General features: G+C 37.1%; 4 protein-coding genes and 2 long non-coding RNA genes across 8 annotated transcripts; 4 read left to right on the plus strand and 2 right to left on the minus strand.

The window, feature by feature from the left end:
• Window positions 1-11661: 11661 nt before the first annotated feature.
• Window positions 11662-48798, plus strand: LOC110716948. Of its 2 annotated transcripts, none has more exons than XM_021895600.1 (28): window positions 11662-12041; window positions 12289-12377; window positions 20906-21029; window positions 24503-25162; window positions 25543-25911; window positions 25980-26084; window positions 28975-29157; window positions 30897-31038; window positions 31119-31294; window positions 31433-31518; window positions 32074-32122; window positions 33144-33207; window positions 33306-33784; window positions 34166-34265; window positions 34935-35068; window positions 35885-35952; window positions 36042-36258; window positions 36517-36732; window positions 36920-37075; window positions 37154-37207; window positions 37292-37494; window positions 42152-42215; window positions 43799-44121; window positions 45228-45411; window positions 45496-46851; window positions 46999-47730; window positions 47828-47899; window positions 48564-48798. In XM_021895600.1, the coding sequence occupies exons 1-28, from the start codon at window positions 11670-11672 to the stop codon at window positions 48582-48584; spliced, it is 6798 nt and encodes a 2265-aa protein (XP_021751292.1). In that variant the 5' UTR covers window positions 11662-11669; the 3' UTR covers window positions 48585-48798. The 2 variants fall into 2 exon arrangements, with proteins under 2 accessions (XP_021751292.1, XP_021751291.1); XM_021895599.1 differs by having other exon boundaries at window positions 11663-12041; window positions 33144-33210.
• Window positions 48799-57126: 8328 nt separating this feature from the next.
• On the plus strand, window positions 57127-58253 carry LOC110716881. Its single transcript, XM_021895532.1, has 2 exons — window positions 57127-57297; window positions 57477-58253. Exons 1-2 carry the CDS (start codon window positions 57127-57129, stop codon window positions 58251-58253), a joined length of 948 nt encoding a protein of 315 aa, XP_021751224.1.
• Window positions 58254-60694: 2441 nt separating this feature from the next.
• Window positions 60695-64726, plus strand: LOC110716965. Of its 2 annotated transcripts, XR_002510645.1 has the most exons (7): window positions 60695-60809; window positions 61773-63158; window positions 63416-63481; window positions 63701-63837; window positions 63925-63993; window positions 64140-64220; window positions 64322-64726. It is a non-coding gene; the product is annotated as an uncharacterized LOC110716965 (long non-coding RNA). The 2 variants fall into 2 exon arrangements; XR_002510644.1 differs by having other exon boundaries at window positions 63416-63837.
• A 122-nt stretch (window positions 64727-64848) lies between these two features.
• LOC110716968 (phospholipase D delta-like) lies at window positions 64849-65936 on the plus strand. The gene is made up of 3 exons (XM_021895618.1): window positions 64849-65354; window positions 65469-65617; window positions 65694-65936. The coding sequence occupies exons 1-3, from the start codon at window positions 65186-65188 to the stop codon at window positions 65781-65783; spliced, it is 408 nt and encodes a 135-aa protein (XP_021751310.1). The 5' UTR covers window positions 64849-65185; the 3' UTR covers window positions 65784-65936.
• Window positions 65937-101735: 35799 nt separating this feature from the next.
• LOC110716994 (lecithin-cholesterol acyltransferase-like 4) lies at window positions 101736-119765 on the minus strand. The gene is made up of 11 exons (XM_021895638.1): window positions 119358-119765; window positions 114763-114854; window positions 111927-112045; window positions 111196-111331; window positions 111056-111107; window positions 108311-108411; window positions 104100-104282; window positions 103845-104002; window positions 103648-103702; window positions 102658-102711; window positions 101736-102390 (listed from the first exon to the last, which is right to left on the minus strand). Exons 1-11 carry the CDS (start codon window positions 119599-119601, stop codon window positions 102061-102063), a joined length of 1524 nt encoding a protein of 507 aa, XP_021751330.1. The 5' UTR covers window positions 119602-119765; the 3' UTR covers window positions 101736-102060.
• A 3528-nt stretch (window positions 119766-123293) lies between these two features.
• Window positions 123294-129611, minus strand: LOC110716912. The gene is made up of 3 exons (XR_002510623.1): window positions 129558-129611; window positions 129206-129339; window positions 123294-123587 (listed from the first exon to the last, which is right to left on the minus strand). It is a non-coding gene; the product is annotated as an uncharacterized LOC110716912 (long non-coding RNA).
• Window positions 129612-144179: the final 14568 nt, after the last annotated feature.

Here is a 144179-nt window from a genome sequence, read left to right on the forward strand (position 1 = left end):
ACACTAACCACACCAGGAATATCAAGTCCACGAGCAGCAACATCAGTGCAAAAAAGTATGCCTTTTTCTGCTTTGCTGAAGTCCTCAAATGTCGTACTTCTCTTGTTCTACTTTTGCTTCCCATAATAATCAAAGCAGTCAATCTGAATATATCTGAAGAGTTCTGAATGGAATTTTACTGACTTGCAGGAAGAAAAGAAAACCATAACTTTCTTAGTCAGATTCCTGAGAAGGATAAGTCTCTTATCACTAGGAATAACACAATAGCCCTGATGTAGTCCTTCATTGGTAACCTATGATAACAGCATTGAATAAATTATTCCATCATATAAGAACCAAGGATGACAGATACAAATAATGAAAACCATCAATTTACAGTTTTCACTTACCTTACTCCTCCCTTCATCAACATCAATGTAGATAGGACTAGATCAGACTTGAATAACAAGCGTGCAAGGTCCTCCACCTACATACCAAAATTAGTATATCACTAACTCAGCACATATACACATAATAGCCAGTTCTACTCAGTATCCCATCTTCCCTCTCTCCCCTAAACCTACCCCCTATCCTGAACACAAGTATGGCAGAAATTACAAGAAATTGACAGCTACCTTCTGAGTTTGGGTGGCTGAAAAAGGAGATGTTTGTCGTTCCTGTATGCCAGAAAATTTTCAATCGAATAATTATTTCAGAAACTTCATGGCCTTTATGAAAGAGTTTTGGGATCCTCATACGTACTCAGCTAACTAATCAAGCAATGCATTTAAATTGTACATGAGTATATGAAAAACTAGGTGATTCGATTGCAAAAACTAATATAACTATACCAGAAACACAGGCATTGCACAACGTTAGTCCATTATAATTTTCCCTAATACTCTTCATGCATAGGTACATGGTATGTCACTATAGATACTTCAATCTTTCTTGGGTTAGTGACAAGTAAGAAGATTCAGTTATCAGATAACTTATATGCAAATACATTGTCAAATTAAGCAATACAAGCACTATGTCTAAACAAATGAAATCTTACCAATTTACCATGGATTAACGAGTGCTCTCAATCATTTTCATCGGTCATCATAACTTTAAATAGGTAGAGCCAGATGTTTGATATATATAACACGTTGAAATGTTGCATAGGACCAAATTTATTTAATTTCAATCTGTAAAAATTTAATTTGAATTAGGTCTAATTTATGACCTATGATTAAGTTACTTGTTGCACTTATTGTACATGCCTGAAAGTCACAAACAAAATTTGGGGGAAATAAGTTACATTTAACACTTTCTTTGAAAAATGTTAATTACGCGCAAAATTAATATTAATTACATTACAAAATGTGAAGTGTATCGATTTAACTGATCGAGATCATCAGCATTCTTTAATACACTTGAAATTTCGACGTTCAAGTAGAGTGGCCTTGTGGTGTAAGTGCATGATGAGTGCATCAATGCATACTAACTAGCATTAGCTTAGGTAATAAAATTAAGAGATGGTCTAAAATCCATACACACTCCCGTATAATGAAACAAGAGAGACAAATAGGTAAGCATATATATCATAGTTAGAGAAATGACATGGAAAGTACCAAAGGAAATGCCAATTGGCAAGAAAATACAGGCCCAGAAGGCAAAGACTTCAAACTCCACTAAGCCTCGAGGGCACACACCCACTAGCCTAAGATCCAAACTCCAAAAGCCACCTTCTAGGAAGGGTTCTTTTAGAGCTTGAACCAGACAAAGGCTCCCCGACCTCAAAGGAAGGGAGCTACCCTCTAGGAGGGGCACCCCCGTCCTGAGGGACGGTACAAAAACAACCACTCCAAACACCAACAAAAACAAGCAAAACCAAAACAACCAAAGATACACCAACATGCCAGCACCTGTACAACAGGAAACAGGTAGCAACAACAACCCATAAACACAAGCTTCAACAAAGGGAGTAAGGTCAGCAGCAAAGACCAGAGCATCAACACCAGCACCAGAACCACCACTAGCAAGCAAAACAGCAGCAAAAAGTAGCTTAAATTAGAAGCAGACAAAACAAGCACACCAACACCATCACATGCAGCACCAACTATGTATTACCCACATTAATAGAAATCCTCCAATAGGAATTTCTCATACTCTTATTGGAACAACAGTAATTAGGGAGAGCAATCAGGAAGAGCAAATAGGAACAATAGCAAATTGGAACAACAGTAGTTAAGGAGAGCAAATTAGAAGTACAGCAACTTGGAACAACAGAACTTTCTCATTCTCTTAATATTATAATTTTTTACGGAGAGCAAATTGGAATACAATAGGAATTTCATAATACATGAACCAACAACAACAAAAGAACAACAATTTCATAATTTCACAATTCGAACAGCAATTTCATAATACAACAACAACAAAAGAACAACAATAACACCAACAATTATCCATTCTGCCAGTAACCTAGGTTACTGGTATACAAGCATGATTAATTCTTCCACCACCTAAGCAGGATTCTAAAAAAAAATTGCATAAAATGAACTGAGTTAGGGTTTCATAGAAACAGTTACCAAAGGCAAAATTAAGCCCGTTTAACGAGCTCAGATGGGGGGACTCCATGTTCACATCATCATTATCGCAAGTGATTTTGTTAAGAAAAGATGACCCAGACCTAGAACCAAACCCTAATTCCTCATTTGTGCCCAATTATCTTCGCCGAAACCCTAATTCGTCTACGGAGGTGGTTTTGGAGTGTTTCCGTGGTGGAACCCTAACCCTAACACCACCATGCGTGGTGTTTCACCCTTAGAAACAAAGCCCTCGAAATTTTTGAGTAATTTTCCTCTCTAAATTTGGAAGTAATTCTGGAGAATTGGGGAAAATATGAGAATGTGAGAATATGAAGAATTGAGGAAAATGGAGAAAATGGGTAGTACAGAGTGAAAATTGGGGAATATGTTGTTCAAAAAATTTGGGCAAAAAAATAGAGGGAAGTACTCCATGCGTTTCTAAATTTTTCATCATACAATACACTACTGTGGCAATAGCTCCCTTTTTTGTTAAAATAGCTAGGCTAATGCAACAATTCTTTAGAGCCGTGACAATAGCTCTACCTCTAAGAACATTAGTGTTAAATCCATGGCAATAGCCTACTCTATTGCAACGGCAATTAAAATATCATTGTATTAGCCTTTATTAGGCCGTTGCATTTGGTCAAAAATGTAATAGTGTTACTTATAATTAAATAATTACATGATTCAGTTCACTTTTAATAAATGTATCATACCATAATTAAATTATCACTTCTTATCATGCTTGTAAACAAGTCATTAAATAGAATTCATCAAACAATCCAAGAATCATAATCTTCTTATAATGATGTCACTTCAATTTTCAAAGTATTATAAAATACCTAATATGATACTATGCGAGTATTAAAAAATTCATACATGCATACATACCAAATAAAATTATGGTGAATAGTCACAACCACTAAAAAACATCTCACTCGAATTCCCCTATATCGTAAAAATAATTATTGTCAAAATAAAATTGCATAATTAAAGTATTCTAAGCCTAAAACAAGAAAAAACCTTCTTATGTGAGAAATAAAAACTTGTAGGAAAACTTTTGAAATAAATACTTTCATCAGTAACACATACACATCTAAATCTCTTCCAATTCAAAATGGAATCTCGATTTTGATAACTTTGATATAAATTATTAATATACAAAAATAACATTCATTAAGATATCTTTATTTAACTACAATTATAATAAATCATTTTATAATAAATTCAGACATTTAAGGAAAGAAAAATAATCCCTCCATTTTTTAAAGTGCACATCACTTTAATCGACATAATTTTTTAGGAGATTGACTTGAATTTTATAAATAATATGCACAAAGAAATTGATACATTGTATAAAATATCATAGTATCAACTAATTAAAATAAATATATGATCAAATTTATTAAAGGTAAAATAATGTTATGTATCAACAAAAATGTATATTAAAGTGTTTCAATTACTTTAGGATGATTAATTTTGTAGGGTACCCCTCCGTTTCTTTTTATTGGTTATTATCATATTTTAAATAATATTCATAATACTTCCTCCATTTCTTTTTATTGGTTGTGTTCAGATTTTAAACATTATTCATAATACTCCCTCCGTCCCAAAATATATGAGACAGTGGACTTTTTTTCACCAGTCATGTATTAGTTTTTATCATAATTTTTTACTAACATAATAAAAACATAATTTATCATAAATATGATGTTAAATAGGTATATATATATAAAGTTTCAAAAAATATTATTTTTAAAATAATTTTCATTAATATTTAATTATATTACAAATAAATTTAAAGTAGTGCATTAACATGTGTGCAATGTTGATTATGTCATGTATTCTGAGATAGAGGGAGTATTAGATAATCTTAAAATTTACTCACAAAAGTAAAAGAGTCATGTGAGATCTTGTTTGATTCATCTCAACGAATGCTCTATTAATATTCAATCGTTATAATTTTAAAAAATATGTAATGAATAATAGTCAAATAGGTGTATTGACAAACGTGTAAAAGTCAAAATGTATCCTATAAAAAGGGATGAAGGGAGTATTATTCTTCAGATATAAGGTAATTTTGTGAAAAATTAAGAAAATTTTACCAACAACTACCATTATAATGACTACTTTTGAGAACAACTACCATTTATTTTTTTTAAAAAAAAAATCTACCACAAAAACCTTGAGTAACACAACTACATTTAATTTCTTGGCAATAATCTCCAATTGAGGGAGCTAAAAAATCGGCCATTTTGACGACGAGGGAAGGGAGGAGGGGCAGTTTCATCGACCTGAGAAGGGAGGGGCTATTTTGGGGATGGGGGAAGGGGATGGTTTCCATGGTGTAGGTGGGTCGTCCGTGTGATTTTTGGGGTAGGGAGGGGCCGATCGGCTGTTATCGGTTGTTATGGGAGGCGGGCGATTGAATTTCAGTCGGGCTGGGGGTGGGGGCTAAGGGAAGGAAGGATGGTGACTGGCTGGGAAGGGTTTTTAATTATTTTTTTTCTTTTTTTACAAAAAAAATTTGGACCAATTATGTTGCCACACATCACACATGGCTTTTACAAAATAAAAATCACCATTTCTTTAAGTCACTGGTAAATCGAGCTAGTGGAAGAAAATCAACCCAAAAGTTCATAGTGCTCCCGGATAAATGTAAGTTGGGATTATTGAGAGTATATCGCTAAAAGTTCAGATTAATAAATTAAAGTGAATTTTTCTAAAAAATAAAACTTAGATTTTGGAAGCACCCAACATAATAGATCGAAAAGCGAAGACAAGTCGAATTCAGGGTTAATTGGAGGATGAAATGGAGTCGTTTGACTCTTGGAATTGCCCTGTTTAATCTCTTTAGTTTTAATAAAAATGTGTTCCTTTAATGGAAGTGGTGTTACTTATGTTTGTTGGCAGATGTAGCAAAATTTCAATTTATGATTTACATAAACCCTTATTGAAGGAGGATGGTAGTAGGTGTTGTTAAACCCATTTGTATGTGATGACGATAAAAGTCATTACAACATCATGACCTTGTATGAGAATATATACATCCTCCGTCCCACAATATAGTTTTTGTTTTCCTATTTTAGAGACCCAAAATGTTGTTCCTATTTCTATTTTTGTATAGTATTAATACCATTATACCCTTATTTTTTTACTTTATTCATTGAATTTCCTAATTTACCCTTAACTTATCCACTTGTATTGTGCTGTCTTTCACTTTCTTTTTCTAACTTTTGTTTATAATTGTACTTTTCACTTTTTTCCCCTTAAATTATCCACTTGCCTTGTACTTTTGTCTAACTTTTGTCTAGCTTTTTTCCACTTCTCCTTCCATTTCTTAAATACCGTGAAAAAAACACAATAGGAACTATATTATGGGACAGAGGGAGTATAAGATATGGTTTTGTCAGATCGCAAAGAAGTGTGATTGACATGTATGAAGCATAGATCTCAAGAGGATTTTATCCATTAAAATTATTGCGGTCCCTTAGGGTAAGACATACTGAATTTGGGTTGTATCCGTCATTTCAGCAACATTTATAGACTTTTAATTGTACGTTCGAAAATACCTTGCACAACACGAAACATCATCACCAACTTCCCTCGTTCTATCAATAGTCCCATCGCATGTTTAAATGTATATTGGTAAGCCTTATATGCGTTGTCCTTGTTGTAATAGCTAAAGGTAAATATCGTTAATGACCTTAATTGGTATCGTGTAAGGGCTTCTTATGCCAATAGTAACTTATGTTACTTTACTGTCTTTTCGTTTGTTGTAAACTTACAAAGAATTGATACAAGCTTTGGTGTATGAAAATATTTAAAAATATGTAAAACCGGTTTACTTAAAAACCTTTATAAAGCCCACCTGTCTCATAATTAGACGATCATATAAAGACCTGCCCTATTTATGTATTAGGCGGATCTAACCCATATTATAACTATGGCGGGTCATGGCTTTTAAAGGCCTCCATTCCTATTTCCTACCTCTCTGGGTTATTTCATTGAAGCGCACTCAACGTTCTCCATTGAAGCGTTCTCCGTTGAATCTAATTCTTGTATCCCCCATTGAAGCAGCTTCTAAGGTAAGTTGTTTGTTGTTGTTATCATCGTATCAATTTCACAATCTAGGGTTTATATTTGATCTAATCTAATTTAATTATCAGTGCTTTAAGTTTAGGGTTCGTAAATTCTTAGATTATGAAACATCATAACCAAAAGAAAAGAAAATTATGAGCGTAATTTGATTATTGAATCAAATATCCCTAAAATTATGTATTTTTCGAGATAATTGAATATGAAATTAAATCTCTTTTCCCTGGGCCTAGGGCGGCCGCCCCTCCTGCCCTGCCCTTTTTTTTTTAAATTGATATTAGAATGGGATTGGGATATTCGGATATAGTGATTAGAATGAGATATTGTAATACTCCGTATTTTTATGTATTTTATAAATTATTTAATTAATTATAATATATTTTTAAGGGCTAAAGTATTTTAAATTATTGAGTTTTATAAAATTATAATTTATTTTGGGCTAAACGTTTATTAATTGTTGGGCTCGTTTAAATAATAGTATGTAAACAATCCTTACATACTCCTTGTGGACCAACCCATTTCATTTAAGTAAGCCCAATTCTTTTATTTGAACCCTTGTGGGTCAAATACTTCATAACTAAAGCCTACCTATTTATTAAGCCCAAACCCAATACCTACTTTCTACTCTATAAATATTCCCCAAAACCCCAAAATTTTTACACACAAAAGATCAAAAATCAGATTTTGGGGGGTAAGTAACTTTTCTTTTTCCCTTATTTTTCTTTTTCTTTTTTTTTTCCTCTTTTTCTTTTTCCTTATTCTTTCTTTCTTCTGTTTCTTTCATGCGTGCAACTCACCATCACCACACGCCACCTTGCTGCCGCCACGCCACCCAGCCGCCGGCGACCCGTCGGCCACCACCACGGTGGTTCTCTTTCTTCCTCCTCTTGTTTTGATTATTATTCCTATAATTATATACTATGGATTTTTGATTTTAATTATTATTGAATATGATTAGTATATTTATAATTGTGTTTTGACAACTAAAGAGTATAAATTTCTGATTTTGTATGGTTTTAAATTATGATTTTTATAAAGTATTAAAAATTAGGGTTTTAACTATTAAAGTGTTGATTTTTAGGGTTCTAATAATCAATTAAATTAGGGCTTTCATTCCTATTTAATTTATAAAGATTAATTAAACATAAAAACAAATTTTCGGTAATTAAATTCCGATCTCCGTTCTTAATTATTTTTAATCATGTTTTAATCCCGTTGAGATTATAACTCGTTTGATTTTTACAAAAAAAAATAGTGTTTTTCGTGTGTAAACAACGTTTTAATCATAGTCCACTACCTTTGGTAGTGAGCACTATCTTCTCGTGGCCAAAATCAGCCTCTAAATAGGGTTTTCGGACAGTTTTTGATTTTTGACGAAGGATTAATGTTTTAAAAATAATTTTCTGATTTATTTGAGGGATTTAAATCTTAAAGAATGTGCTGGAATTTTTATATAAACACCATGAATGAGTTTTTAATTTGTGGTTTTAATTACCCACTTAAAGAAAGAGTTTTAAAGGTTTTAAACCAAAATTTCAGCTTATTAGAAAAGTGTTTAAAGTGTTTAAAAGCTGCTGAAAATTTGTGTAATCAAGGGAGTAACTGAGTTTATATATCTGGTATTGTAGGAGACTTTAAGTTGAGTAATTTCTAGCATTGTGGCTAGTTGGAAAGATAATTTAATTAAGGTACGTATAAGAATACGAGAAAACTTGATTGTAGGAGCATGTTTAAGGTATTGAAAAAAACCTAGAATCATGCTAGGGAACTTGTGGATTGGTTGAAACTGTTTGGTAATGAGTTGATTGATGATAAATTTGATGATTGGTTTAATTCATGTATGAGAAATTACATTGATGTTTCCTTATGAGCATGATTCATGCAATACTTTGCAAAGAGAGCTTAGAAGTAAAGCTACAAGTATATATTTATGGAATGAATCGTTTTAATTACTTATTCATTTGTATTGAAATGGAATGAGTAAAGGAAGAGTTAAAGTCTTATAAGACAAGATTGTGGATATGAGGTGCCTTATGCACTTAAGGTGTTTATACACCGAGGTAGTTAAAGGATTCAATAATAAATATTGTTTGTCACTAATAAATTAAGAATTGAATTGAAAACTTGAATGATTTGAATGATTGATGTATGATTGGTTGTGTTGTTTGCATATGAGTCATCACCAAATTTAAACTGGTAAATCACGTAAAGTGCAAGAAGGATGAGCAATAAAACTTTGGATTTGTGCACATCTAGAGTAATGACAAACAGGGGTTGGGGTTCACGGGGTATTAGCCGTGCACTTTTCAGAGGTCGTCTTATCTACGAGTCTCTTGTTTTAAATTCTTATAAAATTATAATGTGTTAGATGAGATCTCATACTAGCTATGGCCACGGAGTCGCGCCCGTCTGCCATTGGATGTTTATTAATGTCTTCCGAAAGGAGGCATAGGGTTTTCTTATTTAATGTTCCGGAATGGAGCACAGGGGGACAACCCAGTCTATTGCTTAATCCAATTAAATTAATGAAGTGATCAATACTATTTAGAGAAACTTTGTAATAAGTAACAGTTGAATAATGTGTTCGAGTCAATGATTATATTGTGAGTGTATGGAATGCTTGATAGTATCATGCCAAGACTCTTTACTATATTTCGTAGCTTGTATGTACTCAGCATTGCTGATGACGTGCTTTTGTGTGTTTCTCTTGGTCATGGCCTTCGCCTTCAATGACCCTGTAATGATCCAATTCTTACACTTGTATTATTGGGGAGCAGATTAATCACAGGTTTTTGCATAAACTGATTTCCATCAGGGTGATGGGATTTGAGTGGAGCGTTGGTTAATCACTTAGCTTATTTTATATCATAGATTGAATTTTATTTTGGTTCTAATTCCATTTACTTCCTATTTTACTGGATTTTGAATAAAGGCCGTTATGGTTCCAACTTGTAAGACTAAATTGAGTTTTGACTTTTAGTTTTGAAACTTATATTCTTTTTAAAATTAAGTTAGTTTTCCGCTGCTGATTTCTAAAACCAGCCTTAACGTTTGAACTCGTGGCGGTAGTACGCCAGTAATTTTCTCACAGGTTATTAAAAGTATTTACAGGTGATTACAGGTTACTACAGGGTAATACATGTTTTAAAGAGAGAATTATTGGGGTGTTACAGATATAGTGTATATTTTGAGCACTAAGTTTACTATTAGTGTTTTAGCTATAATTTAGTATCAAGTTTATATGTAATGTGTGTATAATTAACTTGGATTTTTGAAGCAATAGTGTTTTGCTTAACCCATGAACGAGTGTATTTGCTTTTGAAGTTGGTTCTAACTCTTCCTGTTGCAACAAGTGTACAAAGAGTTTTTAGAATGACGCAAGTGAAAGATAAATTGTGTAATAGCATGGGGGATCAAATGTTGAATAATAGCTTGGTTACTCATATAGAGAGAGATGTTTTTGAATGTTGACATGAAATGATATTATAGATCGATATCAAAACATGAAAAACTTGTAGGGAGCAATTGTAATTTTTTTTTAATTTGATTGTAATATGGATATTTAATACTTTTGGAATGTTTTTTTTTAAAAAAAATTATTAGCTTTTTGAATATTTATGCATTAATTATTGATTAGTATACAGTAGTGATCGGAATCCTAGATCCACCACTGATGTAGATCCAAACTTGTTAATCTTCCTTAACTCACTCATCAAGGTAATTTACTCTCATTCTCTTAATCTCTTTATTATTATGCCATTTAATCTTATTTAATAAACGTTAGTTGAAAATGCTTTTTGTTAAGAGGGTGAATATTCTAAAATGAAAAATAAAAAGGGTTTTCTCATTTTTTTCGTTCTTTTTTTTTTTTTCATTTTTAATTGATTTTTTTTGAGTTTTTGATCGATATTTTGTGCTTATTTTGAAATTTTCTTATGCACAAATAGCTGGCTAGACAATAACAGAGTTAGAATGCAGCTCGTTGATTCAAAGAAGAAGAGTTTTAATATGATTTAGCAACTGTAAAACTATATTTGTAATTTGAGATTCTTGAATTGTAATTTGATGCTATATCATTTGTAAATTTTAACAAGTTATTGCGTGAAAAAAATATCAAGTTCATTTGTGTGTTATTTGACCCATAATTATAATTTAAAAAAATTAATAAGTTCAATCAGGTCGGGTTCAGGTCGACCCGTTTATTAGCACGTCAGTTCGGGTTCCGTTTTTTAACCGGTTTATGTAAACACGTCGGGTTGGGGTTGTCGACCCGTTTATATAAACAGGTGAACCTAAACCCGACCTGTTTGCCACCCCTAATATAGAGTGATAAAATGTAGAAATAATATATCTTATATGATCAATTTTATCGTCAATAATATTTTTTTATTTTTTGTTTATTTATTTATTTATTTATTTTTATGATGTATAATCAAACATTCAATAATTGTGACATATATACGTAATTATGTATACATCGTAGTGAATATAAAAGGTAAAAAACATTGAGACATATTTTTCTGTAAATAAATTTTAACGAAAACTTACAATCATATATTTATAAAGAAGATTTATATGGTGTAAAATTATGCTAGAACTAATTCATTTACTTAAACAATGGTTAACTAATTAAGAAATAACATATACTGTACCTATATAGTCATAAGTTCTAGTATTAGTTTCTAGTAATCAAGACCTAAAGATAGTGTAGTACACCTGCAATTACACGAATTTAAAAGTTTAAATATTACTAGGGATTTCAACGCACGCAATGTGCGCGGTATGGCTAACCCTTTAAGAAGAATTATTACCGATATCCTCTATGCCTATACTTGTTTGCATAATATTTTATTAAAACTAGCTGCATGTAGACGATAAATGTGTTGGATCGATGTTGTGTAGTTGGGTGCAATGTTCAAAACTTTAGTTATGCTACTTTGATTTAGTGACTCAACGGTAATAGGATATTGAGTTCAATCAAGAAATATAAATGTCTAATATATATATAATAATTAAATGGAGAGATTTAATGCTTTTAAAATCAAATGGGGCCAAATATGTAAAAGAACTTTTTTAGGGATATCTCACAAGATTGAAACTAAAGTTAGCTTGATATTTTTTACATTATTTGATTATACTTCAAAAAAAAAAAAAAAAAAAAAAAAAAGAAAAAAAAAGAACGAATTACGGAATTATAGTTATAATACTGATTTACTGTACAAGGAGCAATTCGGAAACAAAAACGTAGATCCGTCCTCCTCTTCCTCTCATTCTATTGTTGGATACATAGTTATGGCGGCCGCCCCTCCTGCACTGCCTCAAGGACGGGCCTGTGTGCTCTTCGCTCAAACCTTCGTTCACCCTCAATTAGACGAATATGTTGACGAGGTAACTTCTCTTTCTCTCTCCAATTCTTCTTCCTTCTTGCAATTTTATTTTTTCTTAATTTTTAATTTATGCTCCAAATTTCCCGCCACTTATTCCAAGAAATTTGTCATTTGGGGATTTTTGGCTGCTATGAATTACTATAAATTTGATTTTATATGGTGAATTTGTGTTGGAGGTTCAAATTAATCCTTGGGTAAAGTTTTTGAATTTGTGAATCTTTGTAATTATGCCGTTTAATTTTTGTTAGGTCATGTTTGCTGAACCTATTGTGATTACTGCCTGCGAGTTTTTGGAGCAAAATGCATCGTCGGCTTCGTCTGCCGTCTCCCTTCTGGGGTATATACGACTTCTTTCTTTTCCGTTCTTTTCATTTTTGCTTTTCCTGGTGGTTATGTTCAATGCTGATTAATTGCATTTCTTCTGCAAGACAATTTGTACCTACTAGCTTCGTGTTTGTTTTGATAACTTGGAAAATGCAATTTGAAATTAGTGTAGAAGTTTAGTTTTTTAGGTCAAGGGTTTTGATGTGTTTTTCAGCGGAACCATAAAGATAGAAACAAGGGTAGTTTGAAGGAACTGAGAGTCTGTATGTGTCGCAATCAACCAAATGAACACAAATCGCATCAAGTGTTTTGGAATTTGGAAATAAGAAAACCAATTAATCATGCAACATCGTTATTAATTTTCATTAACTTAACATCTTTAAGGGCATGCTTGGATTAAGATATTAAGGTAATTTATTAATAGGGTGATAAAATTCAAACGAAAGAAAATGGAAGTGAATATAAGTAATTATAAGGAGGGGATATTTATGATGTAAGTGTAACTCTAAGGGGGGATTGTGTAGTGATGGTGTGGTGGCAGGTGAGAATAAGGGGAACTATTGCCCTCGTTTTGGGTAATAGTTATTATAGGTTGAGGGTAGGACCGGTTGGTAACTATACCCTCGCTATAAGGGTAATAATTTCACCTTCTCTCTCTTTTCTCATGTCACCACTATCTTATTTTATATCAACACCTAATCTTGTTTGATATCACCTCTAATCTCTTATGTTTTTCCTAGTTTGACTTTACCTCTTGGCCTAAGCATGACCTAAAGTATAATGTTCAACCAAAGGCCTATTAATTATCACATGAATTTCACTTATCTTATTTTATATGAACTTATTAGACTTTCTTTTACCTTATCCAAACTTATTAGATTGTAAATAAGTTAAAATTATACTATTTGAACTTATGAAGTTTGAACTAGTTAGAATTGAATTTAGTGAAAATTAGGTGGAGGTAGAATCGAGGGCCAAACTTTGAATTTATCTTGATCTTAAACTTTATCTCCTTATTTCCACTATTTTTCATAAACAAGTTAAATTAAATCAGTTTTTGATGATTTTATTTTAAGAAAATGAATATTTAGATAAATCCAAGTTCAATTTACAACAAAAATGAGTAATAATAAGTTCTAGAAAAGTTTAGATAAATTCAATTGAAAATCGGTTAAATATAACACCCATTTTTACCTTGAACTTTTCTTATATCTACTTCATTATATTTTAATCAACACATTTCCTTTAGGCATGTTTGCCAACTAAGCCAATTGATAGTTTAAATTTTATCTTTATTTATGTGCTAGAAAAATTATAAAAAATTGTTATTTAGAAAATAGATGTTTTAATGAATCTAACTCACATGACTATGTTAACTTAATCTAAAACTAAGTCAATGTAACTTATGTGAATAATGCCCAAAATCAAACGTGTCAACAAAAAAAAAAAAAAATTAGTAGAAAAAGTGTTGGAATTTTAGGTGTTGGAGTTGAATTTATTAAAATATTGTGTGTGTGTGTGTGCGTGTGTGTGTGTGTGTGTGTGTGTGGCGTTTGTTAGAGAATAAGCAATTATGAAAATAGAGATAGTAGGTTACTCTCCCTGTCCTTATCGACACTGTTTGACTTTTATAGAGTTTAACATATTTTTGTTAAATTTAGTATTATATAAAAGTTAGTGGTGGGGTAATTTAGGACCATTACTTTTGTTGGTGGAAGTGGGGAGATTTTTTGAATTGTTTTCATAAAAGTTAGAAAAAAGTAGTACCCATAACAAGTGAGAGAAAATATATGGATTAGTGGGACTATTACTTTTAAGGAAGAAGTAAAAGTGTGTTGGACAGTCCCGTAAGGAAAGCGTGTCAATTGGGATAGAGATAGTAATATTTTATGTAAAGTAAGGTGAGGCGAGATAAGAGAATTAATAAAAAAGTATGAGTGATGTGGGAGTAGGACTATGAGATAAGAGAGCTATAATAAAATAGTGTAGTATATTTCCATTCAAGGAAGTATTGCATTAAAAGTCTAGTTATTTTAAGAAAGTGTTGCATTAAAGGTCCATTTATTTTCACCTTATTTTTTTTGTACACTGAAATTATTTTTATTGATTAAACCTAATTTTCTTGATTATAATTGATTTTTACTTATTAAACTTATTTTTACTCTTTTGTGGTCTATTTGTTTTATTTATTGAAAATGTATATGTGTTGGATAAAACTTATTTTTAATTTTTTAAAGGAAAATTTGACAAATATTACTAATAGGGGTGTCAACGGGGCGGGGCGGGGCGGATTTTGGCATTCCCATCCCCATCCCCGCCTCACATTTTCATCCCCATCCCCATCCCCATGTCGGGTCTGAAAATAATCCCCGTCCCCGCCCGGCGGGTCCAACTCTAAAACCACCCCCGCCCCATCCCCGTCCCCGCCCCATACCCGCCAAACCCCCACCCCATACCCGCCAAACCCCCGCCCCATCCCCGCCAATTCCCCGCCCCATACCCGCCAACTTAGTATTGAGAAAAGCAACTGTCTTTCAAGTTTCAAGTGTCAACTGAAACCCTGCAGACTTCATAGTAGACTAATGAAAAAGTAGCAGTGCATACAAATCCCATTAACTCAAATCCAACAAAAACCACTGCAAGATCAACCATTTTCATAAAGTGCAACACCTTAGGCATACATACTACATTACTACATATTAAAAAACTTAAAATTAGTAGTACATAAGAGAAAAAAAAAAAACACTAACTCCAAATTGTCCAAAGTCCAAATATTAAAAATAACTACAAGTCTACAAATATTCAAATACATAACAAGAAATTCATTAGGCCTTGAATTATTCGGTGCAAAGTCCACTTGTTCCAGAATCGATATCACATGTTTCAAATCCTTCCTCTAATTCTCCCACTAATTTAGCATATTCATCATCCTTAAATTCTCCACAATCTGCAAATACAATGTGAATTAATTAAAATAAATAAATAAATAATATTATTAATTAAATAAAATTTTATTTTAGCTATTTACTTTTAGAAGCAGCCCATATCCAATTTTGAGTACACATCAAAGCTTCTACAGCTTCCGGTAAAAGCCGACTACGATAAGGATTAAGAACCCGACCACTTGTGCTAAATGCGGACTCTGATGCAACAGTAGAAACAGGAATGCTCAATATATCTCGTGCTATTTGCTGAAGAATGGGATATGTGCCTCCATTTGTCTTCCACCAGTTAAGAATATCAAAATCTTGGACTAGAGGCACATTAGCAGCATCTAAATACTTATCCAAATCTGATATATCATGACTTGAGTCCTTATCTTGTTGTAAAAATTCAGCAAATTCTTGCATAAAGGTCTCTTCATTGGATTTGCTACTACTACCCAAATCAAAAGCTTGTTGGTTGCTACTACCTTGAGTTTTACCCATCTTAGACCCATATTCATCAACCAATCTTCGTCGAAGATCACTAATTCTACTAACCTCAATTTCAAAGTCATGCTCATCAAAAATTTTTGCAAAATAAAAGCGAATAAGAGCCATTTTGTATCTAGGATCTAGTATTGTTGCCACTCCCATTAAGCCATTCACACTAGCCCAATACTTGTTATATTTTTGTAACATAATGTCGGCCATTTTCCTTACATAATCATGAGGAGATAAAAGCCAACCAGAAATAGCAATTCTCAAAGCACAAATTTTAGGAAAATAAAGATTGGCCGTAGGGTAATTTGTTCCTGAAAAATTAAGGGTAGTTTTACTAAACACTTCCAAATGTTCACATATTTTCTCAACTTTTTCCCAATCTTCAGGGGTCGGTGGATTCTTATATAAATTATTACGAGCACTTAAAACAACAAACACTTCTTTATAACTAGTAGCAATAGAAAGCATTTCATAAGTAGAATTCCGAAGGGTTTTGCAATCAAGTGCTAACTTTCTACTACACTCAGGAGTTATTTGCTTAGCCACTTGTTCAAACCTTTGTACTCTCTTATCAGAAGCAGTCCAAAACACAACACTATCCCTAATTCTTTGAACACCATTTGATACCATCTTGAACACAGCACTTAAACCATCTTGAACAATCAAATTTAATATGTGAGCACAACAACACATATGAAAAAAATCACCTCGCAATAAAAGTGAGCCATATGGAAACACTCCTTTCAAAATTTCCATCATTGCATCATTAGTTGAACAATTATCCACGGTTATAGAAGACAATCTAAGATCAAGATTCCATGATTGAATGCTTTCTTTCAAAGCATCAGCAAGAACCTCAGCAGTATGAGGGGCGGGGACATATAAAAACCTACCAAAACCAATGAAAATAACATATATTATTTGTCTATTCAATACTATTGTGGATATATGGGCTCATTATTATCATCCATCATCACAACTTATAATTCTTATGATTTTAAAATTCACACAAAAAACTATAGCAATACAAAGACAACCAAAAAAAATAAACAAGTTATAAGTAACCAGAAAACAATACCTTATGATCCGACTTTGCAACTTCCATGTATTATCAATAAAATGTGAGGTGACCGCCATATAACCTTTTCTCTGGTTGTCAGCTGTCCACATGTCAGTAGTTAAGGCAATCTTACCCTTTGCTTTCCTCAACAAGGTTGCAACATTCTCCTTCTCAAGCTCATATCTTTTCATAATATCTTTTCTAGCTGTGTTGCGAGACGGCACTTTAAATCCAGGTTGGAGTGTCTTGCTATATTTTCTAAAACCAATATGCTCAACCATGCTAATTGGATACTCATGCAAAATAATCATCTCTGCCAAGTCTCTTCTTCCATCTTCTTGGTGGAATTCGTAAGGAGCCAATGTCATCGTGTCATTCTTATCATTCAAGTTTTTTTTTGTACCAAACATTCTTGTTTGTCGAAGATCTTGACATACTCTCTTTGGACATATTTTTATATGATCTTTCAAATGAGTAGTTCCTGCTTTTGACCCACCAGCAAGTAGCTTGGAGCAATGGTTGCACTCAGCTTTTATCACATCCCCAACTCTCTTTCTCTTAAAATCAGACCACACTGCCGAAGTATGCCTACTAGTAATTGGTAGGAGAGAAGGATCGGAATTAGTCTCTAGAGGACTTTCATCATCATCTATTGCAATTGGAGTATTACTAGCGGAAGTGGGAACACTAGCGTTATTCTCATTTTTAGATGTCATTCTCCCCTGTAAAAATTAAATAAAGACAATTAATGCACTAGACATATTGACTACAGTATTGAACACATTTGACATCTCAGAAACAGCAATAATAAATTAATAATAGCAAATTAGCAATGCACAGCAGCAAAGGCAGATCATGCTTCTAGCACAGCTATCGGAAGATATCATGTTGAAAGGCCTATCAATGCATAATGTCATACTGTAACTGCTATGTTAATATATTGTTGCTGCTGCATAACCAGTTAACCACCTATCACACTAAGTCACTAACCACTACATACTGGCTGCCAGCAACAGCATCACCAAATTTAGTACTCTCATTTTGTAAGAAAGAGGGAGACAACAAACACAAACACAAGGACATCAAAATATAGTACAGTAGTTGTACAATTTGGTGTCTCAAAGTCTTCATTCTTAAAAGCTGTCAGCTTACGACATTAAAGATCCAACCTGTTCTTCCACTCTATCTATACACACCCACTTTCTTAACCACCAAAATCAGCACCAGATTATCCATCCACATTTTCATTACCCCAACTCAATTTGCATACATTGTGATCAATTTCATCAATATTGAGTACTACTTAAATTACAGTATAACAACAATAGTATGATACTATGATAATAGTTTGAAATTCATTTCTCACGCTTTTATACAATCTCAATAACAAAGAATACAACAAAATTTGAAGAAAATTCTTACCTGGGTTATTTAACAATTCTCAATAGAAATTGCTCCAACTTCCCCCAATTTTTATGCTACAACACAAATTTATAGCCACTGAGCCACATAGATACAAACACAAACGCTCACACACACCATGCATCATTCATAGGCTAATAGCCAGTCATTTTCAATTCAAATTTAGTAAAAAATCAGTATATATATTTTGAACTACAATACAATCAAAATTCATCCCCACTTAATTATATACAAAGTGTGTTAAGTTAGTGTGTACTACAGAGATTGATCTTAGTAAATGAATTAAATAAAAAAAAAAGTAACTAAATCTATAATGATCGAATAAGTGGTCAAATGACATAATCCGAATTTAGTTATCACACATAAGCTAAAATAATAAACATAAACTTATAAGTCTGAAATTAATGAGAAAAACTAATTACAATCTATACATATTTCGACTTTATTATATCTATTTTGTGAAATTAAATATAAAAAAACAAGTAATGAAAATTCTAGATTAAAACCCTAATAAACTAAAAAATTTGGAGGTCATCATATTCATACATTATCATACAAAAAATAACAGTAATCAACTACATTGCATTATATTGAAAGTATCATACAAATATAACACGAAACCCTAGCTCAATCAAATGAAATATTGAAAACCGCAATCGAACAAATCATAAATAAAAGACGAATCACATACTTTCAATCGAAAACCCAATTAAGAAATTCTTAATTGAACATATTGAATTAAGAAAATTCAAAGATAATAACGCGAAAACGTTTACCTAAATTGAATGAGTTGCAGCCTTGCAAGATCGAGGTTGAAGAAGAAGGATCGAAGAGATTTGATTGCAGACGAGGACCACGAGGTTGAAGAAGAAGGATCGAAGAGAGGGGTTTGAGGCTTGAGGAAGAGATTCAGCGCTTGAGACAGTGAGGCAGTGAGACTGTGAGAGGAGAGAGTGAGGCAGTGAGGCTAGGGTTTTTGTTTTAAGAATGATTGAATGACTGAATGAGGGTGGGTATTGGGTAAGTGGGTTACTGGGTTAGATTTCATTAGGTGTAGTAATTTTTTTTTTTTTAATCGTATTATGCTATGGCTAGTCGGGTCTTATGCGGGTATGGGGTGGGTATAAAGCGGGTATGGGTCGGGTATGGAGTGGGTCAGGCGGGGCGGGTACGGGGTGGGTCAGGCGGGGCGGGTATGGGGCGGGTCTGGGCGGGGCGGGTATTACATAACAACCATCCCCGCCCCATCACCCATGGCGGGTATGGATTTTAGACCCATCCCCGCCCCGCGACCCGCCAAAGCTAGACCCATCCCCGCCCCATCGGGGCGGGGATGGGGCGGGTCTCCTACTAGACCCGCCCCAGTGACATCCCTAATTACTAATAATTATACCCATTTTTTACAAAACCACCAACATTTTTTTTTTAATTTACCACTAACTATTCTTCAAAACCTTAAAAATTACCACATGTTTGCCCAATGACGTCATAGTGGGCCCCACTCTTCAATTTCCTTCCTTTCCTATTTCTCTTTTCTCGATTCTCACCTCTATTATCACTTTTTTAATAGCATATGATGGAATTGTTGTTGCATTGTTGTTTGGTATGAGTAAGAATGGTGAATTCAAACCCTAATTGCCGCACTAATCGCAATTTTTTCGCAAATTAAGTAGAGAAAGAGAAGAAGAGGGAAGAATAAAGGTGAGAATCGAGAGAAGAGAAGGGGAAAATGAGGGAAATTGAAGAGTGGTGCCCACTATGACGTCACTATAGAAGAATTAGGAAAGCAGGTGGTAATTTTTAAGGTTTTGAACAATTGTTGGTGGTAAATAAAAAAAAGAATTGTTGGTGGTTTTGTAAAAAATGGGTATAATTGTTGGTTGTATTTTTCAAATTTTCCTTTTTAAATTTAACTAAGGAATATTTAATGTAAACATCCTAATCAGTAGGACATGTGGGTAGATTACTTATCTAATGTATCTAACATCTTTAAGTGGGCTAGTACAATTCAAATAAAGTACGTAATTTTTTTAAGGTCCATCACATGTGGGTATACCCATGGTTTGATGTAACAGTGTCCTAGTCTAAAAGGTGGCGTCTCGTGGATGTTGCCATGTATGCAATTGATAGCGAAATGTACTAGAAAGCAATAATTAGTTATCTTTTTTCTTCTTATTTTTAGTTTTATTATAATCAATCTTGTTTGCATTATTAACTACTCCTTCCGAACCCTAAAAGTGTGACTCTCTTTCCATTTGTGAGCCGTTTCAAATCTACTTGTTCTATTTTTTGGAAAAACCTTTTAACTATCTTATCCATCCTACCTAACACAATTCGCACCATTTTACATTTTAAACCTTTTTAACATTATTTTTCTTACCTTTTTCACCTTTTTCTTGTACTCACCCACCGTTTTACCCCACCTCTCTTATTTTATTCACTTTTTCCTTACGTCCACTAGCTTTTTCTATGCATTCCTAGAAATTAGAGTCTATAGTAGTAAGCTAGTCGAACTTAGGGAGTACTTACTCTTCTAAGTTAGTTTTAAAGTAGTAATGATCTCATAGACATTTTTGTCTTTTCCCATGAATGATTAATGGTGAATATTATTGTCTTCAATGTTAACTTTTCCAGGGCTACTTTACCTCCTTCATTTGCTTTGGAAGTATTTGTTCAATGTGAAGGGGAAGCGAGATTCAGGCGTCTTTGCCAACCATTTCTATATTCACACTCATCATCGAATGTACTTGAAGTTGAGGTAGTTAATGCTTCATGTTTTGTAAATTTGTATATGTGCTCATTGACGTATGTCTTCTCACGCAAAGTTGTGTTTTTGGAATGAAGCATTTGACATAGTTTTAAAATTTATAGTGAAATGACAATTCTCTTAAAATTAATTGATACGTTAATTTAGTAGATACAATAAAGTTTAGCATTTTGTTTACATTTTCCTTATTTAGAGTGTTTATGAGTTCTAGTTTTTGGTGTTTTGATTTGGATCAACAATGTGTGGTTTAATGAGTAAAATTAATGCATTTAAGATTTTGATATGCTACAAATTTCATCATTTGATTTAAACACACTATTTCACTCATTTTAAGAGAGTTGAATCGAGTGGGCCCTATATACTGAATACACTTAAGTTAATCCTTTATCTCCATAACCTCTTTTCTACTAATTACCAAACACTTCCTAAACCTTCACCTCCACCACCATTGTCGCCACCACTAATGCCCACATCTACAACCACCATTGCACCATAGATCATTGTAAAAATGATGTAAAAAATCAACGATTTAACATTGATAGCAAATGCACACTTTTGCACACTTTTTGCACACAAACTAAAATTTGAAAACTACAATCATCAAAGAAAACCATTCAATTTTGTTTGGAGAAAAAATTAAGGTTGAATGACTTACTATTGTCATGAAAACAACCCATCTTCTTTTCATTCTTTTCCCATCACCACCTTCATGACCACTAGAGGAGAGAAAACATCAAGAAAGGAAGTATGAACTAGGTTACATTTAACCTCTTGATGGTTAGGTTTGGCTTTTGAAGTTTCCGAAGCCTCTTATTATTTCAACCATCATGGGTTGAAATTAGCCCATTTACTTAATTCATGGAAAATAGCGATGGAAGTTTGGTTGGTTTTGCTTAATGAAGTATATGCGTTTTGTAGATCTAATGGATTTGGGGATAATGGCGAAGGACTTTGAAGTTTCTAAAGCTAATTCAACTACCATAGGTTGAATTTACCCCATTTTACTCAATTCATGGAAAATGGTGGTGGTAGTTTGGCCAGTTTTGCTGAATGAAGTTCTTAGGGTTTGTATATCTAGTGGTTTTGGCGAAAAAAAGTGACAGTGGGTGGTGATTTTAGTGGGTTTGGTGGAGGTGGGTAGAGGTTTTGGTGAGGTTGATGGTGGTTCCGGCAAGAGTGGTGGAGGTGGGGGGTTGATTTCAGTGAGGTGGGTGGAGGTTAGAGTGGATGGTTAAGTGGGATGCTGGTGAAAATAGGGGGGAGAGAGAGAGAGAGAGAGAGAGAGAGAGAGAGAGAGACTAAGAAGAAAGGAGAGGGTTAATTAAAAGAAATTAAGTTGCTTAAATAAGGGTAAAATTGTGAATTAGGCTAAAAAAAGTATTTTTAAAAGGTGTGTTGCAAGTATCGTGACATTTTTCGTTTATTGGAAATGTTGGATGTAAATAGAAATGGAGAAAGTAATATTTTGGAGAATCCTAGTAAGTATCTATCTTCAGTCGGTAATATGTAAAGAAATATGTTTCTTCGGAAAAGGATCTTATAATGGGTGTTACTTCCTTTGTAGTGCCTTGTAGTGGCTATGTAGTACCTTTCTCGTACTTAAGGTTTAGCGGTTTAGGATTCACTCCTTTGGTTAAGGGCACCTTGTCTATTATTTCCTCTGTTCCACAAATATTGCAACAATTACCATTTTAGGAAGTTTCACAAATATTGCTACATTTCCCCATTTGCACATGTTCTCTCTTTCTCTCTCCTTATCATATGGACCCTATCTTTATTACTCTCCATCTCTCCCCTCTTCTTAAAATCTGTATCCCATCCCCATGTTGCAATATTTAGGAACGGTTTTCCAATTAGAAATTTTTAGAAGTATAAGCAACAATGTCTCTAATACTTATTCTATGTTACCTTCTTCGGAGCTAGAAGCTAGAACTCTGATTCCATGTTTCTCAAGAAGGTTTATTATGAGTTAAGGGCTTATTTAAACTCTTGGAGTTAGAGTGTCTATGAATATCCTATGAGAAATGAGTTAGGTGGGGAGTAGTGGCATTGTTCCCCACCTCAAAGCCTTGTAGTCTGGGAATCAAATCTCATGGAGCTCATTTGAGGGATTTTCTTTACCTTCCCCTTTAATTGAGCTCCCTTCTAATTTTAAAAATAAAAAAAAAATTCTATGAGAAATGTGCTTGGTAGTCATGTGCCATGCTATTGTGGTTTGTACCAGCTATTATAACGTTTGAATTCCTCATATTTGGATAAAGAAGGGAGTGCATAGAAATATGTCGTCAATGGATCAGCATGGCTGTTAATGTAATGGTGAATGCTGATATTAGTCTCGTATGGTTTCTTCTTCGTCCATCAGTGGCTTCTGCTTAGTCACTTCTATGTAACGTAAATATATGAGACACAAGATACTAAGGACACATGCCTTTGATCAAACATATTTTTTGTGACAACTTTGTGGTTGATGCCTAAAGGAAGGGTGCATAATTTTTTCCGATAAATGTTTCACTCTTTAGTTTTCATGCACTTGAAACTTTAAAACTCTTGTGCCTGAATGTATATGTGGAATTTAGAGATTTAGACTATCGGCCGACTTATGTTTTTAGGAATTTTTCAATTATAATCTATTCTTTATGTCAAGAAGCCATTGAAACTATAAAAATTTAAGAACATTTGATCTTCCTTGTTAAATTACTCATCAACATATCTTGTATCTATGCTAGAAAGTAAAACTTCATTTAAATATTTGAAAGGAGATTTGTTCAAATAATAGAAAGGCTCTCAATTAGCAACTTCATTACCTTGCGCATTGAGGATATAATAAGTTCTACCTTAAAAGAGTGCCTCCATAATGTCTAAGCTACTTACACTTTATTCTAGCTATATCTAATTATCTATCATAAACACATCAAGGTTTTTGAGTGTTAGTTTTATTAGAAGGATTACAGTCAAGTGTCCATGTCCATATAAGATATCAAATATATGTCTGGAATAGTTATGGCAAGGAATTAGAGATTTAGAGGTAGTTAGGCTTATTGTTCTATGTTTGATTCTCTCTCTCTTTCCCACATTGTTTATCCTCCTGGTTTGTTATTCTGTTTAAACGTTATTGTTCATTTCATTCTTGGTTGTATCCTGGACCTTAAATTCACCCTTACTCGGATTGCTGAAGCACTATTTTTGTTTTCCTTTCATTTTTCTTTATGGACATGGGTTTGGTATTTGGCACATCTCCTTTATTGATTAAATGTATTCATTCTTGTGTACCTCCCTCCCAAAATACCGTTCATTTATCTTTGTGGACATGGGTTTGGTATTTGGCACATCTTCTGTATTGATGAGTTTTATTCATTCTTGAGTGCCCACCCCCACTTCCCTTCCCCAAATTAAAATAAAGAAAGATAAACATACATGCTTTCAGAATAACCTTCTTGTTACTGACATATGCTACGGCTTGTCAGGCTGTGGTGACTAATCATTTGGTTGTGAGGGGCAGTTATCGGAGTCTAAGCTTGGTTGTATATGGAAACACAGCTGAAGATCTTGGGCAATTTAATGTTGACTTTGACTTGGACAACTCTGTTGCGAATCTTGTTTCTTCTTCTGAGGCGAAGCTTGAGGACCTGCCACCTCTATTACATTCTAGAAATCCTAAATTTGAGGATGCAATTTCCTCTCTGCAGGCCTTGTCTTCAATACTTCCAGCATTAGATATTTCTGTAGAGATGCGGCAATTTTTGCAACTTATATATAAGGTACTGGATATACCAAATTTTGGTGATATTAGTCAGAAGGTCATGGCTATAATTACTTCAACAGCTGCATCTTTCTTCACAAATGATTTGGTTAGTGCTGGAATCATACTGCAAGAGTTAAATTTGGGAGCATTAGCAAATGCGAAAGAATCTTTTCATGTTTTCACTGAGGCTCAGAGGAATCTTTTCAATCTTTGTAAAAGATATGTTGAAGCAGGTCATGTATATGGAGATTTTTTGGTAGAGTGCAGTTTTCTAGAGTCTGAAGCTGATTTAGCCACTTCTAAAGAGTTGGTGGATATGTTGTTCCAGCATTTCCCATTTAATAGGGATATTGCATTTGTTGGACATCCTCATTTATCGCAGGTAAAGTATGATTTTCCTAATGATGTGGAAAGTCTTGTCAAATGGATTGGATATTAATGATTTAGAATTTTTGCCCTCTTCCATGGTCATGTTTTTCTCGAGGACATAAAATTATATTATGCTTCCAGATGCTTCTTTGTATTTCTCATATTTCACAGTACCAATATTTTTGCAATCCTTGTTTCCACCTTTTCTTATTATATTATTTATAAAATGTAGGAGATGCTTTTTTCCATCTCTTATATTTTTGGGCCCTGTGTAATATCATGAATGGAAGTATTGCATTTTATTAATTCTCTATACACGGTTTGTTGTTGATTCTTTGATACATTGGCATCTGACTTATCCCTTCTTCCATTGATTTTTTTTTTTCATTCCAGAGTAATAATGTACTTCTTTGGTTGAGTTTATCTCTGATTCTATGCTCGGGAAAGGAAAGTTGTTTTCATTATGTAAATGGTGGAGGAATGGAGCAGCTTGCACATTTTCTTAGCTCGGAAATGCAAAATAGTGCGACTGTAACATTGATGCTTCTTGGGGCTGTTGAACAAGCTACTCGATACTCTGTTGGGTGTGAAGGTTTCTTAGGTTGGTGGCCTCGTGAAGGTGAAAATGTTCCATCTGGTGTTAGTGAGGGATATAGCCAACTGTTAAAGTTAGTAATGCAAAAACAACGGCATGATATCGCTGGATTGGCGACTTATATCCTTCAGCGGTTGCGTTTCTATGAAGTTGCTTCAAGATATGAGGTATATTTTCTGGCTTCTGAATGCTTAATTATGATTCAAGGAGCTATTCTCATTATTCCGATTGGCAGTATGCAGTGTTATCCATATTGGGAGGACTCTCAGGTGATGGTAATGCTACACCGACGACTTTAAGCCTGTTAATGAACGCCAAGTTACAGCTAAGGAAGCTCTTGGTAAGTATCAAGTTGTTCAATTTTTTTCTTTTTTTTGGGTGTTACAAGGGTATGCATTATTCCATCTTAAATAATTTTGTTTAATTTTTTTTGTATGCTAGAGTAGCTTTTGCATTTGTATTCAATGGTGGCATATAAATTTTTTTTTGGTATCCAAAGTGAGAAGTGATAGTACATTGATAATTAATTTACTAATGTCATGGAATAAAAAAAATAAGTTTTGTCGTTCCACTTATTGTCCTGTTTATGAGTGCCTGAGTGGTTAGCAGTTGACTGATTAATATAGCTGGTTTGACTAGCTGTTTTCATTATCAGTTTGGTCACGTAAATGACCAATAAGGACATTAGCTTAATTTATTGTTGAGCATTTTTCATTAATAGATTAATTGAATTTCAATAAAAATAATTTCCCGGTGTTTCTAAATAATTGCACTATTTCTCATTTTAAGGTCAAACTTTAAAAACTGACCATAATATTTCACTATTATATTAAAGAAAATATTGTCAAGTGAGATTTTGTTGGAAGCGTCTCAAAATTTATTTTCAAAATATCAATTGTTTGTAATTTTTAACTATGCACGATTAAAGATATTCATGGTCAAAGTAGTGCCTTGGAGACCGTGAAAAAGCAAATGGTGCATTATTTAGTGATGGAGTAATTAGATAATTATGGATAATATATTAATACATACTTCTTATAAGATATAGATAAAAAGGAAAAGAAGGAAAAGAGGAATAATGAGAAAATCAGAAATGGAATATAAATTATTATAAAAATAGGGAAGGGGGGGGGGGAGTTATTCCCTTATAACGAATACAATGAACTGGGCAAATATCCCAATTATTAGCCCATCCTAATTTTTAGCCTATATTCTCGTCCTCTGACCTTTCTTTCTTTTTCCCTCTCTATTTTCACGTTCTCCCTTGTATTCAGTCCCTTGTCTTCTCTTTGGCTCTTTCTCCACCATTCTTGGTCTTTCAATGTAATGCTCACTATTTTCTCAATTTATTTTATCTTTCTGTAACCATGAAACAGATTGATTATATTCTAACTGCAAGCAGTCTCATGCGGCGTATTCTTTGCTTATCTTCTCTAAATCACTCACCATCAATTTTTCAAATCTAATGAACTTGAAAATCAATAGTTTTCTTTTTAAGCTCGCCTTGATCTTCAAACTTGTTTAACCAGATCTTATTTTTATTGAAAAGATGAACATGTGAGAATTTATCCAGTAGCCAAGTCAATTTATAATTAAAGTTTATTGCTCAATATGTTTCACTAATGATTATAGGGAAACTTATTGTTACTTCTATCCTTTGAACTATCATGTGAATAAAATTAAATACCAGTTCAAGGTGCAATTTGTCTCTGCTTCAAAATCAAATGTTTGGGTTGTATCTGCTTATACAAACCTCTTCCCACCAAACACTTGAATCAATGGTTTCATGTAGTCAAACCTCCAATTTCTCATGAAACTGCTCCCAACCAAACAAGGGCAATATGGAATGCAGTGAATAGTGACATGAATAATGAAGTTAGGGTCAAAATGTCATTTTTGTTTGAACTATCATGTGATGATTACAGGAAATAAGATGTCAAACTGACTACTTAAACGTGACCTTAACGTTTTTAAGTTCTAAGGAGAATTTGTAAAATGCTTGTTGCCTGTGCCTGTTCAAGGTCTTTTTATTTGTTCGGGCCTTAAGGGTGTGAATTAAAATGTATTGAACTTTTCTAAACTACCAAAGTGGGTATGATGGTGTCTTGAGGGCAGCAACTGGATTTTGGTACTTATAGAACATCAAAATGGGTAGGAAATTACCAAAATAAGATTAAAAGATTCTATTGCCACAACAACTAAATTTCAGATGTAGAAAATCATTTTTGTAAATATTGTGTGATTATGTCAAACGTGTGATTAGGTGACGTGGATTTGAGTGGCTTTGGTCAATACTCAAAGTTAACATCATCTTTGAGCTATCTATATGCTGTTGTTTTGGGATTGCTTATTTGGCTATTTTGGTACGAGGGTTGTTGGGCTATAAAGGACGCTTGATGTACAAGGAAGCTACTAGGATTGGCTTAATCCTAGTAAAATCAGGATAAGTCGTATCTTTTTGATGTTTTATTAGGAGTCAAAGTTTTACTAATTCCTTAATGGTGTGATTTTGTGTGTAAAATAAAAGATCTATATTATTGTTAGAAGTCCTAGTCTAAGTAGGTGTTTATTTTCTCATTTATTTAGATTGGTTTGAGATTATTTTAGATTTTATATTGCCTATATAAGGAGTCTTAGGTTGTCATTTGTAATAACGTGTGATGCGATGCTTATTCGCTCAATCTTGCTGTTCTAGTTTGGTTTATTAATTGGTCCGTTTGATCAAATCGTTTTGTTTAGGTCCGTTTGACTCTAAATTAAATTCCTAGATTTTGCGAAGTCCATTTGATGTAGAAAAATCGTACCATTAGGGTGCTCAATTTATACACTTTAATTTTATCGATAAAAGGATCCTGAATCCACAACAGTTAATTTTTAGATTATAGAACTACACTATGGCATTGTAGATATTTTAAATATTTTGACTTCAGTTGTTGAGCTGTGTGCTCAACTAGCACCTTTTGGCTGTGTTTATAGGTGTTGACTCTCTTTATCTGTCAAAAAAGCAATTTCTTTATTTGTAAGTTCTCTACAGTTGATTTAATTATGTTATGTGTTAAAAAATCAATGGAGGGATGGTTTTTCTTTTTATGCTCTGTTGATTTTTGATGATGTAGTCCAATTACATGTCTTGTAGTATCTAGGAAATGGATGTCTATCATGTGTTATCTAGTTCTCTTGTAATGTTGCACTTATTCTTATTTTCTGTTTGTTGACAATTGTATATGCAGAAAATGATTAATTCATCTGGTTGGGTTGAGGATCCTTCTCCTACAGCCTGTGCCATCCGTTCATTAATGGTGGCAGCACCTGAAGGTTTACTGTCTTTCAAAGCATCTAGCAAACTTATCGCCTCATCAAGTTGTCGTTTTCTGCATCAGAAAGTTGATGCAAAGTTGCTCTCACTTTTGAAGGTATTTTTTCTAGGATAGCTTCTTGCTCCGTGTCCTCTTTTAATTTATTTAACATTGTTTCCAGAATCTGTTTCAAACAAAAAAAAAAAAAAAAAAAAAAAAAAACAATAATTTCCAGAATCAGGGTATTGCGATGTGAGATCATGAAGTTGTAGTTCATATACCCATATAGATGTCTCAAGGCAATATACTTTTCTAACATTTCTTGGATAGTTTGAAAGTATTGATAATCAAGTCCACAGAATTAATTTCTGTTGATCTATTACACTTTCATTCTATTTTTAAATATTACCTTATGGTGTGTTAAGATTCCAGAATTTTCTGGAATGGGCTAAAATCAAGTGTTTGGGTTTTGCAAAGCTTACAGATCCAGATTTGGTATTGATAATCAAGTCCGCAGAATTATCTTCTGTTGATCTATTGCACTTTCATATTGTTTTTAATTATTTCCTTATGCTGTGTAAGATTCCAGAATTTTATGGAATTGGCTGTAATAAAGAGCTTGGGTTATACAAAGCTTACAGATCCAGATTTGACCCTATATATGAAGCATTTTACAAGTGCCCATACATGTGTAAATTTAATTTTTTAAATGACCCTTCCTCAGCCGCCCAATTTTCTTGCGTTTTGTTTTATACAGTTTCTCAGTTCCTCACAACTCTCTTTCTATCTCCCTGCCCAAACCCACTCTCTTCCCAGTTCTGACCACTGCACGTCTTCCCCAACGACCACCACTCTCCTCCGCCACCACAGCTTGCTGCTTGCCACAGCTCTAAATATTGATTGATGTGATCTAGTTGTCAAAGGGCATAAACTTGATATGAATTGAAGTCTTATTCATCTTTTGGTTGCTGTTCCAGCAGTGGAGGCCTGATGTCACATACTATATATCAATTGTTATACTCTTTTGTTTTAACTGCTGGAAGTTTTTAAATTTGAGTTCAGTAATTTCTTGTTTTATGTATCTTCTTTCACCATTTTCTCAATTCATGAAGAAAAAAGTATCTGTTTGGTTCTATCATATTTTCCTGAATTTCGATCCCTATACGTAGAATTTTTTGCAGAAGAATGAATCTGCTCACATATAAGTTAACTTTTAAACAGGCATATGTTTACACTGTTTACTGCATGGCACATAAATATTTATTATGGGAAAACTCATTATTGGAAACCTGATCAAATTTAGGAACATAAATTGGTTTTATATCAAGTCAATTATATTATTAGCTGACTTTATGCTTAAATCTGAAAACTTTGGCATCATGCTCCAAGAATAGACAAAGATAGATTCCATGTTTGTGGTCTATTGACATTGGATGTTTTACTCTCTTGCTTCCATCATTTCTCACCGGCCTGCCTTTAAAAATTCCATACTCCCTCAGTATTGTATTACTTGCTCCATTTCTCCATGTGCGGAGTTTTAGGAGAAATAGTAGAAAGTAATAAAATATGAATGAAGTGGGGTTGGTGGAAAAATAAAGTATGATAGTTGGGAGGAGAGAGAATATGAAAATATTAAAGTATGATAGTTGGGGGATCCACTAGGAAAAAAGTTATTAATAAAATATTGTAAAAGGTTTCCCGAAGAAGAAATGAAGCAAGTAATAAAATACGGCCGCAAAAGAAAAGTGGAGCAAGTAATAAAATATGGAGGGAGTATTTTTTTCTCTAAATCTTTTAATTGGGCTGAACCCACTGTTTGTCTGTGCTGGATTTGACACGGTTTGCTTTAATTGTAGGAGAGGGGGTTTCTTCCCTTGTCAGTTGCAATAATATCGTCAATAGAGTTGCGGGCTGAAAGAGGACATGATCTCGAAGCTTTTTTGGATGTGACATCTTCTATTGAAGCCACAATTCTTTCGCTTATGTTTTGCCGTTCAGGTTGTTAAAATGTTTCGTTTTTGCTTTTATTTATTCTTTATTTATGTTGTGCTGTTAATAACATACATTAAATCTGGCAGGTCTTGTCTTCCTATTGCAGCATCCTGATCTTTCCTCGACAATCATTCGTGCATTTAAAGGGGACGACGATGTGAATAAATTTATTCCTCTCCGATATGCATTTGCTTTGGTATCAAAGGGGTTCTTTGTCCATCTGCAAGAGGTTGGAATAAACCTTGAGATGCATCTGAGGGTGGTTAGTTGCCTTGCTGAATATTTATTTTTTCCAATTTCTCCTCATCGTTTTATTCTTTCTTTTGTTTTACTCTCATTCATCTTCAAATAATGGGGTGGTTGTTGCTAACTTCTAGGTGCTTTATTCTGTGTGGACCAGGTTTATGCCGTTGATCGCTTGCTTACATCAACGCCACGTTCAGAGGAACTTCTTTGGGTGCTGTGGGAGCTTTGTGGTCTATCCAGGTAGCCTAAGCTGTGCAAACTTCACCTTTTCATTCCCCTCCCCTCTCAGCCATAACATCTTATTGCTTGTTCTCTTGTTATAGTAAAAAGCACAACATGCCATAATCTTACTCCCACTGTTTTATTTCTTCGTGATGTGGGCAAGAGTTCAATGATGGGAGTGCTCAAGGTTTTAAGTAGCGGGGAAAAGGAAGTGCGATAAAGGCAAAATTACAAACTTGTCCATGTAATTTCAAGCATTAATTAAGCAAAAAGTATTAAAAACTAAGTGTACGTTGAGTAATTTGCAATGTGAAAGGAGAATTTTGTTTTCCTAAATGTTGTAATGTTTATGAAACTTCCCAAAGAGATAAGTGTTTCAATATTAAAGGATTGGAGGAAGTGTATTTGTTGGCCCCCCTTTTTTTTTTCTTGTTTGAATTTATTGGCCATCATATAAACTTTTCTTGTAATTTTTTGCTAGTAAAAAAGGACCGGGATTACATCTCACCTTTTTCTATATACTGTCAATTATTCTTTCTAGTAATTCTTGCTCACATGTGCAATTTTATGTAGGTCTGATGGTGGGCGTCAAGCATTATTGGCTCTCACACACTTTCCAGAGGTATGAATTGATATATGATACTTCTTCCGTGTTCTTCTGCTTTACCTGTTTGCCTTTTCACTCTTTTCAACAAACTTTTTTAATCGGCGATATCTCCTATTTTGTATTACCATAAAATTATGAAAAGGTAATTTTTAAAAACGTGTCGATATGATTTTAATTCGACCCCTACATGACTATGTTTCTCCTTGCATGTTAGTGAGAATTCGTGGTCAAACTTTGAGCTTTTAATGAAGAGTAAACTGAATGGGTGCATCATGTGGAAAGAAGGGAGTATGTATTGTCATGCTGCTGGACTTGAGCTCTTTCTCATTTTAGCTGGGGTAGCAGAATAATTCTTGAATATTGCCCCTTAGTGGCCTTAGGTAAAAAAATATGAAATTCCTTCCTGATAAACTATAATTGCATGGAACACTTGTATGTCTATATTTCCTTTTTAAATTAAAATTTTAAACTGTTTCCATCGGTTAAATGTAAGATTTAGCGTGTAAATCTTGTTTATCCTCAATTATAAGCATTCTTCTCTTCTTGTGATTGCTTCTACTCAAATGTTTATGTAGACATGGGAGAAGAAAAAACACTAATAATATGTGGATATATATATGCGTTTACGTGTTATTATTTAATATTTGACTGATAAAAATAGATTAAAGATATGGATAAATATGGTTTAGTTGTTTGTATTTTCTGCAGGTAGGGGTAGCTCTTTGATTATATGTTCAATTAAGGATGATTTGCTATTGATAACTCTTTTAAGGCTATGAGATGAAGTATATATATGTAGTATAATTATTTCATTATTTATTGTATGAATCATGGAGTAATGGTCTACATGCTGTGGATCTGACACACTTATTATGAATGAACTGCCTTTGCCAATTCAGACATTTTAATTATCCTTCATAAAATTAAAGAATTCCTTGTATGAGTGTTTCTGCAATGTAGTATTCATAAACATGATTAATATACATGATAATGCAAAAACATAATCACTCTAATTATATTTTATTTGAATTTGCAGGCTTTTACTATTTTGATCGAAGCACTGCATTCTGCCAAGGAGTTGGAAACAGTTTCTTTGTCCTGTGGTATTATAATATAATATTTTTGTAATAAGATTCACATTTCTACTGTAATATTCTTATCTTGTCATTGACAAATCATATTGTTGTATGGCTTTCAGGCACACCTTTGAATCTTGCTATCTTTCATGCTTCTGCTGAGATATGTGAGATCATTGTTACGGATCCAACTACATCTTCAGTGAGTGTTTGGATCGACCATGCAACTGATCTCCATAAAGCTTTGCATTCTTCTTCTCCTGGGTCTAATAGAAAAGATGCCCCTAGTAGGCTCTTGGAGTGGATAGATGCTGGGGTTGTTTACCATAAAAATGGGGCTGTTGGTCTTCTACGGTATGCAGCTGTTTTGGCTTCAGGGGGTGATGCTAAAATAACTTCTACAAACATTCTGGTCTCAGACTCAATGGATGTGGAGGATGTCGTTGGAGATACTTCTAATGAATCCGATGTCAATGTTGTTGAAAGTCTGCTTGGGAAACTTGTTTCTGACAAGTCGTTTGATGGGGTTGTGCTTCGTGATTCGTCAGTGGCTCAGTTAATCACAGCAATTAGGATTTTGGCATTCATTTCTGAGAATGCGGTATGGAATTTAGCAGTGTACATTTTGTAGGAACATATTGTCTTTCTAGCGTGCGTATTATCTAGAGTTTGGAGACTCTGGACCTCCCTACTCTCTTCCATATGGTGGAACTTGTGCTAAATAGTTCTTGTTGTTGTATCGGGTGTCTATATGCACTTTACTTGTATTGTCTGCATCATGATGATTCTGATTCAATCTCTGCACAGCACATAGCACACAGAACATAGAATAACATTTGCTGAATACAGGATGCTCATTACATTAGAATGGGACCTGTAAAATGTTCAATAAAGTAGGACTTGGAAATTGTTAAATGCTTGACAGTATTTACAATAAGTCTTATATGCTCCATTAAATTCTCTCTTGTTACTATTTTCACAGGATGTTGCTACTTCACTGTTTGATGAAGGTGCTATGACGGTTGTCTATATAATCCTTGTCAACTCCAGATTGATGCTTGAAAAATCCTCCAATAATTATGGTAATTACTTTGTTGAAATGGGTGATGTAAGCCTAATCTTCTTGATGACCGGTGGCTTCTGTTAGTGCCCCAGTGAGGCAATTAAGAAGTCAACAAACTTTTTTCTTTTTTGATCACAAAATTAATGTTTTATTTTTTCCACACTTCAATAATGCTCCCCGCCCTTATATTTGATTTTTTCCCCCTTGATGTCGTAACAATTACAAGTAGTATAGTTAATAAATTGCTGTGTATATAATTGAAAAGATGGGGGGGGGGGGGTGGGGGAACAAAGAAGGTAGGAAGAAATACGTTTTTTTTAAAAAAAATTCTTTGTAGTAAGTCTATGCTTTGGCTGTTGAAACCCAAAAAAAAAAAAAAAAAAAAAACCCTCCAAAAATAATTTTGTGGTATTGATTCTCTTCTGTAATTTCAACGAGCCTTTTCTGTTAACGTCTTGTTAGTGTGTTGATTTGTTATGACATTTCCCTTTTGATTTTGATGGTATATTGATGTACATCTCTTACAAGGAAGTATAGTAGTGTGTGCTATGTCTAATATATGAAGATTGACATTTTCATTATGAATTTATGGACTTTATTTTAGGACTAAGTAGCTTCAATGTTCACAGGACTTAAATATTTAGGGTAGAGTTTACTTCTGGTGTGATTGAATTTGTTATTGTTACAGATTATCTTGTTGATGATGGCGTAGAGTGCAGTTCTACATCTGATCTATTGCTGGAGCGTAACCGAGAGAAGTACCTGATTGATCTCTTAATTCATTCGCTTCTACTACTTATAGAGCTTCTGCAAAGATTAAAGGTTATAGCTCAATTAATTTTAAAAATCATCTTCAGCTAGATATTTGGTATATATGATTTTCATCCTGTTTGCACAAGTGGAAACTCATACTGATGGTACTTAACTCGATACGAGGTTCAAATTAAACTAGATTATTTGTCGAAATTACAAAAAGTGGTGGTTAACATCACTATTGAATTATAGATTGTGTTCCCATCTTGCATTCAATATACTTTGTATGTGGAATATAGTAGAGGTTGGACTGTTGGAGTATTTTTTTAGCGTGTCGTAACCTAGGAAAAATATTCTCCAATTTTTTTTTCTTAATTTGGTATCACTAATATCTCAAGGAATTGGTAAATGAAAACCTATTTATTTGTGGGAGTTTAAAATCAACTTAATTTGATTAGCATTAATAGGGTCCTCTTCTTGTTTTATGTCCTTTCAGTCTAGCTATATTTCTTTTTTGAGCTGTAAGTGCTGCTCAAATTCACTAATATTACAAAAAAGCCAGGTGTAATAAAAGCTTTATTATAAATTGGTGAGTTAATTCTTATCTAAAAGACACTGTATACGCTTCATTAAATGTTACCTTGCATTTGTTGGTAAGATAAAAATATATATATATATATATATATATATATATATATATATATTTTTATTTTTTTTTTTCTTTTTTGACAGCTCTCTTTCTTCTATTTTTATGTATAATGCTATTTTTTATGAGATGGCATGCATATTTTCCCTAGTGTTGCATTTATTTATATTTGCAATATATAATTATTGTTATTATTATTTTTATTATTTATTATTATAATTATGGAATTACTTTTGTAGGAAGCAAAAGAGCAGCATAGAAACACCAAACTAATGAATGTCCTTCTCCGGCTGCACCGTGAGTTTAGGTAATTGTGGCGTTCCCTTCTTTTGGTCTCCAATTGGAAAGTGTGGCACTAACATTGTTTGATGGAATATAAATTCTTACATCTTGCAGCCCCAAATTAGCGGCTTGTTCTGTGGATCTATCCTCATCTTATCCTGAATCTGCACTTGGTTTAGAAACAGTTTGCCATCTAATTGTGTCAGCTCTTGCTTGCTGGCCTGCACATGCTTGGGCTCCGGGTCTTTTCCACACGCTTCTTGATAGTGTTCAGGCAGCTTCATTGCTGACATTGGGTCCGAAGGAAACTTTCAGCATGCTGTATTTATTGGTATGTAACTTTGTTTGGTCCATTGGCTGGTAAACTTTTGCTACACGACTATCTAAAACAATGTGGCGGAATTTTATATATTTATTTTGGTGTATAAAGAAGCTTTTCTCTTTGCTCTTCTAATGTTCGCATTCATTTATAGTGGTTTGATTGCTTTGTTTTCTTCATTCAACTGTCATGTCCAAAACTGCAGAACCGTACATATGTTTGAGTTATTTCGTTTTTTTTTTATTTTATTTTTCTTTTTTTTCTTTTCAGATTGATCTCTTTCCTGACGAGGGTATCTGGCATTGGAAGAATGGTATGCCCTTGCTAACAGCTGCCCGATCGTTGGCTGTTGGGACACTGTTAGGACCTTTAAAGGAGACGAAAGTGAACTGGTACCTAGAGCACCCATATGTTGAGGTTCTTCTTGGGCAATTAAGTCCGCACCTGGACAAAATTGCACAAGTTGTCCTTCATTATGCTGTTAGCGTATGTATTTCTCTGATATCATGGTTTATATCTTTATTCCATTTTTTCTTGGGACGGGGTTTATAAAGGGGGTTTCCTTTTGCCGGAAGAGAGCTTGTCTTCAAGTTTTTATTTCATTCAACTGGCAACGCTAGCATCTATATGTCTCACCTTATGTCCATTTGTCTGATTCTATCTCTTTCTGTAGTCGTTGGTTGTGGTACAAGATATGCTTCGTATACTCATTCTTCGTATTGCACGTCAAAGGACAGAATTTGCAATGTTACTTCTGCAGCCTATTATTTCTTGGATTCAGAATCACTTGATTGGAAGTTCACTTCTGGATGAGATAGATGCATACAAGGTGATCTGATTAACTGTTTGCACTGTCTTGTTTTAGATGTGCTGAATATCTTTTTGATGAGTCATTTTGTTTGTGCAGGGGTACAAGTTGTTAGATTTTCTTTCTCTCTTGCTTGAACATCCACTTGCTAAGGTTGTTTCTCCTACCTACCATTTTTGTAGGCCTAATCACCTCTTTTATTGCAATTTTGCTGATTTTGATTTTCTATTTCAACAGTCATTGCTACTGAAAGAAGGTTCTCTTCAGATTATGACAAAAGTACTTGGAAAAATTGATGCTCATGTGAAGTCTGTTTCAAGTGGAAGAAGCTCACTAGATTCTGGATTCAGTATCTATAATTGCTGCCTCCCAGTGCTGAAGTCCTTGTCTTTAATATGTGAAACTCGATTTGCTCAAAAGCTACACCGTTTGTCGAATAGGTTAGTGGATGAAAAAGTTTCCTCAGCTTATTTAAATATCATAGCTTATTTCAACATTAATGACTAGCTTGTGTGACACTGATGCATAAAAAGATGGGTAGAAATTATATACTAACTTGTATATAAATCAAATACTGAAAAGGATTAGGATAACAGAAAATAGCAGTTTGTGGGGTGTGGTGTATAACTGTCATCTCAGTAAACACTAAAGAAGAATTTAAAATGGCAAGAAATCTAAAGATTGAAATTCTTATGCAAGAAAGATCAAATGGCTTTACAATCTTTGGCTAAGGCTAAGCTACACTGGCATGAACAAAACTAGGGCCATTGGGTCTTGGTTCAACGTAACTCATAATGTATGCACCCCTCTAAGTCTCTAGTCTCAACCCACTGTTTTATGATCTACCAGGCTCAAAATCAAGATATAGAGGAGACTATTGTAAAGAACTCATCTAAACCTTATATATTCTATTCGCATATGCTAGAAAGCAGCCAAGGTTAGCAAAATAATTCAACTTTTTGTTAGTTAAAGATTGGTGAAGGGAAGGGTAGCTAGGGAGCACGGGGACGGCAACTCCCTGGCGTTTCCCGTACCGGGGACGGATTGGGTACTGTTACGGCTAAAATACGTCCCCGAGTTTGGGTACAGCACTGGAATTTGGGTACGGCGCACTCAACATTTGGGTACGGATCCCAACATATTTGGCGTCCCCAAGTTCATTATTGTGTAATTTCCATCTTTTCACTTTCTCAATCCCTCTTTCTCACTTTGAAGTGAAGACTGAAGCGACCACCACCAGTTGCCGATTCAACACCCACCACCACCAGGCAGGTCATCCTTCCAGGCGGTCTTCTCCTTCACTGGTGACTGAAACCTCTTGTTTTGTTTTTTCCCTCTTTTTCCCCTGCTGCTTCGTGCTTCATACTTCCTCTTTTTTTTTTTACTTGACGTGTTTCTTTTATCACGCTTGCCAATGCAAAACTTTAACGATAAATAACTTTAATTCTCTACAAGTAAAAATTATAAAAGTTATATATTATGATAGTACTTGTTGAGACGAATTCAAAAAGATCCCACATGAATATGTTTTTCCTTATATATTATTCACAAAAGACGGTCAAAGGAGGGGTGGTGAATAGTGTAAAAGTCAAAGCGGGTCAAGTAAAAAAGAACGGAGGAAGTAAGTAGGTGGGGCCGTGGGGGTAAATACTTTTTTTTTTGTATGTGGATTGGGGTTGACACTTAACAGAATACCTCCACGTAATTCCCTTTACTTTTGGCTTTTATCCTTCGCTTTTACATTTATTTAAATCTGAGATGTCAGCCTTTGACTTTTCTTATTGAATTTTTTCATTTGTTTTAATCATTGTTTAATTTATTTATTTTTTCTAGCTAGTAGTAAATAATAATAGTAAAATACCTTGTAACAATTAAACGTCAACAAAATTTTTTACAAAATAATAACCATTAAAATTTAATTTTCAGAATTTTATGCCATATCCATGTTGTACCCGTTTTTGTAAATTTTATTTTTTTTGTTTTTCATCCCCTTACCCGTAATAATAACCATTAAAATTTAATTTTCAGAATTTTATGCCATATCCATGTTGTACCCGTTTTTGTAAATTTTAATTTTTTTGTTTTTCATCCCCTTACCCGTCCCCGTTTTTGTCTCTGTATCTGTCTCGGTGCTACTTAGAAGTGTAGTAGTGGGAGGGAAGAATATTATGAGGATGGTTTCGTATATAGGAAGAAAGCATATAAAGTAATCTATTCAGAGTAGAGAGAGAAACTAATCAGCAGGATATTTTCTCTCAAAGTATGAGTAAGTTGTGCTAGGGCTTAGAATTTTAGACCTCGATTTGTTTATAAAATCTAATTATTCCCCATGCTCACCAATAGGTATCTTCTTCTTGAACGTCCCATAAATGGAGTCGACTACATGAACCAACATGAGCACTTCCCAGGATGTCACCAATCCTCGTAGGGCTAGTACTACTCTCAATCATTGTGGCCTACCGTAACCCTACTTTATCCGGGTTTGGGACCGGTAGCAGGAAACCCATTGGCGGAGTTTTGCTCACCAATATGTATCCGCAATTTTATTTTGTACTTAAATTTATATGACACCACCAATTCTTCTAGTTGCTCTCAGCCTCTCACATTGTTTGACATAAACAATTGAAACAACTTAAGCTTCCTTAATGATTTTTTTGGTAATTGCTTTTCTACAAAAAATCTAAAAATCGAGACAAATCTAACAAAATCTCACGTGACTATGTTTTGAAGTATAAAAAAATTGTATGGTATTTTTTTTCCCATATGAATTGGAATCTTTAGAGATTTCAAATGTGATGAATTAATTGACAGGAAAAAAAAATAAAAATGGAGGGAGTACACATTTTCATGGTAGAAATTGGTTTGAAAGAAATGAAAAGGAACTTAAAGAAAAAGAAAAAAAAGGGTTTCGTTTTATGTTAGGCTTTTATTTAAGGCATACATTTGGGAAGGTAAAAGAATTATTGAGAAGGAAAGGTCCTTTATTGGATTCTCATTTCTCTATTTTATATCCAGAAAAAGTTAAATTACAAAGTACTATATAATTTGCTTACTTACCTAACAAATAGTTTTTAGTTTTTCACTTATCAAACCCTATTATAGAATGCCAAATTATTAATTTTCGCTTACATTCTCATGCTATATTCTTTAGTACCCTCTCCAAAGCTACCCTCTCTATCCTACTTTCACCGAGCAAATGCACAAAGTTTTAAAAGATAGAGTGGTTGGCTTATCTATTTGTATTTTAAGGATAGATAGATTTGATAAGAGAGTTTTATTTGTATATTGTAGGAAATTCACGTGGATCACTTTTTTAATCAGATAGTGTGTTTATAAGGTTAGTGTGTTGTCGGTATTTAATAATTATAGTTGTGAGCCTAAGAGAATAAAGAAGAAACAATATAATTGGCACTTTACCCCTTCGTCCCCATGTCGACAAGACACGACCTGTGCTCAGGTATGAAATCCGGAGAAGAAAAGAGGGAGAGAAGAGAGACTAAGGGGATTCCTATTTAGGGCTTTTGGTTGCCCTAGCGTGGGGATAATAGCCATGGTTTCAAAACTCAAATTTTTTGCCGAACTCCATTAGAATACAAAGAGAAAGAAAAGAAAAGAGGGGAGAAGAGAGAATGCGGCTGGTAAATGGCAATGATGTTTAAATGGTATAGGTGAAGCCTTGATGATGATGGGTAGAGGAAATACACAACTCTCTCTCTCTCTCATTTTTCTTTTTTTCTTTTTTTTTTAAGAAGACAATTGTCCATTTATAGTTTTATGTACCACTACTCTTGACCTTGATCTTCTGACTAATGAGCAATTATCTTTGACTCACGTGTTGAATTTTAGAATTTATCTATTTAATTATATTAATTTTTAACTTATAATCTTAAAATGGTACCCTATTTACATTAACTACCTCCGTTTTGCTTAGTGGTATTCTGTAGCTACACAAATAAAGAAAAAAGGTAAAATTGGGGATCATACATGTGGGTACTTTAGTATTAAAGAAGAGAGAGGTAGAGAGTAAGATTTATTAAAGAATTTAGGCACCACAGAGGCACAAAGTGGAGTTGTGGATGATAAAAAAATGAATAAGAAGTTCTCATAAAAGGAATAAAGTAAAAGTGATTCATATTTAATATAGATTTTCTTTGAAGAAAAATATATTTTTTAAAATAAAGATCTTCGCCTTGTCTCGGTACAAAGTCCCCGTGTCCTGAAATATTTGTATTGAGTACCTAATACTCCGATCCGCACTGGTATCAACCTTCCTATCTAAGTCCATGCATCATCGAATATAATATTAGTGGGTTCTTCTCATCAAAGGGAGTGTAATGATTAAATTGGGACAAACATAAAAGGGAAGGGTATAGATTAAATTGGGATTGAGGGAGTAACATGCTTGACTATGTTTTCTTTGTGATTCTAAGTGAATTACTAGCATGATATTATATTAGGATATTGTATTTGAACAATGAGCTCTAGTTTGTTGTATTGATTAGGTGAAAAAACACTTATTAGTAATTGCTGAAATGGCGAGTTCTAACTTGAAGTACTAGATCATGCATTCATGTACACCTCTTTTTCCAGGGGGCTTCCTACCATTGATAGATACACGTGCAATGCGTGTGTGCGCAATATACGAACCTATTAGGTTCTATTAATATTATTAGGTGCAAATATAAAAATTGTTGATAATAAAATTATAAAAATAAAAATTGTTATTTATAAAAACAGTTGATGAAGTCATAGAGTATATTACTAAAAAAACAGTTGATAAGTACATGTATAATTGTATTTTCCTAAAAAATAGGATAGGATGGAGGGTTTTCTTTTTAAAAAAATAAATAAGTTTAGTATGGTAGTTGTTTTTATAAAAAGGTAAGAAAGGGTAATTTGGGAAAGTGAAATTTAAATCCCAAAACACCCCTCACTTTATATGTTAGATAAAACTTTCTGTATCTTATTTGAGAGATGTGGCAGTTGTTCATTTTACCTTTTTTATTTTTACTTTTAATTTTTTATAATTTTATTTGTTTTACTTGAATGCATAAGGTAAAGGATTGAATGACTATATAGTTTTGCTATTTTTTGTAGCAATGAGACCCTGAGTACTGAAGATTCTGCTGTAATCTTTAGCTATGTGTTAAGACTCTGTCAGGTATTTGCAGTTTTACACATTCTTTAATTTCTGTTTATTTATCCGTGCACCATATTTTGTTTTAAATTACAGTGAAATATAGGCAAAAATGGTCCAACATGAACCATATTTTGGGTGCACCAAGCACCTCGAATTTTGACTAGTAGGTGCAATGCGTGCCATTAATGGGTTTTTTTTGGCACTTTTAAACTGAGACATTTCTGGTAATTAAAGGGTAATTAATGGCATTCGTGGCACCCTGATCCATACTTGGTGCTGTGCTAGCTACTAGTCAAATTTGAGGCGCTGGGAGCAAGCTATATTTCATTCAGAGATTCATATATGCTATGGCATTAATGCAAAACAAGTGCCGCCCCGATCATTATTTTTACTACTCAATTTCTATTAAATATTGTGTGCATGTGTTTTTCTTTACTTTTTTCCCTCTACCTTTTACTTTATTCCATTTTATACAAAAATCCTTTAACAATCTTACCCCTCTTACCCCACACTTTATTCAGCTTTCCATTCACTCTTTCATTTTTCACCTTTTTCCTACATTTACCCACATTGTTATATTACATATGGTGTGTTCTATTCACCCGATTAAAATTTCCTTTGTTTTTTTTATTAATCACAACGTTTGAGATTTTGCATTATTCACACACACTCCTCTAACTGCTCTTTGTGATTTATTTGTTAGGAAAAACAAAGTCATATGAGGTCTTGTTTGATTCATCCTGTTTTATACTTTCATAATATTAAATTTTAATAAGTTTACTAATGTGTAATTCGTGAAAACACCAACATTGTAATTAAAAAAGAATGGAGGAAGTATAAACTTATCTATCTTATTTGAATTTATCAAAACTTATTTGACCTAGCCTTCATCAACCCTTGTCTTAACTTACTAGAACTTATTTTTCCTCAACTTATCTTATCTCTTTTTCTGAAATTAGTGAAAGTAAGGTCAACCGAACGGGTCCTTACTTTTTCCTGTTTTATGTTAAACCCCCACGTATTTCAAAATTTTCCTAGTTTTCAAGTCTATTGTAAGTGGGTGGAACAAACTAAAAGAGATAGTATTCTGATGCATCTATGCAAGGAAGTATTCGTATTACCTTTATTCTTTTATTACTGTAGTAGTTTGACTTTTGCACTATGCCTAAATCAACTTTGATTATATTTTTTGTATTAATATTTGAAAAAACAATTTTACTAATGTTGTAAAAAGCTGGATTAGTCTCGATGTGTATTTTTTAAATATCAACTTTATATAAAACTATACTATTACAAAATTAAAGTTATTATTGGTCAAATCTTTGCATCAACATGCGTGAAAATCAAAACGCTATGATTATTAAAGAACGGAAGTAGTATTAACCAATGCATCATGCATTCATGCAAAACAGCTATTCATGTTTACTAATGCATTCATGCAAAGCAATTGTGTTCTTGCTGCATAATGTTCTCAGCATGAGATACGGTAGAACGTGCACTATTTTGTTGTCTTTGTATCATCTGCTTTTATATTTTATGCTTATTATATGCTTTTTTTTCCGTTAATTAATTAAATAATTGTCATTTTTTTGGGGAAACTGCAGCATCTACCAGCTGGTAGTGAATTGCTCGCTTGTTTAGCCACTTTCAAAGAACTAGCCTCTCATGCGGAAGGTCAGAGTGCTTTGCTCGATATCTTCCTTTTTATCAGATCCAGTAATGACAGCGAAATCCAATCAGGAAGATCACAGGAAAGTCATGAGTTTTATAATCGCATAATTGATGCTGAATGGAAGAAATGTCCTCTGCTACGGTGCTGGATTAATTTATACCGATCAATTGAGAATGAGGGTCTATCCACCTATTCCGTAGAAGCTATTGGTCTGCTGTCAAATGGTGTATTGAGATTTTGTATGACTGGGAAAAGGTGATTATCTTTGCTTGTTTTATTTCCTGCCATTTCTCTCCAACCCTTCAAACTGTTAAAAATCAAGTCTTCTGGAAATAGGCTCTTTGTTATCATTGTGATGAAAAGTTATTGGGGATAATGATGATGAAATGATTCATAGTCTAGATCAATAGACAAGAAACAAAAAGCTTCAAAAGTTGTATATACCCTTAAGTTATAGTAAATTAATGGAAGAGAAATAAACTACATGTAATTTTATTTTATTTTTTTTCTTTTGGAAGAAAATAAACTACATGTAATTTCCAAACAGGTATCATTGTCCACAGTCTCTGCGGATCATAGGCATTTCTGATAACACTGTTATGGAACATATCTCTGAGAGCTTAATATTTGAAGGGTGTGGTAATATTTTACTGCTAGGACTTGTGAGAGATGTGACTCCGGGATAAATGTTCATGCTATTTGCTCTTAAAACTTATTAGATACTGCAGTTGCACTAAAAATAAAGAAAAGAAAAAGTTTTGGTTTAGTCCACATGAACTTTCGTTATTCAGCGATTATTTCATGTGTAGTAGTAAAACTTGAATTTGATGACTTAAGACCAAAGATTGCTTTCACAGGTCCATACACTTGAATTACACACAAAGCTTGTTACTGGAAGCACAAAATATATAGTTCCTCCATTTAGTAACATTTGTACCATTTTGACTCACGTTTGTCAACCCTCAATTTTGACCATTAATATCTTTAATTTTTTATTGTACTTTGAGAATGGGCATTGTGGAATCCAATAACTTTTTATATAATGCCATTTGTTGTTTATATATCAGTAAAAGATAGTCAATGTAAATTTTTAAATATTGCAGAAAGTCAAAATGGTGCAATTTTCACTAACATATGCAGTATTGTTATTGTGTATCTGATTGTATTGTGAGTGTTGCTATAGGTTGGTTTCAGCACCGCTGCTGATGCTTTATGTTTTGTATGTTAACAACATATCATACAATTTTATGTCCACTTGCTTTTTACATTTAGTACTTTGCTGTCAAAAAAGTGACAAGTGCTAAACGGCTGGGATAGTTATGGCTTCACCTTTTGGATACTAAAAGAATTTCTTCGTCCAGTTTCAACAAGGATAGAATTGATGTCATGAAGTACTTCTTTGGGCTTTCGAGTGATGTTGATGGAACAACTGGTGTTCCAGAAGAAAACATGAACTATGTCCAGGATATGTCTTCTCTGTTGAGTTCAAAGATAACTTTTGATGAATATGCGGGTTCATCACATCTGAAGGCAATCTTGCATCAGGTTTTATTCATTTATCTTCAGCTTATGTCCCTTCGCAGACATGCTAATGTTTCAAACGATCTCACATAATTTGGTAATATGCAGGTTGTGGAATCTGCAAAATGCATTTCTTTAGTACTGCTGAAACCTATTGATTCACTTAATGAGGATGATGCTATCTCTGAGGAAGTTCTCTTGTTGTCATCTGATGTTAAACTGTCTTCAAAGATACATTTGCTAACAGATAGCAGTTCAGAAAGGGTTGAAAATGAATGGAACTTTGGAGAGTTTGGTAATAAATTCCAATGGGAGTGCTCTGAAAATTTGCGCAATAGATTGTCGCAGGCTAGTCTTCTTGGCAAGAGAAAAATATCAGCTGTGGATGGAGCCAACAGACATGGAAAAGGAGAAAATGCTCCAGCCGATGTACGCGGATCTGGGCCATCTGTGGTACCTTCTATTCCAACTCGGAGAGACACCTTTCGACAACGCAAGCCAAATACAAGCAGGCCCCCGTCTATGCACGTGGATGACTATGTTGCCAGAGAAAGAAATGAGAGTTCAAATCCCAATATTATTGCAGTTCCACGTCTGGGGTCATCTGGTGGGCGGCCTCCATCTATTCATGTTGATGAATTCATGGCAAGGCAGAGGGAGCGTCAAAATGCTGTTCCCATAGCAGGTGTAGAGGCTGCATCTCAAGGGAAAAAGGCTATGCCTGAGTCTGATAATGATATGGAGAAGTCGAGCCGATCTAAGCAGCTCAAAGTTGATCTTGATGATGATCTTCAAGGAATTGATATAGTGTTTGATGCTGAGGAAAATGAACCTGATGATAAACTGCCTTTTCCTCAAGCAGATGATGACATACAGCAGACTGCATCTGCTTCAGCAGAGCAAAGTCCTCAACATTCAATTGTTGAAGAATCAGAGAGTGAAGCCAAGGACCTGGAAGCAACTGTGGCCTCAAATGCAGTTGAGAATACACAAAGTGAACTTTCCTCTAGAATGTCAGTATCACGTCCTGGGATTCAATTGAGACGTGAACCCAGTGTTTCTTCAGAAAAGAAATATTTTGAGCAACCAGATGAGATGAAGAACAAAAATACAGCTATGATTTCTGTTGGCTTTGATTCAGTTGCAGGAGCAAAGACTTCTGGATTCTCCGCCTTGGTATATGGCAAAGGCTCTCCATCAAGGATTCAGGTACCAGCTGATTCAAGGGTGCCACCTCCCAGTTTTATTCCTGATAATAATCTTCAAAGGGTTGGGAATGTGTCGGGTGGAAGATCACAAAGTCTCCATGAGCAGAAACATTTGCCAACTCAGCCACCATTACCTCCAACACCACCTCCATCAACAATTTCGCCTTTAAGATCACAGGTCTCTGAAAACCCAGCCTCCAGATCTCCATTCGTGAATCCTCACAATGATGTGCAGCCGCCTCTGTATCCAAATTATGTAAGAGAAGATATTGTGTTCCTCAATTCTGCTTGTTCGGATTTTGTAAAGAGGGGGGAGATGCTAGGGATTTGTTATATTTGTATTGTGTAGAAAGAATTTTTTTATCTCATTATTGTGGATTCTAAATTTGTTCTTTTATTGCAGGCACAGAATGATTACCACTCTTCTTTTGGCAATGTCCCCACATCATTAGGATCTTCCAGCTTCATATCGGATTCACGCTATGCACGGACCACTCACCCTTCCCCTGGGAGCTCTAATAGACCTATGCCACCGCTTCCTCCTACACCCCCTCCTTTCTCAGCTACTCCATTGAATGTTCCATCCAGGTCTCCTACATCCCAATCCTCGATGTATATTCAAAATAATGCAGGAACTGATGCTTCTCAGTATGCTTCTCCGCCTATTCCCCCGGGTTTTGGCAGGCCACCTTCAATTCCATTTACTATGCACGGGAATATTGCTATTCAACAAAGTGATAATATAACTGGCATAACTCAGAATAGCCATGCCCCACAATCCTCAATGCAATCTATGCAACCGCTTTCCCACTTGCAACCCTTACAACCTCCTCAACTGCCTTGCCCTCAGCAACCTCAGCAACTACGACTTCCAATCCAAACTTCGGGACATACAGAGCAAAGTAGTTCCATGTCACAGAGCCATATTCAGATGCAGGTTCAGCCTCAGCAAATTCTGCAACAATCTCAAATATCTTCATATCATTTGTATTATCAAACCCAATTGCAAGAGAACATGCCATATCCACAGCAACAACCACAAGCAGCACATCACATGTCAGATGCTGCCGCCCAGCAGCATATGGACTCCTCAATGTCACTGCAACAATATTTCAGTTCTCCTGAGGCAATTCAGGTTTGTATTGGCTATTGTTCTGTTGCTTCATTTTTCTTAACTATTTATTTTTATGTATTTTTTTTTTCTCATTCTCTATTCAATGATCAAATCACAGTCTTTGTTGAGTGATCGTGATAAGCTTTGCCAACTTCTAGAGCAACACCCAAAGTTGATGCAGATGCTTCAGGTTTGAGAACTATCTTTATGTTGACCAGTGGGTTTTAGTATGTTTCTTGAATTTTTTCTTTTGACATGTGTATTACTTATCCCTTCTTTCTGCAAAGCATTGCCACTTAGTGCTTGGATGCTTAAAGTGATTAAAGATTTCTAGGTTGGGTAGCAATTGTCTTTGATTACAGAGTACAGACTATTGAACATTGGGTGTAGGCGTAGCTAAATTAAAGGTAACTAGAGTGTTAACAGGGGAGAACTCTTGAATACAGCACTTTATTTATTACTTCATATTATTTGTTTTAATTGGTGTTATTGGTTTAGGGCCTGTTTGATTTAACTATATTGGATTATTGAAGACAATAATTTCAATTCTCTTGAGATAAGATCTGGCAAAAATGAGTTTATGCAATAAAATTTCAAAAAAGTTCAAACAAAGTTAAGCTCACCAGTAAATAAATATCTTATACATTCCCATGTAAGCTGTGTAATAGGGAAAGCGGATAATATAAGTTCAGATAATAAATAAGCTGAATCAGAGCCTATTTTTGTATCTGACTTGTCCTGTTTTTATATGTTGTGTGACTCCATCTACTTAGAAACATGGGGTACTTCTATGTTTTCTTTTTCTCCTGTTGATTACCAATGTATCTGATATATGAGTTTTCTGTGGCGTGCAGGATCAACTTGGGCATCTCTAAACTTTAACCTGAGGCAGTGAATGATCATTTTCTTGCATCTGCCCTTATTATATGCACATATTTTGTGTCTGCACTCTGTATGTTAGATACGAAATATGCATAACTATCAATGTGTCAGGGTTACACTCATTTTTGTATCAATGTCTACAAATTGTTTGTACAATTGTTCATTGTAATTTGTTGATAAATTAGTGCTTTTATTGGCATTCCATATTCATTGTTGAGCCAAAACAAGTGCAAAGCTACAAGATGGCAAGATCACTAATCTCTTTTCCATGAAAATTAGTTAACCTTTATGCATCAATATTTTTGAACGAAAGCAAGCATAAAGTATATATTAAGCGATACACTAATAAAATTTGATATTTTAGGAGCGGAGAATCATTGCCTGAATAATTGAGTATGAATGGTGATTGATGAATGTAAAGTAAGGTTACGAGGTGCCATTTAATAAAGCAACATTCACATACCCTTTTCAAAGGGTGTGTAGTGTGATTATAAATTGAAGCCCTTTGTATACATATAAAATTTCGGAAATACTTGCAACAATAATCGGAACTATTGACCTTCATCTCCAAATGGTCTAAATTTTGAAAAGTTTGGGTACAATACCACCTTTAAGAGCATTCTTCCCAAAACGATCCCTAGTGACTTGTAACCTGAAGATACAATATTGTTAATATCTTTTAATCAAACTATTCATCCTCCACCATCTGTCCACTCAACTTGCCATTGACACGCTCTATCTCTCCTCAATCATACCGACCATGATAGTTAGAATATGACTTGAATAAATGAGCCCCTTTCGAATAACTATCACGTGAGCACGTTGAGGTTTAGGAGCGAGTCGGGGTCACCAAGAAAAGGTTAGATATCGTATAGGATTTTCATTAGGATGATAACAAAAACGTTTAGTAAAAAGATTGTATTTTTTGTATAAAATTACTAGTTATTGGCTCGGTCGATGTCTCGGCTCATAATAAATTTATAAGTTTGATCAAAATTAGTTAAGAAGGGTAATGTTGAACAATATTAATAAGTGAATGAAATTATAATTATATATACTTCGTATCATCTTTCATTAATATATACGGTATAAGATATACGTATGAAGTATTGAATTTAAATAGAGAGGCTATAGATATGATTAATTTTTCAAGTAAATAAAACATTATCGTAGAGAATCATGTTAATGTGGTAAAAAGAAGGGTATGACTAAAGAATAACTTTATAAAAATTGATTAATATTATGTTGTGATATTATACATAACAACTTAAATATATTAGGTCGGATGTGGTCACTTTAGAAATCGGTTATGTTCGATCAATAGATAATCGGGTCAGTTTAGGGTCTGGTTATTTCAAGTTGGGTTGATTTTCGTTTTTTTTTTTTTTTTTTTTTTTTTTTTGAAGAAGAAATATCATGTCAAGTTCGGTTTCAAAAATACAATTAAAACATCTATAACTGTAGTATGTTTGTTGATTTTTGATTTTCAATAGGGAAATTTGCCAATAACTACCGCGTATTAATGTCATTTTGAAAATTATTACCGCGAAATAAAAATTTAGTACATTACTACCATAAAAAGTTTTAAATATTTATTTTACTACTAAACTTCACTTTTTTATTTTTTTTTTTGAATAGTCACTACCAGACTTCACTTTAGACCATTTATGACGTTATTTTTCCCCTTAACCAATGTTTGACCCTTAGTTAAGCATTTAAACGACCAAAAATAAATAAATTAATAAAATCCCCGCTAACCCATGGTTACCTCATCTAACTAACTTAGCTAAAACCCCCATTTCCTTTCTTTCTCTCTCATCAATCTTCTTCCTCCTTCACCATTGCTGAAATCCCTCCAAGTTTCCTCCTCCAAAATTGATACTAATTCGTCTCATCTATCCTCCTATTGCTCCATATAAATGTGTAATTTGCCTCTAATAAATTCGTTTGTGAATTCTAGGGTTTTTGCAATTTAGGGTCTATGGATTATGATTTTTGTTGATTAACATAGGCTTTTATATTTTTCTTTGAATTAAGCTATCAATTAAACATAATGATAATATGTGATTTGATTTGGAATTTTTTTTAAAAAAAAATCTTACAAGATGATGCGTGCCTTTGTTTAGGGGTACAAGTTCGATAGGTTAGAAATGCAAGTGTAGGGGTTGAAAGCTATAATTTTGAAGTCTTTGACCAAAGAGAATCTAGGAAGAAGGTTAGGAGGGTCAAAGTGCAGACTATGTTCTAATGGAGGTTGAAGGTCAAAGGGTCAAATTAAAGCTATGAGAGAGAAATGTGGGTTAGGTAAATTGGGTAACCTCAGAAGGAGTTTTTTTTTTGGTTGTTTAATTGCTTAACTAGGGTTAAACGTGGGGAAACGTGAGATCACAATTGGCCTAAAGTGGAGTCGAGTCTAGTAGTCATAGCAAATTTTTAAAACTTTCTGCGGTAGTAATTTGCAAGTTTTTTAATTTGCGGTAGTAATTTCCAAAGCGGCATTAATACACGGTAGTAGTTGGCAAATTTTCCTTTTCAATATTTTCACCACTCTATCGATACTTAGTATTTAAAAACACAAACCACACTTCTATGACACATGTCACTAGAAATCCCCCATATGCCACATGTCACCTCTCTTAACCTTTCTTTGTAAAAACCATTTGTAATATCAAACTTAAAATAAAATAATGTTAAAGTCTTTATGCATTCTTTAACTTGCAAATTTAATTAAGAAAATTGAGTGTTTCATTTCCACCATAATAAAATAAAGTTGAACTAATTAGTACACATTAATAAACATATGAATTACAATAAAAAAAATAGTTTTTTCATCTCCTAAACTTAAAATATAACTTAAACTAATATGTCATTTCATATCCCCACAATGTCCATGTATATATACCTAATTAAATTATTCCTTCCTCCTTTTCCACAATTCCGCACTCATTATCTGTTTGTTTTAAGTTTTAACTGTGAACTTCATTCACCTCAATAGTTTTGAAACAACTATTTCGTATTTTATACCAAAAGTTTCAATTATTGAAAAGCATACCTACGTGTAAAAATAATCTAAGTAACAACTCGTGCATCGAACGGGCCAGAATGCTAGTTTGTTATAAGACTTATTAGTAGAAGTGAGGAAGAGAAAGGACAATGCTTTCAACAAGAAGACAAGACACCCAATAGTAAGGAGGAGACAACGGTCAAGACTCAGGAGCCCCAGCAGGATTACAAGATGTATGTAGTCATGCTCCTAGCTTGAAAAAGAAGAAGAAGTGGAAAACAAGCATCGACTCATCTATCCACCAGGCCTATCATGTTAGGAAGAAGTATTGTAGGCCTATCATGTTGGACCAGGCCTGTCAATGTTCTAGTCGTGTCTTGGCTAGAACTCACTTCCTAGGAGCTTCGCTTGGGAAAGAGGTCTAATTTTGTGTTTGTTTGTTTTCTACCCCCCCCCCCAAAAAAAAAAAAAAAAAAAAACTAAGTCAATGGAGAAAAGGGGAGAAAGAAAATGAATACATAAAATATGCAATTATACAATTATGCTTTACCTTTTGTGCTATTTGGTTTTTCTTTTTCTTTTTTTTTTTTAATTATTTATTTTTTTTTTTTTTTGGTTCAAGCTAATTTCGACCAAGGTTTGTTTAGGTCAAGTAATTCGGGATAAAATAGGTTATGTCATTTAGGGTATTAGGTATTTTTGGTTCGGGTCACTTAACATATTTGGTAATTTTAGTTCAGGTCACTTTGATTATTGAGTATGTTCGGGTTAATTAATTCGGGTTATAATCGGGTCAAGTTACTTCGGGTATGGTGTAACTTCAGGTTGTGTCGCTTTGGATTTCAGGTTGACTTCATTTCGGGGGTAGTCGGGTCAGGTCACTTCAGATATCAGGTCAAAAATCGAGTTAGGTGCAGTCAAATTGGATAATCGAGTTGCTAATTTGGGTCCAATTCAGATCACAAAACAGGTAATCGAGTACGAGTCAGGCCAGGTTAATGTCATCGACTTATTTTAATACTCCATATAATATTTATAGATAGAAGAATTGTTTTGTCATACGCTTAACATTTCAAGTCCAGATCATAAACAATAAGCAAAAGCCCAAAATCCCTCATCTCCATCCTTGTAATTGTTCTTCGCCTCTAATTTCACATACCAAAATCAAAAGTCCCAGAAAAGTGTTTTGCTGAAGAGATAGAGAAAGTGAAAAAATGGCGAAGCCTTTGGGATCAACAGGTGAATTCTTCAGGAGACGCAATGAGTGGAGGAAGCACCTCACTCTCAGCAACCAACTTCGTTTTTGTTACGCGATGAGTTGGGCCGCCGTATGCTACACACGCGTCAACCAAATTTAAAAGCAAATAAATGTACAAAATGCTGAATATATCAATTTATCTTCATAGTATGATTATTATAGTGCATAAGTATCGTATATGCACTAAGTATCTGACAAAATTGTATTGCTGTATAAATATTTGTAGTATATAATATCTATTTTGATCTAGCTTTTATGGTCACATTTATAATCTATCTATACTAAGTATTTAAAAACACAAATCAAAGTTGACACATGTCCTCCTTCTCTTTCACCTTTCTTTATAATCATTCTCTTTCCTTATGTTTTCAAAGAAATTTTCTTCATCTCCCCTTTTATTTTTCAATAACTCTTTATATTTTGTAATCTCTATTTTAAATCAATAACAAATTAAATTTCCTAAATCTTCTCCTCTTCTCCCTCCATCTTTCAATTCAATTATTCACATTCAGCATTCAATTCTTTGACCCCCTTATCTTCCCTCTCTTCTAACATAAATACAAATTTTCAATAAAGCTTTTTCACATCACTTAAGTTCTAAGAAAAATAAAAAATTAGAGAAACTTCTCTCCAAATTTTATGTAAATTTTTAACGACAATGAAGATGATATATGATTGAAAAAGGAATTTTTTTAGTTTTATTGAGAAAAAGGAAATTTTTTTATTAATCAACACAAAAAGGATACACCGAGGTTACTAAACCCCTAGGAATATGCCCCTCAACCAATCTAAATCTTTATCTCTTACTTTACAAAAACAAACACTACTAATCTTATGATACACTTCAAAACCAATTCTATTTACAAGAATTTCATGCCTAAGAACTTTAGCCCCCAAATAGAATCATTTCTCTGCTGCCATATACTATCAGAGCATCACAAACACTCTGGAACACTTGTTTCTGAAATATGTTGCTAGCTCCCCAACACCAATCATTGTAGGTTGTAACATTTTTAAATTCCATGCTCCTCTGAAATCGTTCTTGAAGCAAAACTAGAAGTTTCTGACTATAATCACATTCAAACAAAATATGATCATTTGATTCTAAACAAGTATCGCACAAGGGGCAACTATCATCATCAAGCACTCCATACATCTTCAGCTTGTCCTTTGTTCTGAGTCTCCCCTAGGCTGCTATCCAAGTAATTAATAAAACGATGCTTGGGAATATTGAACCTATTCCAGATCCAATTACACCAAACCACCTCAAATTTAGTATGCTGCAATCACTTACAAGCAGAAGCTACTGTATAACTAGTAGCATTATGTTGCCATATGTTTCTTGTGAAACCATGCTTTATCTGTTCCTTAACCTTCCAAATTTGCTTCCATTGCCAGCTAACTTAAGGAGGACACCCCACTCTCTTCTAGTTTATATCCTTAATATAGTGGTGATTAACCCATCTCAGCTACAAGCTATCATTCTTGTTAGCAATATCCCATATGTACTTACCTATGATAGCAATATTCCAAGTCATACAGACCTGTACACCCAATCCACCTTGTTTCTTGGGTCTACAAATAATTTCTCAAGAAATAGGTGAAGTTCTGCTAGTAATAACTTTTCCATCACATAAGAAATTTCTACAGATAGTCACTACTCCTTCCAGCACTTTCTTAGGCAAGATGAACAAAGAAGCCCAATAAGAACGCAAGGACAAAAGAACAGAATTAACTAAAGTAGTTCTGGCTGTGTAAGACATAGTTCTTCCTCCCTACTACCTAATTTTTGCTACAGTCTTGTCAATAAGGATATTACAATCATCCTTAGACAATTTCTTAGCATTAACCTTCACCTCTAAATATTTAAAAGGGAGAGTACCTTCCTGGAAACCAGAAATGTTCATGATATATTCCTTCTCAGTCAAATTCACATTACAAAAATACACATTTTACTTTCCTTCATTAGCAACCAGGCAACATGCAGCAGCAAAGGTAGCTAAATCTCTCATTAATAAAGAAGCTAAGATATCATCTCCCCTACTCATGACTATTAAATCATCAAGAAAAACCAAATGATTAAGTCTCACCCCTCTGCACCTTGGATGAAACTTGAATTCCCTGTGTTCCTCAATTTTTTACAGGATCCTAGTCAAATATTCCATGCAAATAACAAATAAGAGAGGAGATAAATGATCACCTTTTCTTATTCCTTTCTTACCTGGGAAGAACCCATATACCTCCTCATTAAGAACCAGGGAGAAGCTAGGAGTGGTAACACACTCCATAACCTAACTGACAAACTGAGTAGGAAATTGAAGAGCTGTCAACATATCCCTTAGGAACTTCCAATTTACAGAATCATAGGCTTTCCTAATGTCCACCTTAAACATGCACCCAGAAGGAACATTCTTCCTATTATATCTCCCAACTAGATAAGTCTTATAATTCTACTTCGACCCTCCACCAACTCGAATTAGGATTCAGATTATTTCTCGAATTTGCCTTGGATGTTTTTTTTTTCAGATCGAATTCGGATTGCATTATCATCCTATCCTACGCTAAGAAAAAGTTCTAAACTACAAATTACTTGTATAAGTAACTCACTTCACCTAGTGTTCAATTAAATTCGAAGTACTGACCAAGTTTATAAATCTATTACATATTACTAGTAATAATTTTAGTTTATAAAAATTAGATATATTAAAATCTAATATATCATATCATATCACTAATAAATAAAACGAGTCTCGCATCCAGGCTACTAACAGGATAAAGTCGTATATCCTAATCAAAAGAATTATCTAATTCCTCTAACTAAAGTAGATAGGGAAGTAAATGAAAGTTAAACGCATTATAGAGAGAAAACTAGTGAGAGAAAGCCAGTGAGAGAAAGCTTGGTATTCGTCCCTAGTTTATTGATTTTGCTGGTTTTTTTCACTAAATCAAAAGCTATGGCCCGAAAGAAAAAGCAATTTACTCCTGCTCCTGCTAAAATCACTAATGAAATAGTTGAATCTCTGCTTGCTCCTACTTCGGTAGGGTTTCCACAATTGCATGAAGTTTTTGATGAAGGTGATGAGTTGGTAACTCCTGCCCCTAGTCTTGTGCATCCGTCAGCAGGGAAGGTAATTAGGAGGGACGCTGAATTCCTAGCTCTCAATTTTGGATCTATTGGCCCCAAATCGACTGCAACAGTTACTAATCCCCCGTGGCTAGCTCTTCAGCTACACCTGTTGCGGTTCCTGGTAATCAAGCTAATTTTCCGCCTCTTTCTAACCCTAATGTTGCAGAGACTGGTGATTTTCGAGGTGGGGGGACTGGGGTACAAGCTTTCAATGGTAAACTGAATGCGAAGGGGGTTTCTCTGAGCTATTTCCCTCCTCAGATTAAGAATGGTAAGTCTATTGCTGTATTACCTATTGATGAAATTGAAGAGGGTACTAGGAAGTGGAGTAATGCAATTGTCCTGTATGTGGTTGGATTCTATCCTACTATTGCCTCTGTTAAGCGCTTTATTGTGGATGAATGGGGAATTGATATAAACCCGAGGTTTTCTAGCATGATGAGGGATATTTTATTATTAATTTGTGTTCTCAAACTGATCTGAATGCTATATTGTGTGGGGGTCCTCACATGTTTTATGTAAAGCCGGCTATAGTGAAACCTTGGTCTGACAAATTCGATTTCAATGCTGAAATTTTGCGTACTGTACCTCTGTGGATTAAGTTGCCTAATCTTCCTCTCAATTGTTGGGGTACTGCACACTAGGTAGAAGTGGCAGCACTCTTGGTGTTCCAATTTGTGCTGATGAATGCACAACGAGACAATTAAGGGTTTCTTTTGCTCGAATTTTAGTTGAAATCGACATTACTAAGCCTCTAGCAAAATCTGTCTGGGTGGAGAGCCCTAAAGGAGAGGTTGTGGAGTTGACTGTGGAGTATGAATGGTCTCCTCCTTATTGCAGGAAGTGCAAAAGGTTGGTCATATCTGTGAAGAGAGCGAAACTTAAACAAAACCAACCTGCTGCTAAGCCTCAAACCCAAAAGAAAACTTGGGTTCAGAAAGTGAAAGAGGGGCCTGGTTTACCATCAAAGACTAATGGAGGGTGGGAAACTATGAAGAAGAAAGGGAAAGAAGTTGCTGAGAACATGATGCTTGTGCTAACTACAAACAAGTATGCTGTGTTACCTGAAGAACAAAATGCAGAAGAAAATGTTTTTGTGAGGCAGAATATTACTGAACCAAGCGGGGGTGGGCCCCCTACACAGCAATGATTCTCATTGTGTGGAATGTTAGGGGTCTAAATGATCCCAGTAAGGTGGCTGATGTCAGGCAGCTCCTTCATAGAACTAAATCTGAGTTAATTTGTTTGATGGAAACTAGAGTTAAACAGCATAAGAGTAGTGGTATACAGAAGAAGATCTCTTATGGCTTAACTTGGGTGTGTAATTATTCTGTTTCTTGAAAAGGAAGAATATGGCTCGGCTGGAAGAGTGATAGGCTCCATGTTGAGGTAATAAGTATTCACACTTAGTTCATTCACTGTCTTGTTAGTTCTGTTGATTACAGTAGGCAGATTGTTGTTTCCTTTGTCTATGGATTGCATAATATTCAGGATAGGATAGAGTTGTGGGGGGTATAAGGGCTATTGGCCCTATGTCTCTTCCTTGGATTTGCACAGGTGATTTCAATTCCGTGTTGCAAACTGATGATAGAATTAATGGGAGTGAGGTCACAGATTATGAAGTTAGAGATTTTAAAGAGTTTGTGGAGGATATGAATTTTATGGAGATACAAAGTAAGAGATCCTATTTTTCTTGGTCAAATAAAGCTCATGTTGAAGCTAGAACTCTTACTAGGATTGATACAGGGTTGATTAATTTTGAATGGTTGCTTCAATTTCCTAATGTGGAAGCTGTTTATATTTCCCCCTCCCTCTCTGATCATACTCCTCTTCTTTATGAGATTTTCCCTCCTTCTCCACGTAAAGGGAAACCTTTTAGATTTTTGAACTGTTTGATTACTCATCCAGATTTTATGAGCTTGGTGCAAGAGGTGTGGAATAATGGGGTTCAGGGTAATCCTATGAATAGAATTTGGAAAAAACTCAAGAATTTGAAAGTTCAGCTCAAAGATCTTAATCTTAACTCTTTTTGCAATGTTGATGAGAGAGTTGATTTAGCTCAGCAGGCTCTGCTTGATATTCAAGATCAAATGGCTCTTGATCTTCATTCCTTTGTTCTGATGGAGCAGGAAACTACTGCCATTAACCAGCTTAAGTACTGGAGATCTGTTCAGGAGAGCATTTACAGGCAAAAATCTAAAGTTGATTGGGTTAAACTTGGGGATTCTAATACCAAGTATATTTTCTCCATGGTGAAGCATAGAAAATCCTGAAACAAAATTGATACTATCATGACCGATCAGTATGTCCTGTTAAAAGCTATTGTTGATGTTGAGAAGGAAATTATTGATTTCTACAAGCAGTTGATGGGGTCTAGCTCTTCTGATCTTAATGATGTTGATCTTGTTACAATGAGATCTAGAAGGCAACTTTCTGTGTCGGCTCATAACCTTTTAATAGCTCCTGTTACAAATTCTGAGATTGATTGTGCTATTAAAGGAATTTCTGATGATAAGGCCCCGGGAATTGATGGCTTCAATGCAAAGTTCTTTAAGCATACCAGAGAGCTTGTTAAGTATGAAATCTATGAAGCTGTGCATGACTTCTTTGATAGTGGGGTGACGAGTTCTCAGTGGAATAGCACTACTTTAACTCTGGTTCCTAAAGTGCAAAATCCTTCTTATGTGAGAGACTTTAGGCCAATTGCTTGTTGTACTGATCTTTATAAGGTTGTTTCCGAAATTCTTACAGTTAGGCTTGCAAAGGTTATTAAGAAAGTTGTTGATGTTGCTCTGGCTTTATTCCCGGGAAGCACATTAGTGATAACATCCTGCTGACCATTGAGTTAATTAAGGGGTATAACCATAAATTCATTACTCCTAGATGTATGATGAAGGTTGAGTGAAAAAGGCTTATGACTCTATTGAATGGAGTTTTCTTAAGGATGTAATGTGTGAGCTTGGTTTTCCAAATGTGTTTATTGGTTGGATTATGGGATGCATTACCTCTGTTGCTTTCTTTATTTTGATCAATGGTATCCCTACAACTCCTTTCAGGGCGAAAAAAGGGTGAAGGCAAGGTGATCCCATATCTCCTTTTCTTTTTGCTATAGGAATGGAGTACTTGTCTAGATGCTTACACGAACTTGTTGCTGTGCCTGATTTCAATTTTCATCCAAGATGTGAAAAATTGTCCATCACTCACGTCATGTTTGCTGATGATCTCCTCATGTTTGCTACAGCTGATGAGACTTCTTTTAAGCTCTTGTTTAATGCTTTCAAGAAGTTCTCTAGGGCTTCTGGTTTGGTTGCAAATCTCAATAAGAGTGAGGTATACTTTGGGGGTATCAGTCTAGAGGATCAGGAGATTCTTCTGAGTTTTCTTGGCATGGTTGCCGGTTCTCTTCTTTTTATGTATCTTGGTGTGCCTTTGTCTTCGAAGAAACTGACTATCAAGCAATGCAAACCTTTGGTTCATAAGATTACTTATAGAATTGAAAGTGGGGGAAACTAGATTTCTCTCTTATGCTGGTAGATTGTAGCTTATTAAGAGTGTGCTTTTTGGGGTTCAAACCTATTGGGCATAGATTTTTGTTTTGCCAATAAAGATTGTGAGGGAGATTGAGAGCAGGTTTAAAGCTTTTCTTTGGACAGGAGCTGCTAACCCCACAAAGAAAGCTCTTGTAGCTTTAAACACCATTTGCTTGCCTAAAACTTTTGGAGGTTGGAATGTTATAGCTTTGCATGATTCGAATACTGCTGCTGTATGCAAAATCCTTTGGGATATCACTCATAAGGCTGATTCTCTTTGGGTAAAGTGGGTGCATGTCTATTAATTCAGGTTTGTGGATTTCTGGACAGTTGATATACCTCAAAAAGGTTCTTGGGTTCTAAGGAAAATAATGAAGTACAAAAGTCTGGTTGATGATATTGGGGGTTGGAACTCAGTGATGAGAAATGATAAGGTGCAAGTAAAGAAGATCTATAGCAAGTTGAGACTGCAGGTTGCTAAGGTTCCTCGGAGGAGAATCGTTTGTAATAACAATGCTTCTCCAAGGAGTGTGTTTATTTTGTGGCTTGCAAATTGGAATAGACTTATGACTAAGGATAGAGTTCTTAAGTGGAATTCTATGTGTGATCCTATTTGTCTTCTCTGTTTGCAAGAGAGGGAAACTGTGCAACACTTGTTTTTTTTTTTTTTTTTTTTTTGCAGCTACCACTAGTAGAAAAAATGAATTAGGCATCGCACATTTCACACCGGTTCTTGAAAACAAATCGTTTTCGCACATTTTCATCTTTTTCGCACCGGTTCAAACCGGTGCGAATTACAAACGAAAAAAGGAAGAAAGGGATTTCGCACCGGTTCTAACCAAACCAGTGCGAAATGTTAAAAAAAAAACCGGTTTATGGCTTTCTTTCTTTTTCTTTCTTTTTTCCCCCTGCTTTCCCTCCCGTTCCGCTCTTCTCTTTCTCTCTCGTTTTCGCATCTCCTTCTCTTCCTGAACTCCACTCCATTGAAGCAGCACCTCCTTCTCTCTCCATATCATTGGCCTATATTGAACTCACGCGTGCTCTATATTCTCCATTGAAGCCGATTCTGAGCTTTCTCACCTCCATTAAAGCAGCTTCGAGGTAAGATTTTTCTTGTGGTCTACTTAATCCCTCGAATTCATTCACAATCTAGGGTTTGTTGTTGATTTTCTTTTCAATTTAGTAATTTTAGGGTTGTGGTAATATAGGGTTTGTCATTGAAGCGCGCACGGCTACACCTCCACCACAACGGCCTCCTTGTCACGGCGGCACGGCCTCGAACAGTGGACTTGGTGTCTGGTGAGCTTGCCTTTCCGGTTTGTGTTACTTGCTGTGCATTGAGTTATGCTCGAGTTGTTATGTCTTTCAACTTTGTTGATAATTATGCTGTGCACTAAGTTGTTCATTGAGTTATGCTGTGCACCCCCTCACCGTCAACTCCAAAGACAAACACCATTGCCACCAATGTCACTGTGAGTACAACAAATGCTCTGCATCAGTTTTGCATTCTTGCCGCCCTTGAAGTCCTGAGTTCTATTAGTTTTTGTATACTGTTTGATATTTTTTTGGTTTGGTTTGGTTTTCTGCTCTCTAGGAGATGATTGGTTTGTGTGAGTCGTTGTCTAACAGGTTTATGAAATTCCTGTCGTCAATTTAGATATTCTTCTCTTTTCACCACCCAATTGTGTTAAACCATTGCACAACTTCGTTTTGTTAGTTTCATTATTTGAATTGTTGTCTATGATCATGAGAATGTGGAAATATGTGTTGTTTTTTTTTTTGCTCAAATAAGGAAGTGCTCAAATATGTAGTCTTTTTGTAAATTGTTTGACGATTCTATATCTAAGGTTATTATATTAGTCAGAATTTTTTGTAAGTCTCTCTTGTCTAGCATTACAAAGATCAGGGAATATAGGTGGTAAAAACGATTTGTTTTACATTTGAGGTTACTCTCTATGGATTGATAATTGGTTTTTGTTGAGGGATTCCTTTGCCATAACCATTCGTCTTCGTTTTGCATGCGTGTGTAGTGTGATAAGTGATGTGCAGAGCTGAGTAGTGTTTCTTAGATTTCAATGTTCTGTTTGCTATTGAATTTGTCTATCAATGTTGTTGGTTGTTATAAATTTAAATGTATGCTAAGTGTTATTGATTTCTCATTCTTACTGATGTTCCTTGTATATCGTATGCTGATTATAAAATACTTTTGATAGTAAGCTTGTGTGAGACAGAAGCATTTCTTATTGGAATTTCAAACTACAGGTCCAAGCAGTGCTCTTGCTCCTTGGAGAACGTGAGACTCATGCTGGAGTTCCAACAACTGAGGTTGCTTTTGGACAAGACGATAGGGTAGTACTTTAAAAAAAAAAAAAAAAAAAATACATACAGTAGGTGATTGTGGTGAAGCTTGTGAGAACGATATAATAACTTGTTTCCTATATATATGTTTTGAGCTGATTTTGTAATAAATTTGTAGGCCAGTGGAAGTCCTGCGAGGAAATCCATTATATCTCACCGGATAGCTTCCTTGGTTAGGTTTCGGGAGAAAAAAAAAGAGAGGTGTTTTGATAACAAAATCAGGTATACTATACGAAAGGAGGTTGCTCAAAGGTGAGATTTTTCTCTTAAGTTTTTTTTTTTTTTTTTTTTTTTTTTTTTTTTTTTTTTTCAGTTTCATATTTCTCAGTCAGTTTACCAAATTGTTATGGCTATGCTGCTGTATTCACTGTTGGTCTGTCGGGAGTTCTATTATTATCTATGCTAAGGAGGTCGTAGATATGATGTAGAACTTGTGAACTCATTAGTTGTCACACCAAATGTTCACACTTATAAAGATGTATCAGCTTGTTTTGTTGGCTCTACGACCTGCTGCTCTTGGTTTGCTTCGATTTCGCTTCCTTATGGTTTTGATTTTGTTTTTTTTTTTTTTTTTTTTTTTTTTTTTTTTTTTTTTTTTTTTGCTGTTCTCAATTTGGATCTTCGTTGCGATTGATGAATTGTTGGTTGATTTTGTTGTTGTTGTTTTAGGGTTGTCGAATCTGGTTGTGTTATTGGATTGATTTTTAATGGATTTACTCGTGAATTTGTTCTATGTTTGAGTGATTTTTGCCAATTGAGGTTAATTGGAAGAAATTAAGGGTTTCCTGATTTCTCGAGGCTGTTTGTGGAATTTTGGGGGAATTGGAGATGGATAGGGGTTGCGGTGGTGGTTTCGTGGGTGCGGTGGTGGGTGTGGTGGTGGTTTCGTGGTTGCTGGGTTGTCAGTTTTAATTGTGTCTAGTCAATATTGTTCACACAGATAATTAGAACTAGTTCAACTCTTGATTGATAGCTATTCAGGTATTAGTTAGACATCGTCGAGATTTCATTAATTTTGGTTCTTGTAAATATATGAAATTAGATTGTTATAGGAGCCATAGTGAACTTTTTTTTTTGGATTTTTTGTTTTGACAGAGTGATTCTGATGGTAAAAGGCTCAAATCAACAGGATCCGAAGATGAAAATCAGAATCAGAGAGCTAATAATGAAACAACTTCTGGAAAAGGAGGTGAACAAAAGAGTAAGCCAGTGTCTGATCCATCAAAGGATTATATTTATGTTCGAGCAAGGAGAGGTCAAGCAACTGATAGCCATAGCCTTGCTGAAAGGGTATTTGATTTTTCCTTGCTAATTTGTTTTCACTATTTTTATGCCTTCATCTTTTTTTGCAAGTCTCTATAGTCGTTTTTAATTTCCAAAAATTATAACCTCACTATACAATTGTATATTATATGATCATTTTAAGAGAATAGATTTTTTTTTTTTTTTGGTATTTATTGTTTTCCTGTAAACCATTTGCTGTCAGAGATGTAGGAATATGATACAGTTGATAAAATGTCAGATTTTTTTTTTTCTTTTGCTGGCAGGCTTGAAGAGAAAAGATCAGTGAGAGGATGAGAATACTACAAGATGTTGTCCCTGGGTGTAATAAGGTTCGACCACTGCTACTTCAATTTTTCCATCTATTGCTGTTGTCATTATTGTTATCATCTGAAGGGCTGATAAACTGTCGTATTTATTTTTGCCATTGACATGAGTATTAATTGGACTGAATTCTCGGTCCACTTTTCTCTTATTGCATCTTATCGATCAACTTATCTAGTTACACTGTAAATCCTACTAAGATTTTTGGTATTTGGTGGTGTTTTAAGTTTTTCGAATATGTTTGAAGAGGTTCATGATCAATATCCTGATTCCTGACCAAATACCTGGGTTTCAAGTCATTGGCAAAGCATTGGTACTTGATGAGATCATAAATTATATCCAATCGTTACAGCGTCAAGTTGAGGTGTGTAATTGCTGAAGCTGCTAGTTGTATGTTCTTTCCGTTGCCTTCTTATTGAGTTCTAAAACTAACCCTGAATGCTTGTTGCAGTTTCTCTCGATGAAATTAGCTGTCAATACGAGAACTAGCCCTGGTATTGAAGGATTTCCCTCAAAAGATGTAAGTAAAAAGACTACAAACTTTTGTCTCTACAAAGAATGAGCTGTGGCAATACATTTTTTTTTTCTGTCACCGGATCCTTTTCCTGCTGCTTTGTTAAACATGAAGTATATGATACGTGTAACATTGGAATGTAAATTTTGCAGCAGCTTGCAAGCTTCTGATTGGCCTTAGCTTCAGAAATTGAGGGGCAGGAGGCGAGTGTTGTCACTGAATGCATTCTCAAGGTAATAGCTCAGTCTTAGGATTGGTCTGATATACTCGTAACTTTCATTAAGTTGATCAAAACATCAGAATCTGATCATTTGGGATCTGTCTGCTTAAACAGATTTTGGGACTTGATATCTGTGCTGATACTATGGTGAGAAATGAAATGATAAGGGGTATTTCTGGAGGACAAAGAAAACGACATTGTAAAACTGTATTACTCCTTTCAAGATGCTGAATATTTGTATCTGATTACTTGCAAAGGAATAGGAGAAAGTTGGTAAGCTATGTGCATCTTGTGACTACTGAGATTGAAGCTGTAGAGTTGTTAAGTACGAAGTATATCTCAAGTACAAATTGCACAAATTGAAGAGGGGAAAACAGTGAAATAAGGGATTTTTTCAGAAATTGAGCAGAGCAATTTTTGTGGTGAGACGACGAACAAGAAAGTCTCCTTCCAATGAATTCGACTTTACTATTGCTGGTATTTTTCTATTTCCTCCCAATTCACCATATTTTCAAGCTTTCATTTTGCTCAATTTTCAATTTATGTGCTACAATATTTTATTAAAAATCTTGATAAATCTATAAAAATAAAATAAAAATGAAAGAAAAGAAAACTCTGTGATGTTGATTAATTCTAGTAATACAGAGAAAGTGGTTGGAAAAAAATGTGTTCTTGTAATTAATCCTAGATTTTTTTTTTATTTTTTTTGTTGTGATTAATTTAGGAAATTTTAGGTTTTGATATCTTAAAACAATGTTATTGATAGAGATTCTTGCGGATTATCATCTTTCTGTTTTTTTTTTTGGCAATTACTGTGTTGGAGTTTTGGACTTTGGAGGCTTAGAACAATCACCTGTTTGTTGTTGGTAATTGCTTCTGTTTATTGAAATTTGCTGCTATACCATGTTATATCTGGGTTCTTTTCATTGACCACATCTCTCACTTGATTTTTTCGATAATGAAGCCAATTTGGACTCAATGTACCTGCTTTCATTGCAGAACCTGGTTTGTGCCAAGAATTTGGTGATAGACAAGAGCATCCAAACAACATACATTGAAGCAATCAGATCTGCTCAACATTTCATTTATATAGAAAACAAGTATTTCCTTGGATCATCATATGCATGGCCAAATTACAAAAATGCTGGTATGAAATTTTCAGCTTCCCTTTCTTATAATCTTCCTGTTGAAGTTGTTTAGAAAATGTGAATGTTCCTGTTGGATTCGATAGCTAGTGTGCTTAATGATAACGTACTGGCAGGTGCTGATCATTTGATACCTATGGAGTTGGCACTGAAGATTGTTAGCAAAATCCGAGCCAAAGAGAGATTTGCTGTCTACGTTGTCATCCCTATTTGGCCTAAGGGTGTACCCACCTCTGCTTCCGTGCAAGAAATTCTTTTTTGGCAGGTAACATATCAAACCGGTCGTGGATCAAGATAGTTATGGACTGATTCATTATAGCCTGACATGTGCATTTCAACAGGGTGAAACCATGCAAATGATGTACAGCAAAATAGCACAGGAGATTAAAGCAATGAACCTCGAGGATGCATACTCAATATATATGAAATGAGTGCCAAAGAGGATTGTGAAGTTTTATGCTTCATTAGAACAGGTTTTTGGAGTATTAGAAGTAAATTTCTGTAACTTGATATATATGTTAGTGCTTATATATAAATTTTAGTGAAAAAAAGCAAAAAAAAAAATTTTATTTTTTTTTATTTTTTGGGGGCATTTTTGGCACCGATTTTGGAAAAGAACCGGTGCTAAAAGTTTTTAAAAAAATCTTTTTGGCGAATATTGGCATCGGTTCTAAGGCAAAACCGGTGCGAAAAGTGTGGTTTTTAGCACCGGTTTTCACCAGAACCGGTGCCAAAAGTTTGATTTCGCACCAGTTTTGAACCGGTGCTAAATGTCATGGGTTTTAGCACCCCCCAAATCTAGACCAATTCAAAACCAGTGCTAAATGGGGGTTTTGAACCGGTGCAGATTACGTGTTTTCGCCTAGTGTACTCTAGTAGAATATGGAGGAGGTTGTTGCAATTGCTTAATTATCAGAAACCTGTTCAAGGTTTCTGTTTCGCGGTTTTTTTTGATGTCCTGCGGGAGAGTTACAATTTCAAGACTGGTCTTTGGACGCCTGTACCTGCAAAATAACGGAGACTCTAGGTGGGTGGAATTCCGCCTCCAATGATCAAGTTAGAACGTGTATGGAGTCTGTAAAAGGTGCGGAAAGTAAAGTATTTTCTCGGATTCCGAGAGAATATCTGCAATTAATGATTGCTCAGTTTCTTTTTTGTATATTTTTGAATGTGTCCCATGATGGGAACATCTCCCTATTTATAGGGTTTCGAAATGCGTGCCACCATCCTAGGTTACGGAAACCTAGGAATGGTGGGCTTCCTTGGGAATTGGGCCAGAAAAGCCGCCATTATTCCCAATCATTGGGGATGCCACGTGTCAGCAGGGGATTGGTTCTCTGGGAACCTCTCCTGAAGTGACACGTGTCACCTTCTTATTGATCCACGTGTCCAGGGTAAAATACCCAAAACATTTGCCCCTCACGGGTGCCACGTGGCACCAGTGACACCTGTTAGGTGGCCATTGGTGGACGATTTTTAACCGTTGGTCTTCTAGGGAAATTACGGGGATGCCCCCTGAATTACCCTTCTATAATTAGATTTTTAACCCCTCCTTTTTTTGGATATTTCCAAAACTTAGAGAGAGAGACATCCGTTTTTTTAGAGAGATAAGCTCTGCCAATTGCCTGTGTACCTGGCAAGCAATTGCTTTCATTTCACTACTTACAGCCGGTTCATCGTCTAGGTAGTTTGCAAATTGTCATTCTTTTTCAAAGGGGTACATCCGGTTATCTCTTCTTTAGAACCGTCTGTGTACCTTTCAAGCAAGCTTTGGCATTTTAAGTGGGTACAACCGGTCCCCTGCCTGAGCATCTTGCAAGCCATTGTTCAGTTTCCGCTTGTTAATTCAGCCGGTCACCGCTTGACTACCTTGCAACTCATCTCATAGGTACCGCTTCACCTCTTCTCAACTCTTTTATATATTTCCGTTTGTGTACATTTGCTCCGTTAATGGATTCACCAATAGCACACACGACACAACGTAGTTTAGAGGGCAGCCGGTCCCTTGGTACGGCTGAGTCTAGAATTGAGGGAACCGCCTCTAGGTGCCTGGATCACTCTTGCTCATCTCCCAATCCGACTGTCTCCGTGTTTGTGCAGGACACTATAGCCAGGACTAGGAAGATGGTTGTAGATCCAGAGTATAGGGAGGAGAGCACCGAAGAAAAGCCGCCTGAGGGAGATCAGGCTGAGATGGCAAGAGGATCCTTCAAGGGCACACCCAACACACCTAGAGTCCGAAAATGGAGACGGAGGAAAGGGCGCCTCCGTATCTGGTCAGGAGGAGGCGGGTGGGAGTGCCTCTGAGAGAGACGGGAGTGAATTCGCCTCTGGTTTTGGCTCAAGTAGCTCTCTAACTCCGGACGTGGATAGTGAGGAAGAGGAGAGGCCAACATGGAATAATAAAGGGGATCCACTTTAAATCTATATTTCTGCCAAAGACAGAGCAAATATGGAAAGGCACCTGGAGACGGTTAAACTCAAGCGTCCAATGGGTGCGGGATACACTATTCGGGTGCCGCCCAAGTTTGGAACCATATCCCGGAGTGACGACTAGTCAGACACCAATAAATATTTCGGCTGCTATGAGGCGACATTTTTGGCTGGGCTCCGCTTCCCCCGTCACAATGCAATAAAGGCTATCCTTAGAGGATATGGCCTAGGCGTGTGGCAGTTACCCCAAACTCCTGGATTAACATCTTGGGCTACATCGCCGCCTGTGAGATGCAGGGTCTTCATCCCGGCTGGGAGGCCTTTGCCAAGATGCACTATCTAAGCTGAAGTCCAGGCGGGTGGAGGGCATGGTACACCTTAACCATGTACCCTAAATACCTGATGACCCTAGACAAACCGTCTAAGTGGTCAGACTGGAAAACCCGCTTCTATCTGGTTTCTGCCCCCACTAAGCGAGAAAACTTGAACTTCGCACATACAACCGGAAACCAGACCTTCTGGGACAGAAGTGCAAGTTGCCTCAAATCCCAGATGAGGATTACGAAAAAATAATAGAGGCGGGGTTTTTTGAGCTTACAACCACCACCCTCTCAACCGATGAATTAATTAGTGTACCTAAAAACTGGTACCTAAACATGAATTTTTGAGGGACGAGGCGTTTTTGTCCGCTTGTGGGTTGAGCAACCAATTTAACAACGTATGTAGATAGTTTCTCCGGCTGTGTTTTGTCGTTTCTATCTTTTGTAACTTGTATTTTTCTTGCTCGATGATCTAACAACCGGTTTTCTTTTGTAGAAACTGCATTAAACATGCTTTCAGTGGACAAAACGCCTGCTAAGTCCGTCGCAGACATTTGCAGGGAGAATGCGAAGAAGAAAAGAATCGCACAGGCGGCTAAAAAGAAGGTATTAACCGCCTGACTTAGCTTCCAATTTATTGCTTTATTTCTTGGTGTACAGACGGTGACAAACCGTTTGTATAGTTTGTACCTGGTCCCAGCTTGATGTCTAATTTCTGACTTGTTTTCTAGGAGGGAGACAGGGCTCCTAGATCCCTTTCCAGGGTCATCAAACGAAGGTCTGGTGAGGAGACATCTGGCAACTAGTCCAGGAAAACCTCATCTGCTCAGACGGCCTCCCGAGCGTCTGTTGGAGGAAAGAGTCTACAAATAAACGTAGACCTTACCTCCTAGCCGGATGTTGCTGCGGTGCCGTCTGGTGTCTTGCCCCCTTGGGCTGCAGGCGATTTGAGCCTTCAGCCGCCTCACCAAGGTATTGCTGAATTCTTCAACTCCCTTGAGCTTGGCTGGCCCATGTGGGTCAAGTCACATTCTTGTCTTCAGTCAGAAGGTTCCTCTGGCAGCCGACAATCTATTGGAGGCGGTTATGCTGCTTTCTCTCCGTCTCTTTCTAGTGCAGATATGTCTCCCCGATGGCCGGTGTTTCGGGGTTTTTGGATTCCCTCGGAAGAGTTACAATTCCAAGGATGCGCGTCGACCGTCTATACCTGCAAAACCATGAAAACTCCGGTTGGGTGGAGTTCCACCTCCGACGATCAAGTTAGAACGTTTCCGGATGTATAAAAGTGCGGAATATAGAGGTTTTTCCATCCGGTTCAGAGAGAATTCTGCAATTAATATTTGCTCGGTTTTTGTGTATGTATTTATGAATACGTAATAAATGAGGATTTTCCTCTATTTATAGTGGAAGAGGATCAGTTCCCCTATTAGGGTTAAGGTGCCACGTGTGAGCGGAGGAGTGGATCCCCTTGGGCCTCTCTGAGGCTAACACGTGTCAGCATACCATTGGGCCACGTGGACAGGGTATTTTTACCCTAAACATTTGCCCCTCACATGTGTGACGTGGCTCGCCACGTGGCACCTGTGACAGGTGTCACATTCTGGGAAGGTGACGGTTCGTCTCCTTCCCTCTTTCTCTCTCTCTCTCTCTCTCTTTTTTTTTTTTTTTTTTTTTTTTGTGAATTCGAATTTCGAATTTGAACAGGGAGGTGACGGTTCGTCTTCAGGGTTCTTCTATAAGTAGAAGCCCTCCTCTCATTTTCACACTTTGCAAGTTTTCATTTTTTAGAGAATTTCTTGTAGAACGCTCTAATACCGGTTGCTTGTTTATTCAAAACCATCCTTTCTTTCTTCACTCATCCGGACACCGTCAGAGTGTTCGTTGCTTAACTCTTAGATCCCGCTTGACCATAGTCAAGTTTCTTTCCTTTGCTTTCAATATACCCACAGCCGATCATAATCGTCTAGGGCATCTTCAAGCCACTTTCCTCAAACCGCCTGAGTACCCTTTTTATTTTCTCTAGCTTTCAATACACCCACAGCCGGTCACTACCGTCTGGGGTATCATCAAGCCATACTTCAGAGAAACAGTTGGGCTGCTTCAACAATTCAGGTGCTCTTTGAAGAGGGTACATCCGGGATACCGTTTGGGGTATCATCAAGCAACCAAGAGGATTTCCAGCTGCTGACTTCAAGAAGTCAACCGTCTTCAGAGTTTATACAACCTCAAGGTACCGTCTCTGCCCCTTGCAACTTTTTTGCGCTTTTTTCGATTGTATTGAATAATGGACTTACCCAACACACACACGGCACGGCCTAAGACAGTTGTCAGCCGGTCACCGAAAACTGTTGAGTCTAGGACTAGGGATGCCATCTGGGGGTGTTTGGACCACCCTTACTCTTTTGCGAATCCGACCGTCTCTGTTCATGTGCAGGACAGAATGGCTCGGACGAGACGGACGGCTGTAGACCCCGAATATCAGTCAGACGGCTCAACCAAGGCTCCGGCTGAGGATGTACCTTATGACCAGACGGGCGTACCTAGCACGCCCGGGGATGAGATATTGGAGGAATCCGAGAGTACAGACGGCAAAGAGGATGAGGAGGCATATAAGTGGCCCTCTATCAACAATCCAACAGAGGCACATATGACCGCCCGGGATGTGGTCACTTTGAACGCCACCCTTCCGGCATTTTTGAAAAAGCGCCCGGTTGGTAAGGGATGGGAGATTGTTGTGCCGCCTGTAGAGGCATCCATCGTCTGGGATGACGACCTTGACCACGACAATGACTACTTTGGCTGTTATGAAGCGGCATTCAAAGCTGGCCTTCGGTTCCCCCTCCACAACATAATAAAAGCCATTCTAAGGGGTTATGACCTTGGCGTCTAGCAGCTAACACCCAACTCTTGGGTGAATATACTAAGATACATCGCCGCCTGCGAGATGCAGGACATAACGCCTATCTGGGAGGCGTTTGCACATATACACTACCTCAGCCGTGTCCCAGGCGGCTGGAATGCGTGGTATACATTGACCACGCATTCGGAATATATGATGATGCTCGATAAGCCGTCTAAGTGGAGCAGTTGGAAGAGAAATTTTTACATGGTTTCTTCCCCCTCGCTGCAACTTAACCACCGGCTGCGTCGCTACAACACCCACCCGGCTCTCCTTGGAAAGAAGTGCGCCCTTCCCAAACTACCAGAGGTGGCTTGGGATCAAATAATGGAGACATGTTTTTTCAAAAGACCACCTTTCTTTTGGATGATGGGACACAAGTCATTATCCCCAAACACTAGGTCCCTCATCCGGACTGGCTTAAGGACGAGGCGTTCCTTTCCGCCTGTGGCCTTAGCTTATTTTAGAGCAGACGTATGTTGATTGTTAACCGACACTTTATACCGTTTGTATCATACTTGAATGGTTTCTGATTTTTTGATTTTTCTTCCTTATAGAGAAAGGATTAGAGATGGTGCCTCCCGAAAAGACACCGGCTAAGTCTGCTGCTGAGATCCGGAAGGATCAATTAGAGAAAAAGAGGGCCCAACTGGCGGCCAAAGATGATGGGGTAAGCGCCGGCTGAGTTCTTTTACTGTTTGCATGATTTGAAGCAGACGGGGAGCAAGAATGTTCCTCGCTCTTTAACAAAGATGCTGAAGAGACCGAGAGAGGAGCCCTCCAAACCTGCTTCAAAAAGCCGGAAGGTTCCGGCTGGCCCTACCTTTACCGGAAGGCCGCCTGAGCCTGAGAGGCCTACTTTCGCAGGCAAAAGCCTGAAAGATCTTGGCTTGGGCTTAGGGCCGGCTGAGGTCAGAACTAGGGAGCCCGAAGTGACCCCTCAGCCTGAAAATCAAGCTACTGCTCTCACCTTTGATCCCCCCTGGCCGCTTGGACTTGTGCGAGTCAAGTCCCTAGCTAACCAGTCAAGGGATTCTTCAGGCAGCCGGCCGAATATAGGCGCTGCATATGTTCAGTACTTAACCGATAAATCTATTGATGCAGATGCCTCTTCTCGTTGGTCGGATGTCCAAAACTACGCCAAGAGAATGCTGAGAACCCTTACCCGGTCCGAGAAGGAGGCGGTACCAGGTATAAATTAGGTCAACATAGACCGCATCAACTCACTGTTGGCTAAGGTAATTCACCGGTTGGGGTGCTTTTGTGCCATTTTATTCATTGCCGCTTGTAGCTTAATTGAAAACTAACTCCCTTTTCGGCTGGCTTTGCAGGTGATGTTGAGGGTTGACGGCATGAAGGTCCCCTTGCGGAAAAAGCAAGAGGTAAGGGATTGCCCAGAGACGGGCAGCCGAACTCATTGATGTTACCCAATATAACTCCCTTATGTATGAAATCCAAACTAAAAGCCGGGAGATGAAACAGGAGGAGCTAATCAAGGAGATCACGGTTGCTGCTGATATAGCCAACAAGAAATCAACCGACTTTGAACTCCAAGTCAAAAACCTCCTGGCGTCAAAGCCTTGGGGGATGCTGACAATGAGAACGCTAAGCTGCAGGCAGAGGTCAACCGGTTGAAGAATGAGTTGGCCCAGACCTAGGCGGACCATAAAGAAAAGCTGGCGGCTGAGCAGAACCGGCTGGTTACCGAGAATGAGCGCGACTGTAAAGAGCGCATGAAGATGGCCTGGTCCGTGATCCATCTGGACACCGACTATGCTTTCTTTGACCTACGGTACAAATACACCACTAAGGTGTTTGATGCCCAGGTTCTCAGGACTGAGAAGCCGGTGCCCTTTGAAGAGTGGGCCGGCATTGCCGAAGAGGAAGTGGAGTAGGTAGAAGATCAGATGCCGGGTGGGGTTGACGAAGCTCAAGCCCAGCAAACTCAAGAGGCTCCTCCTTTCGGCCAGGACCAGCCGTCGCAGCAACAACAACAGCAGCAGTAGTAGCTTTATTTGTTTCCTTCTTCCCTTCTACTTCTGGCCTGCGAGCCGTGTATTTTAAGATGTATCTCCTTCCCCGAACATAGGTCTGGTTGACAATCTTTTATTTTTAATATATTTGTTGACTGAGTAGATTTTACCTTTGATATTGATTGCTTTAATTTTTGCAATTTTCCCTCGTACAAATCTCTTTTTGCAATTTGTTTTTGTAATTTTTCCTCGTACAAATCTCTTTTTGCAATTTGATTCAATACGTGCGGTACGCCGGATGCATTGGCTCTACCTGCCCCTGGAAGGTTGTTCGCTTAATATTATCGAACTCTAAGCAGGCAGCAGTCCATACAAGCTTCCGGACAAATAGATAGGCGGTCCTTAACCGCATTTAAAAATAGAACTATTCTAAGTTGGATTAGCAGGCGGTGCCGGCTAAGGCTAACCTAGATTATTCTTTGGACCGTCTACTCTTTGGGTATCCGTCATTGCCGTTTTTTGGTATGCAGACGGCCATTGGCCAAACGTATGTATCATAACCACGTTATGGATTAATTGCTAAGGTTTTGACCTTGCGTAATTCGAGTTTGTAACCGGTTGTAATGCTTTTGAGCAAAGACCGGCTACATTCGACTAAGATTTAAATTACCGCCCGCGTTGCTTTAAAGCAATGGATGGTTGTTTCTTGGTTTCAATTAATCATTCGAACGACCGTGATTTATCTTTAACCTAGACAGTCGGTTAAAGCCGCTTGAGTTATGATTTATAGAACAATGTACCACCCAAATGGGAGATGTTCTCTTCGACGAATTCACCCGAATGGGCGTCACTGGTTGCCTGCTCATGTTGGAGCAGGTGGTTTAAAATATATCCGGCCATTGGCCTTAGTAATAGCTAAGTTTGATACTTAGCCTATGTCTACTCAGTTTAGAGCAGACGGTTGCCCAGTTGTGCATTGCACAGATGGGATTTTGTACAAAAGATAATGGAAATAAAGCATTCTTTCATTAATATACTCTATTTACAAAAATTACAAGTCCTTAGAAGTAGTACTTCTTCAAGTTATCTACATTCCAGGTTCTGGCTAGCTGCTTGCCGTTTGGAGTTTCCAGGCGGTAGGTGCCGCCTATAACTTCTTCAAAAATCCGGTAGGGGCCCTACCAATTAGAGGTTAGCTTTCCTTGCTCATTTTCCTTACCGGTCGCCTTCATTTTCCGTAACACAAAGTCCCCCACTTTTAGGGGCTGTTTGTGTACTCTTTTGTTGTAAGCCCTCGTCATCCTTAGACGGTATATCTCATGACGCAAGGAAGCATTGTTAAGAAGTATGGTTTCAATTTCTTGACTGCCATGAACAAGGCGAGGCCAAATTTTTCAACCAGGGGGTACCGCAGTTCAGCATTTCGAAGGACATGGCTAATGAAATAGACCGGGAGCTGGATGAGAGAATAGCACTGAGTTCATGATTTGAGACGGCCAAATAAATATAGAGAATCTCTCCTGCTAAAGGGTTGACCAGCCGTGACAATGAGTCAAGGTGCTTTTCGATTTCTAGAATGCCGCCTATGCATTATCCCCCCATTCAAATCTATTCTTCTTTTTGATTGCCTGGAAGAAGTAGAAGCACTTGTCGCCTGACCGGCTGAGGAATCTCCCCAATGCCGCTAGACATTAGGTAAGTTTTTGGATTTCCTTGACAGTGCAGGGTGACTTCATGTCAATTACCGCCTGTACCTTTTTCGGGTTGACCTCTATCCCCCTTTGATCAATCAAGAATCCGAGAAACTTCCCAGACTCAACACCAAAGACACACTTTTTGGGATTAAGCATGACCTTATGCCGCCTGAGGGTGGTGAAGGTTTCTCGGAGGTCAGCAAAGTGATCCGTCTGGAGCTTAGATTTGACTATCATGTCATCAATTTACGCCTCTACATTCCTCCCAATTTGATTAATGATGACCGTATTAATCATCCGTTGGAAGGTAGCAGGCGCATTTTTCAGACCAAATAGCATCACTGTATAACAAAATAACCCTTGATCAGTGGCGAATGCCGTCTTCTCTTGATCTTTTTTCCGCAAGGGTATCTGATGGAAGCCTGGATAGGCGTCCATGAAGCTCATCAAGGCATGACCGGCTGTAGAGTCGACTAGACTGTCGATCTTTGGAAGTGGATAGCTATCTTTCGGACATGCCTTATTCAGATCTGTGTAATCAACACACATCTGCCAGGTACCATTCGACTTTTTGACAAGGACAACATTGGGTACCCAATCCGAGTAGTAGCATTGCCGAATGAACTCGGCATCCAGTAGCTTCTTGACCTCGACGGCTGCCGCCTGAGATCTTTCCTCGCCGTGGTTCCTCTTCTTTTGCCTAATCGGCTTCTTTTTTGGATCCATGGCAAGTTTGTGGACAGCAAGATCCGAGCTGACGCCTGGAATCTCTTCCACTTCAAAGGCAAAAATTTCTTTGAATTCCTTCAGTAGTTAGTGCAAATCTGCACCCAACTTGGCAAAAGGAACCGTCCGTACTTTAACGGTTCGTTCCGGACAGCTGTCATCTAGAACAATGTTAATATTTTCACCAGCCAGTTGGGGACGGAGATCATCTGACCGCTCCCCGATCAAGGATTGCTATTGCTTCCCTTCTTTGGTGGCTACCAGGTGGTTTGCCTTTCTATCTTTGCCGGCTGCTTTGGGAGAAGGCGCGGCTTCCTTGAAGTTATCAAGGTCAATGGGTTCCTCGCCTTGGCCAAGTGCGGCCATAGTAGGCTTGAGATAACACTCTCTTGCCGTCTTCTAATCCCCGTTAAGGGAACCCACCATTCCATCACCCTTCTCAAATTTGATCAGCATTAAGGATGGGATGATGACTGCCTTGGACTCGTTGAGGGTTGGACGGCCCAAAATCAGATTATAGGCAGTCAATTCCTCGACCACTAAGAACTTGACGACCATGTGTCGTCCTTCCCCCTTTTCTCCTAGCCGGATGGTGATAACTTGCTATTTTATGCGGTTTTAGGGCGTATTTGAACCTAGTTTACCTGAACAAATTTGTGTTTTGGTTCACTTTTACCCTATTATTATGCAATTTTTGTGTATCCTATGCTTCACGGGTTGTTAGTGTTTTTGTTGAGATTTTAGGTCCAAAGACGACCAAATGAAGCCCATGGTTACCAAACCGAGGTTAGAAGCAAGGAAATGATGGAAAGAATCCAAGTACAAGAGCATCGTAGAAGAAAACACGAAGAAAAGGGCCCAGAAGACCCTGCACGGCCGTGCAAGATGTTGCACGTCCGTGCAGGAGTGCAGACCTGAAGCCATCTTTCTGCCAAGGCCTGCACGGACGTGCCAAATATTGCACGTCCGTGCAGATGATGCAGCACGGACGTGCTTCCGTGATTATGAGGCAGCACGGCCGTGCAAGATGTTGCACGTCCGTGCAGGAGTGCAGACCTGAAGCCATCTTTCTGCCAAGGCCTGCACGGACGTGCCAAATATTGCACGTCCGTGCAGATGATGCAGCACGGACGTGCCAAAGGTGCACGCCCGTGCTGCAGCAGGTCGTCTTAAACTGAGTTTCTGCCTTGGTCTGCACGGACGTGCCAACTTCAGCACGTCCGTGCAGACCTACAGTTTACCCGTTTCTTGTTTTCACCGTCCACTTATTTTAGGGGGTAATATAAATAGCCCCTTTGGACCATTTTAGAGGGGTTCCCAATTTTTCCAGATTTTCATACTCTTCTTAGTTTGAAACACAAAAATCCTCAAATTAGCATAGATTTTAGTTCTTGTTTTGAAGGTTTTTCAATCCAATCATTGTAGAAGACAAGTTCCACCATTGTTAGTCAATTATTGAAGCTTCTAGTAATTTTTCTTACTCTTTCTTTCTCTCTTCTATCTTTAGTTCTTGCTTTTTATTAATTGTTTGGTTGTTCTTTGCATGTTTAATTGTTAGATTCTACTTAATTCTTAGTTTTAATTTGTTCATGAATTCCTTGAAATCTTTAATTGCTTTAACTTCCATGGATTGTGAGTAGTCTAATTTCTAGGGTTTGGGTGAACCCTCAATGTAATCACCAACACTTGTTGCATGTACTAATTTGTTAATTGTGGGGTGTTAATTAGTTGAGCTTAAGAGGTTTCATTGTTAATTCTTGTAATTGGCCATTGCTTGAATTATTTATCTGGCTTCCTCAACGAAGGATCGAGAGATGAACTTGAGGAAGCTCCCTTATGCTTGATTGACTTGATTTGCCATGAGAATAGGAATTTCTAGTCAAGGGAATTTGCATGTTATCGTGAGGATGTTTTAACACTTGTTTCTTGCCCATAATCACGAGAGTAGGTTATGGTTTTGATGTCAAGTAATCCCTCTAGCTTGAGAGAGTAGTTGGGTGCATTTGATAACTTCCCCTAATTTATCCCCTAAATCACCATTTCTATGCATGCTACTTGTGGTCCGTGATGAAGTTGAGTGGTGTAACCCATGCCCTAGGCCTTCTTAATATTGTTAATCACCTCTTAGAATTAGTTGATTTGAATTAGAATAGTGTGACGTAATACCAACTTAAAACCCCCGACTTAATCTAGCTTGTTTAAACAATAACATTTGGTGGTTGATTCAACGCCTCTCATGGGTTCGACCCTTTCTTGCCCTTGCTACTAGTTGAGTAGGATCGAGTTAGGTCTTATTTCTTGATAGGTTGACGACGTCCTATCAAGTTTTTGGCGCCGTTGCCGGGGAGGCAAGGTCACATTGAATAAGTTATTGTTGAATGAGTCTAGATTTGTGTATATGTATATAATCTTCTTATTTTGTTTTTGTTTAAGCGTGTTTACTTTGTGATAGTCATTGCTAACGTTTTCCTTAGCTTTGTTTGACTGTGCATGACACGGAGGAGTAAGCAATCACCGCTTATCCCCGTAGATCCGGAGTTAAATAGAACTTTGAGGAACGTAAGAAGGCTCCTACAAGGCACGCCGGAATTTTCTCTAGCTTATACGGATTCCGAGTCGGAGGATAATCTTGAAAACGAGCAAGAGATGGCCAACCCACCGCCTCCTCCACTTCTACAAGACTATGACCACCCCGATGCATTCCAACTTCGGAGTGGCATACTTCTTCCCACCACCAATGCAAACAACTATGAGTTCTCTCCTCAACTCATAAGGATGATCCAAAGTGAACAGTTCGGGGGGAGTGCAAATGAGTGCCCTCTAGCTCATTTAGACAACTTCCTTGAGTTGTGCACTACCATCAAGCAAAACAACCTCACGGAGGAATTCATTTGGATGCATATGTTTTGGTTCTCTCTTAGGGACAAGGCTAAGTGTTGGTTGAGGTCCGTGAAAGAAGGATCCTTAACAACATGGGAAGAGGTTACCAAAGCATTTTTTGGGAAGTTTTGTCCGCCCGAAAAGACCGCGGAATTGAGAAGGAAGATTACAAGCTTCACTCAAGAGGATGATGAAACCTTAGGTGAAGCATGGGAAAGATTCAAGGATCTAAAGAGGAAGTGTCCACACCATGGGTTGCCTTTATGGATGATTATTCAAAGCTTCTACGACGGTCTCACTCCTACCTTAAGGGCCAATCTTGACAACGGAGCCGGTGGTAGTCTTAAAAAGCTACCGGTGGAAGAAGCCGAGAATATGATTGAAGAAGTTGCAAGGCATTACGCCTATAGATATGATAGAAGAGAAAGTCAACCGAAGAAGAAAGGTATGCATGAGTTGAGTGCAATAGATCTCATTGCCTCAAAGTTTGATATGCTAGATCACAAGCTAGACCAAGCAACCTCCTCAAGCGGTACCTCCTCTTCACAACCACAACCACAAGTCATGTCTTGTGAGACTTGTGGGGGTAATGATCACATGGCTTCATATTGCAATGCTACTAATGAGCAAGTTGCGGCCATGAACCAAAGAAATGAGCAACCTTTCAATCAAGGTTGGAGGCAACAAAACCAAGGGTGGAGACAACCCAATCAAAACCAACAATCCAACTACAACAACCCTCCTCAAAACATCTACAACCAAAATCAACAAAATCACCAAGCCCCATACCGCCATCCAAACCAACAAAGACAGCAATTCAACCAACAACCTCCTCCACCCCAAAAGACTTCCCTTGAGGCCGCTCTTGAGTCTTTCATAAATCAACAAGGGAAGAGCAATGCAGAAATGAGCTCCAACATCCAACAACTTCAAGCGCACAACAAAATAATTGAGAATCAACTAGCTCAAATTGCACAACAAGTTGGGAGTTCTACCTCCAATGCTAGTGGTCAATTTCCAAGCTCAACGGTTGTGAACCCGAAGGAGCATGTCAAGGCTATCACATTGAGGTCCGGGAGAGGGTATGAAGGTCCGGTAATGAGTGAAGATGTGCCACAAAGGAGAGATGAGGGTGTGGAGGTGAGAAGTGAGAATGATGTTGAAAATGAGGTGGTAGAAGTTGAGAGAAAAGAAAAAGAAAAGAGTGTTGAGGGAGACACAAAGAAAGGAGAGGGAGTTGAAGTTGAAGTGGAGAAACCCCGAATGAGAGTCTACAAGTCACATATTCCTTTCCCTCATAGGTTGGTAGAGAAAAAATTGAATGAGAAGTTTTCAAAGTTCCTTGAGGTCATGAGAGGGCTCCAAGTGAACATTCCCTTTCTTCATGCTATGTCACAAATGCCTACATATGCGAAATTTTTAGAAGATCTCTTGTCCAACAAAAGTAGGCTTGAAGAGAGTGCAACCATCTCCCTTCCAATGGAGGTGAGCGCAATCATTCAAAACAAGCTTCCCCGAAAGCTTGGTGACCCGGGTAGCTATGCAATTCCGGTGAAGATTGGAGATATGGAAGCCATGGATGCTCTTTGTGATCTTGGGGCAAGTGTAAGCTTGATGCCCTTCTCAATTGCGAAAAATTTAAAAGTTGGTGAGATGAAGCCAACAAGAATCTCAATACAATTAGCCGATCGTTCGGTTAGATTACCAATGGGAATACTTGAAGATGTACCGGTACAAGTGGGAAGAGTTTTTGTACCTTGTGACTTTGTGGTGATGGAAATGGAGGAGGACAACAAGGTTCCTCTCATTTTGGGAAGGCCGTTCTTGAACACGGCAGGAGTGGTAATTGATATGAAACAAGGCAAGCTAACATTGAATGTGGGAGATGAGAAAATTTCTTTCTCATTCTCGCAAGCCATGAGGAAGCCTATGTATGAGGATATCAATAGAATCGATACTCTTGACCGAGAAGTGGAGGAATTGAAGATGATAAACAATAGCAAAGATACTCTACAAGAGATCCTCACGGAAAGTTTGTACAATGATGATGATGAAGCTAAGGGGTACAAGTTGTTGCTAGACCAACCCCTACATGGAAAGGCAAGGGAGTTTGAAGCACTTAAGGTGGAGGTAAAAGAGGAGAGGTCTACGCCTCCTCCTAAGGTTGAACTTAAACCCCTTCCCCCTTCACTTAAATACGTTTTTCTTGATGATAATGAGACTTATCCCGTTATTGTCAATACCAACCTTGATGACACTTCCCTTGAGAAACTCCTAGTTGTGTTGAGGGAGTATAGGAGTGTCATTGGGTATGCCATTGATGACATTAAGGGGATAAGTCCCACGATATGCATGCACAAGATTTTGCTTGATAATGATCATGACTCCTCAATTGAGCACCAAAGAAGGCTCAACCCCAACATGAAAGAAGTTGTTAAAAAAGAGGTTTTGAAACTTCTTGAAGCGGGCATAATCTACCCTATCTCCGATAGCAAGTGGGTTAGCCCGGTTCAAGTTGTTCCAAAAAAAGGGGGCATGACCATTATCAAGAACGATAAGGGTGAGACCATTTCTACAAGGTCGGTCACCGGGTGGAGAATGTGCATAGACTATCGAAAATTGAACAAATCCACTCGGAAGGACCACTTCCCTCTCCCCTTTATCGATCAAATCTTGGAAAGGTTGGCATCACATAGTCACTATTGCTTCTTGGATGGGTATTCGGGATTCCTCCAAATCCCTATCCTACCCGAGGATCAAGAGAAGACTACATTCACATGCCCTTTTAGCACCTTTGCTTATCGAAGGATGCCATTTGGATTATGTAATGCACCTTCTACATTTCAAAGGTGTATGATGTCTATCTTTTCCGACATGCTTGAATCATCAATCGAGGTATTTATGGATGACTTTTCTGTTTGCGGTTCATCTTTTGACACTTGCCTAAGTAATTTGATTAAAGTGTTAAAAAGATGTCAAGAGGTGAACCTTGTGCTTAATTGGGAAAAATGTCATTTCATGGTTGAAGAGGGTATTGTGTTGGGACATGTTGTTTCTAGTAGGGGCATTGAGGTTGATCGTGCCAAAATTGAGGTTATTGAGCGCCTCCCTCCCCCCACTAATGTGAAGGGTATAAGGAGTTTTCTTGGACACGCGGGTTTTTACCGCCGGTTCATTAAAGATTTTTCCAAAATCGCTAAGCCGCTCACTCAATTGTTGGTAAAGGATGCCCCTTTTGTGTTTTCTAATGATTGTTTGCTAGCCTTTGATAGGTTGAAGGAAGCTTTGATCACGGCTCCCATCATTCAACCACCGAATTGGGAGCTCCCTTTTGAACTCATGTGTGATGCTTCGGACTATGCCGTTGGATCTGTGCTTGGGCAAAGGAAGGATAAAAAGCTCCATGCCATCTATTACACTAGCAAAACTCTTGATGAAGCACAAAGAAACTACACAACGACTGAAAAAGAGCTCCTAGCCATCGTCCACGCTATCGAAAAGTTTAGGTCTTACTTGGTGGGCTCCAAAGTTATAGTCTTCACCGACCATGCGGCTTTGAAGTACTTTCTGTCCAAGAAGGACGCTAAACCAAGGTTGATTAGGTGGGTCTTGCTCTTACAAGACTACGATATAGAAATTCGGGACAAGAAGGGTGCCGAGAATGTAGTAGCCGATCATCTCTCACGGCTACCGATCGTAGAAGGTGAAATTGAAGCTTTGCCAATTGATGATTCATTCCCGGATGATCAATTATTCGCAATCATTCAAGCCCCGGCCCCATGGTTTGCGGATATTGTAAATTACTTGGCTTGCTCCATCCTTCCTCCCGACCTCACCTATCAACAAAAGCGGAAGTTCCTCCATGATGTCCGCCAATACTTTTGGGATGACCCCTTGCTCTTCAAACAAGGTGTTGATGGTCTTTTTTGAAGGTGTGTCCCCGACGATGAAATTCATGAAGTTATCACAATGTGTCACTCCTCACCTTGTGGAGGACATATGAGTGCTAACAAGACATTGGCGAGAATATTGCAATGCGGTTTCTATTGGCCCTCTATGTTCAAGGACGTATGGGGAGTTGTTAAAGCTTGTGACCGGTGTCAAAGGACCGGTAATTTGTCAAGAAAGAATGAAATGCCTTTGAATAACATTTTAGAGCTGGAAATTTTCGATGTGTGGGGAATAGATTTTATGGGACCTTTCCCATCCTCTTTTGGGAACAAATACATTTTGGTGGCCGTCGACTATGTATCAAAGTGGGTTGAAGCGGTTGCATCTCCTACAAATGATGCTAAGGTAGTGGTCAAGTTGTTCAAGAAAGTCATTTTCCCTAGGTTTGGTGTGCCACGTGCCGTAATAAGTGATGGAGGATCGCACTTTGCAAAGCGATCTTTCAAGGCTCTCCTTGAAAAATACGGAGTGAGGCACAAGGTGTCATTGGCTTACCACCCTCAAACAAGTGGTCAAGCTGAAATTTCAAATAGGGAGATTAAGTTGATACTAGAGAAGATGGTGAATAGGTCAAGGAAGGATTGGTCATCAAGGTTGGATGATGCTCTATGGGCCTACCGCACCGCCTTCAAGACTCCTATTGGCACCACCGCTTACAAGCTCGTTTATGGGAAATCATGCCATCTACCGGTGGAACTGGAACATCGTGCGCACTGGGCTATCAAAACCTTGAATTTTGATATCCAATCCGCCGGAGAAAAGAGGATGCTTGACCTCCATGCCTTGGAAGAGTTGAGGTTAGATGCATATGAGAGTGCAAAGATCTACAAGGAGAAGACCAAAGCATGGCACGACAAGCACATCAACAAGAGAGAGTTCAAGGAGGGTGACAAGGTCTTGCTATTTAACTCCCGGTTGAAGTTGTTTCCGGGAAAGCTAAAATCAAGATGGAGTGGCCCTTTCACCATTACAAAGGTATTCCCATATGGCGCCATTGAGATTTCCAACGACAAAGGTGAACCATTCAAAGTTAATGGCCAAAGGTTGAAAGCATACTTCGATGGTTTCGTGCAAGAAGAAACAAAGGTAGTTCATTTAGATGAATTTGATATCCCTCGTGATTGAAAACGTAATATGGTCAAGCTAGTGACAATAAAGAAGCGCTTCCGGGAGGCAACCTGAGTATTTTAGTAATTTTTCTTAAAAAAAAAAATAAAAAAAAAATAAAAAAAGGAGAGTAAACGTGCCTGCCAATCAGCACGGACGTGCTGAAAATGGCACGTCCGTGTTTAGGAAGGCAGAAAGTTGAGAAGTATTCTGCCAAGTTAAGCACGTCCGTGCCAAAAGCAGCACGTCCGTGCCGATAATGGCACGTCCGTGCTTTTACAGGCAGAAAGTTGAGAAGTATTCTGCCAAGTTAAGCACGTCCGTGCCAAAAGCAGCACGTCCGTGCCAAAATCAGCACGTCCGTGCCGATAATGGCACGTCCGTGCTTTTACAGGCAGAAAGTTAAGCACGTTCTGACTTGAGCTGCACGTCCGTGCCAATGCTGCACGTCCGTGCATACCAAGTATTTAAGGCCGAAACTGCTCGAAAAAAAGAAAAAAGCCACAATTTTTTTGTTCTTCCTCTCAAACCCACGGTTCTCCTCCTTCTCTCTAACCCCTCTTACTCCTCCTCTCAACCCTCAAACACTCAAATTCTCACCCAAAATTCAACATTTCCCACCATAATCAACACTCCTTTTCAACAAAAACGCAAAATACTACTCCTTTCTCCAATCTTCAACCCAAAAATCACCCATTAACCAAAACCCTAAGAAGAAAAAAATCAATTTGGGGGTTTTCTTTTGGATTGAAATTTTAACAATTGGTTGAAGGAAAAGGTTCAAGCAAGGGAAAGGAAGGCTAGGAAGGTTCATTTGCGGGTTTTACACCCACGTTAAGCTCGGTATAATCGTTCCTTCCACTTACTATTTCCATACTTGAAACTTGTTGTTTTGTGCTTATTTTTGCTTGCAATCTTGGTTGAATTGATAGTTGTTGAGTATTTGTGCTTTTATGTAAAGCATTATGGGTTTAATTGAATATTGTGAGGATTAATTGTTTAGGTTTTGTGAGTTTTTGTGATTGTGTGGATTTTTCTTTATGGTGTCCTTTGGTGTGGCTAAGTCTTGGGTTGTTGACCTTAAAATTACTTGGTGAATTGGTTTAGTGTCTTGATCTCTTTGTGTGGCGGGTTTAGTCATTCTAAATAAAACAAAATAAAAACAACCATGCCAAGAAGAAACCAATCCCGAAACACCTCTTCCCTTAGATTTAGGAACCCATCGCCTCCTCCTCCCGTTGATCCACCGCAAGTGGACACAATGGGAATAGTTTTCGCTGACCAGGCCTTTTCGGCCAATTTCCTTAAAATCAGTAGGAGGCGGGTCAAGCCCACCAAATTCTATGATAGTGAAGTGGCGGACGCCTTAGGGGTAGGAGCTGACATCACAATGTTATTCTAGGGAGCCGACCTAGGTTCTTGGCTAGAGTTACATGCCTTAACCTATAGGAGACTGACCCTAGAATTCCTCTCCTCCCTTTGTGTGCACCGTGACACCACAAGATCCCCCCGTTACATGACCTTCCAGCTCATGAATGCCCAACATAGAATGTCCGTAGCGAGAGTTAACCAAGCTTTCGGGTGGCCTGTTTCTGGAACTATGGGGCCTAAGGATAGGCAACCCCGTAACTATATGGCGGGTGAATTTTGGAGAAGAATCACAGGGCTGTTTGGGTATAACCCTAGAACTGATAAGGCCACAACCATTATTCACCCTGCCTTTAGGATCGCCTAGCGTACCATAGCGAACACAGTTTTTGCTAGGGGAGACAATTCAGGGGTCGTGTCTACTCAAGAGCTTTACTTTCTATGGCATCTGAGTGAGGGTAGTACGAGTTTAAATGTGGGGTCTTGGTTTATGGACCACCTAGAAGATGTTGCCACAGGATCAAGCAACATCACCATAGGTGGTATGATTACTATAATTGCTGCTGCTCTTAACCTTGATTTTGCAGAAGAGCAGGTTGTTCCAGGTCCAACACAGTTGGATATGCAGTCGCTGAGAGCCATGAAATGGCTCACGGATGTAGAGGGGAACCACCCCTATTTGTGGTTGGTGAGTAGGCGCCCCTATGCCTACTTACCCGACCCCGAGGCCACCGCCATCTACAACCAGGCGAACTGGATCTTTGAGAGGGACTTCCCTTGGGCTCCCGGTCAAGAGGGAGAGGAACAAGGGCAAGAGCAGCAAGAGCAACAACAACATCATCAACAACAACAATTTCAGCAACAACCAGAATTTCACCAGCAGTACGAGTTCCAACAAGGGTACCAAGAGGGGTACCAAGGTCAGGGCATGGGTGAAGGCAACCCATTCCTCACCTTCGAGCAGCAGATGGCTAATATGAATGCGAACTTCGCCCGCATGACTTCCGAGTTTGAGACCATGAGGAAGTCAAATGAAGACTTGAGGACTTCTTTTGACGGAATGAGGTCAAGCTTTGAAGGTCTTCGAACGGAATTGGGCGACTTCCGCAATGAATATCACCATCTCTACCCCGGGGGTTCGAGCTCCCAAGGGGGCCCAAACCTATGAGTTAGTATCTCCTTCCCCTTCTCTTTGTGCTTATATTGTTTCAACATTGGGGACAATGTTTATGATAGCTTGGGGGGAGTATTTTCTCATTTACCATTGGTTCATGCTGTGTTCTCGTACGTATATGTTGATTTGCATGCCCCTATTCCCATTTCCCTAACATCCAAACCCTTTGAATCCAAATTGCTTCCTTTGAAATCCAAATCCCTTACATTGTGAATACTTCTCCTATCCCTTATTTAGATGTATAGTTATTTTATGCTTAAAAAAAAAAAAAAAAAACAAAAAAAAAAAAAAACAAAAAAAGAGAAAAAAGAGAAAAAAGAGAGAAAAAAAATGAAAAAAATGATGAAAAAGTGCCCAAGGATGAAACTCATATGACGATTATATGTTTTGCTTGCTTGACTCTTGAGTGATGAGTAAAAGTCCTTTTAGAAGAGTGTGTGCACGAGTTGGGGGTCATTTAGAGGTCTATTAATCTTGATTGCATTGGAGTATATGAAATGAAAGCCAATGAATGCTCAATTGCACGCCTAGTATAAGATATTGTCTAATTTGCTCAAGTAGGATATGTTTGAATAAATTTGTGGTCCCTTGTGCCCTTGATGTGTCCCCTTTCCTCCCCGAAATGAAACTCTATTAGGGAATTGGTTCTACTTGTATCATGTGTAATAAGTGGCGTAATAAGCCACACGTTCTCAATAAAGAAAGAGCCGCTCACAGTTAAAAGAGGCGAGGGCATTGAAAATTGAAAAAAAAGAAGAGCATAAAAAAAGGGGAGAACAAAAACTACCCCAAAACTTCTAAAAAAAAAAATTCTCTTCTTTAGAGGTCAACTCGTGGATGCCTCCCACACCTTGTTTGCATTGTTGTTTCTTATGAAATTCCCGAGTTAGAGTGTAGTTAAGGGGCCTTGGGTGTGCATTTTGGGAGGTGGACTAGCATTTTGAGATTTTATAACCGAAAGAGGGCTAGTTACAACTTTGGAATATCTAGGTGTGCTCTAATGAAATAGTAAAAGGCCAAAGGAAGTATCCTAGTGCAACCTTGTTTAGTTCTCCTCTCTACCCCCAACTCATGTGTACATTTGTATGATTGGTAATTCTTGAAAGTTGTTCACTTGTCTTGCTTTTGAATCACATCCCGATGAGTTGACTTGGGCTATAAAAAAAAAAATCGTGTGTTGTGTTTGTGGGAGTTGTGGGTGATTCTCTTTGGAAACCCTCACGAGAGATGGACTCGTCCTACTAGGCGACTTGTAGGTTTAAACGGCTTCTCACTTTTGCTAAAAGTGATCGTTCGGTTTATTGTGTAAGCCTACCCTTTCTTGGTCTAACTTTTGCTTCAACCTTATATAACAAGTTAGTTCCCTCTATTTGTTTTGTCATGACTAGTTTGCTCGAGGACGAGCAAAAGCTTAGCTTGGGGGGATTTGATAACTTGCTATTTTATGCGGTTTTAGGGCGTATTTGAACCTAGTTTACCTGAACAAATTTGTGTTTTGGTTCACTTTTACCCTATTATTATGCAATTTTTGTGTATCCTATGCTTCACGGGTTGTTAGTGTTTTTGTTGAGATTTTAGGTCCAAAGACGACCAAATGAAGCCCATGGTTACCAAACCGAGGTTAGAAGCAAGGAAATGATGGAAAGAATCCAAGTACAAGAGCATTGTAGAAGAAAACACGAAGAAAAGGGCCCAGAAGACCCTGCACGGCCGTGCAAGATGTTGCACATCCGTGCAGGAGTGCAGACCTGAAGCCATCTTTCTGCCAAGGCCTGCACGGACGTGCCAAATATTGCACGTCCGTGCAAATGATGCAGCACGGACGTACTTCCGTGATTATGAGGCAGCACGGGCGTGCAAGATGTTGCACGTCCGTGCAGGAGTGCAGACCTGAAGCCATCTTTCTGCCAAGGCCTGCACGGACGTGCCAAATATTGCACGTCCGTGCAGATGATGCAGCACGGACGTGCCAAAGGTGCACGCCCGTGCTGCAGCAGGTCGTCTTAAACTGAGTTTCTGCCTTGGTCTGCACGGACGTGCCAACTTCAGCACGTCCGTGCAGACCTACAGTTTACCCGTTTCTTGTTTTCACCGTCCTCTTATTTTAGGGGGTAATATAAATAGCCCCTTTGGACCATTTTAGAGGGGTTCCCAATTTTTCCAGATTTTCATACTCCTCTTAGTTTGAAACACAAAAATCCTCAAATTAGCATAGATTTTAGTTCTTGTTTTGAAGGTTTTTCAATCCAATCATTGTACAAGACAAGTTCCACCATTGTTAGTCAATTATTGAAGCTTCTAGTAATTTTTCTTACTCTTTCTTTCTCTCTTCTATCTTTAGTTCTTGCTTTTTATTAATTGTTTGGTTGTTCTTTGCATGTTTAATTGTTAGATTCTACTTAATTCTTAGTTTTAATTTGTTCATGAATTCCTTGAAATCTTTAATTGCTTTAACTTCCATGGATTGTGAGTAGTCTAATTTCTAGGGTTTGGGTGAACCCTCAATGTAATCACCAACACTTGTTGCATGTACTAATTTGTTAATTGTGGGGTGTTAATTAGTTGAGCTTAAGAGGTTTCATTGTTAATTCTTGTAATTGGCCATTGCTTGAATTATTTATCTAGCTTCCTCAACGAAGGATCGAGAGATGAACTTGAGGAAGCTCCCTTATGCTTGATTGACTTGATTTTCCATGAGAATAGGAATTTCTAGTCAAGGGAATTTGCATGTTATCGTGAGGATGTTTTAACACTTGTTTCTTGCCCATAATCACGAGAGTAGGTTATGGTTTTGATGTCAAGTAATCCCTCTAGCTTGAGAGAGTAGTTGGGTGCATTTGATAACTTCCCCTAATTTATCCCCTAAATCACCATTTCTATGCATGCTACTTGTGGTCCGTGATGAAGTTGAGTGGTGTAACCCATGCCCTAGGCCTTCTTAATATTGTTAATCACCTCTTAGAATTAGTTGATTTGAATTAGAATAGTGTGACGTAATACCAACTTAAAACCCCCGACTTAATCTAGCTTGTTTAAACAATAACATTTGGTGGTTGATTCAACGCCTCTCATGGGTTCGACCCTTTCTTGCCCTTGCTACTAGTTGAGTAGGATCGAGTTAGGTCTTATTTCTTGATAGGTTGACGACGTCCTATCAAATGGGTAGGTCAATCCTCCCCACTGGATGCACTACCCCTCCCCCAAAACCAACTAAGAGGTGAGATGCCTTGTGCATGCTGCTAAACTTGTACTTGAGCTTCGCCAAGCACTGATAGCTTATAAGGTTAGACGATCTCCCGGTATCAATAAGGATCCGGCCCACTCGTTGGTTGGCAACCTTGCATTCGATGACTATGGGGTCATCATGAGGCCGCCAGACCTTGCCCCGATCCTTCTCAGAGATGAGGACCTCAGGGAAGGTGTCTTTCGACGTCTGGCCCTCATCCACTAAGTTGACCAACTTCCTGATGTTGTCATTGGTACCCAGGATGGTAGGACCCCCTCCCACGAAGCCGCCAGCTATGGTAAACATCTGCTCTTCATGAGTGTCAGAGCTCACAGCCGGCTTTTTAGACGGTTGCCTGTTGTTTGTTTTGGGGTTACCCTTGGACTTCATCATATAGGATTTCAAACCCCCCTCATCAGCCAGATGGTCTAATAGTCGCTTGAGGCTATAGCAGCCATTGGTGTCATGGCCTATAAACTCATGGAATTGACAATACTTGCTCTTGTCCCGACTTTTGATGGGACTTTTCATTGCTGCCGGTTTTTCAATAGTCAACCGATCTTTGATCTCCATGAGGATGGAGGAGCAGTCCTTGTTGAACTCGTACTTGGGGACGTACGGCTTTAAGTCTCTCTTTTTAATGGTCCGCCGCCTAAACTTCTTTTCTTTTCTTGCTCTCTTCTTTTTTAGCCGGTTGAGCATACCGGCTCTTTTTCCTGTCAGATTTTTTAGGGTCTGAGGAGTGCTTTATGGCGTAGAGCTCCGTCGCCTGTATGTAGGCTTCAGCTTCCATCAATGCCTCTTGGAGGGTAGCAACCCTCTTCCTAACCAGGTCGAACTTAAAGGTCGACCCGTCCATCAGACCCTTGAAGAAGTTTGTATAGGCAACTTCGTCAGACAACCCTTGGATCTCAATTCTCATCAGATTGAACCGCCATAGGACCTTAGTCCTTCCTTGTCTCCCTGCTGAATAGCCCCCAAATCGAGACTTGTCTTTTTAGCAGGGATATTCATGTAGAAGTTGGACGCGAACAGGTATGCTAGCGTCTTGAAGTTGTTAATGCATCCGGCTGGCAGATTGCCAAACCGTCGTTGGGCTATGCCCTTCAATGTTGCCGGGAAGTATCGGCACCAGGCGTCATCATCCAACCCCAATAAGTACATGAGGTTGGTGTAAGTCATTAGGTGGTCTTCCGGGTTGGTGGTACCGTCATATATTGTTGGGTTGGACATTATGTGCTGCCTGACCCCCAAAGAGAGCCGGTTGCATATATTGTTGCCCATACGGCATGTATGGCTGCTGAGGCACATACTGAGCCAAATGGATTATCTGAGAGCCAGAATGGATGGAAAAGCCGCCTGACTGACCCTCTCGGTTTGATTGCAAATACCTCATTGAAGTATTCTGAAAGTTGTCTGGGTAAGTCGACGTTGAGGCTGACTCAGATAGCTGTTGACTTTTCTTTTGCTGAATTAGCATCCGGGCATCCAAATAAGTCTTCTTTGATCCATCCAGCTGGATTTGTCGGATGACCTTCGTTTTCCCTACTTCAGGGAAACGGAGTTTGGATAAATCAATCATGGGCCCATCCGTCCCCTTTGGCTTGGTGAGGGGTAGGAACACGATCCTTCACATGCTTCTTCCCTGAGGGAGAAGTCTTCTTGGCCGACTGACCCCTGTTGGTGCCAATCATCTTCTTATTTATCAGGTCCTTGATTTGCCCTTTGAAACTTGTCATGAATTTCATGAGCTCGTCTCTTGTAATAGGGGAAGCACGTTCCACCGCCTGGGGTGGTCCAGCCAGTTTAACGGTTGGGTCACTTGGACCAGCTTTGTCCTCGCCCAATTCCCTTGTTTCCTTGGCACGGGTGCGCCTTGCTCTGAGTGACCCTTCTGGGGCCATATAGGTGTCGATATCGAGGTCGTCACTACTGTCTTGACTTGTATAAACCTCTACTCCGACCAAAGATCGTTTCTCATTAGCAGGCAATATAGACTCATGCGAAGCCATCTTAGAAGTACTCTCCCCACAGACAGCGCCAAATGTTTTGAAGTTTTTTTTTATGTCCTGCGGGAGAGTTACAATTCCAAGACTAATCTCTGGACGCCTGTACTTGCAAAATAACGGAGACACCGGGTGTGTGGAGTTCCGCCTCCAACGATCAAGTTAGAACGTGTATGGAGTCTGTAAAAGGTGCGAAAAGTAAAGTATTTTCTCGGATTCAAAGAGAATATCTGCAATTAATGGTTGCTTTGTTTTTTTTTTTTAATGTGTCCCATGATGGGAACATCTCCCTATTTATAGGGTCTCGAAATGCGTGCCTCCATCCTAGGTTACGAAAACCTAGGAATGGTGGGCTTCCTTGGGAATTGGGCCAGAAAAGCCGCCATTATTCCCAATCATTGGGGATGCCACGTGTCAGTAGAGGATTGATTATCTGGGAACCTCTCCTGAAGTGACACGTGTCACCTTCCTATTGGTCCTTGTGTCTAGGGTAAAATTACCCAAAACAGTTTCTGCCAGGAAATAGAGTGGGCTGTTCAAAATTGTCAGAGGTTTGATTCTGCTAGCAGATTGCATTTGATGTGCCTTGCTGAAGCTGTGCTAGAAAATTGCATCAAAGAAATAATGTTATGTTCAATGGTACTTGTGAACCTGCTAAATCTGTTGTGAGAAATGTTGTATACAAGGTTGCTTGTAGATGTGTGGAGGCTGACAGAAAGAAGCTTATCATAGCTACTTAATCTGTTCTGGCTGTTCAGTCCTTCATTTGTCTTCTTTTTCTATTTTGTGTGTTTGCTAGCTGGTGCTAGCTTTTATGTTTTGGTCTTGCGGTTTTGCTGGTTGTAGCTGCTATGTTCTGTCTTGCTTCTGTTGTGTCTGTGCCAGCTTCCTGCTCAATTTCCTGATCTACTGTTGTGCTTGTTGTCTGTTGCTTGTACATGATGGTGTTGTGTACTGTTGTTGCTGTTCTGTGTTCTGTTTTAGCTTGCTGCTGCTGGTGTAGTGTTGCAGTATGTTGGGTTCTGTTATTTTTTTTGGAGTTTGCAAGTTTGTTCTCTACTAGGTCAGGCTACTTGGTATAGGTTCACCAATAAATAATATTTCAGGGTAAAACACAACAATCAATTATCGATGCATCAATTAATCAGATCATAAAGGGCTTTCGCTACGTATTACAATCACATAATTAATCTACCGGTATTAAATCACATCTGTCGAATCTTGACTTAACCATTTATAAATTAAACTGCCTATTGAAACTAAGCCTAAACATCAATTCTCATCTCTCGAATCAATATTGCATAACTCATACAATTAAACCAAGCCTAATCTAATTGCATAACATTAAATCAATCAATAGGAAATTAACCAAAGCATTGAAATCAACAATTATAAATCACCCCTTCATATTATTTATGGATCCCCACAACCCTGGAAATAAAACTACTCACACATATTTAAATCTAAACTAAGTAAACAAATAAACAAGACATGATTAATCAAAGCAATTAAATTACTGAAAATAAAAGGGAAAGGAATCGTTACCAAAATAAACGGGAATATGAAATTTCATAAACCAAAAGTGTTGAGAGAACAAGAGTATTAACCAAAAGCTTAAAACTAAAATCTGGAAATTAACTAATGAAAGAGGTCATTGTCACTTGCTTAGAAAAGCGTTTTTATACTTAAGCTAGAAATCCTAAACTTAAACAAAGATTAAAAGTCGCAAAACACCCCTCTAAAACACGCGCCCGGTCGGGCCCGCCTTCGCTGGTGGGATTCTCATCTCGTGCCCGTAGGGGGCGCTTCAGGGCGAAGTGCTAATTTCCTATCTGCCTCGCCTGGCCGGGCCCGTCTCAGGGCGAGGGCACTCCCAGTCGGGCGAGCAATCGGGCAATCATGGACTTTCGATTTAGGCTATTTTTCTTGGCCCAAATCCTGATTTCCTCTTTGAGTCTTTAATACTCAGTCCACTGCCGCAAACTCTTCTTCACCGAGCCCTTAATCACCGGTTTGATTGCTCGAACGCGGTCTTGGGCTACGGAATATGGTCATATGAATGCGATCCTACTGCAGTGCTCATAGTGGCTCAAATAAGTCTGGGAAAATGCTCCAAATCCATAATTTCCTATAAAATAATACCAAAACTACGAAAACACTAGAAAACGCATATTAGTAATAAAAGTGGTTCCATAGAGCAAAAAGTACTCCAAAATATGACCAAGGGACGGGGGTAAATCACTATATAAAATAGACATATCAGCTACAGGACAGCAACACTTGGCATTCCAGTTTTTCACCAAGTGTCATGCCACGTAGGCGATGAATAAGTATTATTGCGTCACATATGATGCTAGGTAAGCGAAGTTTGGATGATTTTAAAAGATAAAATTGTTGTATATAGTTTTATTATCGACATACTTTTAATATTTCATATATACCAAATTAATAATAACTTTTAATAAATATATTATAACTCGATATTATTTCCCTTCTTTAAAAAGTTCTTTAAAATAAGATCCATTTATAATATATTTGATTTATTTACAAAAATAATAGAGAATGAATGAAAATAAGTTTTAGTTTGGTAAAAATACTTTCAGTTCAATAAAATATTATTTAAATCAGTATGTCTAAATATTATGCATGATCAAAAGGGATTATATGGTCGTATTTAACATTCAATCCAAAAAGTTTATCCTAAACTTTTAACAACCATTTGGGCATCGCCCAGGTACAAAACTAGTATATATATATAAAGGGGAGTTTTTTCCCGAGTTTTTAGAGAGCCACATAGGATAGAAATTTCTTAATGTGCCAGGTAAGATTATAAAATTTTAGTGATAGCTAATCAAATAAGAGATTTGTAATTTCTTTTAGAATTAAATAATTCAAATGCCACATAGGCAAAATTGGCAAATGAGATTTTAAAGTTTAAATTAATTAAATATAATGTATCATCTTTTGAAATTAGGAATTTTATCTAAACATATAACGAATGAATTGAAATTCACAATTTATAAATACAAAAAAGTTTTTTTTTTAATAAAATACAAATAAACCTTGCATCGCACGAGTTTCATCTAGTTTATTGTACAAATTGATAGTTTGGCTTATGATATGCACTAATGCACTGCTCATATGTTATAATGTGAACTGCTAAACAACGCTCCCATTTTACAGAGCATCGCTCCCTTTTTGACATGGAAGGACAATATTTCCCTTTGTGTAAGTTGTAGTATATAATGATATAATATCATTCCCTACCCCTCCACTTACTACCACGTGGTAAAAAAAATCCCCGACACTACCACATTCGACCCCACCACATCCGACCCCACCACATTTGATCCACCACCAAAAATCTGAGTTTTTCTTAAAATAATTTATTAACCATCAGCGACGGGTTTAGGACGATGGATGACGACAACGTTCGAACACCGGAGGCTTTGTCGGAGGATTTTGTAAGTCATCGTACTTTTTTTTAACATTTTGAAATAAAACATCGGTGGATCCTAATTTTTTGGGCGGATGTAATTTTTTTTTTTTTTTGAATTGATTAATTAATCAAATTTATTACTGTAATCTTTGCATTATTATTATTATTATTATTATTATTATTATTATTATTATTTATTTTGTGATTAATTGAGTAATTAGTATTAGTATTTTTATTGTTGTTGTGATCAATGTTGTGGCTGTTTCTGTTTTTTTTTTTAATTTTTTTTTTTATGATTTTTTTTTTTAATTTTAGAGAGATGAAATGATAGTGAAGTTATGAGTTAGTTGTGAATTTGTGATTTCAGAAATGAAAAATGAGTGTTGTGAGTGTCGTGAATATTTATTTACGAAGGATAAATACGAAAGTTCGTATTAAAATGCGAGCGGTGCCTTGTAAAATGGGAGTGTTGTTTAACAACCCCCATTATAATTTATAAGTTTTTTGCGTAAAAGAATTCTTACTTGTACTCCCTTTGTTACCTTTTACTATTTGTTACATTTTCATTTTTATGATTTTTAATGTATATTTTAATTAGATATATATGAAAGATCCTTAAAAAATACTTTTTATATATGTACAAAATTTACTGTGAGATTCATTCCAAGACAAATTTTAAAATATTCCAATGTTAGATTTTGATCTTTATAATAATATACGTTTGAGCCAAAATTCTTGAAAATTGATCATAAAAGTCAAAAAACACGTAATATAATGGGAGTAGACCTCATCTCTTGGAGAGTTGGAGTCACAACTTCAATTGTAAAGTCTAAACTCTAAAGTCCTCATTCATAAAAGAAATCCCTTTTTTTTTTTTTTTAAAAAAAAAAAAAAAAGAAATCCTTCTAATTCGTCAAAGTTGGTAAAGCATCACATTACAACTATTTAGGACTGATTAGGGGATTTTTATCCCGCCACGTGGACTAATCAAGACTCTCTACGTGTCATTCACGTGGACCAATCAGAGTCCGTCACATGTCACTCAGTGAAGAGTCCAAAATGGACCAATCAAGGTACGACACGTGGCAGACAGGCATCCAACTAAAATGGCTGCCTTCAAGGCCCAAACTCCTAGACAGCCCAATCAGTCCTAGATTTCCGTAACCTAAGACTAGACACGTACTTCGAGACCCAATAAAAGGGAGATGTTCCCACCTGGGGAACAACATTCACAAACATTCAGTGAGAGCATTAATTCAGAATCAAACACACTTGAGAATTTACACTCGGATATTTGAAGTTGTTTGCTATAGCCGGATGATCATTCTCTCCTAAGAGGAACCTGATCCCATTTACATTCCGCACTTTTTTCATCCAAACACGTTCTAACTTGATCGTCGGAGGCGGAACTCCCACCAACTGGAATCTCCGTTGTTTTGCATGTACAGGTGCCCGGAGTCCGGTAACTCTCCCGAAGGACACAGAAAACCCTGAAACAAGGACCTTAAAGTTAACCTAACCCTACCCCAACGTTTACATTATTATTAATCACAAATAAAGTCAACCTCTTGGTTAAAAAAAAAAAAAAAAAAAGGCACCTCCACCTGAACTTAAACCCAAACCTCATCAGAGTTATTATGCATTATTGAACATTTTAACATAAGCCTGAACCTGAACCTCAAGTTAAAACTCAACTTCACTAAGGGGGTGTTTGATTCGCAAATTGGTATGGGGTTAGAGTCAAGAATGAAATTATAATGGTATGAGTTTGAAATATGATTATTAATGTCATATGTTTGGTATGATTGTGGAATGTTTTTTTTTATTATTTGATAGCTAAAAGTATGGGTATGAGTAGTGGTGGGTCCGGGAGTACACAGAGGTACAGTTGTACCCCCATTCCACAAAAAATAAAGAAAATAACAAAATAAAAAATACTAATAACAAAAGAGACCGCCTGTCTGTTCTCTTAAGTACTGTTATGTAACTGGCCAAAGCAACAAATCATTCCGCCTTTTTTTTATTAAATTCAAAGATACCGCCTGTTTTTGAAACTGGTCTCTTAGGTTTTATGTTTTATTTTTTCCACGTGAGGTTAGTACTCTTCGATCAAAGAGAGTTGTTTTCACAATAAGTGGTCTTAGGTAATCTCTTTTTTTACCCACAAACACATTCAGTACTCAATTAGAAGCCTTGCAGATTGAAATGGTTTATTATCTCAAAATTTAGTTATGGAAAAAATTGTTGCATTCACTCCACATATTATTTTGTAATTTTGTTATTATCAAATTTAATTTTGTACCACCATTCCTCAAATCCTCGATCCGCTGAGTATGAACCAAAGCAAAATCCACCTCTATTTAGGTTTCTAAACCTCATACCTTGAGGGTTTGGGTTTGATACTCTTAAAATCAAAATACAAACATAAGGTAATGAGTTTAAAACATTCTAAAACGATACATCATATACAAATTTTGTGAGCCTATTTTTTTATAAGTATGTAGTTGATTTACATGTTTAGAAATTGCATATAATAATACAATTTTTTTTTTCCAGCAGGATTATTAATACAGATCTAATAACATTTTATTTGATAATTTTTTTATCGTACGGATTAGTGTACAAATTTGGTCAAATTTGAAAATCAGATCCGACTAGATACGATAAAAAAAAAAGAAAAAAAAAATTCAAATTTCGCCATGTAAACTTAATATTGCTTAATGCTCATTTGGTTTGATGTAAAATGATTTCAAGTAAAACTACTTTCTTGTCTTTTCCCAATTTCCTTTGTTTGATTTGTATTATCGGTGATTTGTACATCCAGATGCATGGTACACCTAGCAAGTATATTACATAACATATAAAGAATACGGGCAAACTTTTTCAATTCACATTTCTTTAAACAAAACCAAAAAGAACAATACATACATTTACGTATGAGCAAGGGCCCGAGCGAATGAGCTTAGAGATGGGGGTAAAAACACAAAATATTTCCATTATAAAGCTAGTCAACATATGGAAAACAATCGAATTAATGGGCTTCTTGATCTAAATGAGGTCTGGTTACAACAGCGGGTTGATTTGGAGCGCCTTATTTTGTCCACAAGCTCCCCTACTAGATTTCAGGATGCACTAGATGGAATAAGAAGATTGTCTCGGATGAGATGAATGCAATGCTGAATAGTGAGCCCACGGGTGAAGAGATTAGAGACGCTATGTTTCAAATGCACCTTAATAAAGCACCCGGACCCGATGGTATGCATGCTCTATTTTCAGAAATTTTGGCATATTATTGGGAATGATGTTATTGATTTTATGAAAAAATGGTGGAATGGGGAGGCAGATTTAAAGGAGATCAATAATACTTGTGTGGTGCTTATTCCGAAGTGCAAGGACCCGAAATTAATTTATGAATTTAGGATAATTAGTTGTTGCAATGTATTTATAAAATTATGAAAACTTTGGCCAATAAATTAAAAGGGTTCTTAGGGGAGGTGGTATCTCAAAATCAAAGTGCATTAGTCCCTAAGCGACTTATCACAAATAATGCAATTGTCGCTTTTGAGATTTTTTATACCATGAAGAGAAGGGAAGAGGGAAAAGAGGGAAGTATTGTCTTGAAGCTTGATATGAGTAAGACCTATGATCGTGTGGAATGGGTCTTTTTGGAGAAGGTGATGGAGAAAATGGGATTTTCGGGCAATTGGATCGGTCGGATTATGGCTTGTCTTAGTGCTGGAAAAATACTTGTTGATTCCAAGAATAATAATGAAGAGTTAGAGCACTTTCCTGGAACAAATTCTCCATACTCGAAATCAAAGACCTGTCCTCATTCAGTTGTATCGTGGTTTGGTATCCACTGACTTAGAAGCGAAATACACCACCACCGGTACAAGTATCCTAGTGACGCACACCCCCCAAGTTATATACAATGAACTTTGTAATCCGTGTACGCAAACTCAAAGATTGGAATTGCTTAAGAACTATTCTGATCTCAAAAGGTTGGTTTGTGTTTAATGTGTTTAGGGTTTTTCAACAGTTGTCTCATTGAAGAGGCTCTTGTTTGTATTTATAAAATTCCAATACAAGGAAACAAATAAATGCAAACCACCTATCAGTTTATGTTTTTTCCAACTAGGCCCAACTGATAGCCACTTCAAATAACACCTGACTTACACGGTCATGTAAAAAAGGGTCCCTTAGCCACTCAAACCTAAAGATGTAACTATGGGTAATTATCTCCCTCTCATTCCCTCCCTCTAAGATTCTGGTGGAGACCTTAAACAAGTCAGGCATCAAAATTTGATCCCGGCTTTCATCAGGAACATGCAGGAGGATAGCCTTCTGGCCTAGAAGGTATGGGTTCTTATTCCAAGTATTATACTTCCGGTTCCGCCTAGTATATGGCGAGGAGATGATATAAAATCGGTTTTGCCAGTCCTTCCATTTTGATTCCTTTGCTAGGGTCATCATGAACCCTTTGTCACAAGTTAGGGTGTACCACCCAAGGTCAGCTGCCTTAGGAGCCTTGCTCAAGTAATGAATCAAAGCAAAGGCCTCAAAGCCCGGTTTCACCCCAAGCATCTTACAGGCGGCGGCGTACCCCAGAACGTTCACCCAAAAATTAAGGGCAAGCTGCCAAACACCCAGGCGATATCCGTCTAGGATTTTCTCAACGTCCTTGTCAAGGGGAAATCTCAAGCCCTCCTGTATCACTGCTTCGTAACAGCTGAAGCACTGATCCCCATAACTCTGATTGAATGATTGAATGGCCAGACAATATGTATCGTCTAGGTTAGGGACATGAATTTCATATCCGGCCCCCATAACATAGGTGCCCCGAAATTCCTCTAGCTTTTTTAACATATTTCTCTGAGTCCCAGCAAAGATATGGGTGAAATAGGTAGTGAATTCTTCTCGAGCAGAGGAAGAATCCTCCCCTTGTCCTCTTTCAGGAGAGGCGGCCTCCTACAGGCGGCTCAGTTCTATTATTGGAACCGCCTGAAATAGCATCTGACTGGGATGACCCTTGTTCAGAGCCGGATGAACTATTATCAGACCCGTCATCTGACTCGTTCAGAATGGAGTCATCCGGTGTGCTTGGAGTGTCGGGTGGGTGATAAAAAACTTCACTTCTTGGCACCCTAATAGTGTCATCGTCTTCCTCACCATCTAAGGGACCCTGGGCCGTCCTTTTAATTCTGGCAATAGTGTCCTGCACAGACACAGAGACGGCTGAATTCGAAGGTGTTTTCAGAGGGGAGTCCAAGTAGGGGCAGGCGGCACTCCTAGTCCTAGATTCAGCCGTCCCTGGTGATCGGCTGACAGCTACCCTAAGGCGTGCCGTGTGTATTTGTGAAACCATTTTGAAAAGGACTTACAAACATAGACGAAAAATTAAAGAACAAGAAAGAGATGGAATTGTTGAAACTTCTTGGGTCGACTGTAATGCAGGCGGATTGAACTCAAGCGGCAATAAGCAAATTCTCTCAAAAGTCAAAGATTCTCTCTCTCAGAATTTCTCGTGAATATGCGAAAATGATGGGGGGGAAAACATATTTATAGAGGGGTAAAAGTTTTTGGGGCAACCTTGACATTTACTCCAAAAGGTAAACAGTAAAAATTTTGTTCACCCTTGCATGCGTGACACTTGTCACAGGTGTCACATGGCCCGCCACGTCACCCCTGTGAGGGGCAAATGATTTGGGGATTTTTACATCGCCACTTGGTCCATTGAGAGTGTGACACGTGTCACTCTGTAAGGGGTCCAAATGGACTCTCTTGGACTTGACATGTGGCATACGAATATTCATTAGGGAATGACGGCTTTCAGGGCCCAATCCTGAGAAAGCCGCAAAGCGGCAGCCCACCAAATCTATGTCAGAATGGCCTAGGTAAGGGCACATTTACCAATGACCCTATAAATAGGGAGATTTACCCCATTTAGGGGACACGCTCATTTATTACACACAATCAATTCTCTCGAAAACAGAGAAATCACCTGATCTCGGAATCCGAGAAGATCTACTTTTACTTTCCGTACTTTTTACATCACTCCGAGCACTTTCTAACTTGATCGTCAGAGGCGAAACTCCGAACACCCAGAGCTTCCGTTGTTTTGCAAGTACAACCGGCGGGAAATCAGTCTTCGTGATGTAACTCTCCCGAAGAACACAAAAAACCCCGAAACATGAGGCAGTTTTAAGATTTCTCCTTTAGTTCCAATTATTCCCTGCCTTTTATTTGCTAATGATAGCCTTCTTTTTTGTTAAGCAACTTATACTTCTTGTGCACATATTCGTAATATTTTATCAGAATTCTCAACTGATGAACTATCATAAGTCCTCTATTGTTTTTTCAAAGTTAGTTCCCTCGTCTAATAAAGGAAATCTAGCAAGTTATTTTAATATGACCCCCAAATCTTTTTTGGGAAGATACTTGGGGTTATATTCAATTCCTCGTCCTTTATGAAGCATAATCTTCAACATCGAATGTTAAAGCCGAACAAAAAATGAACAACAAAATTATTTTAATTCAAAGTCATTTAGAGTGAATGCCCTCAAACGCTATGTCCACAGCTGGTCTTCCAAAATTGACTACAAATTCTCTAGACCAGATAAATCGAAAATACTTTTGGAAACAATCCCCTGACAAACAGGGAATTCCTATGGTGGCTTGGGATACGATTTGTCAACCAAGGATTATGGTGGCCTTGGCCTTCGCAAGACAGACACCGTTAGTTCTGCTTTTTTAGCTAAACTAGGTTAGAAAATTATCTCTGATCTGAATAATTTATAGGTTTGCTAAATATTTGTCGCAATAAACCTTTTTTGAGTATTGCCCACAGCACAAAGACTCTTGGATATGGAGGAAATTCTGCAAATACGACCCCATCTTTTTCGTGGTCTCCGATGGAAAATTGGTAATGGGACAAGTGTTCTTTATTGGTTAGACAATTGGTGTGCCTCTGAGAATCTTATTTCTTTGTGTAGTTTGAACATCTCTACTATTGCCAATTTGGATATAACTATGGATCATTTCATTAATAATGAGTGGGTTCTTCTTCTTAGATAGTAAATTTTCTTTTTTTATTACTTCTGATAAGTTAGGGGTTAGTCTTGAGAGAAGACTTTCCTAACTTCTGTGTATCTTTCCTTTCACAAAAAAAAAAAAAAAAAAAAAAAAAAAAAAAAAAAAAAAAAATACTTGTATAAATAAGGAGTAATTTATCGTTACAGGAACATATCAGTGCTTGTCTGTTCTCTCACACTTAAGACGATCCATTATTACGTAATTACATTACACACATAAGTACACTTATAACTTTTCAGCATAGCATTTAGCTAGCTACTGAAGTCCAATCATATTTACATATGTACACATTGCTACATTATCTTCACAATTTTGAACAGGCAAGCCAGCACAAGGCATTTCACATAAGATCGGCAACATGCTGACTGCAATCACCTTAATTGGCTTCAATTGTAAGGGTGATCAGCAACATGAGCCTTATCATTGCACAGAGAGACTTGCTACCTCAGAAACCGATATAAAACTTATAGGATGCTCCTTAGCATCCACACTATCATCAATCACATCTGCGTCTTTTGGTATAATTTCCCATTCTTCTTGTAATGTAGTGACATGGAGGCATTTCTCCATAACCCTTTCGATTTCAAATTCAGTAGGCAGAATCACATAATCATTCAGAGGATCATAGAAGGGATCAGGTTCACCAGCATTCAGCCAATGCTTCAAAATTCTAAACACATGATGATCCGAAAGGATGCCACGGTGTTCACCAGGTACTCCAACCCTAGCTTCAGCATTGAGCCCATCAGCCTGGAAAAACAGCACCAAAAGGATACACTTCTAAAGTTCTGAAGCATAAACATATCTACTAAAAATATCACCTACCAACAAAGGTATGCAAAAGTACAAGACCAAATCACTCTAAAATATCATGTTAACATAAAAATATGTGCATGGCATGGACAAGTAAAACACCCTCCAAACGTGAAATAAATCATAATTATAGGATTGCTGCCAAAAGTATCATCTAATGGAAAGACTGCAAATTTTGGAGCAATAAATATGAAAACAAAATACCTTTGCAGATTCTGTTGGAACAGTCCCATCGCCTTCAACACTTGTGAATTTGGCCTGTAATAGTAGAAAGCAAGTCAGATAGATCATATGTGGTAAAACTAGAAGATCCATTACTCATATGAGCATAGTTGTCTAAACTTGAGCCAAAAAAGAGTACTGAATGGATGGACAGAACAGAAGATGGACAGAAATAGTCAAACAGATATCTCTGAAGTCAAATGCCATAGCAGGGAAAACAATTTATTTTTACAATGATGTCTTTTCAAAAGAGTAGTAGTATATCAACACAATAAAATCATTTCACGAAAGCATGTTGTTTTCCACTGCACAAAGAGGCCTTATATAAGCTGCATCATTTCTTGATGCATTCATTGCCCCTAATGTTAACAGAAAGGACCAAGGGAAAACATATTACAATATCCTCCAAACAACTTAATTGGTTATTCTATGGTATGCCAATACATAACTCATTTAGAGAATCTGCTAGAGTAAATAACACTGAACAAGAAAAATCTTAAATATCAAAGAGAAAGCATTTATATTTGATACAACCAGGCACATCAAGCATTAAAATTAGTACATGCGCTCATCTAGTATTCTAACAAGGCCTTTGTTCAAGGTCTCCGGTCTCATGATCAATGGCTAAGTAAGTTGAGTACTTACAAGAATATGCTACTATGTACGAAAAGGAGTGACATGTTACAGGTGTTCTTTCATATGGGTAGCACCCTAACTATTGCATTAACATTGGCGCATCAGATGTGACACACTACAGTGCATGAAACATTCTGAAAATGAGCTTATAAAACCCACTGTTCCAAACTTAGATCTCTCTCCAGAGAGTTGCTATAGAGACCAAAGGTATTATCCAACAGCCAAATGCATAGAAGTAATGCAGATAATACAGTGTTAGGCATGCTTGCAATTTGTATGCTAGTGGGTATAACTTCCAAAAAAGACATAATAAGCGCCATAGTAATATAAGAATACCTGATAATATCTCAGCTCTTCTAAATCCGTAACTGGTGAATCTTCACTGCCATAACTGCAGCACAACAAATAAATAATGAGACCAACTGGAATTATTGAAAGACTAGGAAATGCCAAATCCAATAATGTAAAACATCATATGCCCTATTATATGGTGGCACATGTTGTATGAGCAGAAAAGAACTGATCTATCATACCAAACACTGTGAGGAGTCTGAAGACTGGTTCCATAGATGTTATAAAATTTAACTTTAGGAGGAACCCTTGCACGAGATAGTATCTCCCTAGTTTCATTAGCCCAGTTTAGTATATCCAAGTTGAAAGGAAGAGGCATACTGCCACCTACATAGTCGACCTGATAGCACAAGAAGTCAAAAAATTTAACTGGATGAAAAAATATGTAGAGCTAAAATGGTAATAAGATTAAAAATGGAAGTAAAATCACCACTAACCGTATTGCTTGAAAGGGACTTCTCAAAGATGGTTATACTTTCCTCCAGAGTATATGACTCCAACCTTATATGGGAGTTCCCATCATCATCATGCTTTTCCCTCCAAAGCTCAAGGTATGGAGGATTTCGCCAATGGAAATCAGGACAAGCCATCAATTCATAAACAGAAGGACACTCAATAAGCTGAAAATTAAAAACCACAATCATCAAATATCAAACAGTAGAGCAGAGCAATACAACACCTAGCAACACGGGTACATTTGCAATTATCATAGTCAAGTAATAGGGATCAAAACCACAAAGAATATTCATGCTAATACCATAGAATAAGGAATACAGAATACAAGACGTGAATCAGATCAATTTAATCAAGAAGTTCATTTACTGAAACATAAAAGTAATACTAGTCAATAACAATTAGCATTTGAGTTTATTATCAACACAGGCACGCACGCACACACACACACAGCTTTTGCCTCCTGCTTTATCCTGATCACATATATGCTGCTTATTAATTATAGCAAAAAAGAATAGTTCCCACTTCAACTCATGCTACCAAACTTCTATTCCTATACACAATGAAGTATAAAAAAAGACAAGCTTTTTAAAAGTAAAGAACACGAAATATATTACACTAACAACACATGCAACATAGTTAGCAACTTAGCAAATTCAACGTAACATAGCAAGTTCAGCATGAGGGGCAGCCATAAATACACTTTTTCTTCTTTTATGTGCAAATCACACTTGATTACAAAGCATACCAGCAGGAGTGCTTGAATTAAGGACATAGTGAGGGATACAGGGTTCAGTTCCAAAAGCACTCTTAATTATAGCAACTAAGAGTCTAAGAAAAACAGCCACCATAAAAAAAAATAAAAATAAAAAAATAAATAAAAAAAAAAAACCCCAACCTATTGTCAACCAATATCCATATAATCCTGCTATAGAAAGCTAAACCAATATCAAAAATCAGGGGCTCCTAGCTGTTGCTATTGGACTAAGCAGGAAGTATGATGTCAAAACCAAGCTTTATAAATTTATATTAGTGAGCCTATATATATGGCTGGTAGTGATATCTCTAGTGAACTGGTTACTAGATAATATGAGAGCTATATTTGTGAAAGAGCTTCCTTCTTTGCAGCTAGGCTTCAACTCTTCAAGAGGTGGAAGTTAGGCTTCATTTGCAAAGCTAGAGGGATTTATTTAGGTTGGTTTTGCTAGAGCTGTATGCTGCATTGGTTTGGTGATTCTGTTGAACCTTTTTGGTAACTAATATCTTTTTTTTTAATTTAAACAAATAGAAAAATAAAAACCCAACTTCTGCCAGAAATCCTGAACATCCAAAACTAATGATTTAGCAGATGGTGAAGAAAGAAATCAATTAATCATAGCATTAATCTCATAAATGGGGTCGGCTACATGAACCAATAGTGATTGATCCGTACAATCATCCACAAAAATCTTCCTCCTCTCCTTACGATCAAATACCTCATTCTCATGCAAATCCATTTGCATCATATCCTTTCTAACTCCTTCCAACCAAGTCATTTTCAATCTCCCTCTACCTCATTTAAGCTCTCCATGATCCCACTCTTCCACTCTTCGTACCGGTGCACCATGGGGTCTCTGTCTTACATGCCCGAACCAATGCAGATGATTTTCCCTAAGTTTGTCTGCAATGCCTGCATAACCTGCTTTCTTGCGAATAACTCATTTCTAATACTATCTTTTAGAGTATTCCCACACATTAATCTTAATATGCGCATTTTCGTAACCTACATCTTTTTAATGTGCTCCTTTTTAAAAGCCGAACTTTCTGTACCATAAAGCAACACTAGTCTTATGCAGTCCCGTAGAAGTTCCCCTTTAATAGTAAAGGGATGCTTCGATAACATAACACTCTTGAGGCCGCTCTCCATTTAAGACACCCCGACTTATCCTATGAGCCACATCTTAATCAATGTCACCATTTCGACCCAAGATATTTTAAATACTCACTCATAGTCAAATCCTCTCCATCCAAACTCACAACATCATCAACTCGTCTCCCTCTATGTACCAAAGCAGCATACCAAATATTCAGTATTACTCCGACTTAGCTTCAATCCTCTAGATTCCAACAATTGCTTCCATTGCTCCAATTTGGCATTAACCCCATCATTAGTTTCATCAACCAAAACGATATCATCCGCAAACAACATATACCATGGGACCTTATCTTGAATTGGCCTGGTTACTTTATCTAAAACTGTTGCAAAAGGAAAAAGGCTTAATGCAAACTCTTGATGCAATCAAATTGTAATAGGAAAATCTTTTGTGTCCTAACATTTGTTGACACATCCCAATACATATCCTTAACCATGTTCACGTACTTTCGCAGGATACCTTTCTTCAACATTGCCACCAAAATATCTCTCTTGGCACCTTATCATAGGCCTTCACTAAATCAATAAAAACCATATGGAGGTCATTCTTTACCCTATAAAACTCTTATCATTTTTCTTATCAAATGGATTGCTTCCATAGTAGATCTTCCGGGCATAAAACCAAATTTATCCGAAATACTTTTGCATTTCCTTTTCCTACAACTTCATAGTGTGGCTCATAAGCTTGATCCCCCAATAGTTAAAACAATATTGAGGGTCTACTTTGTTTTTATAGACAATCAAGATACAATATGCAAAGCAAGCACAACAAATCAAATGGGTGTTAGGTTACCTTATGTGGAGTCTGCATCCATTCTAGTTGACCCTATCTCTGCTAGTACTCTCTAGCCCAAACGTAAAATTTAGAGATTTCAGACACCCCCCTCTCTTCTTTCTCTCCTGAAGTCCTAAGAATCTATTCTGGTTTTTTGACTAGCTATTATCTTGGATTTATTTTCAATTTCTTTGATGGATAATTTTAATATTTTTTGCTTATTGAATAGATTAAATTGGGCAACGAAATCAAGGGTTGTAATCTCTTCTATGAAATGCGTGAGTGTTGATGGTGGTAGCCACTACCCTTCTTTTTCTTAATCTTTTTTCTTTTGCTTATCCTTAAGGTAGAAATGCTAATGGTCTTTGAGATGCCATTTTTTTTTTATAATAAGTAATTTTTATTTTTCATATAATTAAAGTTGTTAATAATTTGATTTAGGGAAAAGATTTTATGTTTAATTAATTGGCCTTGGTTATAATATGATAATAGTGATTACTACCTCCATTACATATTAATTACAACAAAGGAATTTTTTATGTCTCACAAATAATACTCCTTTGTTGCAATTAATATGTAACAGAGGGTAAATTACATAAAGTAATATGTTTGATTTTAGTTGGACATTGATGAGATACAAATGTGGGATACAGATCAAACTTGCAACCATAAAATAGAATCAAATTAAATTAAGGTCGAGACAGAGTCCCTCATTCCAAAATTTCAACTTCGTTTTAGGAAGTTTCCGCAAGTTCCTTATACTTTATTCCATTTTTGGTAAACCCCTTTACTACCTTACCCTCTAACCCCACTCTATTTACACCTTTCTACTCACTCACTTTAACTTTATACTACTCACTCACTTTAACTTTATACTACTCACTCACTTTAACTTTATAATGAATCCACCCATCTTTTACTTCATCTCACTTATTTTACTTACCTTTTCCTACACCCAATTTTTTCCAAAAAATTATATAAAATAGTCTTCAAGTGAGTCGAACTTTTGAGGTTAAGGGGGAGTAAATTACATTAAAAAAAAAAAAAAAGTTGTAATAAATCATCTGACATTTACTCCAAAAGCGAACCAGGCGGTAGGATTGGATATAGAATCCATCTCAGTTTCAAATTTGCACGGGATTTTGAATCCATACCTCAACCATAATTATAATATAAAAGAGAGGTTTTGTCTAGGGAGAAGGAAGGGAGTGGAGGAAAAGGGGAATTTACATTAAAAAAAAATGACCAAGAGAAATTTCAACTATTTTACAGGTTTTACAAGTCATCAATACTTGGGAAGGATACCCCCACACTTGGATTTCTTAGGAATATACTTCGTATTAAAGTTTAAATAAAGATGTAAAAATACCCAAACTTGGAATTAATGGTGTAGAAATTTCCAAATAAAATTTCAAGACAAATCTAATGCTGCTGCAACTGCCTGCTTAAAATGCTTAATACAGCGTAAAATCTTCAGCATGCTAAAAAAAAAGAAAGTAATCACATACCAGCTGGTGCATGCTCCATTTTGATATAAAGAAGTTTTGTTCCCATCCCTCAACAAACGAGCAGCCATTTAACATCGTGGAAGTGACATATCCAGGAGCACCTGCCATTTCAAAGCAGTTATGTTATCTTTTCTGTTCTGCTTCTGCATAACATACTGAGCATAAATGATAAAATATTCGACATTGCAGACGAGTATGACAAGGAACAATATTAAAGTTTCAGCTTGACAAATGGTGTTGGAATTATTACAACAGTCGAATTCCCGGGCCTCTTCAGAATTGACAAAACAGATTATGCTACAATACAAAAGCAGTGTATCAAGATGATAAGTTGATAACCAAAGGGTCCAAAGCTGCTGCCTTAGAATGTGAGCATCAGGATTTTGTCTTACAAGTTCTTCAATAGCTAGGGAAAGAAATCACTTTGAGTTTACTTGGAATAGTGAAAATCAAATAAAGTCTTGGAAATTGCTCTCATGTGTGAAAATCTTTTTCCTTCTGTGTAATTAGAAGATCAACCTTTATCTGTAAAAACGAATTACCAATACTGCTAAATTACCCTTCCTTTGTCCTATATCCTAAAAGTTTCTTCTGATGGTCCTATATTTTCTCTAAGCTTCAGGATCAGATAGGGCCTCCCATTATGGTAGAAACCTTTCTTTTTAATTACATAGAGGTGCAGTTTTGTCACATATACCACGGGGGGGAAAAAAAGTAGTCGAGTTTGCGCTGTTACGGGAGCTACTAGTAACTGTTACATAGAACAGATTGCGGACTTCACGGCGTGTGTTTTTAAAACATTTCACATAAGTCAATTTTTGAGCTTCTAATTCATGTTTTTTGTATTTTTATAATGTTACTGCCAAAACTATTTTCAAATACAGCACAAGATACAAAATACAATATTTATAAATTATTTTAATATTATTTTTGAGAGTTTCAGACTTTCAGTACATAGTATTATTTTACTATTATAGATATATATTATGCATATTGTTATATTATTAGAAGATTACTTACAAATTTTGCTACGCTCAAACTAAAAAGAGCTACAGTTAGTACAGTATACCTATGGCCCAAACAGATGAAAAGACGTAAAAAAATTTTAAAAAAAAAAATTAAAAAAAAAAAAAAACACAGCCTCAAACCAAAAAACTTATAAAAAAGTAAAAAAATAAAAAAAAGAGGGAAAAGAGAGAGAAAGCCACGTAATGACAGAAAGAAAAAAGAAAAAAAGTAGAAAAGAGCATACAAGCCAAGAGCAGCCGCGAGAGGAGTAGCCGGAAATGGAAATTGGCCGATGTACAAACTGCTTTTAGTACACCTGACCTTGACAGCTAAAACCCCAATATCTGTCTTCCTTTTATGATGGGTTTTGTTTAATTAAAAGATCTAGGGTTTTACTTTCGAACCTTAGATCTGAAAATTAAGTTTAATAATCTACTATTTCTTCTAACTAAAATTTAATGGCCGCTACCTTTATTCAACGGTTATAGAGTGCCATTCTACCGTAATGTAACCGCCATCGCGGCGAGTTGGTGTTATTTCCAATGCGCCATTAACCATTATATATAAAGCTTTTCTCAAAACAGGCCCAAAACCATCAGAAAGCGGCCGTTATAGAACGGAATGGCCAAGTTTTAATTCCCATTATACATACAAATAATGATCACTGAACAAATTTAATAGAAAGGCCCAACTTCTACATCACTCTACTCTTTATTCTCCAACATATCTTACTTTTTCTAGATTAATTTACTGAACATTTCCAGAAAAGATCAAGATGACATTTGTCATGTCAAAAGATGGTATATGGCTGGAAAAAAAAAAAAAAAAAAAAAAAAAAGTATAGACAGCCTAAAGTCACATCACAAAATGCATAAAGCATTAATTACATGCCAAAGACTGAATGCATTACAATAATCCCAGGATATCATTGCCAAGTATAGAACTTTATGCCTAGCAAGTGGCTACCAGCTAACCAAAGAGCCTACAGCCCATGATGCTACCAATATAAGGATTTGTTTTCATCACCAAACAGCCCAAATTCAAGCATTAGTCACTTAGGCTTTTGCGCTCTTCAATATATATTGTTATTGAAAGCAATTTGTGTAGCTAAAATAGTTCTGATGAAGTATGATCTAAACATGAGAGACGATGTTTCTACCTTACAGCTCGTACCAGTTCATGAATTCTCGACCCCTCCCCCCCCCCCCCCCCCCCCCCACACACACACAAACCAAAAAAAAATAAAAAAAATAGAAAAACGAGATGATTTACGGGGTGAATTAGGCATGTAATTTTGGATTCAGAGCTTCAACAAGATCACATTAGATTAAACTAAACCAGACGGTTTTGATTCAGTGAAATCTTTTATGATATAGCCCTACAAAAATGACACAGATGTATTTTTGCACCATGGTATAAATACAGTTACTGGTCACATCTCTTGTGTTTGAGATGAGAAGGTGCTCCTTCGGCGAATTCATACATACAATTCTGTTTCTCTCTAATCCACCACAAGGAATGTAAGAAGTTGTCCCCAACTAATATTTTTCGAATGCTTGAGAAACATAAAGCATAAATAAATAAATAAAATTTAAAAAAAAAAACATATTGCAAGTATTACATTTACAATTTGAATGAAAATTGAAAGAGAGGTGGAAGGGACCAATCAATTTCTTATAACAAGATTTAAGTGGACAATAATAATAAGCTAGTTAACCATGGCCAATGAACACTTACCTTGAAATGGAGCAGCAATTGCAATCCAGTTCTTAACATACTTCTCAAACACCTACAAGAATTTACAAAAAATATCTTCAATTAAAAAAAAATATGACAATTATATTTACAACAGATCCAGATAAAGCAAGAGTGCTCACATTGCTATGAAGAGACATGAAACATTTAACAAGGATACCACCCATGGAATGACTAATTATGTTTATCCTTTTCCCACCTGATGCAGTGAAAATTGATTCCAATTTTGCAGCAAATCGCTCCATTACTTCTTGTAACCTGATGCAATGGAAATAAAACCAAAAGGGGAAAGAAAATCCGTCAAATATTGGCTAAAAATATAATAGGTCAGCAAACAGATGTGGCCTTGAATTGAATACAACAGCTGCACTCTTACAATTAAACAAACATGTCATCAGCATAAGAATATACATTTGCAGTAGACCAAACTTAACGACAATTGGATCAAAACAATCCCAATAAAAAAAATTAAAAGAACAGTAGAAACCCTAAAATGTAAGTGAAAGATAACATTAAAAGATAAAAGACCTGCAAGAGTGCAAGTGACATGTCATGATGTCTAGTCACCTTAGACAAAACAGTTATAAGAAGAATTAAATGCAAATTGTGAAAGCATAACTAATCATCCAATTCACTCCAGGGAAGGATAATAATAAAAAAAAAAATAGGGTTTTAAAATAAATAAAAAAAAAAAAAAAATATATATATATATATATATATATATATATATATATATATATATAAAGTCAGAGTGACAAAAACACACTTGTAGAAATAGGACTTCAACAGCTACAAGAAACTCAATCAGGCACACATAATTATCGGCTCATCAGTATTAGAGCATAGAACATACCTATTACTTTGCCGAAAATCATATCCAAAACCAAACAGCGTTTTTCCTTCTTGAAACCCCCACTTGATCATTTGTGTTATCATCTCATGAAAATAGTAAACACATTCCCTTCCAAGAATCTGCATGCCAAAAGTCTTTGTAACTGTATTTTTTACGAGGGATACAGTTGATGGAAAGAAAATAATGCACAAATGCATATATTATGGTTTTTAATCTCAGTCAATGTAATGTATCAACTGATACATATCTAATTTTAAGACCAGACCATTGATTCTTGAGTTGTACAGGTCTGTAACATATCAGCAGTACAGATTATACAGTCAATAAAGAGCCAATATGGCTGTTTTAAACAAATTAAAATAATAGAAAATCAATAATGACCTTTTATGTGCAATTACAGAAAAGTATGCTTCTGTGATGCAGTTCTAACTGTGATCAAGACTATAAGTAATCAAACCCGGAGTAGACTGAAACCTGAGCTCAAACATGATTTGAGACCTTAACTGGAGTCAATGGTTCGTAACACTCCTCAGCAACTTAAATACTACTTTTTAAAAATAAATAAATAAAAATAAAAAAAATAAACAGAAATTACTCCCTCTGTCCCTACATAATTAACATTCCTCTTTATGATTGTCCCAAAATAACAGTCCACTTTCTAAATTCGATTTGAAAAAACTTACAAGTTGTCCATATTGCCCTTGAGAAAACTGATTGCCTTAGGCATAATGACATTGAAAAAATATAAGAAAAACATATAGAAGGATACTGAGTTTGGACTGAATTTAAAGATGAAATGAGAAGAAATAAGAGAGATGATTGATTATAATACGTAAAAACTGCAAAAACAAAGGATGATACAACTCTAGACAGTAAAGGTCGCTCGAAACTGAAGAGAGAGAATATCTGGTGAAGGGAAGAAGGCGGAGAAGATGAGAAATGTTGGATGGCTTTTTCACTCTTTGTGGCAATAGGAAAAAAATGACCTCTCTTTTGCTACATGACCAAACACTAAAATGAGAATCAAAATTCCATCTCCCAATTTAACCAAACAATAATTAATGTTCCTTCCTTGTTTCCATTCTCCTTATTCCCTTAAGTTGATTCCCTTTCGCTTTTCCCTTTCTCTTATATGTATGTACCAAACAGTACCTAAGATCTATAGAAAGTTGAAATATCCAAACCTACAAACGATGGTCAGTAATTAAAGATGAGGTTGAAATCCACAAGGTTACTATAAGGAAAAGACAAGGCTCTTAATATTTTATTGTTACAATTGATCAGGGCTTTTGTTGCCAGTTTATTTGCTTCATTTCACTGCTTTGCCACAAGTTTCAATTTACCTACTGTCCTTTTTAGCCAACTCCTGTTGTTTTTCTTTGCCTTCAGATCCTATTACTGCTTTTAACCTCTCATGATTTAGCCATCCTTTAATTTCGACAGATCCACTTCAAAAAGTACTACCACCTTTGCCCAACAATATTTTTTTCTTTTGTTTTCTGTATCAAGAAGAGTCATAAAGCATCAACATCAATATGGGTAAGGCCACATAATTCTGACTCTATTCCTTACAGAGAGAACCTACACCCACAGACGGATGATACACTCAGAATTTGGTGTACAGTCGTCCTTGCATCTTCCTTTACCCCTCTTCCTCCACCCAGCCTCCAGAAGTACAAAAGCAATGCCACTGTAATGAATATCTATAGTGCAATGACATGTGAACAAAGCAACCCACATAATTTTTTGATGGTATTGCTTACCCTCAACAAGATTTCACATTAAGATATTTGAGGCTTTTGTACAGCTACAGTCAAGCAACAGATTTGAGAATTGCTTGACATTTTATGATTTTGCAAAATAGTTTCATGATATCTCAGTGTGACATGAGCTATTTTGTTCTTAGCCCTACTTTGTATATGTATATGTTTGAACCATCCTTGGTTTATTACTAATACAGACTTTAGTTATCCAGAGTTAAATTAATTTTTAAGAAAAAAACCTAGATTCAGCATCACCCAATTTGTTTCAAGCTCAACCCAAATCTGGCTAAGAGGAACACTTTGCCAAACTTTTCACTTTCTTCTTTGAGGCCAGCTACTAGCTTACTCTAGATAGAAGTAAAGAGACATAAAATAAAAATAATAAAAAAATAAATGAAATTTAGCAGTAGATGAGCTTCAACCAGCTAATCAAGTGATGACACCAAACATCTAAATCAATGCTGAGTTTGGCCCAGTTGGATAAACAGAAACATAATCTTTGTCCAGATTTTGGTAAAAATTACTTTTTTTTTTGAAGGCTTACAAAAATTAATCTTCTTTTGTTTAGTTGGAAATTTGTACTCTGAAATACAACCCATCACCCAGCACTGCAGCCGCCTACTTCACAAATACAAAAGTTGCCAGTTATCATAAAGAGAAATTAATGCTGACAAAATTTAGGCAGCTTGCCACAATTCATCATGGCTACAAAATCTTGAAGAATGGAGAGCACCAGTAACTAACAAGCCAAATTTAGAAGATTCTGATCATATAACCTACAAAACGGTTGCAAGTAAAAAGCTATGATAATAGCACATGCAGGGTCATTGACTAATAAGTGTTTTTGTCTAGTAAACCTTCCACAATGTCATATCATTTTGCACACTTGCATATCTGCAGAGTTCATTTTAGATGAAACAGTAGCTTAGAAGATCAAGCTTGTAGCTTGCATAGCTTGATCATAAAATTTTTACAAGTAAACATTTAAAGAATGATGGTAAATTATGTTTCAGAATAACGATTTTGCACTCTTTATATAAAGGTAGACTTCCAAAAAGAGAGACATAATTTACCAGATCAGGGTCAAGGACATCAATTGCATACAGTCCATCTCGATCTTCAGGGACTCTAATGGTTGTATTAGGATCCAAAGACAGTGTTTTACCTGCATTAAAAGGAGAAAAAAAAAATTGGGAATGCTGATCTGAGAACTGAAAGTTGCAACAAATGGAATCATAGTATAACATTACAGTCAATAAAGAATTAAAAAAAAAAAAAAATATATATATATATATATATATATATATATATATATATATATATATATATATATATTTATATATATATATATATTGGATACCTATAGTGCCCTGGTAGAGCATAATTTTCAATTACAATGGATTTGATATAATACTATAACAGTTGTGAAGGACAGTATCATTTCGCCTAAAGGTAAATTGAAAGAACCAATGTCCATCTGTTTTGGTATATAAAATTTGTTCTGCAAAAAAATATGCCATCCCCTTCATACTGCACACCCCTTGGAGTGAATTGCAAGGTTAAAAAACAGCTCTTTCCCATATACACTCTCCTCGAAAATTTTGAAATAGGATTTCATGAGTTAAACACCTTAGGATTCTTTAACTTTACAGATTTGATTTAGTAATAGAATCCTAGTAAATCTTGCATTCTACTTGGAATATGTCTTTGATTTCAAAATTTGTTTAGGCATATAATCATTTTTGCTGAATTCAGTTTTCTTTAGGCATTACTATTGTTTGAGTTTATTCTTATCTTTAAGCTTTGTAAATTTGGACGTTCTTATACGGATTTGTTCTTGTATTAGGATAGTAAGTTTAACATAGAACAGATTTACGAGTCTGGAACCCGATTCTAAGTGAGGATATATTGAATAGTTTGTGAAGCGAATTCGTTTATCGTCAACCCTTCCTAAATCTTGAGTATTTGGTGAATGAAGGCCACGAAGCTTTAAAATCTGATTTAAACCCCTTAGGAGATAACAAAGGGGTGAAGCTTGCTAAAACCTAAGGGTTCTAAATTACATATAAACACAATTATTGACAAAGGATTCCTAAAGTTTTAAAAAAAATAGAGTTGTTCCTCATTGGTAGCAATATACTATTGCACATTTCATTGGTAGCAATTGTTTTTCTTAAACCTCCTAAATAGTATTACTTTTATTATTGTTTTCTAATCTTGCTATATTTGATTAGTTCTGACTTAATTAATTTTACTTTTTGTAATAATCAATGCCTCACTCTGCGTGTTTAAAAATAGTCTTAACTTACGTGCTAATAAAATCGCTCGCTTAAGGTTTTGGGGATCATTTGGCCCTTAAGAATCCAAATCGAGGTCATAATTGGCAAAAATCTACTAGAATGGCTTAGATTGCGTGCCAAAAAACACCTCGGGTTGTGTGCCTCTATTTTCAAGCGGGGTAAATTGATAAGTTAAGGTTTTAAGCTTATTTTGGCCCTTAAGAATCACATATAAGGTCAAAATTGGGAAGAAAAAAAAATCATAGTTTCTTGGCTTGCGTGCCCGAAAATCATCTCCACTTGCACGCGGAGAAAATTCTATGGCAAGATTTTAGGGGTCATTTTGGCCCTTAAAAATCCGATTTGAGGTCAAAGGCAAACTATTACCACAAACGCCTCATTTTGCATGCTAAGAAATATTACCACAAACGCCTCATTTTGCATGCCAAGAAACACCTTGATATATGAGCCATGGGTTTAATAGGGTTAATCAAGGATTAATAGGTTACTTAAGTCAGAATTAGTCGAATAAAGCTAGATAAGAGTACAATCATAAAACTGACTATTTATGATATTTCTTAAAAAAGTTTGTAATGAGAGAAACCCAAAAAAATACTTCATATTCTTTTTCTTGACAATAATTTGCATAGATTAAAAGTTATATATGCTTTTTTATAGCCTTCAACTCCATATACATAAAAAGACTCCCGATATAATCCCACCGGCTATATTTTTTGATAAAAAGACTCCTGATAAATAATAAAATAAAATAAAATAAATAAAAAATTTAAAAAGAACCGTTATACTTTTTCAAGCCTTGTTATTGAATACAACCAAAAATCCCACCAGCTATGAGAATCTACCTTAAACACAAAAATTCACGAACTTTTCAACCTACCCAAGGCTCAATAGTTTCCCATGCTTTTTGATTGAAAAGAAAAGAATAATAGGGAAATTTTCGTTGGTGGGTCTTAATCTTTGTACATTATACGAAGAATTTGGTAGCTAAAAGAAAATTGAAATATCATTGGTAGCCCTTCGTTACTTATTTGCTATCACGAGACATTAATGATGCATTAAATTAACATATCCATAAAATTTACCAGCAACCCTTGTCAACTATGGTTCCCTTTCACTTGGAAGATATGCTGCCCTTTCAACATCTTTTTCACTCATCTCCACAATTCCCCTTCATCAGCCCCAACAGTTGCACGACTCTACCACCAACCATCATCAGCCTACACAATTGTAACCGCCCACCTCCAATTTCACACCATCAAAATAAGGAAAGATGATTCATTTTACCTTTCATCAATTAACCCCATTATTAAAGAGCAGCCACAGTAGAAATACCTAAGTAAATCAAACAACGAACTGGAAAGAGATAATTTGGGCAGTGAATCTCAAAGATAAATAACTGTTTTAGCTTGTGCTTAATGGCAGAAATTCAGCAGTGAAAGTGATTGTATTTGGTGGATATTCTTGTGAACCAATCAATGGAAAAAACTTCTCATATGTATATGGAGAATCTCTGAGTATTGAAATTTAGAGTATGATAAGGAATAGTAACAAAATGACACTCCGGTAAGGAGGCTTGAAGAATTACAAATGCTGGGATAGCGAGAGGTAGGAGAAGACCTAAGAAAACTTGGAAGAGGGTGGTTGACAGTGACATGAGTGCTTTAGGGATTGAGGAAAATTTGCTGTTGGATAGGCAGTGTGGAGGGAGAAAATTCATGTCAACGACGTATCGTGATTATATATATACTTTCTAAATTTATTTTCGTATTTAATTTTATTATTTTACCCCACAATGTTTTATGAATTGTATTGTTTTCCTTTGCTAAAGTTTTCTCAAAACCTTTATGTTTTTTACTCCAACGTTTTAACCACTTCTTTAAAACTTTCTTCAATTTTATTCTTAAGTCTCCTTTAAAACTCCCTAAATTTTTCTTGGATACTCTTTTGTTCACTAACTTTACTCACCTTTTTCAAACTCTTTGAAATGATTATCTTGTTATGTCCCTTTCTTTATATCATAGGGTTTCTTATGACAATTCATGTTAGCCGACCCCAAACCATTTTGTGACTAAGGCTTTGTTTTGTTGTTGTTATTTATAAGGAATAGAACAAAATAAATTGAGCATCTGTAAAGGTGGGTTGATTGTCATGATTAGGACCAGGGATGGATTAAAGGCAACTACCTCCAATTTCACAGCCAACATGATTTCAGGATTGATAGACAGATGGACGAAGCAGATGGTAGATATGGTGAAAGGGCAGCCTCGTCTTTTTTTTCCTTTTTTTCTTTTTTGCAATCAAATAGGGAAATCATGTTAACAAAGGTAGGATTTAACAGATATTTCAATAAAAAATCATCGTGAATGTCATGAAATAGAAAAATTAATAGCTCAAGACTACCAATGAGATTGAAATTTTTACTATGTTTATGCTACCAATTTACAACTGAGAATTTCCCAAAAAAAACAAACTATATGACAAATTCCAAGCTTCTACAAATTGTATATAAGGCTGCTTATTTTGTGCCAAATCATTACAATTTTGTCACCATAATATTACTTTCCACATAATATCCAGGCATCCTCATAGTATCTATGTTGAAATAGCTGAAACCACTCCCGGTATTCAAGTGAAGTTGATGCACCAAACTCCTCTAGTCAGAGCACTAATAACCTCAAGTCCAAACTCGTCTTGGCTCCAATGATAAGTTGTAACCATCTAATATAGCTAATAAGTCAAAGGATGATCATAGCTTTTTGGGTGGAAAATAACTACAACGGTTTTGTACAAACTACTGCATCAGTCACTACCATGAAAGGAGATCATCACCAATATATAGTGGCAAGTGATCCACAATCCCTAGACTCAGATGTTCTAAAGAACACGAAATCGACCTCTAAAAGATCACCAAGCGTGTAAATAGGCTGCTTTATGTGCTTCTCAATCCTAAATTGCTCAGGTTCACATTCACTTTTTGAACATCATGCTCTTATGTGTATAATCGAACAATTGCTCGATTGCTAGCTTAACTTACCACTTTCGATGATTAAAATCCACAATTTCTCTTTCAATAACATAGGCTGCTTTATGTTCTTCTCAATCCTAAACTGGTCCGGTTCACATTCACTTTCTTGAACATCATGCTCTCGTGTGTATAATTTAACAATTGCACGATTGCTTGCTTAACTTAGCCATTTTTGATGATTAAAAACCACAATTTCTAATTCAATCCCTCAATTCTTCTCACTTAAACTCCCCCAAAATTTAATTTCCCTAATTTACTAATACCTGCTTAAATCCAACCCACCAAACCAAACAAAATTAAAATTTAAAAAAAGAAAAAGGAGTGAAATTCCAGATAAATTTACCAGTAGAAGGGTCAAATCGAGACCATAACTTGGTGCGAAACATGTAATCAGCAGCAAAAATTCGAACCCAAACGCGGTCAGAGTGGCCATTCTGATCAACAGCTTCGAGAATAGAGCCAGCAATTCCAGGAACCAAAAGAACAGGATCGAGATTAGGGTCTACGTACTGTTGTTCTTGCGGCTTCTTGATAAGCTTCAGCCAAATCTCCAAGACTTTGACTAGTTCTTCCAGAGAAACCGCCATTGTTGTATGATCGATCAAGGTTGAAGAGAAAGGAAGACTTTCTTTATTTTTCAGGTTGAGTATGCTTCCAGAATCCCGAATTCAGGAGGAAATATAGGTTTTTGGGTTAGAGACGGAAGCAACCGTGGAAAAACAATTTAGGTAGGATAAAAGGAAACAAGGATATTTTTTTTTTTTTTTTTTTATTTTATATATATATATATATATATATATATATATATATATATATATATATATAGATTCCGCTGATTTTCAGGACTTATGATGAAAACGAAAAAACAGAGGCCACTATATACAAAAATACGGCAACTATGTCAATTTTTACAACATTTACATTAAGGTCACTATATATAAAATTAATGTATTAACAACATTTACACAAAGGTCACTATATACAAAAATAAGGTAACTATATCAATTTTTACAATATTTACTTAGAGGTCACTATATACAAAAATAGGGTAATTATATCAATTTTGACCATATTTACATAAAAGTCACTATATACAAAAATAATGTAACTATATCAATATGTTCAAAAAAAAAAAGTAACTATAAATTTGACCACATTTACATAAAGGTCACTGTATACAAAAATAAGATAACTTCTCCTTCTCCTCCTTGTCATCATATAACTTATCCTGCTCCTCCTTATCATTTGATAACTTTGTATTAGCCAAAATGTGATTCTTCTATACCTTACCAGGAACCATAAGCTATCCGATTCCAACGAATCAGCTTTCAACTTCTAACAATCTGTCAAAGCAAGCTTTTAAATCAGATATTATAGATTGTAGATAGTTAAGAAATTATTGAAATAAGCATTAATAGATTCAGTGATCTAAGTGCACTCCTAATTCACATTTAAATAGTCTTAATATCCAATGGCAATTAACAAACCAATTTCCAACCCTTACGCATCTCCACATTGATGAGATAGCAAAGGGAGCCCAAAAATTAACCAAAGAGACAAAATTCAACAGAAAATCAGACGAACAAACAAATCTAAAGCAAGACTAAGTTAGATCGAGCGAAACGAGTAGCATTTCGCATCAAAATCATGGAAAAAAATTAATATAGTTAATCACCTAATATCATTAATTTCCAACAACTACACTCTATATCAACCAAAAGCATCAAATATCGTAAAAACTCGAATTTGCAGTCATAATATACCAATAATTGACAAGAAATGAGAAAGAAAAACATACAAATGCGAGCAACATTGGAGTATTTGAAGAACGAATTTGAGAGAATTAGGGTTAAACTATTTGACGAGTGAAAAATCGTGAAAGCTGTAGATCTTCTTCTACTTAGATCTCTGCTCATCTTTCGGCGCTTCCTCTTTAATCTCCTCTTCTTCCACTGCAAAAATCAATCAAATCAACAAGTTAAACTTCAAATTAGTTAACAATGGTGGAAAAACTCGACTAAACCGAACAAATCAATGAAAGTAAGGAAGAAACAAAAGTTAATCGATTAGTAAAACAGGAAATCGAACTTAATTGAACAAGATCGAACAGATAATCGCAAAATCACACAAAATTGATGAAAATTTCAAAAACCTTAAAACCTCAAATCATGTAAAAAATAGCAAAATTAACACAAAGAACTCACCTGATAATAGATCGTAGAGCTGAAAAATTGTTGAAAAACAAAGTAATTGAAGCTGAATTTGAAAAAGTAGCGTGAAAGTTGGGGAAAAAATGTCGAGAAATTAGGAGAGAGAGAGTAGGAGAGAGGAGGAAGAAAATAACGGAGGAGTGAGAAATTGTTTTCGTGGGAGAGAGAGAAAAAATCAGTATATAAACGTTAGACGTCATTTGCTAGATGATAATCTACGGCTAGGATGAATCGTTTTCAGTTTTCAGTTTTCACCCTAACATTTGTTTTCACATGATCATCTTCCTATATATATATATACCCTACCTTAACTAACAATATTATAAATAATTTTTTTTTTAAAAGGTAAGATACATGGGAGATTAGGATTGTCTTCTCGCAAAACTGAAACCTAATCTATCTAAAAACACTACTACATTTTTTATTTATTGCAACCCCTAAATCCGTTGCATTAGGTATCAAAATCCGTTGTATTAGGCCTAATGCAAAGGCCATGTACCGTGGCATCTGCTGGCGTTGCAATAGGCCTAATGCAACGGAATTTGACACCTAATGCAATGGCAACATTAATCCGTCGCATTAGCTTAATACCTAATGCAACGGCATCATTAATCCGTCGCGATAGATTAATTCCTAAAAACATCAAGCTATTAAGACCTAATGCCATGGCAGAGACTATTATAATTATTATTATTTTTTAATTATTATACATGAACCAATATATATATGTATATAATTATATAAATCTATTTAGATATGACAAAATAAAGGAAATTTTATTGAATTTAAAAATTAAGAGTACATAAATATAATGTCGCACTTAAAAAAAATTACAAGTTCAAATAACACCTATAACTACATGTATATTCCTTAAAACATAATTTTGACATAAGTTTAGAGCTAATAGTATGAAAAACTTAAGCAGGTATTTTTTCATAATTTGTTAAAACTCTATAATTGGCTCCTTTTATCCTTCGTCGTCTACTCAATGGCGTGCAGCCTACCAGCTTCTACAAACAGTACTCTCCCAGCCATCACAACTGTATCATGTCGATGAGCAATGACCAAAGCCTATAAAAAACAATCATTAGTTTTTTAAATAACCGCATTGAAAACAAAAAATAAAAACAGATATTATTACAACAAATTCCACATGAAATTGGTTCAATCACGTTTACTCAAATGTTCAAGAATTTACCTTTTATCTGCATGGGAGCTCACATAAATGGAACAAAGTACCTATTATTGGTGACTTTAAGCTAGCATCAAAATAACTTTTTCACAAGTACGCATATCCCTTTGTCGTGCTTGAGAGTTAGTGGTTATTCATCAATCATATACCAATCATTGATGTGCTCAGGAAACAGTTTACATCATCCTAATTTAAGTCAGTGCTTATCGTTGAACTGAATAGCTCATGAATAATAATTGAAAGCTATATACCTGTAAAAGGAGTCAAAAAATCAGTATAGTCAATTTTCTGCTTCCTGCATACATCTTTCAGAAGTTACTTTACTGTCTCCCCTATTCAATCAGAAGCAGAATAGCAAATACTTTAATAAATCTCTGGTTGTTTAAGCTAGATGCTTAAAATGCGAGGATGATCGCATAAAGAATATGTAAATATTTCTAGGCTCTATATGCTAGCTAACACCTAAACAATATTAATGTAAATCAGAATGCCAAATAGAGGGAATTGAGGAAATACAAAGATGATCTAAAGCTCTGTACAATAGAGATCAAGATATATTCTCACCCAAGCGGTACATATTCATGTAGTCCAGAGCAGTACATTAATTGTGGACAAGAAAAATTAATAATCAGCAAGCAGGGAAGTCATTAATTTTTAGATAATTAATTAAAGGGCAATTTTGAACATTCTAATGGCTATATAATCTTTGATAGACTTACACAATTACAAGATTTTAAATTCATACAACCAAGTTTCTAGCATTTCTACTAGTTCATGGTTCAACTATCCATATTTCACAATTAACCTACCAACTACGCTTGAAATTTTAAACTTGGACTCATAAGAGCTAAGATTGTTTACATCTTAAAATTCTTGACCTCTCTAAGTCCCTAAGCAAGGGAAGTTGCTTATACATTATTGGTTAACTCTACATTGTGACTATAATAGGCAAGCGTCATTCTGAGACTATAATACCAGGGCATTCATTTACTCGTTGTAACTCCTTGCTGTTTGAGCAGTACATATCCTGCTTTACCAAGTTTAGGCAGGTTTGAAACAATATATACTAATATAATGAAACAAGGCAAATGTAGTGATACCTGGTTAGGAAGTATGAGAAATATTTAGGTCCTCTCTAGACTCCCGGGTCAGTGATCATCCTAGCAGAAACCTGCTATTTATAATCCTATTTCAGTAAAAATAAAATTTTATAATTACAAGAACATTTATTACAGTATCAGATAAAGAATAAGCTCTTAATAAAACCGTTAAGTTATTTTAGCTTGCTATAGATTAAGCCTTGAAGCATGATAGAAGGTAAGCAAACTAACTAAGAGCTGAGGACTTGCCACCAAGTGTAGCAAAAACAGAAAGTAAGCAAACACGATGTAAGAACGTGCCAATAGTACTTCTGAGCACACCAACTAATCAACAGAGTAGTTATTCATATGAGCTTGTACGGAATCAAATTGTAGCATGTCCTAGGACTTGGGTTTAATAGTAGGTTCACACATTTTCAATATTTGGATGATAAATTTTAGTCAAGCTAGAACTAGACCTATTCCAAAATAAAATATATCATTATCACAAGGAATTACATTGTTAAGAAGTATACTTCATGTATTGAAATGAAATATTTGTCAAAGAAAAATTGTAGGGTTTCGTAGTGATCCGACACTACGCGGAAGGAAACCCCCCAAGACCCGCCCCTTAATTAAAGCAATTAACATGCATAATAAACATAATTAAGCAAGACTAAGAACAAGAATTATACCTTTGTAGCGTGCTTCTCTCCCGAAGAGCTCTTACTTAAAAATCCCGAAACTACGAGATCTCCGACAGATCGTACCCTCGACCCGACCCGAGCGTCCCAAGTCTTGAAGGTTAGTCAAGACCCGGACAAACAAAACTATGAGTTTTACGAATCAAAGGTTTACTCTAATTACAAGAGTTGCCTTTTTAATTCCACTCAAGGTTGTTCATTTCCCAACACCCGTGAAGGGTATTTATAGGGAAATGGGTCCTTGGTTTTCAATCTCCCACCAATGTGGTAGAGTTGAAAAATCAATGATTTATTTAATTTCCAAATTAAATAAATAATCAATTAAATCATATTGCGACAAGTGGCATGATCATGTGCAAAGGAGTAGTGCCCAAGATTAGGTGGGGGACCATATGCCTTGCTCCCCAAGGGGTGGATTTGGTCCCCACACCACTCCACAAAACCAGCATGTGGTTGCTGGGCTAGCAGCCAGCTAGCGTGCCAGCTAGCGCTGCCAGCTAGCACTTCCCAGCATCCCAGCTAGCCAGTGCGTGCTGGTACTGGGCTGTGCTGGTGCTGGTGCTTTGTGCTAGCGCCTAGCGCTACTAGCACATCGTGCTGGCGCTGGCCCCAGCAGCCCACACACTTGCTAGCAGTGCACATTCCACGCACCACACGCATCCCCGTTGCACCTCTCGCACACGCACATGCCTCACACCATACGCACCTGCCTCGCACCATACGCACAAGCCTCACACGCATTGCAAGCCTAGCCAGCGAGCCTACCCACGCAAGGGCCTAGCATGCGTGCTGGGCGATACTGCCAGGCACCCTCGCACTAGCACACACGCCAGTGCCTAACACTGCTATGACTGTGCTTGGTGCGAGGCACGCACACACACATGCACATGCGCCAGTGCCTAACACTGCGATGGCTGTGCTTGGTGCGTGTGTGGCCCTGCCATGCGGACTCAGGTATCCAGGCAAGCACGCTGCTGTGCTGCGATGGGCTGCCTAGTGTCCCTGGTGCGCCTAGTGCTTGCGATGGTCAGCGATAGTGCCTAAGCACATGCACACACACATGGGTGTTGTGCTTGGTGCGATAGGGCAGCGATGGTGCCTAGGCATGATGCTAGGGCTGTGATAGTGCCTAGGCATGATGCTAGGGCTGTGATAGCACCTAGGCACTCATGCCACGCCTAGCACACCATGGTGCGCCTAGGCTTGCGATGAGCTAGCCTAGCCTAGCTACGGCTACGCTTATACTTGTCGCTAGTGATTTTGCGACGCTCGGTCTCGACGCCCTAGGCTCGATATCCGACGTCTGTATTCGTAAAACTCTGTCGACTTATTAAATCCTTCGGTCCTTCGGATTAATTCGTCGTCTCGGATCGGTGATTCGATTGGGTTCGACTCGAAGGGTTTAGTTAAGATTAAGCTGTAATATCAATTGTACCTTGATATTACTGATCGGAAGCGGCCTCCACCTAGGCATTCCAATCACTTGATCTTACTGAAGAATTAACTCTGTAATAATTCTGAACCCTCTATTGGAAAAATACACTTGTTGGAAGGACACCATTCCTTTCAATCTCCCATTTGTCCTTCCGGACAAGTGTGCATACAGTGTATAGCCCATTTCCTATGTCTCTTAATGTTTCTTCGTGAACTATAAGGTAAGATTCATCGTCATCCTTATTACGTTCAGAAGTGTTTCTCGATCTCCGAGTTCGACTGCCAATAAGTAGATGATTTCTAAAATCCATCTGAGCACGACCATTCATTTTCACAGTCTCGCTCTTCGAGCGGCCTTGTAAACAACAAAACATTTTCCCTATTATTAATAGGGGGACAATCCCAGTCTTGCATTGTAAGTTCCTCTTACTAAGAGGACTTGATCTCCCGAGTGTTCCCGTTATGATCTCCAGTTACGGCAAACGTTAGGAAACATCAAAGAGTCTAGTACTTAAACAAGAAAACTTCACAATACTCATGGTTGGAAGAAACAGGTTCCGATAATCATAATGAGAAATGTACTTATGACAATTTTGAAATTTCTTAAAGTACTCTCATTGGTCTTATCCAGTACAGTTCCAAACTGTACCTGTGCAAATGATTTATGACTGTCACGTCCTCGCAGCACAAGAAACGGTGCTGTAAATCATACTACACACTAATCTATGGCGGTCATCAATCGTCCATTTGTTAGATGACCTCGATTAGGGACAATTTTTGATTTAAATATTCAATGTTTAATTAACAGGTGTTTCTTCATCCAAGACATGGTCTTAATACCCTGTTTCGAATATTTCCGTAAATCGAATGGACTCATTATTTAATTCTAAACCACAATTAAATAGTAATGGAGTGAATGATAATTTTGCACAAAAATTAATTACTCCATTAATGAATGGTTTCAATACATTGTCTTACATTAAATCAACCAGTTTAATTAAAACACATGTACAGGGAATTTCAAAGCCAATCTCCAACGTGCTTGATTCCCATTACCTCAACGTGCTTGTTGTGTTTCACTTGAGGCAAAGGTTTAGTCAAAGGATCGGCTACATTATCATCCGTGCCGATCTTACAAATTCTGATTTCACCTTCGGATTTCCATTCCCTTATCATGTGAAATCGCCTTTGGACATGTTTGACCTTCTAGTGTTCTCTTGGCTCCCTAGCCTGAGCGATAGCTCCATTGTTGTCACAGTAGAGATCTATCGGTCCCTTGATGGAGGGTAACACACCAAGTTCACTGACAAACTTTCGAATCCAAACAGCCTCCTTAGCAGCTTCTGAAGCAGCCAAGTATTCAGCTTCAGTTGTAGAGTCTGCAGTAGCGCTGCCAGCTAGCACTGCCCAGCATCCCAGCTAGCCAGTGCGTGCTGGTGCTGGGCTGTGCTGGTGCTGTTGCTTTGTGTTAGCAGCTCACGCACTTGCTAGCAGTGCACATCCTACGCACCACACGCATCCCCGTTGCACCTCTCGCACACGCACATGCCTCGCACCATACGCACCTGCCTCGCACCATACGCACAAGCCTCGCACGCATTGCTAGCCCAGCCAGCGAGCCTACCCACGCAAGGGCCTAGCATGCGTGCTGGGCGATACTGCCAGGCACCCTCGCACTAGCACACACGCCAATGCCTAACACTGCTATGGCTGTGCTTGGTGCGAGGCACGCACACACACATGCACATGCGCCAGTGCCTAGCAATGCGATGGCTGTGCTTGGTGCGTGTGTGGCCCTGCCATGCGTACTCAGGTATCCAGGCAAGCACGCTGCTGTGCTGCGATGGGCTGCCTAGTGCCCCTGGTGCGCCTAGTGCTTGCGATGGTCAGTGATAGTGCCTATGCACATGCACACACACATGGGTGTTGTGCTTGGTGCGATAGGGCAGCGATGGTGCCTAGGCATCATGCTAGGGCTGCGATAGCGCCTAGGCATGATGCTAGGGCTGTGATAGCACCCAGGCACTCATGCCATGCTTAGCACACCATGGTACGCCTAGCACACACATGGTGCGCCTAGGCTTGCGATGAGCTAGCCTAGCCTAGCTACGGCTACGCTTATACTTGTTGCTTGTGATTTTGCGACGCTCGGTCTCGACGCCCTAGGCTTGATATCCGACGTCTGTATTCGTGAAACTCTGTCGACTTATTAAATCCTTCGGTCCTCGGATTAATTCGTCGTCTCGGATTGGTGATTCGATTGGGTTTGACCCGAAGGGTTCAGTTAAGATTAAGCTGTAATATCAATTGTACCTTGATATTATTGATCGGAAGCGGCCTCCACCTAGGCATTCCGATCACTTGATCTTACTGAAGAATTAACTCTGTAATAATTCTGAACCCTCTATTGGAAGAATACACTTGTTGGAAGGACACTATTCCTTTAAAAAATAACCAACAAAAATGTCAATTTGCTTATAGCTTACACCACATCAAGTCCAACAGTCATTAAAAGCATTTATTTGTTTATAGAAGGTCCTTTCAATGTTCAAGATTCTTTTCTTTTTCTTTGTATTCTTTTGCTTCTTTCTTTTGGGCAAATTACTTATGTGCATTGTAGTTGTGAGGTTGACTTATGTTCCAACTAGATTGAGGTATATAGTGATTCTAGTTAACCTATTTCAGAGACACTAAAAGAATCATTGAATGCATAATTTTCTTTTGAGTAGCCGTTAGGTAATCTTCTAGTATAAACACTTAACTTTGATCCAACTTGAAAACACCCCTCATACGTTAGTCACATCTAAAATTAGAAAAAGAATTAGAAAAACATTATTCTTCCCAACAAAATATATATTTAACCAACACATCCATTCAACCCACAGTAACACACAAGTATAAATATTGGACTAAATTAACAATAGCCTGATAGCATTGCATTTAAAGATTCGTGACTAAGGAAATAACAATTTCTCATACTAGGACATACATTCATACATTAAGGAAATACAAACCAGAACCAGAAATACATGTAATTTCTAGTTTTCAACTAAATAAACAATGGAATACAAAAAAAATTAAGAAATTAAGAAGGGTTTAAAAAAAAGCCTCCATAGGGAGATTGAGATGGAGCCCAAAATTAAAGTATCAGTGTACCACAAATTATGTTTAGAGGGAGGAGCACTAAAATCGGGAGCTACATTAATAGTTCCAAAGGATTATAAATTATACATAAATTGCAAAACAATTACAATTTCAAAAATAGAATCCCGAGCAAAATTTCAATCAAGCCTTTTGAGACATAATGAAGTCCGGCATAAAATATTACAATATGGGTGTTGCTTTATAGAATTACGATTAATTTTTATCTTTTTTATTTATAAACTCCAATTTGAAAGTTCAAAATTTTAATCAAATAATACAATTCTAAATTCTCAAACAAAGTAATGTAAAACAATGAAGCAAATATATTTTAATTTCAATATACAATTTGAAAAAAAGAAATCTAAATACATAAATTGCATTTCCAATTAAGAGCCGGGATTTGAAATTGTAAGGATAAAAATACTGACCCAAACCCCTGGCGATGTCAGTTGTGTTAGCGGCGGTGGTGGAACTGACTTTTGGTGGTGCGGTGCAGCGGTGGTCTAGTGAAGCATACTAGATCTCCCTCCATCTTGTCAAGGTGTTACTGATGGTGGTAATTCTTCCAATCGACACAAGATCCACGACCATTGGAGAACAAGTGAAACGTACAAATAGTGAGTAAATAATAATTACTAGAAATTCAAATGAGTTGATTCAAAAAATAGTTCGATAATCCACCTTAAAACCCTAGATTTTCTATACTGACAAAAAAATCAATGATAGTGAAACCCTAGATTGTCAAATTGATATTTGATGATTATGAAGAAGAATAAATACCTCAACTCAGCTTTAATGGAGGAATGAAAGACCAGCGTACGCCGCTTCAATGGAGGAAAGAAAGAGAGAAAGGAGAGAGAAAATGAGCGGAAGAGAGAGAAAATGAGCGGAAGAGTGTCCTCACTTTCCTCTAGTGACTCGCCAAATTTTATTAAAAATTAGAGGGACTTATATCAAAATTTAAACGAAATATCACTACCGTGGCATTAGCCTTTCATGCCGTTGTATTAGTACACCTAATGTAACGGCTTCTTAAAGTCGTGGCGTTAGCTCCACTTTTTGATGTACAAAGTTTATGCCGTTGCATTAGGCTTACCTACTGCAACGACAATAACATGAGCCGTTGCACTAGCTCTTTTTTAGCCGTTGCATTTGATTAAAATGTAGTAGTGAAATCTAGTCTAGAAATAAAAAGTAAGAAAATTTGCTATTCATAAAGGGGTAAATATCTTGGTGTATCGGGATAGAATAACCAAGAGAAGCAACATAATTTGCTGCTTGATTTCCTTCACGATAAATATGCTGGGAATGAAAGGCTGAAAAAGACTCCCAGATTTTCTTGATATCTTCCATAAGCCAATGCAGCTTCCAAAGGCACTTGAAAGGACCCTGCAAAATTAATTACCGTTAGAGTATGACCTTCAATATAAATATTGAAAATATTGTGTCCTTGGCTAGCAACAATCCATTACGGAGAGCAAAGGTTTCATCTAAAGAGGCGGGACAAGAGCCTAAATTATAAGTATGACTAGAAATGTGATTGCCAAGATGATCTCTAAGAACAACACCAACCCTAGCTAATATATTAGCAGCAGAGCCATCAATGTTAAGTTTACAAAACCCAACAGGGGGAGGGGACCAACTAACAAAAGAAAGGACAAAATGGGGAGGAGAATAAGGAGAACAATGGACAGATGGTTATAGATCATCCAATCGAGAACGGGCTTGCCATTCCTGAAATAGAGAAAGGTACGAAAGAAAACATTATTAATATTAGGTATCCAATTTTTAAGTATAACAGAATCATGACATTTCCATAAACTCCAAAATAAGAAAGCAAATTTAGGAATAGTGTGTGGGGAAGAAACTTTAAGTGAATGAAAAAGGTCATGGATCGACTGAGTGGGTAAGAGATGGACCACCTAATTATACATAGTTGTTGAAGACCAAAGGTAAACTAAGAAAGGACACGAAAGAAAAAGATGAGTTTGAGTCTCCAAGTCAAAATTACAAAAAGCACAAAAGGTAGGAACTTAAATTTTACGAGAATATAAAGTGTGCCTAGTAGGCAGACTGTTAAGGAGGATTTGCCATAAAAAAATCTGGATTTTAAGAAGGATATCTAACTTCTAAATCCAATGAAATTCCCAATTTGTGGGGTACATAAGAGGAGAGTGAGCTAACCAATTAGCAGATTTTACGGTAAATTGACCATCTTTTGACAAATCCCAACAGGGTTCATTATGGATAGGATATAACGGAAGTGGAATACCTCGTATAGTCAGAATAAGATTAGGTGGAAGGAAAAACTACCCAGAAAAGAATAGATGAGCCATTACCAATTTTCCAACAAAGGCCTCTAATTAAAAGAGGACGGATATGGAGAATTTTTTTTCCCAAATCCAAGAATCTGTAGGATGATGATGATAAGACAAAAAGTGAGAACTTCAAAGATATTTAGTTGTAACTGACTGAACCAATAAATTATCTGTGTTAGAAAGGATTTTCCAACCTAACTTGGCAAGAAATGCTGAATTAACAACATCAATTTTCTGTAGACCTAAACCCTCTTAGTTTTTTGGTTGGCAAATAGTGTCACAAGCAACCATAGGGAGACCTTGTTTCGAAAGGGATTGTCTGCAGAAAAAATCTCGATTAATTCTATCTAAGGAAGAGGTAATCGAATGAAGAAGATAATCTAGCTGTAGTCATTGCATAGGAGGGAATAGTCTCTAAATGACTTTGAATCAAAACAACTTTACCAGCTTTAGATACTAAATTAGAAGTCCAGAAATTCATTTTTTGATCTGCATTAGCAATAAGATGTTGGAAATATTCTTTATTATAATAGGAAGAATTAAAGAAAACCCCCATGTAGCGACCAAGAAAAGACTTAGGGGTCATTTTAAAATAGCTAGCCAGGGAAGTTTTGTTATGGTTAGAAACATATTTAGAGAAAACACTTGATGACTTATGAAAGTTAATTAGTTGACCTGATAGAGATGCAAACTATGCTAAAGTGTTGTGCACAGCAACACAAGCAGAAGAGTTTGCTTTACAAAATAATAAACTATCATCTGCAAAGAGTAAACAAGGGATAGTTGGGGCGGCAGGGGAGATTTTACTCCCAATACCTAAAGGTTTATTTTGACTCAGGAGGGCTAATCTATTTGTTAAGACTTCCATACAAATAACAAACAGAGCAGGAGAGAGAGGGTCTCCCTGTCTTAAACCCCTAGTGGGCTTAATTAAAGTAGTAATGGCATTTTTAATAACAGTTGAGTAAGAAACGGTAGTAATACAAGATTTATCCAATTTATCCAAGTGAAAGAAATGGTGTCCTTCCAACAAGTGTATTATTCCGATAGAGGGTTTGGAATTATTAGAAAGCTAATTCTTCAGTAAGGTTAAGTGATCGGAATGCCTAGGTGGAGGCCGCTTCCGATCAGTAATATTAATACATAATTAATTACGGCTTAATCTTGACTGAACCCTTCGGGTCGCACCCCTATCGAATAACCGATCCGAGATGACGAATCAATCCGACAGATTAGATGAGTCATTAGAGTATTACGAACAAATACGTCGGATGTTGAGCTTAGAGCTTCGAAACCGAGCGTCGCAAGTCGAGTCGAATTTAGAATTTGACGAGACGTAGATTCAACAAGCGACAAGTACGAGCCAAGCCGTAGCCTAGCATTGGCCTAGCCATACGAGTGCTAGGCTAGGCGAGGGCACTAATTGCATGCATGCTAGCGTGGTGGGCATCGCACCCAGCCACACGCATAGCTGCAGCTAGGCTGCGCTTAGCATGCAAGCATCGCAAGCATGGTGCCTTGCGTATGCATGTTATGCGTGCTTGCTAGCATGATAGGGCCTAGCGCCAGCTCCTCGTAGCCTTGCATCAAGCAGCGCACTCGCACAACACACGCATCGCAGCAGCGTGCTGTGTGCGCGTGTGTGTAGCTGTGCGTGCTTGCCAGCGAGCAGCACCAAGCACTCGCCACTCGCACAGCAGCCCGCACCAAGTAGAAGCAGTAGCATCGCATGCGTGCTTGCTAGCTAGCTGGGCTACCCAGCCTTGGTGCTAGGTGCCAGCTGGCAGCCAAGGCAGGCTGCCAGCCAGCCAAGTGGCGAGGTGGTGTGCGGTTTTGTGTGGGGACCGATTTCAAGGGCTTTCTCAGTGAGCAAGGGGTTTGCCCCCCCACCCCCCCGTTTGAATGGTCCTCACCTACTCTCTTCCTCCATGTGACACTTGGAGCTTGTTGATTACCTTGCATATTTATATTGTTTTTGATTAAAATAAAGTAGAGGAAAATGCAAATCTCCCACATTGATGGGAGAAGGGAGATCAAGGCTCCCTTCCCTATAAATACACAAGTTTTGGGTTTGGGAAAAATCACTTGAGTTGAACTCAATATGGCATCTCTTCATTCATGAGAAAACCTTTAAGTTCGTAATACTCTAGTTTTATTTGGTCAAGTCCCGACTAACCTTCGGGATTAAGAATGCTCAGGTCGGGTTGAGGATGCGAGCCGTAGGAGGCTGTCACACTTACGTGGCTCAAGCTTTGAAGTAAGAGCTCATGAATCGAGCGAAGCACGCGTCGAGCGTAAGAATGTCTTTTCTCTTTCTCTCTCTTATGTTGTTAATTATGTGATTGCATGTTTAGTTGCTTTAATTAGTGGGAGGGTCTTAGGCGGGTTTCTCTTCCACGTAGCGTTGGACGCTACAAAACCCAACAGCGGTATCGGAGCCGCGCTCATTTTAATTATTGTAACTAATAATTAATTGAGGTGATTTAAAATGGATTTAAATTCTGGTTTTGCTTTATAATTAGAATAGAAGCTCGTTTTAATTAGTTTTAATCTCGTATATTATTAATTCTGGCCAATGAACCCAGATTTCGACTCAAAAATAGTGATTTTTAGGTGGAATCGATGTTCTAAATCGTTTTTTGACCTTCTTTGAGGGCTGTCCACAAGCCAAAATCTACCCAGAAACATGTTTATCGAGGGATTTTTCGTTTTTGATGAAAAATTTTAAATCTTTAAACCTTGATTAATTATGGCATGTTAAAGGTAGATTAAATGTATGGTTGCATCACTAATCTACTGCAATGATAAACCTTATTAGGCATGTTTATGAAGTCATAATTGGGGCTTAATTTGGTGAGTTCATTTTTCACATAAACTTGGTATTTTCACATTTTTGCAAATAAATTGCTTCAAGTGTGAATGTTTATGGTGAACTTGTAATTTTAATGTCCCTAATATGTTAAAGATCCAATCTTTAATTGTTTATTTGGTTGGAACTTTGATTGTTAAATTCCATGTTGAACTAATTTCTGGATTTAATCATTTTTGAGTTGATTAAAGTCCTAAAAGTTCAAAATTTGTTATTGAAATTTAATTAATCTTCATATTGGAAGATGTAATTTTTCATTTTTACGCAAATTAGTGTTGGAAATTTTTCATTGGATGAAAGGGTTTAATTTTCCAATCTTTTTAATTTTGTCAAATCTCATTATTAATTTTATGTATGGTTGAATTAATTATGAGTATAGCCCTTCAATTTTTGTAGCATCAATATGGACCTACATTGATTTAAAGAATGGTTCTTGAATAATTTAGGCTTGTGCACTATTAAATTTGAATTTAATTAAGTTGGACTTGTTTTATTTTCATCTTGCTCTAAATTGATTCTGAAATAAATTTAGAATTAATTTTTTTTATCACACATTAATTGGGAATTAAAATCCCGAGACTAGTGCACGCAATTCGAGGCAAAGATCGTTCAAAATCGCACCCTTGGGCTAGCCGGGCTGCTCATGCAGCACACATGTGGCTGCCAAGGTGCGTGTGTGGGCTGCCTAGCCTCGTTGATGCGCTAATGTGTGGAAGTGTGGTGCACACTTGGTGCTACGATGTGTGTGCAAGGCTGCGTATGGTGTGGCACTAGGGGCAGCAAGCCAGCCATGCTAGCAGGCACCCGCAAGCTGCCAGCGCCATGCAAGCATGCATAGCATGCTGCGAGGCTGGTGGTGCCAGCGCCAGTGGGGTGCGCTGCTGGCTAGGCAGGCCAGGATCCTAGGCATGCAAGCCACGTCCCTAGGTGCCTAGCAAGCCTAGCCCCGTGGCTTTGATGCTAGGCACTTAGGCGTGTTGTGGGCTACCATTTTGTGTAATTGGGCCGTTTTAATATTTATTTAATTATTTTAACGAGGCTAGGCCTCAGTTCCTCCGACACTTGCAAAATAATTTGGCAAAATATGGGTTTACCGAATTAATTAATTGGATTAATTAAGTTGGATGCGGAATTTAGTGGGAGCTTCGTTACTTACTTGAACTAATTGCGTCCTAATCACATAAAATGTTAAACAACTTCGACTAGTTTTAATTAGGTGTGTTAATTGGATTAACCACCTAAGTTAGTTACTAGTTCGTGCGTGTTAATGCATTGTTACTTGTTTATCATTGTAAAATGCATGGGCCATTCACATATAGTGAATGGATGAATGGAATGTATATTGTTTCACAGGTTTTGTGAAATTGGCAACTAGTGGGGCCCGACTAGGATAGTAAATACAGACTGCGATCTGTTATGTATTTTTGCAAATCTAAATACGGTCTGCATACCGTTGCGTATTTTTGTACCTTAATATTTAGATTATTCCTAGTCGTAGTAACTAGTAGTTGCATAGATTGGCGGAGATGTCTTGAAGACGGCGTTTCTAAGAAGACAAGCCAAGAAGTTGCATCGAAGACCCCATTTGAAGACTCAAGGGGTCATGCTAGTTGCCAAATGCATCTTATACTTATGATTTATATATATTGTGTTTATATATATATGATTGAATTGTATGATAGATGCATGTTTAGGTTTCCAAATGTTGCGATGATTAATTAAGTTCACTTAAATCAACTAACATAGAAACCCTAGGTCCCTATAATATTGAGCAAAACTTGCCATTCCAAGAGCGACACTTACCGAACCAATGCGCGTGGTGATGGGCTATGCTAAAGCGAGGCATCATCTCTTCCCTAGGAACGTAAGTATACTAGGTATACAAGTTGTCTTGGTTAAGCTCAACGATATCAGTAAGGAGTCCTTAGATGTCGTGGCAATGGAGATAAAATGTCAAGGAAGCAGTAGATGCGACGTTTTATCGAACCAAGAGTAACTTAGAGCTATTAGCAATTGGATTTCTTACCTTAAAATATTAAGTGTTAAGACAAGATAAAGCATGCTTAATCACCTTTTGATTTTTGGGATCATGAAATCATTTTATTCTTGCCTAAAAGGGACAAATGTTAATGCGTGGATAAAATGCTCAATAAGGTTGAAAATTTGCATGCAAACTTATTGATTTATAACTGGTTTTTCATTTCAAATTCTTTCAATTGTAGAAACAAGTCTGCAAATAACTCAAACAACCAGTTTTCATTACACTCAATTCTCAACAAGGAGAAGTTGAGTGGGCCAAATTTTCTTGATTGGCAAAGGAACTTGCGTATTGTTCTTATGCAAGAGCAAAAGGAATACCTCCTTGATGAGGAAATGCCCGACACTCCCAATGAGGAGGTCACTCAGGCTGCCCTTAACCGATGGCAAATTGCCAATCGGGATGTCAAGTGCATCATGCTTGCCACTATGTCTCCGGACCTTCAAAAGAATTCTTTTGAAAAGGAGACATATTTTGAGATCAGTTCTGAACTTCAGAACATGTTCCCAGAGCAGGCCCGAACTAAGAGGTTCGAAACCCACAGGCAGATCCTTGAGAGCAAGCTTAAGAAAGGAGAGCCAGTCAGCCCGCATGTTCTTAAAATGATTGGATTATTTGAGAACATGGAAAGGCTTGATGCTGGGTATTCAACCGAGATGGCAATTGACATCATTCTCCATTCGCTGCACAAAGGCTATAATCAATTCAAGATGAACTATTGTAACACCCTAGAAATTCCTTTTCTTTAAAATACCCTTTTTGCCCTTTTTAAAATACGAAAAAGGAAAATCTATGACATTACCGCCACCGTGAAAACGGTTAAGGAAAATACCAAAGACACACAACGAAAGACTATCTTTTAAAAACTCAAATGAAATAAAGTTTAATAAAATCAACTCAAATTTTAAAACCAACTTACACTAAAACAATAACTTGGAACCATTAAAGGCCCTTTAAAACCAAAGTAAATATAAACATTAACTAATGTTAGTGTCAACAATTACATAAATAATTCAATACAATAAAATAACAAACAAAGAAACATGTAACCCTCTTTGCTCAAACCCATCATGCTTGATATGCTTCATCACCTGAAAGCTTCTCTTTACTTGTCCCCACTACTCGCCATTAGAAATGGGTCGTCGTAGGGCCAAGGTAAAGACAAGGCCAAACAAACATGCAAACACACAATCAGCAAAGTTGAGTACATAAGCGTAATAAAACACACTAACATGCCTTCATCCTATCATCACCCAACTTACCGTGTTGCACCTGTTTACAAACACACAAGACACTCAACACCTAACTAGAAAAATACCAATGTTCATTTAAATTTGATTACGCATTGAACGAGTTTCCCCCTAACCTGCCCCAATAAAGGGGTACTAACACGGGAGCTAACCGTGAAAGTATAAAATAAACCACTCGTAAGTGACGGAATTCCTACGCATAATAAAAAGGAATGTACATCGTCCTGTACTCCCAGTAGAAGTTATGGTCAAATATAAAGTCGCATAACTCCCCCCATATGTTCATACTCAAGGTATATACGTTCTAAGAGTTTTGGTGCGTAATCTCTTTCACTTTACGTTATTTACCAATTATTAAACTTGGTGATGGCCCTCAAACACAACACAAATCAAACACTATAATTTATTCAAGCATTTGAACATACCAATTTAAATTCTTGAATAATTAGTGACCACATAAATTTAATGTTGAACCCTTTTTAATCTACCTCATTGTTAGAGACACCTTAAACGCATAATGTGCCACAAATTCTATCCCTCGGTGTTAGAAACACCTTAAGTGCACTTGGGCACCAAAATATAATTTAATCCTCGTGTACATAAACACTTAAATAGCTCCTTCCTCATGTATATAGCATCAATAAAAATTATATGAACCATAATAAATTACTTTTCAATATTCCAAACCAAATTAAACACTTAGCTTAATTAAACATGTTCTCAATCATGCCAATAATAAAAGTGTGGTTCATAATCAACATGTCAACATGATTAATTCCAATCACCAATTCACCATTAATAATTCATACATCACAAATAAGTCACCAACATCAATCCAATCAACAAATTCCAACCAACACTTATCATGATACACTACTTGGAATTAATTAAATAAAACCTAGCATGCCTCTACATATTCAAATAATTACCAAGTATGCGAACGTACCTTAAATCATCTTTCCAACTAGCCATAATGCTAGAAATTACTCAACTTAAAGTCTCCTACAATACCAAAATTATAAACTCAATTACTCCCTTGATTACACAAATTTCCAGCAATATATACTCTTTTTAAATCACTCATAAACCGTCTAAAATAATTTGAAATTTTATTTAGAACCCTTACTTTTATTCCCAATTAATGGGTAATTAAAAATCCTTTCAAGAAACATAATTATAGCTTATATATAAAAATTCCAGCATTATTAAAACTTATAAAATTGCTGTAATTTAGTTTAAAAACATTAATTTCAATAGTTTTAATCAACCACAATCAAATTCCATCAATAAACATTAATTTTAGAAACCTAGGGTTTTCAATTTGGGGCTTTCTGATTAAAAACTAAATCTGAAAATTATATTAGAACATTAAACCTTCGTTAAAAATCAAAAACGTTGTTTACACACGAAAAACACTGTTTTTTTGTAAAAATCGGATGAGTTAAAATCTAAACGTGATTAAACGTGGTTAAAAATTAAGAACGGAGAATAGGCAATACGCAACCACCTAGGCCGCCGCTTCCTGGTGGCTGCTGCCGCCGGCGAAGGTTGGTGGTGGTGGCCTGGCGTGTATGGTGGTGGTGTGTGGCGTGTGTGGTGGTGGTTAAACAATAAATAATTAAATTAAAGGGGAAGGGGAAAATTACTGGAAAAATAAAATAAGAGGAGAGAGAGAATTTACCTTTGGGTGCACTCCACCCTAGGCATATGATGGGTATTTATACCCTCTCTCATAACCTCCTACTTACTACCCTTAATAATCCCTTTCCTACTCAAAATAGGATTCTAAATCAAATTAGGATTTTGACTTTCTTTAAAACTTTGACTTTTAAAAATTATCTTTTATAAAATAACATCTCCCAATATTTTCAAGTCATAAATTAAAATATTTTCAAGATTATTAAATAATTAAAAATACACTTTTTAATAAAAATCATTCTTTTTAAATTAATGAAAAACCCTAAATAATTCATTTCGAATTATTTAAATACTTTTAAGAAAAAACTTATTTAAATTCAAATACATATAAAAATGGTATTCTTTCGGAATTGACACCTCTCGGAACTCCACAATGGAACGGAGTGTCCGAACGAAGGAATCGAACCTTGTTAGACATGGTTCGATCAATGATGGGTCTTAGTGAACTTCCTATCTCTTTCTAAGGACACGCACTTCTAACCGCGACACTAACAATGAACCGTGCTCCGTCAAAAGCTGTTGAAAAGATTCCATATGAATTATGGACGAAGAAACCTCCAGGATTGTCTTTTCTTAAGATTTGGGCTTGCGAAGCATATGTCAAGTGATTAATTTCTGACAAACTTCACCCAACATCTGACAAGTGTTTCTTTGTGGGATACCCAAAAGAAACCATGGGGTATTACTTCTACAAAAAATCCGAGAACAAAGTGTTTGTTGTTCGTGTCTTTTTGGAGAAGGAACACCTTTCTAAAATGACAAGTGGGAGGAAAATCGAACTCGACGAAGTTCGAGAGGACGAGCAACAAAGTCAACCTGACAAAACTGACAATAAAAGTGCTTTAGAAGCAGCTAATGACATTGGTCAGAGTCAAACCGACAATGCAAATGCTAAACCTATTACCCTGCGTAGGTCGCAACAGCCAAGATCTCAACCAGACATATACCTTGGTATTGTCTTAACTGAAGATCAAGACATCCTAGTTATGGATGGAGATGAGCCAGCGACATACAAACAAGCTATGACGAGCCCCAACTCTGCAAAATGGCAAGAGGCCATGAAATCCGAGATGGACTCCATATCTGAAAATCAAGTCTGGGACTTGGTTGATTTGCCCAAAGGTTACAAACTTATCGGCTGCAAATGGATTTTCAAGTTGAAAACGGACAAAGATGGAAATGTATCTATATACAAAGCTAGATTGGTGGCAAAAGGTTACAGGAAAATTCACGGAGTTGATTATGATGAAACCTTTTCGCCAGTCGCAATGCTTAAGTCCGTCCGGATTATCCTAGCGATTGCTGCATATTATGATTATGAAATATGGCAAATGGATGTCAAAACCGCCTTCCTTAATGGGATTTTGGAAGAAGCTGTGTATATGACACAGCTGGAAGGTTTTGTTGATCCAAGAAATGCTGGGAAGGTATGAAAACTTAAGAAGGCCATTTATGGACTAATGCAGGCAAGCAAAAGTTGGAATCTGCAATTTGATGAAGCCATTAGTAAGTTTGGTTTTATCAAGAATCCAGATGAGTCTTGTGTTTACAAGAAGGTCAGTGGGAGTGACATCACATTCCTCGTCTTATATGTCGATGACATATTACTCATTGGAAACAGCACTAAACTGTTAGATTTCGTAAAGGGCTGGCTTAGTAAGTGCTTTTTAATGAAGGACTTGGGAGAGGCACAGTACATATTGGACATCAAGATTTATAGGGATAGATCTAAAAGGATGATTGGATTGAGCCAAAGTACTTATATTAATAAGGTACTGGCACGATTCAACATGGAAGGGGCCAAGAGAGGGCACCGACCCATGTCACATGGCATAACTCTCAACAAGAAGCAGTATCCACAGACACCTGATGAGCGAGAGAGGACGAACCAGATTCCATTTGCTTCTCTTATTGGATCGATCATGTATGCCATGATATGTACTAGGCCCGATGTATCATATGCCTTGAGTGCTGCAAGCTGATACCAATCAGACCCATGAGAGGCGCATTGGACTGCGGCCAAGAATATCCTAAAGTACTTGAAAAGGAAAAAGGATAAGTTTCTGGTCTATGGTGGCTGTAATGATTTGGTTGTTTAAGGTTATACTGACGCGAGCTTCCAGACTGACAGAGACGACTCCAAGTCGCAGTCAGGGTACATATTATGCCTAAATGGAGGAGCGTTTAGTTGGAAGAGTGCTAAGGAAAGCACCACTGCAGATTTTATAACTAAAGTCGAATACTTGGCAGCTTCGGAAGCAGCTAAGGAGGCAATTTGGATTCGTAAGTTCATTAGTGAACTTGGTGTTGTACCCTCCATCAAGGGTCCGACAGACCTCTATTGTGATAACAATGGAGCTATTGCTTAGGCCAGGCAGCCAAGGGAACACCAGAAGGTCAAACCTGTCAAGCGACGATTTCACATGATAAGGGAATGGAACTCCGAGGGTGAAATCAGAATTTGTAGGATTGGAACGGACGACAATGTAGCCGATCCATTGAATAAACCTTTGCCTCAAGTGAAGCACAACAAGCACACTGAGGCAATGAAAATCAAGTATGTTGGAGATTGGCTTTGATTTCCCTGTATATGTGTTTTAATTAAACCTGATGTCTTAATGTAAAACACTATGTTGAACCATTTAGTTTTGGAGCAATTAAATTTTCTGCAAAATTATTATTACTCCATTTGTATTTGATTGTGGTTTAGAATTAAATAATGAGTCCATTCGATTTCTGAGAATATTCAAATTAGGGTATCAAGACAATGTCTTGGATAAAGAAACACCTGTTAAGTGAACATTGAATATGCAAATCGAAAATTATCCCTAATCAAGGTCATTTAAATGAAGGACGATTAATGACCACCTGAGATTAGTGTGTAGTATGATTTACAACACCGTTTCTTGTGCTGCGAGGGCATGATAGTCAGAAATCATTTGCACAGGTTCTAGTTTGGAACTGTACCGGATCGACCTATGAGAGTACTTCAAGAGATTTAAAAACCGTCATAAGTACATTTCTCATTATAGCTATCGGAACCTCTTTCCTCGACCATGAGTATTGTAAGTTCTCTTGTTTGAGTACTAGTCGTTTTGATGTTGTCAAATGTCTGCTGGGATTATAACGACAACACTCGGGCGACTAGGTCCTCTCAGTAAGGCAAGCTTACAATACAAGACTGGGAATGTCCCCCTATTAACAAAGGGAATATGTCTTTGCTGTTTATAAGGCCTTTCGAAGAACGAGACTGTGAAAATGCATGGCCGTGCTTAGATGGATTTTTGAATCATCTGCTTATTGACAGTCAAACTCGAAAATCGAGAAACACTTCTGGACATAATAAGGATGATAAAGAATCTTACCTTATAATTCATGAAGAGACATTAAGCGACATAGGAAATGGGCTATACACTAAGTGCACACCTGTTCGGAAGGAGAAGTGGGAGATTGAAAGGAATGGTGTCTTTCCAACAAGTGTATTATTCCGATAGAGGGTTCGGAATCATTAGAAAGCAAATTCTTCAGTAAGGTCAAGTGATCGGAATGCCTAGGCGGAGGCCGCTTTTGATTAGTAATATTAATGCATAATTAATATTACGACATAATTGTTGGGTTTCGTAGAGTCCGACTCTACGCGGAAGGGAAACCCACCCAAGACCCGCACACTAATTAAAGCGACTAAGCATGCAATCACTAATTAAACAACAATTAAGAAAGAGAGAGAAAAGACATTCTTACCCTTGATGCGTGCTTTGCTTGAATCCCGAGATCTTACTTGATCCCCGCAAATTCGAAGGTCTCCGACGGCTCGTACCCACGAACCAGACCCGAACGATCCAAGTCCCGAAGTTAGTCGGGACCCGACAAATAAAACTAGAGTTTTACGAACTTATGGTTTTCTCACTTTTCTAAGGAGATGCCCTTTTAGTTCATCTCAACTGTTCTTCCAAATCTCAAAACCTTGGTATTTATAGGAAAATGAACCTTGAATCCCACTCTTGATCAATGTGGGAGATTTGCAATTTTCCCATTTTATTTTAATTAAAATTAAATAAAATTGCAATGAAATTTATAAGTTACAAGTGGCATAAGGAGGATGAGAGATTAGGTGAGGACCATATCCAAGGGGGGGGGGGGACCATAGCCTTGGTGCCTAAGGCAATGCCCACAACCCTTGGTCTCCACTTAGTCAAAACCGACATCCCTCCATGTGGCTGGCTGGCAGCCAGCCTTGGCTGCCAAGCTTGCCAGCTGGCACCTAGCACCGAGGCTGGACAGCCAGCCAGCACACACACGCACATATCGCAGCCAGCCAGCAAGCACCCCACGCACAACCAGCATGTGTGCTGCTAGCGAGCCACGCATGCTGGGCGTTGCTGCTAGGTGCGTTGTGCTGGGCACTGCAATGCGAGGCACACGCACACGCACACGCATCATCGCTGCTTCCTGGTGATGTGCTAGCAAGGCACACGCTGCTGCCTGGTGCTGTGCTAGCGAGGCACACGCACACGCTGCTGCCTGGTGCTGTGCTAGCGAGGCACACGCACACTCACATGCTGCTGCTGCTTGGTGCTGTGCTAGTGAGGCACACGCACACACACGCACAACCCAAATCGGTGCTGGCTGGCGCATGTGCAATGTTGTGCTAGAAAGGCTGCCAATGCCTAGCACCACGCATAGCATAGCACGCCTAGCATGCTGCTATGCGATGGTGCGTGGCTGCGATGGCTAGGCGAGCAGTGCCAGCCCAGGCCTTGCGCCAGTGCCTAGCATGAAAGCAAGGCCTAGCCTTGCAATGCTTTCACTGACTAGCTAGCATGCATGGGCCTAGCACGCCTAACAGGCTAGGCTTGCGATGGGTCTTGCTTAGCCTGGCACTCACATAACTAGGCCAATGCGAGGCTACGGCTAGGTTTGTACTTGTAACTTGATTGATTTCATGTCTCGTCGATTTCCAAACTCGACTCGGCTTGCGACGCTCGATCTCGACGCTCTAAGCTCAATATCCGATGTCTTTGTTCGTAAAATTCCGACGACTCATCAAATACTCCGGATTGATTCGTCGCCTCAGATCAGTTGTTTGATTGGGTTCGACCCGAAGGGTTTAGTCAAGATTAAGCTGTAATATTAATTGTACATTAATATTACTGATCGGAAGCGGCCTCCACCTAGGCATTCCGATCACTTAACCTTACTGAAGAATTAGCTATCCAATAATTCTGAACC

Source organism: Chenopodium quinoa, unplaced genomic scaffold, assembly GCF_001683475.1.
Source record: "Chenopodium quinoa cultivar QQ74 unplaced genomic scaffold, ASM168347v1, whole genome shotgun sequence".
Lineage (NCBI taxonomy): Eukaryota > Viridiplantae > Streptophyta > Magnoliopsida > Caryophyllales > Amaranthaceae > Chenopodium > Chenopodium quinoa.

What these genes read in the sequence shown, in the direction of transcription:
- LOC110716948 (XM_021895599.1), top strand. Translation starts at nt 11,670, where the DNA reads ATGGAGAGATTTAATGCTTTTAAAATCAAATGGGGCCAAATATGTAAA. An exon ending in AGCTTCTGCAAAGATTAAAG is followed by an intron (nt 35,069 to 35,884) that starts GTTATAGCTCAA and finishes TTACTTTTGTAG; the next exon opens with GAAGCAAAAGAGCAGCATAG. An exon ending in GTTCTCCTGAGGCAATTCAG is followed by an intron (nt 47,731 to 47,827) that starts GTTTGTATTGGC and finishes ATCAAATCACAG; the next exon opens with TCTTTGTTGAGTGATCGTGA.
- LOC110716881 (XM_021895532.1), top strand. Translation starts at nt 57,127, where the DNA reads ATGATTCTCATTGTGTGGAATGTTAGGGGTCTAAATGATCCCAGTAAG. An exon ending in TCTCTTATGGCTTAACTTGG is followed by an intron (nt 57,298 to 57,476) that starts GTGTGTAATTAT and finishes TATTCAGGATAG; the next exon opens with GATAGAGTTGTGGGGGGTAT.
- LOC110716968 (XM_021895618.1), top strand. Translation starts at nt 65,186, where the DNA reads ATGTACCTGCTTTCATTGCAGAACCTGGTTTGTGCCAAGAATTTGGTG. An exon ending in GCCAAATTACAAAAATGCTG is followed by an intron (nt 65,355 to 65,468) that starts GTATGAAATTTT and finishes ACGTACTGGCAG; the next exon opens with GTGCTGATCATTTGATACCT. An exon ending in AAGAAATTCTTTTTTGGCAG is followed by an intron (nt 65,618 to 65,693) that starts GTAACATATCAA and finishes GCATTTCAACAG; the next exon opens with GGTGAAACCATGCAAATGAT.
- LOC110716994 (XM_021895638.1), bottom strand. Translation starts at nt 119,601, where the DNA reads ATGGCGGTTTCTCTGGAAGAACTAGTCAAAGTCTTGGAGATTTGGCTG. An exon ending in TCGATTTGACCCTTCTACTG is followed by an intron (nt 114,855 to 119,357) that starts GTAAATTTATCT and finishes CTTTTAATGCAG; the next exon opens with GTAAAACACTGTCTTTGGAT. An exon ending in TCATGTCTCTTCATAGCAAT is followed by an intron (nt 111,108 to 111,195) that starts GTGAGCACTCTT and finishes AAATTCTTGTAG; the next exon opens with GTGTTTGAGAAGTATGTTAA.